The sequence below is a fragment of the Amphiura filiformis genome, unplaced genomic scaffold (genome assembly GCF_039555335.1).
Source record: "Amphiura filiformis unplaced genomic scaffold, Afil_fr2py scaffold_186, whole genome shotgun sequence".
Classification (NCBI taxonomy): Eukaryota; Metazoa; Echinodermata; class Ophiuroidea; order Amphilepidida; family Amphiuridae; genus Amphiura; species Amphiura filiformis.
The window spans coordinates 1-124,295 of NW_027305650.1; the positions used below are offsets into that span (position 1 = coordinate 1).

At 37.1% G+C, this 124,295-nt stretch overlaps 1 protein-coding gene and 1 long non-coding RNA gene across 2 annotated transcripts; one reads left to right on the top strand and one right to left on the bottom strand.

The window, feature by feature from the left end:
- Positions 1 to 326: 326 nt before the first annotated feature.
- LOC140145259 (acyl-protein thioesterase 1-like) lies at positions 327 to 99,118 on the bottom strand (the record flags this gene model as incomplete). The annotated part of the gene is made up of 6 exons (XM_072167026.1): positions 99,075 to 99,118; positions 64,471 to 64,525; positions 23,029 to 23,258; positions 11,826 to 11,857; positions 3,258 to 3,323; positions 327 to 445 (listed from the first exon to the last, which is right to left on the bottom strand). Coding segments are annotated over exons 3-6 (427 nt in total), but the record flags the coding sequence as incomplete, so codon positions are not given.
- A 14,206-nt stretch (positions 99,119 to 113,324) lies between these two features.
- On the top strand, positions 113,325 to 123,818 carry LOC140145258 (uncharacterized). The gene is made up of 3 exons (XR_011858011.1): positions 113,325 to 114,341; positions 116,223 to 116,291; positions 123,760 to 123,818. It is a non-coding gene; the product is annotated as an uncharacterized lncRNA (long non-coding RNA).
- Positions 123,819 to 124,295: the final 477 nt, after the last annotated feature.

Consider the following 124,295-nt stretch of genomic DNA (forward strand, 5'->3'; position numbering starts at 1 on the left):
TCTAAATTAGGGGGCATTGGGTGAGAATATGACTTTTTTTAATGGGGTCTTTGGGTGAGAGCCAAAAGAAGCCTCGAAAATCAGTGATAGATGACTCGTTGCTGTTCAGATGGAAATATTAGGGTCTAGGTCTTTGGGTGACAGATCTAATGGAAAAATATGGGGCTTTTGGGTGACAGTGATGGTGAAAAAGAATAGCCCTACATCCGCGTTCCACCCGAAGTGGGAATGCCCCCCCCCCCCCCGGATTTCAGCACATCATATCATAGCTCCCATTTTTATTGAGATATAACAGTATATGATGTGGGCTGACAATATGTACTTACGGTCATCTGAAGCCCCTGTAATCCCAGCTTCATCTTGTGCACTATCGAATGAAAGACTTTTGATGTCAAACCAGGAATTCATCTTCATTCCGCCATTTAATGTTACTGGTATCTGTTTTCTGTTACGAACCAAAGAAAAGAAAAGCTTAGCATGAAAGTTCATCTGTATTGGTAATCCATATTTAGAAAGATTTTAGCTCTTGATTTCAATACAAAAATATCTACCTCTGTAATTTTCAGCTATTACTACTACAGCCTTTTTGTGCAGCCAAAAAATATTTACTTCCGTAATTTTTAGCTGTTATTACTACAGCCAACGGACAAAACCAAGAGAAAGAACTGGTCCGGTGTATAGGATTCGATGCCAGGGGCAGACCACAAGAGGAACCTGCCAAGAATCATACATCGGAGAGACTGAACATTCTCTCAAAAAAGACCAGATTTCTTGAACATAGACGTCCCAGCACCACTTCGTCTGAACTTTCCAAACACATCCGGGCCATCACGTTGACCTGAATTTTGGATAGGGATTAGGGAACCCCGTTGTTAAGGAAGCCATCCGCATCAGGGCCAACCAACCATATCTGAACAAGGATGTAGGGCGCTACAAGTCACCAAAGGTCTATGACCCGATTAATCGATGTTGCGACCAGCAAAGTACGCATATATACATTACTAACAAACTTGAGGTGAACCAAATTATATAGCAATGGCAGCGTGCGATTATAAAATCACTAGTGAACAAACGCTTATCAAACGTAAGGCTTGGTTGCGATTTTTATTGATCAGATATAAGCAATCATTATTTGGATAAGCGATTGAAATTTTGTCACAATAGAGGTTGTGCATGAAATTATTGATTGCCTCCAAACAGAGGATTTGAAACGGTGTCCTTCACTGTAATCATGGCGCAGTGCAGTCCATTCAATCAAATATTGTCATCAACCTATTTGATTTAGTGCATTTGTTATGAGACGAACTGTTGCGGTAGATTGCAATCATGATTTTGTTGAATGCATTTGAGTAATCCACCATATTTACGGTATGCTACATCATATGCACAACCTCTATAAAACCCTATATGTTATTTGGGATTCTAACACTTCTTCCATTACAAGATTGATATTAGTCCCGCCTGCAGTTGGCCTGTAGTTGGCTGGTACTGTGCAGTACCAGGGAGTGTTGTACTGTGCAGTACCAGGGAGTGTAGAAGCAGTGCAGTACCACTGCTGGTGGGGCCTGTGCAGTAGCAGCATTGGTAATACTTTGTGTGCACCATAGTGATGATGTACCTGTGCAGGCGGTCGCAATATGAATCTTGTAGTGATACCTGTGCACTAATAAGCCCTTTCGCAATTTTGGAAAATTGCAACTCGCATGCTCAGACATCGTCACACAGTTCTTCGACAAGAGATAAACAGAACCAATCTCCCGCATTGACGGCCGTGTGAATGAACTGCGACTCAAAGGAATCCCCAGTGATTTTTCTTGTCTTTTACAAGATTAGTCATTTGAAACAATCACAATCAATACTTTGTTAGTATATGCAAGTATTGAGAAGACATCTGGACCAGAGAATGTGAAAAACACAAGTAGGTAGCATTTTTTTAAAAGTACGAAGTTCACTCCCATTGAAATATACTGCACAAGTCACCGTATTTATCTCCAATTATTTTCATGGATATTACCCACAATGCACTCTGTTCTGAAATTGCAAAAGGGCTTATACCATGTTTAAGCAGTCAAGTTAGCTCAATCGCACACTGCCATTGCTATCATTTGGTTCACCTCAAGTTTGGTAGTGATATATGTGCGTACTTCGCTGGCCACAACATCGAATCGCACACGTAAAGTTAATCACGTAGAGTGTACATGCCCGTGTAATAAGGGCGATTTCCTGGCACATTTGCAGCGCAATCGCTAAAAAGCACCGATGTCACTACTGATCAGGTTTAATGGTCAAAGTAGCTATTTCGAAACATTGCAGACAAGCAATTCTAGCTGCCGTTTGCATTATTACAATGATGAAATACAAAAAGCCCAAGTAATTATCAAGGTATGGGTTATAATGAACAGCGGAAATCAACATCTTACAATGTGCTGCACAAGGAATTTGTTTCACATGGCTTTCAACTTCATTTCACATAATAGCAGAGAGTCCATGTGATCAAGGGGAATGAGTCATATGTCAGCAATTTTCAATTGGAAGTTTTGTACATCATATTCTGGCAGTTTACCAATGCTATATTCTGATGCAAACCCCATCAAAATTGGACATTAGGTTACCAAGTTATGAGCAATTTATCAATGGCTAAAAACAATATAAAACAAAAGAATTTGAACACTGTTTTTGCCAATATCTCAAAAACAATATTTGCGACATCCGACTCATTCCCCTTGATCCAAGAGAATTGCATCTAATATTGAAAATATTCAATTTCAATGACAATTATTTTTATTCCTTTGAGGGGATCACTCAGTGCCTTTAAGCACCCGGGTGCTAATTAGGTCAAATGCGCTATTCCAGTTAAAATCCACACACCCGCTCTGGAAGGCATTATCTTAATCTCCCACACAGGGGTGTAGATTTCGAATGGAATCACCCATTCAGGTAACCTCATTTGAAATTCACACTCCCTGTGTGGGAGATGAAGGTGGCGTCTTCCATAGGGGGTGTATGGATTTCAACTGGAGTTGCCTGCAAGCACCCGGGTGCTAATTAGGTCAAATGCGCTATTCCAGTTGAAATCCATACACCCCCTATGGAAGACATAACCTTAATCTTCCACACAGTGAGCATAGATTTCAAATAAGAGTCACCCATTCAGGTAACCTCATTTGAAATTCACACTCCCTGTGTGGGACATTAAGGTCATGCCTTCCACAGGGGTGTATGGATTTCAACTGGAATAGCCCGATAATGATACTCACGCTGTAGGACAGACATATTTTATATGTGGTGCTTTAATCTCGTTCATCTGTTGTCCCCAACCATGCCTGCAAATGAGATAAAAGGGTTGACATTTACGTTAATTATCAGTCATAATTACAGCTTTATCACACATCAGTCATACACACACAGACATGACACCTTAAGTGTCCGCTAATTGCTTGCAATCCATCAAAAACACATGACATAATTTATATGATGTGTCTTTCAGGCTGCGATCACATAGAAGTATACAGTATTCGCTATACGAAATACGCTCATTCGATGTACACTTCCCATCATACTCGCTTCTGTCATATTGGTCATGTGCGGCTTGTTGCATTCATTTTGTTCTGTTGGCTTAAGGCCTATAGCATGATGGGTGTTTGATGAGGTTCAGCTAACATTTCCTTGTACAGAGCATGTGCTGGTAATGGGGTCTTTTGGTGACAGCGATGGTGAAAAAGGGGGTCTTTATAGCCTGGTCTTTGGGCAACAAAGCATGTGCTGGTAATGGGATCTTTGGTTGACAGCGATGGTGAAAAAGGGGGTCTCCCTACATACGCGTCACCTCCAAAGTGGGAGTGCCCCCCCCCCCCGGATTTCAGCACATCACATCAAAGCTCCCATTGGGCGCCCATTCCTTTTTTAAAGGAACTTTTATTTTAAAAAAACCTAGACTAAATGTGACATGATCTGGTCCATGGGGCCGAAGGAGGCATTTTTTGAAAATTGAGTTACTACAATCATTACAATATACTTATAGTATGCTATCATTTACTGAAAAACCAAAGGTCTAGCATACTTGGTTCTAAAGCTATGAAGTTTTTTGATGTCTATTTTCTTATGTATTTTATCATTTTTTTACTCCATATTTTTACCTTTATCTCAGTTTCAAATTTGCCGCCTTTGGCCCCCGTGGACCAGATCGTGTCACATATTATGTTTATATGTAAATATGCTATATTTTTTTTATATTGTATATTATTGTTTTGTCATTCATAAGCCAGAATTGTCTGGTCTCTATGTGAGAGTGTGATGTTAATAAAGATTTTAAACTAAACTAAATGTTGTGCATTTATTCTCAGCCATCTGAGAGCTGCACAGTATTGGAAGGAAGGAAGGAAATGTATACCATAGTTTTATAGCAAATATACCTGTAGCAAAAGAGAATCCTGCATTAGGGAAAAAAATACCATAAATATCATCTAAAAAATTTGTGAAAATCTGATTTTGTTTTCCTCTAGCCCAGCTCATCTCATACCTGCCTTGTTATAATGTAATCAGATCTACCATTGCCTCTCAGCCAGGCAAATGATGCTACTCAACCACAAAATTAACATGCTTAAATCAAAGCTAAAGAGAGCTTTCATTTCCTACTCTGTCTTTGCCCGAAAAAAGATAAGATCCCAGGCTAGAATTTGGAGGTACAAGTGTTCGTTGGCATATCCAGGGCTGCTTGAGAGTGTCATTGTACTATGGGCTATTCCACTTAAAATCCACACTACCCCTGTGGAAGATTTAGCTAAAGTCTTCCACAGAGGGAGTATTAGTTTCAAATAGAATAGACAGTTGGGTTAACTTCCATTTGAAATACTCACTCCAGTTGTGGAAGATATAGGTAAAGCCATAATACAGAGGGAGTATTGGTTTCAAAATGTTGAACTTTGAACAATTACATTTGAAAAACATACTACCCCTGTGGTAGATATTTCCAAAATCTTCCACAGGGGGAGTGTGGATTTCACCCAGAATAGCCCACTGTACTATACAATTTCACGGAATGAGAATTTTTCAACAACTGAAATCTGTAAAACAAAATAAAAAGTAAAATTTTGAGGCTCAAGTGTTCTTTGGCATATCTAGGGCTGCTTGAGAGTGTCATTTTAAATACAATTTCACAGAATGAGAATTTTTCCCAAACTGAAATCTGTAAAACAAAATAATAGCTAAAATTCTGAGGCTTAAGTGTTCTTTGGCATATATATGTGGGGCTGTTTGCTGAGAGTATCATTGTAGTAGTCAATTTCACAGAATAAGAATTTTTTCCCCCAGCAACTGAAATCTGTTAAACGAAATAATAATGTATCGATATCAAGAACATATCATATTCAGAGCGACAAATCTGCAGCTCCAGGGGCTAAATGCACTAGGAGTTATTATACCTTGTAGCAAGCTGCCATTAGATATTCACAAAAACAAAGGACATATATTTTTTGTTTTGGGAAAAAAATGTAAATCCATGTTAAAGGAACACTACGGCAATACAACATTATGCCTTATATTTTAGACTATATTAAAAAAATCCTTTGTCTCAAAGCTCCCGCGCGCGTTAGTAAAACCTTGCGCAATAGGTAAATACAGAGGTGTAAGCGAGGTAACGATCCACTCCCTGAAAAACATGCGAGCCAAAGGCGAGCACCTCGCCAAATTTCCGGAAGTGCACGGGGCTTGTCCGGGGAATAGGCTGCAGGGTATCACCCCCCTCAAAAAAAAAAATTTTTGTTTGCTCTTTTTATGACGAATTATCATCATCCAATCCCGGAAATTTTTTTTTTACATTTCCGGAATTTTTTTTATTTTGGCCACATTTCCAGAATTCCGGGAATTTCCGGAAGACTTACACCTCTGTAAATATAAAGTTTAAAAAAAAAATTATTTCTGGAATACCTCAACATATAGGCCTACTTAATTTCCTCAGAACACAGGCATGAGAATTGCTTTTTTTTAACTGCCTAAAACAGACTGAAAATTAAAACAAGTAAATTTGGACAACAAAACTGCCTGAATTCAGACAAAAGCCTGAAAATTCTCATGCCTGGGAACAACTTTACGACATACAATTTGGAGGTACACTTTAATGAATAAAAGCCTACTTTTTCCACTTTGAATACAATATAAAACTTGGTCATGGGATTCCAATTTTTGTAATTTTCTGACAATGCCGACAAATAAAATATTAAATGTTTTTTTAATGACAAGGGAAACTTTCCTCAGTCTTCTCTTGTCTGCATGCAGGCACTATGATGTTATGTCTGACTGTTTCAAGCATCATCGATACTTTTATATCTAGCCTATCATGTACTTTTATTTTTCCATTTTCTCGAAACAGTTTCATGTTCAGGGGCACAAAATTTGACAGCTACTTGAAGTATTCTCATTTGTTTGAAGATGTTTTAGTACCAGACATTTTTTTGTTGAAGATGTATTAAGGGATGGGGTATGAAGATTTGGACAGTATTTATTGTGGGACATAGGAGCACATCAGACATATCGAATTGCATTTCGTTTTTCAAATGCCCCTTTTATGCCTATTAATCTTCATCTTTCTGTGCCCTTGTTTTTCTTGCTTCATGGTCGATCCTTCATGTAATTATTTTGTGTAAGCTTCACTAACTCATCCATATTAAATATATTTCTGTCAACATCTTTTTTTAAATATTCTTAAGATGATACCACATATGAATAAAATCTGAAATCCTAGTTATTATATTTTGTGAGCTATGTTATAAATACATGTATTCTTTTCATTTTAAGATACATTTTGTAAATTTTCGGGGCTATTCCAGTTGAAATCTATACACTCCTATGGTAAACATGACCTTAATATTCCAAACACGGTGTGAAATTCTAATGGAGTCGCCCCAATCAGGTAACCTCATTTCAGATTCACACCCCCTGTGTGGAAGGTTAAGGTCATGTCTTCCATATGAGGTGTAAGGATTTCAACTGGAATAGCCCATAATGGCAACAGAAAACAAACACAAATCAATTTAAAAAGTGATTAGAAATTTTGATTAAAAAATTATGAACAAAAGTAATAAAAAGATGACTAAATTTTAATCCACAAAACATCCACTGATTTGTTGTTGTATTTGCCAGTTGAAATCGTAGCTAATATAGTGGTAAAATACAATTAATAAAGTTGTCATTTTAGCGGCTTGACACAATATTTGCAAAATGGCATGCTCGTTGCAGGGATTTGTTTACAAATGATGGACCAGAACATTATTAATATTCACTCGATGCATTTATGCCTCACAGTTAGAGGAGAGCTGCGGAATGATTAATTGGTTAAAGGGATGTTTAGTTATTGGAAATTATTTGATCATTTCCTTTTGGTTTATGGTTGTGTGTCTTGAGCTCGCCACCAAAAAAAGGTGGCGACGTTACATTTTGCCAAAGTCGACTCAAAACAAATGATGATATCTCTGTCAAGCAAGAAGGTATTTGTCATGCTTGTGGTCTCATTTTATTGCTAAATAAAATGCACTTTCAACCCTGTAAAAAGAAATACTTGAACCTTTTTAATACTTAGTTGGTAATAAGCAATGCATTAAGTGACCCATTTTTTATCAAAATCTTTTTTATTCCACCCTGTATAACTTGCAGGTCACCCTGTATAATGAGTTGAAATGTATATATTTGAATTGCTTATGCCTTCAGCTTTCCAAAAATGTATACTTTTGCTAGTTTAGGGTTGATGATTGTCGAGATAATCTAATTAGAAACCCAGTTGGTGTAAAAATTCATAATATTTGTCATGTAACACTAAGGGCGGTGAGTTCAGGACACACGGCCTTATATTCAGTGGATGGATACATGGTTTTACAACCTGAGCAAAATGGAAATCTCTTGAGGTACGTTCATATCCACTTCACCCATGGCACTACTATCTTTCTTACAGTGCCATTGATTGGTTAATTTCATGTGATATCATCCAATCAAAACAGATCTTTTACATCTATTAGCAATTTTTAGCTCCATCCCCTTCAGAGTTCAGCCCTACTGAATATCTTAATTCTTCCCATTATCTCTATTGAGTAGCTCAAAAGATGTATAATTATAAAGTAGGATACAAGACTAATATGTGACACGATCTGGTCCATAGGGGCCAATGGAGGCATTTTTGAAAATTGAGTTACTGTAATTATTACATTACACATACAATAGACTATCATTAACTGAAAACACCAAAGGTCTAGCATATCTATTTTCATATGTATTCTATTGTTTTTGACTCCATATTTTTGCCTTTATCTCAGTTTCAAATTTGCCGCCTTTGGCCCCATGGACCAGATCATGTCACATATTACAGAAAATAGATGCACTCCCCCTCAAAGAGAGAGAGAAGTTAAGATTTCTGGACTTTTGTCCAGCCATGATTGTTGGAAATCCACTAAAGTGTCCAAAGGCAAAAACATTCCAACAGCAAAATAACTCAAAATCAGAAATCCTCAATTTGAGAGCTTGTTTTGGACATCTCTCATCATGATGAATTCATTTTCAAGCTTTTTCAGTAACATTGGCAACTGGAATTCTAGTTGTTTTCAGAAAGCAAACTTGGAAATCCTGGAGACGTTCTTGTATGGGAAAGTATTTATCTTATCTGGGGTGCACTAATTTTCTCGAATATCCTGTTATATAGGCCTATACTTCTATTAGAGTCTGATAATTGGGCTGGTAATACAAATGGAGTTAACCCCGTGGAAAAATTTGCATGACAATACCAGGAGTGAAAGAATACCCTATACGAGACAGGTCTGTGATCAAATATTAGACTTCTGGAGCCATACATTATGCAGTGGCGGTGCCAGGGGGCACCCAGTCAGAACTCTTGCCCCCCCCCCCTCCCCCTGTTGCCCTCCCCCAGTAAAAACCCAAAATTATGAAAATTGTCCACTTTTTGCAGCAATTTTGAGCAAAATTTTTTGATTTTTCCCCCAATTTCCCCCCCCCCAATTCCTAGTGCCGCCACTGACATTTATGCTGATTTAATACCCTATATTGCATGATTTTTGGCATTCGGTGAGAGCAAAATGTAAAAAATATGGGGTCATTGGGTGAGAACCGAAAAAGTGTCACAGAAACCGCGAAAATCGAATTTTTAGTTCTAAATGGCTTTAAATTTTTTTTTTTTTTTAAATAAGTAACAAAATCAGTGATAAATGAAAGTTGCTATTCAAATTGAACTTGTAAGGGTCTTTGGGTGACAGATCAAATGGAAAAATAGGGCGTCTTCGGATGACAGAGCCGGGACAGAGCATGTGTTCGTAAAATATGGGGTCTTTGGGTGACAGCGATGCTGAAAAAGGGGGTCTTAACAGCCCTACATATGCGTCACCTCCAAAGTTGAAGTGCCCCCGGCTGGTGTCCTTTTTTTATCAAGCTTGGTTACCCAACCAGTATACACACAAACCACCTTTCATACAACTGGAAATATATTGGCCACATAAATTCAATTTTTTCTTCTTCCGATCACAAAATCAACATTGCAAGTCATGCAAGATGGCAAAACATTTAATATGTGACCACAAGATTGAAATCACATTGCACAATGCATATATCATCAATGCAAACAAATTCAAAACAACTTAATAACCAATTTGTATCACTTTGAGTACGGTAATTGGATAATCATGATACAGTGGATAATAACGGACAAGGACAAAAAGAAAGATTGAACCTTTGGGTCATTTTCCAGCAAAAACCAAGAATCATGATATTTTGCATATATCATAACCTATACACATGGTAACTTTTTTTGGAAAACCCTACAGTGCCTTGTTAGCAGAATATAATTATAATAGAGACATGTCTAATTCTGTACAGGGGGATGACACTCTATTCACATGGTTTCTTTTCCAACGCTAAAAGATTACGAATTTTGGTGGTTTGTAAATGAAAAGTGTCCGCACTATCGATTGATTACGTAACTGTTATGAATAATTTATTAGTTTTTCAATGCAATCGCCTCGACCCATTAATACATATTATCTGTATTTATCAAAGTACTTGGAATAGCAATCTGGTGAGTTCACTGAACTACGCCCAAATACTGATGGAGTTTTAATGGCGCTAATCCTCTCCATACACAGATGAACAAATACAATAGGAGAAGGTCAACACATATGACCTCCTATATGACATGTTATATGAGATGTACAACAACCTGAATATCATAAAGATCAGTGTTCGTTTGTGCATATGAACTGCATATTTACAATACTAAATATTACTCGTTATATATTATGTCAAATATTGGTATTATGACAACACGGTATATACATTGTATATAAAACGACTAATAGATCCTACTATCATGGCGTCCAGGTCATTGGTTCATCATATCCCGTATGTTTCTTAAAATTCATTCATATTTGAGACAAATTTCTGTGCCCATTTTATAGGCGTACAGGTGGATCCGGTTTTTTGTCATTTTCATTTCTTTTTGATGAAAGAATTAAGGTTTTCCACTGCACGGAGGCCACTATGTGATACTAATTTAATGCTATTTGTAAATGAATGCGGATTCCCGGTTGTTGTTTTTCCACAGTGTGCCAACTGTCCACCCATCCAGACAACATCATCACATAATAAAACGTCTGTATTTTTACGATGAGTAAATATTAAACTGAACTTTGCCTTGGAACATTGTGTATGACGGTGTAAGATTTTGTGGGCGCCCTCAACATTATTATCCTCTTTGTATCCGTAAATGACATGGCATAGACTGTGTGAATTCTATGAAGACTAGGGGCCTACTTATACATGGGGTCATATCCATGGACACAAGTAACGATAATTGACAACACGATACGCGACTGTATTTAGGGAGGCTAACCACTAATAATTAATAATGCCGGGTAGGGCCTACTCCTGGGCGACTCGTGTGGGCAAGGACGCTTAGGACGGTGACCAAATGAGTCTCAAATTTCACCGGGCAGGGGCACTCAAGTATGATAATGTAGGCCTATACGCATGTGTGGCCAACTTTTTTAAACACCCCCTAAAACGAGTTTTACCCTACCAGCAAATTTAGGATCAATAGGCCTAAGCTAACTTAATACACTAAAGGAAGTTTTGGATGAGAAAACTGACATTTTGATGAGAAACGGCCAAAATGGTGAGAATTTAAATTTTCTCATTCTTTTGGATGAGAAACTTCCTGGTGTGTGTGTCAATCATTATTGTCTTATTAAAATCCGGGACTTTGGTTGACCTGTGCTAGACTCCAGCACATGTTAATGACGCAAAGACAGTTGTGGTAACACCATGGTCACAGACCTGCAAAAAAGCTCAAAAACAGATAGTAATGAAACCAGTTTTTATTTTCCTTGCTCTAGCGAGTTCACAGAGAAGGTGTTTCTAGTACAATGCAGCGTCGGACTCTAGCTGAGAGCGTAGCCTGAGTCCAAACGGACTCCAAGAAGGGCTCTCCATACACAAATGAACAAACACAAAGGAAAGTTGTCTCCTCCGTGACCAGCTTGATTTCGATGGAGCGAAACCAAATTGGCTGCAGAGGAGACGGGTAATTTTGCCATGCAAATGAGGTGAGTGCCCTCTCAAGAATAACTACTCTCTGTTCTGTATGCCTTTTCAAAACATGTGCATGTTTATTTTACAGCAGGTGAAATTAAAAGAAGGGCAACTTATCAAATTTCTGTGATTTCTGACATTTTTTATAAATTACACCCACGGCATGTGTCTTGTGAACAAGTACCCACTTTTAGTCCCGGCTTTTTTAGAGTACAATTTTTTGCTGGATTTCCTACACAGATACTTACCCAGTGTCACCAAGTCCATGTAGGAAGAACACCTGGAGAAAAATATAAATAAGACAAAACTAAATAAGTTTGAAACATACTTGAATTTCTTCACTTGGAACCTTGGAAGAACACAGGTGGAGAGAAAAATATAAATAGTATATTTTTGTTTGTTTGTTTGTTTGTTTGTTTTTTATTTGGCAAGATCATAAGAATACAAAAACAAATTATAGAGACAGAAAAATCATTACAACCAAATTAGTTTGAAATATATTTTAATATCTTCACTCGCCCTCAATTTGGTTACAAAACTCATTTTCCGCAACTTGAGGACACGTTTTGAGCTATAATTGCTGAATGGATGTTATTGACCCAAGGTATTAGAAATGAGATCATGAACAGAGACGAAGGGGCACATAATCTTTAGTCACAAATACGATCCTCTTCTGGGCATTAGTGCACCCTCTGTTGGTGTACCAGAAATTGGATCATCAAACATTACTCTGAAGATTGCAATTGCCCAAGATGGTCGAAACTGTCGAGTCATTAAATAGTTTTTGATTTTTACAAGATGACATGTATATTATGATAAAACAACAACAACAACAACAACAACAACAACAACAACAACACAATGGAATAAAAAACAAACAAAAAACAACAGGCTTTGAGTTTTGAGGCGTGTGAGTACGATCACACTCCTCCGCACTCCTTAAATGATCATAAGGAGGGTGATTTATCACACTCCTTAATCTTCAAGCTTACATCACCTTTAAAGATGAAGCCCCACTTTTGGTCTAAGTTCCTTTGGGAATTAGTCAAGGTTAAAATGTATCCATGTATATTCAGTTCTGTCTGTCATCAAAGTAACAGGTGTAAGTCAGTTCTTCTGTGGAGAACTGGCCAAGCGGGGCTTCCTGTTTAAGCGTAATCACACTCCTCATTCACAAAATAGCACTCCTCACAAGTTTTTTAAAAACTCAAAGCCTGAAACAACAACTATGGAACCTGCTTTATAAACACACTTACAAACAAATAAAATACCACAAATGGAGGGTTGTGGTTGCTTTGTTATTACAATTCACTTCCAACCTTCTTCAACCGATAACCACTTGCATTTTAATATGACAGGCACACTAAATCATAAAATTTGTTTTTCATTCATTATTAAAATTAGAATTTGATACTGCCACTCAGTCAGTAGCTTTACACTGGGGGGATAAATACGGTGATTAGTTAATTGGCATTCAGAATACGACAGATAGGGGTGATGGGTTTGGATGCAAAACAAGGCAATATACCTGAAAGCTGCCTTTTTATTTCATGTAATGAGATACCTTTGTAGTAGTGTAAAAGTGGGACTTATTTGTCCTTTGCCAATTGTGAACAGTTACAATTTTTTTAAATTCACTTTTCTAAGCCTCCATATATGGCTCAAAATAAGCTAAGGTGTCATAAAAGTGTAACACACAATTATTTTTCCAGCTCTTTTCTTTTGGTCTCCAACCAGGTTTAAATTATAGTATGCACATATATCGTTCATAATACACTAAAAGAAAGATAAGTTATAGACCATTTACTTCACAAATTTAATTTTCTAGCCCTTGCGTATGTTATATTTGACAGACACAATTTTGATGATTTTCTGCAATCAAATTAAAATTTATAAAGTATTACATAAGGTATTTTGTGGTTATTTAGGTGTAGGACCTACAGCAACTGATTGTGGAAAAAAATGTGTCCAAATATTACAATAAGGAGGATAAATTGTTATAAATAAAATATGTGTGTCTGTCAAGCCATAACATACGCAAGATGTCTGTCAAATGTAACATACAGAATAATAATTTGGCAAAAACAGTAGTTCAAGATGGGAAATTGAATAAAGATCACATGCAGTTTATAAATCACATGTTTTAAAACACTTTTATAAACTCTAAACTATTATCATAATGTGAACATCAAGTGATTTTTAATTTTTTAAACGTGTGCATGTATGTTACTTTTGACAGACACATACAAATCTTAAGCGTATGTTACTTGCGTACAAATGTTTGACAGACAACACTTAACAATGGATTGTGTCATCAAAAAGCTTCTCCTCACAAAGTGATAGTGCCACAAAGCTAGGTGGAGCTAAATGCTATGTCATGTAGCATAATTAGCTGTATCACCCTAGTTTAGCAGGAATTACAGCACCGTCTTGCGTATGTTACTATTTGACAGACATTTCAAGAAAAATTTTAAAATTGTTATATGTTCAAAAAAGATGGCAGCCACTTACAAATTGATTATAATATGTGACCGTTACATACGAATGAGCCGTAAATGTCCTCAATTGTATTCTGAGTTACAGTGTAAAATGGGCATGAAGGTCAGATCCATAGGTATTTCAATTTGGGTCTCACGTGTATCTCATTAAATGAGGTACACGTAGCACCAAATTGAAATACCTATGAATATGACCTTCATGCCCATTTTACACTGTAACTCAGAATACAATTGAGGACATTTACGCTCATTCGTATGTACGGTCACATATGGAGAAATGAAGTTATTTACAATAGATTTACCCTTTAGTTTATGCTTCAAGTCTTTGTTTATAAAAAACTGAGGGACTTCAAAATCAATCAAAAGTTTGACAGACAATAGTAACATACGCAAGGCAAACTTTTAAATCCTTTTTTTGATCTGTTAAGGGCGTACTACACCCATATATTGGTTTGATTAGTCTAAAAAACATTTTTTCATTTATAGCTAGGCGATATATGCACGGATCATGTGAAATTAAAAAAATTATGAAAAAACATCGTTTTTCACCTATTTGTCTTAAAAGTTGATTGGTTGATAAGGACGCTTATTCATCCCTTTTTAAGGGATTTTTTATTTAGCGAGAGTACGTAGTCAATCTTCATAGGGATGGGCGATACCAGCTTTTGGTACCCATTGTCGAACTTGAGCAGTCAGGGGGTTTGGGTCGAATTTGTAGAAAAAATAAAACAAAATGAAAAAAAAATGGCCGCGGAGCGCGCTTGTGCGACGCAGGGGGTTGTCTGAGGGAGGTGTTCCCCCTCAGAAATAAAAAAAAAAAAAGCGTGTGCAAAATGAAGATCGAATTGAGGCGAGTTGGTGGACAATTTTGGCACTATTATGCCAAGGCCTATATACTAATGTAAAAGTTTAGTTTGGCGGCCGAAAATTGGTGAGAGCCTTTCGTGGACAAGTTTCGAATGCCCTATTATCGTAGGCCTATAAATTGTTTTAAACATAAATCGGCTAAAGCAGAAGCGAAAATGGCCACTTGTATATCGATGACGCAGGGGAGGGTAAAATGAAGACCAAATTGAAGTGATTTGGTGGACCATTTTGGTACTAGTGTGTAAAATTTTAGTTTGAAAAAGCCGCAAATTTGTAAAATGATGGTCCATGAAACCTTCCTTGGACAAGTTTTCCCTGTACATGCTGTAAGCCTATACCGCAAATTGGGCTTAAATTTGCAAATGTTGGAAGAAGAGCGAAAATGATCATATGTTTATCCACTACGCAAGGGGGAGTCTGAGGGGGATGTTCCCCCCTGAGAAGTTTGAAAAATTTGCAAAATGAAGGTCGAATTGAAGCCATTCGGTGCATTGTTTTTACACTACTAGGCCTATTTGAATCAATTGCTTTAAACAGAAAAAATGGCCCGAACTCAATTTGCAAAACTTGAGATTGGCAATTACTAAAGCATGCATAAATCGATGAAGTCGTTATGGAGTCCGTCTTAATTTTTGACTTTGGTGGCAAAATGTGAGGGGCCCTGCATATCGGCGGACCCGCAGTAATTTTCACGTGCTTTTAGGACGAGGACCCGCCTTCAAGCAATGCCTAGTCGCAGGCCTCTATAGGACCTACTTCCAATCGTCCCGACTGTGCGGTTATTTACACATGGGCCTACTCAATTACGTGCAATTTAGTTTCTCTCCTCCTTTCCTCCATTTTCTCTTCTCTTTTCTCCTTTCTTCCCTTCTCTTCTCTTTATTTATTTATTTGGGGGCGTCAGCCACCTGAATCCAGCTACTTTAATTGAGTCCATGTGTAGGCCTATGTTGGGGATTGGAGGGGGTACTGAGGCCTACCACATTTAATAACGAACTTACTTACTCTTTGTGGGATTTGAATCGCAACACAGGTAATAATAAAACCAGTAGCAAACTTCACTTTACCAACAAGATACAACAACTTTACAACTTTCTTTTTAATTAATGAAACAAAGCTTATTTTTGACTCAGAGTTTAAATTTAAGATGCTAGCAAGTCAATAACTTTGCACATTCTTCGGGTTCCTTTGTTTCCACTCATGTTAAAAGAAGACATAAAACCTGATGATCAGCTGACTCTTTCTGTTGAAAATTTAAGTTTAAAACATTATTAACACAATTTTTGTGTTGAAATTAATTGTAAACATTAAACAAAACCAATACATTGGCTATAGTTTCAAATCTTTCATAACATATAACCGTGGTGTTTGTAAAATATTTTGTAAAAGATTTGCAATTAGGCCTACTTTGATTGGATTCAACATTGCAACTTTACAATGCTCAAGAACACGAAAACTTCGGTGTGTGAAACATTGTTAAAAATTGTATGAAATGAGGATTCCTAGCGTAAACTAGTTTCTATACACTTTTAAATGTGAATGATAGGAGGTCTGTAGGCTAGGGGCCCCAAAAATTTTTGTGATGAATTTTTTTGCTTCAGCCCCCCCAGCAAGTGTTTGTGAACGGTCGACGGTCCCTATAGGCCTACCACACACAATTTATTCGCTACCTGAAGTCGCTAATAGAGAATGAAAGATTTTTATTTAATATTTGTTTTCAATTTTCAATGAATTATTTTTGTTTTCAATAGGCCTACGTTCCATAAAAATAAAAGTATTGTATCGAAATTGACCGATACCAAAATGGTATCGAATCGCCCACCGCTAGAAAAACCAAATCATGGCGTCTGTACAAAAATGTATGCGCAAGTCTCTCGGCAAGCGAATACAGCGAGTTTCATGGATTTATACTGGATTTATACTGGATTTTCTTAAAGTGGAATGATTTCAGCATGCGGTACAGGTAAGTGACGAAACTGTTACTACACGTGAACTAGTTGGGTGTCCCATTTAGCTATTATCATTGTGAACATACCGATTCACATTACAAATGCATTATAAATCATGTTTTGTAAGCTTCCCGTATTTCCTCAGAAAACTGAGCAAAAATTCACCTAATACTGAAAACCAAGGCATTGACTGTTCTTTAATTTTAACCTTATCAAACCTGAAACAAATATGCTGCCTTGCGAACACAAATTTTGCATATCATTGTCAACTAGAAGGGGGGAAATAAGTTTAATTTCATTGATAACATGAAATTGATGCATATTAATGTTTTCAAAGCTGTGCATAATTAATTAATTTCCCCCCAAAAATAATTTTGATACTTTTATCGTCTGTCACACATGCTTAACATGTGTGTGTGATTTGATTAACGGTATCAATTCTGAAATTCTAAAGAAACTCGATTTTGTGAATCGAGGTCTATGTACCTCTTCCGAGCTTCTACCTTTAAAAGCATGTAAGCTACATTGATACCGATGCCACCAATAGAACGAGAAGATTTGCCTTCATTTTGCATACCACTTTGACCCATTTTTTTTTCTCATTTCTCCACAAAATGCAGAAAACCCACAAAAAAATCCAATGGGTGTAGTACCCCCTTAACTTATAATTCATAATGCCTCTTTCTGTTTTTTTGATTGGTTTACTGCACCATTTTGGGAAACAGGTCACATGAATTTCTATAAGGATCCATAAAAAAAATTAAAAGCTGTTGAAAAAAGGCGTCTCTTGGCAGGTTACAAATAAAAGTGTAAAAATAGGCATTTTTACAGCTATTTTTTATTATTTTTATTATTTAGAGTGAAAGGATTTTACTTAAATTGTGTATGCTATGTCTTTACTACCTAAACTTGCCACTAAACTAGCAAATATTCCATTTCTATAATTATTATTTTAAAAAAGATGTCAAAATATATGGCTATAATATGACAGCTTAGCATATTTTGAGCCATATATATAATTTTATACACAAAAGGAATCTATTACCGCATTATCATTTTTGCAATTGCCACTTGGAACACGAAAAATTTCACACGAAAAAAAGTGCACAAATTTCCACTTTTACATAATAATTAACCCGTTGCACAGTTATCTCAAAACGAGGTTCTACCCACAAATTGTGTGTCGTATGTGCATACGCCTGTCAAATGTGTGCTTTAATTACCGCATACGCTTTGTAAAAGCATTCTGCCGCGTTGCTATAAAAGCACAAGAAATAAAAATGCACTTTGTGTGCATGCATTTGCAGGGAGAACCTCGTTTTGGTAGCAAGATGGCGGATCTGTGCAAAGGTGAATTAACAGTAGCAACGCCAGGAATGGGGGGGGCAAAGTGAATTTTAGCCATGGGGGAAAAATCACCAAATTTTGCACTTGAAAATTGCCACAAAAAAGTGGATATGTTGTAATTTTGGATTTTTTGGGGTGCGCGGGAAATTGGAAAGAATAGACTTCTGGTGGGGGAAGCAAAAATAGATATCGTTTTTGCATCTGAACGCTGCACATGATTAATAAAGTAATACTAATACAAGGCAGCACATAAATCACATTTTGTGCCAAATTCTCCCATGTGATGACCATCTATGACCAGCCAATATAAATGTAGATATTTATTATGATAGCCCTGGGATGTGCCAGACCTATTCCCACGCAACTAAACCCTGGAAAATATCACCTGATGCCATCAACCAAAATGAAATCTGCTTGTCAAACAAGTTTTGTAAAGTCCAGGTATATCACGGCATTAACAGTATAATAAATCCAGCATCTTAACAGAGACAGGTGACAAGCTTGTGCACAGATAGCAATAAGCTATTCCAGTTGAAATCCATACACCCTGTATGGAAGATGTTACCTTAATCATCCATAAAGGGAGTGTGAATTTCAAATGGGGTTACCTGAATTGGTAACTCAATTTGAAATCCACACTCCGTGTGCAAGGGAGGTTAAGGTTATGTCTGCTATAGGGGGTGTATGGATTTCAATTTGAATAGCCAATTTTTGCCTAGCTTTCTAGGTACAGGAAAAGCATTCCATAATCTGTAGTAAGCAGGTGATAATCGGCACATCCAAGAAAGAATCACCATCCCCAGGTGCTAAATCTTGGATTTCATGACAATTCCTTGATAAGTTTCTGTATAATATGGATCCAGGGGGCATAGACCCCTTTTGGCATCCCGGGGCTGAGCTCTGTTGGGGTCAAGCACTCAAGGGGGCTAAGCCCCTATAAAATCTTGGATATTATAGTATTCAGCAAAATTCCTTCCGCAATGTTCATATGCTCTAAAAAGAGCAGATCACACGATACTAGGCAGCTTGACCAGCGAATGAGGTGCCGATGTGATGATGATGTGACTCAATTAGCCAATCAGAACCCCACTTCCAAGTTACGCCATAAACAATACCAAATCGGACCACTGAAGAACCTTGCTGAAAACTATAGACATTTTTACCATAGTTTTGATGGATTCGAGTGCATAGGCAACTCTTTGATGAACCCTATTGGAGTCAAGCACTCAAGGGGGGCTGTTAAAGCCCCTGAAAAATATAAGTATAAGACATTTTTACCATAGTTTTTATGCATTTTAATGCCAAGTTGCAAACCCTAAAGACATCAATTATAATTCACTCTCTTGTTCACAAAGAAAAACAAGCAAGTGTTCTACTAGCATATACATCCAATTCTAATCATTTACGTAAACCTAATATGGGTCACAGCATCAGCAAGACATCTAACATGCCATTATTTCTCCGAATACATCGAGGCGATCACAGCGCGGTATTGCTTGATATTTTTGATGGATTACATTAGCTTATTCCCCTTTAGAATGAAAAATAGAAAGAAAAAAATAACCATCTAAAATGAGTCTAGCTTTATTAGCAAAGCTCCCACTTCCTTTCCCTCGAGACTCTTGCATAAACTCATTTACAATGCACTTACACTTGTAATAAACCAAAATATGTGATGCGTTGCTACTAAGGATCCTTATGTCGGCAGCGACATATACATTGAGTCATTAGATGAAACTGTTGTCCACTTTAAATATGTTGCGGTCAATGGGCTATTCCAGCACGACCCCTGTGGAAGAGTTCAGAAATATCTTCCACAGAGGGAGTATGTTTTTCACATGGTAGTTAGTCAGAGTTAATCATTTTGAAACCCATACTCTCCCTATATATTATGGCTTTACCTATATCTTCCACAACTGGAGGGAGTATTTCAAATGGAAGTTACCCAATTGTTCATTCTATTCAAAACTCATACTCCCTCTGTGGAAGACTTGAGCTAAATCTTCCACAGGGGTAGTGTGGATTTTAAATGGAATAGCCCAATTTGGCCAGAAATCTTGTCAAATTGGAGAAACATTTAGTCAATTTCAAGATATCTATTCAAATTCCACTAGGAAATCATGAAATCTCAATTGTTGGTATTATTTTAGAAAAAGCAACAGGCTTGTAATTACAAGTCCATTTGACTTTCTCGAGGCAGTAACAAGTAACATGTGATGCACACAAAGGCAGTGTCATCAGTGCATCTATAGCGTGTGATGCGGTGCAAAATGACAACACCCTACAGACACACCACCATACATTGTGCATGTATCACACACAATGTCTCGAAAAAGCCTGGGACAGCATTTTCAGCCTTTTGGTATATGACCCCTTTTTCTGTCCCAATTTTGGAAAATGGATGGATACTTTTTCAAAATTGTCTTAATTTTTCCAGAAAATAGCACAATTTGGACTCACTGTAGCCAAAAAGTTTGAAATTTCGCTGAAATTTAGGGACAATTTGCAAAAACCAAGACAATTTGTGTTAAATTTGGCCAAAAATTTTGGACTTTTAGCATATTGATGAGTCAAAATTTCTTGAAAAATTCCTATATTGATGGGTCCACTTTCAAATTCTCAGTGGCACACCCCTACCCATACGAACCCAGGAGCCAAATGGACTGTAGTGAGATAAAGTTCCAAACTGCCACTTCAACAGGTGTAGCTGAAGCAAAAATCAACCCAGAATGGGCAGCATTTAACTATTCCAGTTGAATTCCCTACACCCCCTATAGATGATGTGACTTAATCTCCCACACAGGGAGTGTGATTTCAAATGGAGTCACTCATTCAGGTAACTCCATTTGAAATTCACACTCCCTGTGTGGGAGATTAAGGTCATGTCTTCCACAGGGGGTGTATGGATTTCAACTCCAATAGCCCATTTCCAAATACAGTACAGTGTTAATTTTTGCGGTACATTAATTTTCGCGCTTTTCGCCCTCGATAAAAATAAAAACACGCGAATATGTTCTTTTTATGTATAGGTCTATGTAAAAAAACTCAAAATCACGAATCTTAAAACAAGTGAAAATGGTAAATCAGAAAAACGTGAAAATTTACACACATGAAAATATCCACTTTAACAGCAACCATTCCAATAATCCTTTACTATCGGACTTAGGTGTAATTCAAATAAGCTTGGCTTGCTTTAAAAACGAAAGGATGTGTTATGTCGCAGTAGGAAGTACCTTCTGTTTTGACACGCCACATGTTTATGTTTTGCCCGTACCACTTAAGATGAATCCACTCGCAAAAACATTTAATAACTGCAAATAAAATGCAGAGGCTCCAGCTCTTATTTGTTGCCTCTTTTGATCGAGCCGAGCCAATTCTCCCTGGGCTATGCTACAGCTTTGGATGAATCACGCTTATCTTGCTTAACATCTTTTCTTCATTATTTGTAACTTGCTGAAGACTTAATCATCCCGCTTATGGTGAGCTTTGATTTCCATGGGCCTTATAACATGCACATATTTTGGTCAAGAAAAAAAGCATCTAACATAATTATACAGGGTGTAAACTAACAATAATTATATACCTCATCTAAAGATTCCCGCCATCTGATTGGTTGAAGCGCGGGCATAATTTTAACTATGCCCACAAAAGTAACTATTCCCTAGGCATAATTACGCCTCGGGCATAGTCATGGTTTTGGGATCACCTTGGGCCTATAATTTTAACCATGCCCCTCATAACAGTCAATATTTGTATAATATGGTACCTTTTCCTTTATAAGAATCTGTTAGCAAATCAAAAATTTACTGCATAACAAGAAACAGATAGGACTGAACTGTTAAAACGAGCCTCTTGGTTTTTTTACATCTCTCTCCCAACTTTCAACATAACATACACCAGGCACAAAAAGAAACTCGTCAGTTATAGTCATCCTTGTTGCTCAACAACCTGATCATTTTGGTTTATTCTGAAACACACATTTTGTTAAATGGACTTTACTTTCTCATTTGACACCCTGTTCATGAAAATCAAGTTGCAATTTTAACGATTCAATTGTACCTGTTACATTGTGTGCTTTATTGATTGTCCTGTGGTGCTTGTGTGCAATACAACGAGTCGTTCTCATTGAAAATCGTTCAAATTGCAACTTTTGATTTTGGGGTTTAAAGGTTTTGGAGGTGCATATCTTGGTCAATTCTTGTTTGATTTTCACGTACAGGGTGTCAAATGAGAAAACAAAATGTATATTTCAGAATAATCCAAAATTATCAGGTTGTTGAACAGCAAGGATGACTATACTGACGAGTTTCTTTTTGTACTGGTGTATACTTCCTGATTTGGTGATTTTTGCAATGGGCAATTCCAGTTGAAATCCATACACTCCCCTTTTGGAAGACATGACCTTAATCTCCCACACAGGGGGTGTACATTTCAAATGGAATCACCATCTAGGAAACCCCATTCACACTCCCAGTGTGGAAGATTATGGTCATGTCTTCTTTGGATTTGAACTGGAATACCGTAAAAACTTGATAGTTAGCATATGTGCTTGTAAACTATCAAGCGCTTTTGAAACTTGAAATTGTACCAAAGTCCAGCACTTTATCAACTGAGCTAATGGGGTTGAAACACACATTTGCAGGTTGGGGTGTTCGTATATATAACTATGTGTATTGATGATTTGCTCAAAAACCTTTACAGTTTTGTGGATGGGGCTCTTCATGTTTGCATCTTTTAAAAGTCTTCGATAGTAAGCACAGTTTTTGCGGTAGCCAATTTGTGAAACTTACTGTTGCGGTATGAGTACCCATCGGCTCCACGATCACCGGGGTCTCCATGCTCGACACTGAATTGCCACACATGCACCGTACAAGCCCCACAGAGCAAAGAGAGAGTAGCGAAATGCCAACGCTGACTGGAGAGTGCGCTATACGTCTCTGCAGGAAGCTATTTCTTCTTGCTGCGAGCAAGACGCGGTTATTGAGGACAGCTATGAGCATTCAGTTCCACATCTAGTAATCTGTGTAGAGAAAGATACAAATAAAAACAATGAAATAAAATTAAAGTAATATTCAATTTATAAGCTTCCTCAACTAAAAACATGACATATAAAGTCTCTATTTCAATAGTTTTTAGCATTAAAGCCATATTATAACATTTCTGTAAAAATAGATTAGTATTTATTTTCCATAAAATGTTAGCTTTTACTGTCAGATATGTCCTCTTTTAATTTTGAGCCGAACAAGTGAGGTAAAGCATAGAAAATTGGAATTTACTACTAGCGCCCATGCATGTTACTCCAGCGGTTGTAATACGGTACGATCTTCGGGGTGTGTGTGTATCCCGCACGCTGTGTACGTACTGTGCATACGTGTTCGACAAATATTTCCATCGTAATAATAAAACGCTGGTTCCATCGTTTTATTCAAAATCTCGGATTTTGACAAAACTACAGAACCTGAAGTCTTGATTTTTGCAGAATATCTTTATTGACTGAAGTACATTACAATTGTGTAAAAACCAGAATTTAAAACAAAATTGAGGGCGTTCTCCTCAGCAAATGTTATAATATGGCTTTAATGTTGCATAAAAATCATTATTTTCTGTGACCTTTTGGAGTGCTGCAATACCACCTCAACCAGAACCAGACCCATTTGGTAATCAATGCCAGTACTAAATAAGATGGAGACGAATACATTGTTGTGTCATTATGTATAGGATAATGGCCAAGGATTAGAACGCGAGTGGCTAAGAATGGCCATGGGCCGAAGGCCCTAGGCCATTCTTAGCCACTCACGCTCTAATCCGCGACCATTAACCGACTTAATACACACCTATGACGTCGTGCTATTGTTTTACCGCGCCATTATTTTTCACGAATGGAGTGTTATTGAAATAGGTTGCTCTTTACCAATTGATCAATTACTCATTGATGCCGGACAATGCACTATCAAATACACTAATATAATGATCGTACTAAATTTTAGGTGCGAGTGCAAAGACTCAGCTTTATGTAAAATTTCTATAGAAATACCCATCATATCACAATCCAGGTGTTTAGTTCAAATCATCCGGAACCACCTTCTTGAATTATAAAGATTTAAAATGTTTGTTACACAAATTGAATAAACGAGATTCGTAAAATCATCCAAGTGATTAGACAATCAATAGTTCTTTATGCCCACTTCTAATTCAAGTAAAACTATTGAAGTAGTTGCGTTTAGGTCTCTATTTTGCATAATAAAGAAAATTGGCAAAAGGTCATATAGGTTCATATGAAATGGTCATTACAGTTGTGTACCTCAAGAATGCTGCACCTATCGCTATACCTGAGCAATGATACTCTTCTCTGTGAATCGAGTGTTCGATTTTGGAATAACCATGCAATTGTGGACACTATTTTTTATCTTGGATAATTTTGTGATAGAATCATTCCGAGGATATATATCGTTGATTCGCAGCAGAAGGACCAAAATCAGGTACGAAAAGGTACGAAAATTTTAAATGTATTACAACACATTTTACCTAGGCCTATTATGTCCCTGAACTTTGTCGGCAAAAAACAAAACAAACTTCGCCTTGACGCTAAATAAAAGCCACCTCAACTTCCAGTCCCCTTCCAAATCAAATGGAGCGTCCCTAACATTGTAATATTTGATTACCGTAAAATGGGGGTAACTTCGGTCAGCGGGTAACTTTGGTCGTTCAAATATATTTTTTAAATGGTCATATTTCCGTACAGCAATATTGTTTTTAGTCATATTTGGTCTCAATTTGTTAAGAAATATATTTGGAAGAAATAAAAGTCGCTCATGTCCAATTTCTTTGAAAGTTACAAAAATATTGGCATTTTTGACCAAAATTAGCATTTTTTTACATTTATTTCAGACAAAATAAAAATCGATATTTGTGAGCAAGGATGCGTGTTTGCTTAATTTTGCAAGGGGTCAAATGTCACAAAAAAACAAAACCTTGCCCATATACAGCGAAGATCAATTTTTTATATTTTTTTTCTTCATGGAATGTAATACTCTGACCAAAGTTGCCCCAAATGCGGGTAATTTTGGTCAGGCTATTTTCAACCCCTAGTGCACCCTTTCAAAATTATTCAAAAATCTTTTTCAACTTCAAGGTGTAGAAGGGAACCCTAATGTCATAAAAAAAAGAGATAATTAGAAATATATTTGGTTTTGTTTGGAAGCAGTGGTTTAAAAACTCTGAAAAGTGCCCAAAGTTACCCCATTTTACGGTATCGGATAGGCCTACTGATCGATGTAAGTAAATATTCAAGCATGCCAAAATACCATCAGATGAAACATCAGATATACTAATGACAAATAAAAATTATACAGAAAATAGACCTACTGTGGCTTTTATCATTATTAAACATGCCCGAAAAGAACGATTTAAAAATAAACAGATTCATAGGCCTAAATACATTGATACAGAATGTGTATTATGTATATGTAGCAATGTTGCCCAAAATATTATATGTAGGGCCTAAGCCACTGAAAACGTATAAAATATAAAGAAAAAAAAAAAAATGTTATAAAAAACAGTAAGCGTACATGTAGAAAGAAAGGTCCAAATAAATAAAAGTAAGGGCCTACTAAGTAAAGCCTAAATAAGCATTTTCCAAAGTGAGGGGAAAAACACATCTTGCATAATAAGTACAACTTAGCCAACAATTTAACCTGCCCGCTTTGATCTTGCCTTGCTTTTCACAGATTGCATTGTAAGGGCTCGGATAGCGACGCTTTTACGTATTTTTTTGTGGCACCTGAGAGCAAATCAGACACATCCTTCTGATATCAAATAATTTAGATTTTTATTAAATTCAGCGATACAATACACATTTTATGACAAATTATTAAAAATTGATATTTTTGAAATTTAACAGTCCTCAAAGTAAATTGTATAAATCTAACGATATGCAGTAAAGAGTATGAAGTTGGGTTGAACAGCTGTCAATCATATGGAAATTTTGACCTTCATTATTAAAGATATAGATTTTTTCCTCAAAACACTAAAAAATGAAGGTCTTTTTGGAAAAAAATGTTTAAGTTCAATATGAAAGGTCAAATTTTCAATTGAGTCGGCTTTTCATCCCAGCTAAATAGGCCTATAGTTTAATTACATATCATAGATTCATAAAGTTTACTTCGAGGACTGTTAAATTTGGAAAAATATAAAATGTAAAATCAAAATTATTATAATTATTGGATATATATGGGACAACCCTCGTATTCAGCATGCAATTCGATATGTCTGATGTGCTCTCAGGTCCATCAGCTTCCTATCCGCTTCCTCAATTTATTGTATTAATGAAAATCATTTTCTTCTTGTTTTTCGTATCATTGTTTTGCATGAATGAAGTGATGATAACAATACTGCACTTTTCGCAAATACTTGCTTTTCAAAAGTGCAATTGATATTAACACTACATTCGTAATGCCAGTACTTTTTCCCTGAAAAGTATTTGCTTTTCAGAGAAAAGAGAAAGGCATTTACGAATGGCGTGTTATTAGGATCATCGCTCCATTCGTGGAAAATAATGGAGCGGTAAAACAATAGCGCGACGTCATAGGTGTGTATTAAATGTGGTAGAGGCCAAAATATGTGACACGGTCTGGTCCATGGAGGCCAAAAGGCGGCAAATTTGAAATTGAGATAAAGGCAAAATTATATATGGAGTAAAAAACAATAAAATACATAAGAAAATAGACATCATAACTTAGAAACCACCTTTGTGTTTTCAGTAAATGATAGTCTAATGTTTGTACAATGTATAAGGTAATAATTAAAGTAACTCAATTTTTGAAAATGCTTCCTTTGGCCTCTAATGGACGAGATTGTGTCACATGCGCATAATAGGTGTAAAGATTTTCTTTTCATTTTGTTTCCTTTTTTTTTTTTTTTTATTTTTGTGTTACATGTGGGGTGTGTGGGTATAAGTGGGGGTGTTTGTGGGTTAGTGCAAAAAATACATATTTTAATATTTCCGCATTGAGCTTTTAGTGAAATTCCAAAGCATTTCAAATTGTCTGTTGGCATGTTTTATAAAAGCAACTTATGTAATGATTCTGTCTTATAATTATCAACATGAAGGTCATGAATGATATATTCTAGTATTAGTTTTAAGTACGCTTGTAATTAAGAATGGTTAAGTGCAAAACTATGACGTATACATTAAGGGTCAAGAGCTACGTGCTGCACAAAGTACTGTCTGCACATTTCTTAACTCTCTCCCTTCAGGTATATACTGCAGACGACAATTCTTTTTTCAATTCAAAAATTCCATGATTTTCATGACCATATTTAGAATCAGGATGAAAAATGCAATAAAATAAGTACAAACAAGTTTAGTATTGGTTCAGCAGTTCTTAAGATAAATCTTGTAATTTTGAGAAAATATCTCAAAATTGAGGACTTTTTATGTTGAAGCCTACGGCCAGCATGCAGAGCATTAACATTATGAAAAAAACAGTGGCATGTAAATGGTATGACATGTTATGCCCAATCCCTAGTTTTATACAGAACACATATGTGACCGTCCATCTCAAACCGCTCGTAAAGTCGGCAAATTGTATTTCGAGTTACAGTGCAAAATGTGCATAGAGCTTGTATTCATATGTCCCTAATGTTTGTCCTACATGTTGCTCATTTTAGTCCAGTCAAACACCAATCTTTAATCCTATTGAAGAGGATAATAAGCTTATACTTATGTATAGAATTAGTAAAAAGCTTAAGTCTTTGTTTGCTTTGGCTAAACCCTGTTCAAGTGGTGGGTTAACCAACAATTAACAATGAGAGGACATTCCTGAACCTCGTTGAGTTGGGGATGATTTGAAGTGACCGCCAATTATGACCATTTGATATTTAATACCAGCTATGTGGAAAAAGAGAAACAAAGTAGTGCCAAAATAATGTGCCCTTTTACTGAAGGAGCAAAGTTTAACAAGTTATAACTCCGCTTTTGGATATCGTTTGAGGTCAAATAATATATCATTGTAAAGCTTATGATATATATTTTCTAAACACGGAAGAAAACAGGGGCCGACTTTACGAGCATTTCGACCTGGATGGTCACATATTTAGAATATCAGATGTGCATTTTTTGTATCATGTCATGGTTACTATACTTTTGTGAATGTTTGTTAAAGGGGAATGCTTCGATTCTGCGATTTCTATGCCAATTATTGCACATTTACACTGATAATTAATACCAATACAGGCAATCCTCGGTTTTAGGGTTTCTACTTTGCATAATTTAGGGTTAGGTTTAGTGTTAGGGTTTAGTTGTAGGGTTAGGCTTTAGAAATAGAATTAGGGTTATGGGTTATGATAAGGGTTTTGGAGTTATGGTGCTGGTGTTAGGGTTAGGGTCACAGTTAGAAAGGGTTTGAGCAAAATACTAAAAAACCTTAAACCGAGAGAGAAACCTTTCAGAAATGGTATTTTTAGAGAACAGAAATGCTAAGGAATACATTTTTTTACCATGAGGAATTATGATCAAGACAACGCATTGATCAATTCTAGGAGCAGTTGGGCAAGAATTTTCTGCAGGATATCGCTGCATATCCTAAAACAACTAGTGAAACAATTCCAGGTGCCCAATAAATAGTCTAGTGTTGAAGTTAAAGTCCTTAAAATACTAAATGCTGTAAACCTTACATGAGAGATGCCAGCTAAAGATTGTGATAATAATACTGTAATAATGGCTGCTTGTTTTGAATTCACCAGCTGACAGGTGGATGGGCATACTAAGTGACCCACCTGTAAGGCCCGCTGTAAGGCTTCAACTCTAGTAATATAAGCTATTACAAAAGGGTTGCAAATACTTTAAGCAGTTTCACAAGTTGCAGAAACAATTTTGCTAGTTTGGAAACAGTTTTACTATCTGTAAGAAACAGTTCCACTAGTTGTACAAAGTTTCACTAGAAACAGTTTCACTAGTTTGGAAACAGTTTTACTAGCTGTAGTAGTTTCACTAGTTTAGAAACAGTTTTACTAGTTGTAGAAACAGTTTCACTAGTTGTAGAAAGTTTCACTAGAAACAGTTTCACTAGTTTGGAAACAGTTTTACTAGCTGTAGTAGTTTCACTAGTTTAGAAACAGTTTTACTAGCTGTAGAAACAGTTCCACTAGTTGTAGAAAGTTTCACTAGACACAGTTTCACTAGTTTGGAAACAGTTTTACTAGCTGTAGTAGTTTCACTAGTTTAGAAACAGTTTTACTAGCTGTAGAAACAGTTCCACTAGTTGTAGAAAGTTTCACTAGAAACAGTTTTACAAGTTGTAGAAACAGTTTCACTATTTTGGAAACAGTTTTACTAGTTATAGCAGTTTCACCAGTTTGGAAACAGTTTTACTAGCTGTAGAAACAGTTCCACTAGTTGTATAAAGTTTCACTACAAACAGTTTTACTAGTTGTAGAAACAGTTTCACTAGTTGAGAAATAGTTTTACTAGTTTTATTAGTTCACTTTCACTAGTTTAGAAACAGTTTTACTTAAACAGTTTCACTAGTTGTAGAAACAGTTTCACTAGTTTGGCAACAGTGTTACTAGCTGTAGAAACAGTTTTACCAGTTGTAGAAAGTTTCACTAGAAACAGTTTCACTAGTTGTAGAAACATTTTCACTAGTTTGGCAACAGTGTTACTAGCTGTAGAAACAGTTTCACCAGCTGTAGAAAGTTTCACTAGAAACAGTTTCACTAGCCTTTTCTGCAAGGGTCTTGCGGGACACATAAAATTGCCTTCACATCACATGCAGCTGGTCCATATAGGCCAGCTCCAAGAGGACCCTTAGTCATCAACAGGGAAGGTTTCTAATTTGTTTTAAGACCTAGACAGATGGGCAACAATGTGAATCTTTACTGTTTCTTCCTTATACAAATTTAAAGCATACTCATAATGTACTCTCGTAGCATTACTACGCACTATAACAACATGTATGATGCATACATAGTTCATTGACTAGCCAATACTATTAAATAGCAGATCGCAACAGCAGCCGATCAATCAGAGACGAGTGCATTAAAACACAGTGGCTATGTGACATACATATAGTAAAATGCACTCTCATAAAAGAAATACAGATATTTACAAAAAAAAAAAAAAAAATCTTTTCAATTTCACACATTGAATTTATGTATCAGTACTAAATTACAACACAATTTTAAATTTTTAAATTTTAAATTTCTGATCATTTCAGATGTTAAGGGGGTACTACACCCCTGCCCAATTTTGTGCCTTTTTTTGCAATTTTCTCAAAAATTATAGCGCATTGGGGACAAGTAAGATATGTATATTATAGGGGCAAGGACTACAACTACTGCACTGAAAATTTTATTTCAGCACAGACAACAGTTGTGGAGTTACAGTCCAAAATGGGGGGAAACCAATATTTGATCAATAAATCAATAACTACTTGCTTTCAGTAGCTGAATTTACAGTACAGTAGTTGTAGTCCTTGCCCCTATAATATACATATATCTTACTTGTCACCTATGGGCTATAATTTTTGAGAAAAATGCAAAAATAGGCACAAAATTGGCCAGGGGTGTAGCACCCCCTTAAAACATCTGAAATGATGATTCAAGGTTGCTTTCTTTTCTGCCTATGCCAGCTGTGACACCAAGCCATTTTTGCAGCAATTATATGTTACTTGTCATAAATATGAAAGTGTATGATCATTATAATAATGTAGCATGTACACTTTTTGTACATAACTGACTCAAACAGTATCTGTACTGTACCAACAATGATTTCATTTTACAACTCAAAAATCATCAATTTGATGAATATGTATAGAGGATAATAACATTGTAAAAGTCATACAAATGGTCATAAAAGTTATTTTGTGATAGCCATATACATTGCATCCCATCCATGAAATTGTTCATAAAATACATGTTTACAAACTTACCGTTCATCACAAACATAAGGATACATGAATTGACATTGTATGAATTCCCAAGCGAATAAGGCTACATATTATAGAAATCAACTTCCTTGTTTGAACAGAAAATGCTCTTTTATTTACACATATTATTTCCTGTGTGTTATGTTTCCTGAATTCACTTAATTTCCCCCGGGATTTCCCCTTCGAACATCTATATACAAACATGGAATTTAATTTTAGCACTTTGTGGACAGCGAAATGTTAATTTTATTAATAAATTGTCTTACAATTTTTATCATTTCACACATTTACAAATGATCCAGTGCTGTGATCTAAATGAATGTGACCGTACATCACGATTGAGCCGTAAATGTCCTAAATTGTAATCTGAGTTACAGTGTCAAATGTGCATGAAGGTCATATTCATAGGTATCTCAATTAGGTGCAACATGTATCTCATTTTGATAGCGCCAAGCAAACACCTTTTATACTCTAGTCTTCGTTTGCTTTGGCTAAATCATGTTCAAGTGGTAGGTTACAAAGCATTGTATTTTGTCTAGGTATGTATAACCAACGTTCAACAATGAGAGGAAATTTCTGCAACATCGCTGACTTGGGGATGATTTGAAATGACCGCCAATTGTGACTGTTTGATATTTATTACCAGCAATGTGGAAAAAGAGACACATGAAGAACCAAAAAAAGGTTACCATTTTGTTGAAGGAGCAAAGTTTAAATAACCCCGCTTCTGGATATCATTTGTAGTCAAATGAAATACCATTTTTAAAGCTTGTGACATATATTTTCTAAACACAAAATAAAACATAATTGACTGGGGGGCCGAATTTACGGCTCATTTGTGTGGATATATAAATATTGCATGATGACTCACACAGAAACAAGAAGCTTTTTTTTCTCCTTTATAACCTTTTCCAGGAATTTCACATCGACTTCAAGTACAGTTGACATTACCCTTGAGCTCAATTTGTCAACATATAAAGTGATATTGCTTTTGTAAGAGGTAGGGAGTATCAATTTATTAAGGGGTGGGGTATGAACGTTTGGACAGTATTTATTGTGGGACATTAGAGCACATCAGACATATCGAATTGCATTCTGAATACGAAGAATGTCCTTCTGATCCATTTTCAAAAAACGTTGCATGTTTGTTGGGAAATTCAGCTTTAATTGAAATTAAACACCGCCAATCAAGGGACTGCAAGAAGCTGTGGTACTGTATAATCCACAGAGCTGCATAGATTTATTGTTATGGGCAGAAGTAGGACAGGCTATTATCTGTCAAGTCATGCATCAACCCACAATGTCAACAAAATGCTAGATCATAAATTTTAGATGCATCTATTACAGGCTTCTTTATACACACACACAGACAAGAATAGATCGGACTTGGATATTCAGCAAGAATCAGAGAATCCGTTCTTGCAGAGATTCTCTTTCTGTATAATCCACAGAGCCGCATAGATTTATTGTTATGGGCAGAAGTAGGACAGGCTATTATCTATCAAGTCATGCATCAACTCACAATGTCAACAAAATGCTAGATCATACATTCAAAATGCATCTATTGCAGGCTTCTTTAAACACACACAGACATGAATAGATCGGACTTGGATATTCAGTAAGAATCAGAGAATCCGTTCTCGCGGAGATTCTCTTTCTGATTTGCGTAAATCTAAAGAGATTCTCACAGAGATTTTGGACTTAAACACAAAGTAAATGGGGATAATCTAAAGATTCTTGTAAACTGGTTAACTGCTGTAGCCAAAAATGGGGAAAATCTAAAGATTTTTGTAAAATGCTGTTGCCAGAGGGCGAATGCCAGAAAAACATTATTGTAAAATATTTTGGACAAACATTTTTGCAAAGTATTTTGTCAACAGTTAAATAACATTCTCCTTCTGTTAGAATAGTTTGCATCACGTTTTGAAAAATGTTTTGAAAACGTTTTTACCCTCAACCCGACATTTAACCTTTTCTGTAAAACGTTGTGTGTTTGTTGGGAAATTCAGCTTTAATTGAAATTATACACCACCAATCAAGAGACTACACAATTGATGATGTTATGTCGAAATACATAAGAAATTGCTCACATATTGGGGAGGCCCTTGCAGCTCCGCTTGCTACTGCCCTGGCATGGACCCAACATGGACCATGTTTGCCACCTTTTTTCCATAACTTCAGAATAAAATGGACATATTGCTACACAGCTTTCTCTACTAAAGTGATGACAAGCATGCATGCACATGTAGACATGCATGCGTCTATAAAGAGGAGGCTATTCCCGTTAAAATCCATACACCCCCTATGGAAGACACAACCTTATTATAGTCTCCCACACAGGGGGTGTAGATTTCAAATGGAGTCAGGTAACCCCACATGAAATTCACACTCCCTGTGGGCCAGATTAAGGTCCTGTCTTCCATATGGGGTGTAAGGATTTCAACTGGAATAGCCCATTATTGATTCCATCCAGTTGTTCTCAATATTAATTTCAATTGTGTATTCATTATGTATGTGATACAAGACAACCAATACAACTACAAGTATACAGCCTGTATACCGGCTATTCATATGATGCGAGTCTTGTGTACACAATGCTAGCTAGATGTCATATTGACTTTGAAAATATATAATGGCTCTCAGATGCTGTTTACTTTGAATATGAATTTCCTCTACCTTCAAAACAATCTATACTTTGATCGGTGTCAAATACGCAAGGTTCATAATACTGGTCGATCCTTCATGTAATTATTTCGTGTAAGCTAATCCTAACCCTAATCCTAACCCTAATCATAACCCTAATCCTAACCCTAATCCTAACCCTAACCCTAATTTCGGCTCTCAGATGCTGTTTACTTTGAATATGAATTTCCTCTACCTTCAAAAACAATCTACACTTTGATCGGTGTCAAATACGCAAGGTTCATAATACTGGTCGATCCTTCGTGTAATTATTTCGTGTAAGCTAATCCTAACCCTAATCCTAACCCTAATCCTAATCCTAACCCTAACCCTAATTTCGGCTCTCAGATGCTGTTTACTTTGAATATGAATTTCCTCTACCTTCAAAACAATCTATACTTTGATCGGTGTCAAATACGCAAGGTTCATAATACTGGTCGATCCTTCATGTAATTATTTCGTGTAAGCTAATCCTAACCCTAATCCTAAGCCTAACCCTTATCATAACCCTAATCCTAACCCTAAACTAACCCTAACCTTAACCCTAACCCTAACCTCGTGTAAAATTACATGAAGGAATAACCATAATAGTACTCAAAATTACTCAATATTACTATTTCAAAAAGTGAGTCCTGGTCGCCACTAAATTCAGATGAAGCAGGACTTACGTTTCCACAAAATTAGCCCTGGTAGAAAGCTCTTATATTTTCACCCTTGACTACTAAGGGATCTGGAATGAGTGTTTTGAGCGTTTAGACAGTATTTTTTGTGGGACATGGGAGCACATCAGACATATCGAATTGCATTCTGAATAAGAAGAATGTCTTTCTGATATCAAATAATTTACATTTTTTGAAATTCACGATATAATACAAATTTTATAACAAATTATTAAAATTTGATATTTTTCACATTTTTGATATATAACAGTCCTCGAAGTAAATTTTATAAATCTAATGAGATATTCTTAAAGTGTATGTACATTTGTAGCTGGGAGGAAAAGCCGACGATCAATTGAAAATTTTGACCTTTCATATTGAAGATATGGATTTTTTTTTTTTTTTTTTGGGAAAAAAATCTTCAATACGAAATGTCAAAATTTGCAATTGATCGTCGGTTTTTCATCCCACCTACATACACTTTAAAAGTACATATTATCAGATTTATAAAGTTTACTTCGAGTACTGTTAAATATCAAAAATATCAATTTTTAATCATTTGCCATAAAATGTGTATTACAGTGCGAATTTCAAAAAAATCAAAATTATTTGATATATCTGAGACGGACATTCTGCGTATTCAGAATGCAATTTGATAGGTCTGATGTGCTCTCATGTCCCACAATAAATACTGTCCAAACGTTCATACCCCTCCCCTTAAGCAGACAAATACGACCAAGTCAATGACATTATATTAAACACGCCTGTCATATACAATTGAATGTGTATTCCTTTTATATTGTTATTTTCATCAGAAAAAAATCAGAAGACACTTTTCGCATATCATCATTATCATCATCAATGTCATCGCCATTAACATCATCATCATCAATGTTATCATTGTCATCATAATAAAAAAATTAAATAAATGTAGATATTTATAAATAGCGCTTTATGCTGTAAACAGCCTCAAAGCGCTTTACATTTATTCCGCCGTCATTAGAATATGTCGTCATCAGTACAATGACAGTGACAACCCCTAACAACTTCCCATTACACCTGGGTGGGGTGAGGCAAACGAGGCAAAGCGCCTTGCCCAAGGGCGCAACACGGTGTTGGGACGGGGACTCGAACCCATGCACATCAAGCAAGCTCTCAGATTATGAGTCCAAGGCCGTAACCACTGACCCACCGTGCCCATAATCATCATCATCAATTATGTATGGGCCCTATTTATTCATTGTAAACATATTTCATAAATGTGTCAGCTCTCCTCTTTTGTCCAAGCCCTGAAGTTGAAAGTCAGCAACCATGAAATGAGTGATACACTTGTCACCCATTAGCAATGCCTTCAAGATCCAGTGCACAATGACATGGCAATTTGACAAAACGTTGCCATTTTTCAAAATCGAGCATGTTTCAGGGTACGATGCCGCAATTTTACCCAGATATCAGATCAATAATTCTGATATTGAATGCATCTCCTTGCTTCATATCATACAGTCTACAAAATAAGCAAGGTACTACTAATATTTGAACATGACTCAATAGCCGAAGTGAGGGTGCTTTTCAATTTCCCAGAACATTTACCATAGCAAGCCTCATTGATTTGTGCACATAATGCATGTTATCATTATCTCACTCGGTCGACTTCTGTTGGACCCCTATGATGCACAGTGTCATCGCCCCGATATCTTCATGGCAGAAATCGCCATGGTAAGTTGTATCCACAGCCACGCATAGCCATTTTGTTCTGACCTTTGAGACGCATAATGAGCCGAGGGACATCCGACCTAAGGCTACTGACAATAGGTCAATGGACATATGCTTTTAGACTGCTTGCACGAGTGAGTGCAGCTAGCCTACGCTGCACTATAGTTCGGCACATATAAAATCAGAATATTTTTGTCAGTTTTTGAGTTCAAGGCGCGATGGTTCTTTCTCAAGACGCAAGCTAACGACTACCATATCCGTTGAACACGTATACGTATATTCAAGTGCAAGGAACAAAATCTTGCTTCTTTAGACTAAATCAATTACGGGAGATATTCATCATTTTCTACCCCGGTATCCAAAGATTTATCGTCTGAATATCAAATCGTGCTTAGCACATTCACGTGTATCGATCCCGGGTATTCATTTTAGTATATCTGCTGTACCAAGTAATTATTAGCTAGGCGATGTCGGTATGTGATGACTCTCCAGATGTCTGTCCTGCAAGCAGCTCCTTATTCATTTGGTTCAAGTCCTGTGTCCACACAAAGAAAATCTTGTCTGGCCACCCCACATTTCTTTTGCCATGATGGGTTTCCACAGCACTAGATCCATTCCTGATCCAACACTACCTGCCCTGCATTTCTTAAACAGTGACCGGCCGGGTGACCAGCAAATTGTAGTCTTCTTCTCCTGACTTTATCGGTATGTCTTGAGTGCACACTGATGGGGCCTTCATGACAATAACCTTCAATCAAGAGCATGCATGAATGTAGACAATGTGGCTTGCCAGATGGCAAATGTTGATGGAAAATGATACGTGCAATTTGTGAATCTGCACCTTCCACCGATTTTCATTTTTATAACTTGGTTATTTCTACATCATTACCGTCTGATATCTCAAATTAAAGAAAACATCCTGGCGCACATTTTGGTCACCTTGATTTTTGATCTGAAAACATGTTTTGATTTTTTGTTTATACCTGATAGGATTGTGCATATGTCTAGCATTCCACTGGTCTCTTTAGACTTTATCATGGGGTATAGCAGTTCTTGGGATACAAAAAATCAAAAAAATTGATTTAAATAAAAAAAATCCGATTTAAATCAAAAATATTGCCAACCCTGGTAATCTCACTTAAACTGTGGGGTCATATTCAAAAACTGGTGCCTTCATTTTTGTGCAGACTTTACACTATTTATACCTTGACACATGACGTGTGTGCAGAATTCAGCATCCCTTATTTACCCAATTATTCATACAAAGCACATCTTGTCATGAATATTCAACACAGTCAATATTCATTTCTTGTCCCACAGAACAAATAGGCTCTAAATAAATAAGAATTCATACAAATTTTCATACAATATTCAATGCTTAGTAGCATGAAACAATTGGGTTATAAAAGATTGATCATAAAACGATTGAAAATTCATATCAATTTTTCAATCTAACATTTCATGATCGAGTCACACACTTTTATAACCACAAAAAATTCACAAACATTCTCATCTGTCAGTACATATTTCTTTAACCCCAATAGGCTTCTACATGAATAGAATGACCTTTGAATATGTTGGGTACAAAAACTCATACCCAGCAACTTGAGGTCAACATTTGGGCTATGCTTGTATGTATATCATTGAACTGTACCACTGGAAATTACACCATTTTGCTGCATATCATTGTTGAGCAGGAAAAACCTCATATGTGTCATTGGCCCCTGAACATGTTTAAAGCAAAATCTGTCATGTAACCTCTTGGTAGTTTTGTTTTAAACATGTTCAAGGGCCACAAGTACATAGGAGCTTTTTCCTGCCCAACAACGATATGTGAAGCATTAGGCAAAAAACAAAAGTTTGTCTCAAAGCTCACACACATTTGTAAAGTCGTGAGATTTGGAAAAAAAGAAATGTGGAATTTTTTTTTATTTCATTTTTTTTTTTTTTAGTTTTTCCAGAAAAATTCTGCGAAAATCTGATTTTTTTCTCCAAATACCATGAAAAAGTCGGGAATAAAAAATTAAAAAAGAATCGCATTTCGCATTTGTTTTCAATCCACTCGTGAGCTTTGAGACAAACTATTATTTTTTTTGGGCCTTATAAACCCTCCCCCATACTCTTGAGAATGTCAAATGTAAGCAATTCAAAATTGAGGTCCAATTTTCATTAAAAATATACAGAATTATTCATTTTCACCCTCATAATTGGTGTGAAATCTTTTCAAACATGAAATGTATTGTACTGCTTGGGAGCTTCTGGGCTGCTATAAGGCTAATAAATTTCTCTCAGAAGACCGGTGCACATAGCTTTAAAAATCATGACTTATAATTTTTTCACGCTACTATTTTGCCTAAAATTTCGGATTTTTTCTTTGAAAAGCAATTTGAAAAACTGAGGGTTAATTTTGTTCAGATAATATACCAATATTATTCCATTTAACATTTGATATAAATATTAATATTATTTTTAATAATGAAAAGTTACATCATGTACACACTACATTGACTTATGGGCTAATTTGGGTAAACCCTATAAATGATTGTTGCATTACTTATGGCAAGCTTACCATGCCTATCATCACATCAAATCAGATTAAATTAAAGAGTTGAACAAATTCTAAAAGTACTATAAAATAATCAAGCCTCTCTTCTGCTGCTGAAAATATTGCTAATTTAAGCATACTAGTTTTGTTGTACAAAATTTTCACTATTAGGAAAAGAAACCGCCAAAATTTTCCCAGCATTAAATTTTAGTGAGTTGTTTCATACGCTGCCTTTTTTTTTGGGGGGTTGGAAAATGAAAATATTTGCAGGCATTATTTCATGAATCCTTGCCAGGTGCAAAACAGTGTGAAATTTAATGCACTCAAACATTCCGGGTAAGAATATGATCAGAATGTCATTGGTATGCACCTCAACACACACACGTTTAAATTAAAGGTGCATTTTTAACCTAATTTTCCACTCTCTCTAAGTCACATCCTCTCTCTCTCTTGCTCACACTCAATATCTCCACATGTACAATGTATCTCTCTCTGCTTGGTGCACCTTATTGAGGGACGTATAGTACAGGAAAGTAAAAAAAACATACATCTCTACAAGCTTTGACATGTCACAGAAAGTCAGCTTGTATCATTTAAGCCATATGATGAACTGTCAAATTTAATTTTTTTCGATTCTATGTGTATCATCAAAATGATACAATAATATTAATTATTAATTGTCAGGTTTATTTTATCCATTGTAAACCAAAATAATGAAAAAAATTAAAGAAAAGCTAATTAGGCACAAGAGCCAAATTTATTTGATCTTTAGATCGACCGTCGATGCTGCTTGTTCTTAATGAACAAACAACTAATTAATCAGAATGGTAAAATTGTATTGGACAATGCATTACGTTTAACAGATTAAAATGTTACCGTATAACAATTTATTTTAGCTAGTTAATTGATATTTCATTAATAATAAGGATTGACCAAGCATCGATGCTCGATCAAAAGATCAAACTAATTTGGTTCTATTGCATTATTTAGCTGACCAGTGAATGAGGCATTTATTATCAAAATCATGACAATAATCCAACATTGCTGTTCACCACTAAACACACAACAAATTTGGCAATTAATGTAAGTTGGAACATGTATACACATTACAATATGCTAAAAAATCGAGCTTGAAATTTTTTTTTTTTAGAAATTGAAAAGATCGTATATTATAGATTTAAATCATGTCCATGTATTTTCTTTAAAGCACAGCACAGCAATAAAATATTTTTTGTTTACACAGTCATGAGTCATGCACCTGTGATCATGCAATCGAGCAAAACAAGCTATGCATATATATCTAGCGATATATTTCATCATTGCATTTAAGAAGCTATCTACTGTAGATAGCATTGTGTCAGGCACATCATAATGCTGCACAGCAGTTACAAGTGCTCTCACACGTAATTGAGATACTACAATAGTTCCGAAAGATATTTTTAAACTCTCAAAACTGATTTTAAAAAATTGTAATCAGATCAGGTATTCATGAATTATAATGAAAACTGTTGTCAAATTTCTTTTCATTTTCATTATTTTATCATAACTTAATCATTTCAAAGTGTCTCTTCCAACAAGTACATCAGTTTTGATGTGGCTTTGCATATCAACATTTTCCTTCACACTTTACCAACGCCATACCATCAATTTTATCATATACCATCTACTATGCTATCTACTGAAGATAGCAATGTTTCTTTCATTTGTTCCAGGGTGTACAAAACTATGTGCACATGTGTATTTACCTACTCTACTATAAATTCAAATTGTGCTATCTACTGGAGAAAGCTGCATTTTGCATTCAATGTTCATCATTTTAACAAGTACCCTGCACACAAATATTGACACAAATAAAGCTGACACACAAGAGGAATAGTATGGGCTCTATAAAGGATATCCCAAGGCGGTGTAATTTTAGGCCCATGTGCATGATTCTCAGGGTCGAGGGGAAACACTAGGAACTTTTTTTTTTGATATTTCAAGATCTATGGAAAAGGTAATGCAGCTTCCTTGACTCATTTCCAATAATTACGAATAATGTTACGAAATACACTGCAGTGTTCAGTTTAACCCCCTGAGCACTACCTGTCGATCTAACATTGCCTCTGACTGGTCAATTACATGATATCTTCATTTTAATCACCAATCAGAATGGAGCTTTGCAAATAATTAATCCCAATATTTTTATGTGGTGAAATTATTGTAACAATGTTGCTGGTTGGTCCAATTGATAATGAAAACTTCTTTTTGACCAATAGCCAGGTAGTTCTCATGGAGTTAATAGCTTACACTGGACAAATATGGCTTCTGACATCCACTCACTTTAAACAATTCTTTCCAACGTGCCATGGAATCAATTTTACCTACATGATGCTACATCAGACCCAATTTTCTTCCTTGTATCACATAGAGTCGATACTGATTTTACGCAGGTGTGAGTTTTTCTCACAAAGTGGTCTGTGTGTCCATTAAAACACTTTCAGATCAACAACAAAAAATCAAAGCTCTTCATCATGCAGTACTCTTTTCCAAATACATCTTAGGAGATGAAAAAATAATGAATCAATTTTATCTTGTGCGATAAATAGCTGCCCTAACACTCTTTTGACTGTCAAGAGAATACGACTTTGAATAGACCAAATCAAATCTTTGCAAGTTAACCCTACATACGTGCACATTATTCGGCACCATCGTTACTGCGAACGTGAGCTCAGCTGCGCAGTAACGATGTGCACCTGTGGCTTCTGGGAATTAACAAAATGGTCTACACCTGGTTTCACTTTGAGTTTAGTAGTGACATAGGTGTGCATTTCGCTCATGTTGCAAAGCAAACTATATGCTGCAATGTTATTTATCACTTAAGGCAGCTATGACAAAATATTAACATTTTGAATTGATCCTCCCTATGTTTGAGCACAAATATTATGGCTGCCCATAGTTAAATTGGTAAAAATTGATAGCATTTTGGATTTGCCTTTACTGTTTACCTACTCTACTGTAAATTCTATCAATTTTATGCTCTCTACTGTAGATAGCAATGTTTCTCCCCTTTCCAGGGTTCACAATATGCCATTTTGTATCTGCATGGGGATCATAGCTCATCCTCTACACAGCACATTAACTGGCTTGACTACTTCCTATAATAACTAATCATCTAAACTTATAGTAATAATGTCATCTTTTCGGAAAAAGGAACTGAACAAGAATCTTACAAGGGAGCTATTCAGAGAAAGCTTATTGCCATTACCAGATAGTATTGATCCCTAATGCATACTTGTAATTCCTATTCCTCAAAGACCTAATATAATGACTACTTTTATAAGGACTAGTTGCTTTTAACTCAAGATATATGGACAAAGTGGAGATATCACATGCTTTCAACAAAACTGTTCAAATCCATGGCTTTTATAATCAGTGTGGTCTTTTAAAAAGAGATAGCAACAGTCATGATTTGAGTACCGGTATGTTTGGGTTGGGGTTTTTTTTGGGGGGGGGGGGCAAAGCCAAATTTTCGTCTTCATTGGTAATTTTTGGTCCCATTTGTAGTCATTTTAACAACACTTATCTCTTTGACGTCCCCCATTTTATCCCTGAATTTTTTTTGTGGGGAACAATTTGACCCCAGCTGGCTACACCACTGAGTTTCAACCGAAAAACATGAACAGAATAATGCCTCCGATCCCCTAAAATAAATCCCACCACCTCAAATACAAGTATCGTATTGGTCCAAGTATAGTCCCACCCATTTTTTAAGTGAAATTTTTTCACAATTGGGGGTGGGATTATACTTGAATTTAAAAAAAAAAATTTGCACGATGTTTTGCATTTTGATATCATTAATAGAGTATGACATGAAAACAAATTATATTTTTTTCGAAAAATGGGGGGTGGGACTATACTCGAACGAATATGCTAATTTTGCATTGTATTTTGTGTAAGTTTTAAACCATCCAAAATAACAATTTCGACTCCCATTAAATGAAATTTATAAAAGACCATGCTGAATATGATTATTAAAAAGTAGAAACCAAAGAGTACATATAAGCAATGGTGTGCTTCAACAAACCTATAGACAGTCTTCTGTAAACTTTGACACAATTTCAAAACAAACCTGTGTACACAACTAGAGTGCCTCATCAATACATTCGACCGATAAGACAAACTATTCACTGACAATAACCATTGTATATCCCCAGGCAACGGATGACACTAAATACATACGCCAGGCATTGAGGATGCACAGCTACATGATAACAGATACGAGTCTCTATTATAGTGCATCCTGAATGGGCTGAAACCAAATCACTGTGGCTCAATGCGGCTGGAGAAACGTACTCCGCATTGTGTTCAAAAGAAATCTTTAATGGCCGTTGGCATTCCTTCGCCCATTCCGGGATTCTATAACGGCAACGATTCAGGCGTGAGTGCCAAGCCGACAGCTTAAATCGACCAGTTAGGCACAAGAGAGCAAGAACATCTTCACTTCTTTATTTCAGTTTTTATTTCTCAAGAGTCCTCTTCTATTGGAAATACCCAGGGGCACGTTACTTCCATACGGTCAGTACACAGACGTGCAAGCTCACTCCAAAATGTGCACAAGAGTGCATCTGTGCTAATCAAATCATAGTTCTGCCATTTAATATTTACATAAAATGATTGTATAGCATAGCTATTAGATTAAACTGCAGATTAACCATCAACATGCAGTGTTGTCGCTTTAAACCCAGCAGAGTTAATATAGCATAGTCCATATACATTACTGCCTTTAATAACAGCCAATACACACATGCACACAAATACTGAAGAGACTCACTTAGCAAATGGCTAATACATCGATGTAACCTGGATAAAGACTAACCACACAAGACAACATGCTGCCTGGCTTAAAAATACATCATCCACAATTTACCTGTATTGATTGCGTCTACACTGGACAACACAATCATGTCCATGCTTTAGTAGTACAAATTATTGTCAACGCACCACTGGTGACCCACTCACTAACACACTATCTCCCTGTATCTATAACGGAACAACCCAGTATAGATGTCCGATAAAATGCCTACAGCATACAGACGAGGCAGCACTGCATGCTTCTCTATTAGTCCCAAACTTGTTCTTAGCAATGCTGCAAGGATGTTGTATGTACGACAGGAAAGACTTAGTGTTTCTAGATAGTTCCAAGCTAAAATGAGTGTTATTAGTACACGGGCAACATGAAAAGAGGACGAATTTTGTTGATTTCATGCGCCAGATTACAACTCACGCTCTATGACATGGTGATGATAAACACCCATGACAGCTTGTCATTTAGTTGGATTTTCCATAAACTATGCTACCGCACGTTTCAGCTTTAAATTCTACCCAAGTCAATATTTTTTGTGATTTGATGCTAATCATGCCATCACTAAGAACAATTTCAACATAATTTATTCTGGTTTTGAGTTCCTCCATCATTCATTCTGACATCTATAGTAGAGTAACTGCCATAATAACATTGGATTTTACTGTATCATTGCCGTTATCTGCTCAATACAAAGTAGTATATTTTGAAAGGTGATCATTGCAGAATTTCCCCCAATTTGAATTTTTTCAGCATTTTTTCATACTAAATGTCATTCAAGTTGACTGAAAGCCCACCCACTCAAATGATAGATCTATACGTTATTCTTCCCTTTCATTTGACACCACATTTTGTAAATGGGCAATTCCAAGTATCATTCCGCAACGCGAAGTTTTTATATGCAAATTATTGGAAATTAGGATGGCTTGGAAAAGTTTCTCCTACTTTAATCATTCACTTACCAAAAATAGTTTCCATTATGCTATTTATCTACATGTTTGGTTGCTGCATTAAAAAGAAATTCATAAGCAAACTTCACGTTGCGGAATGATGCACTTGGAATTGCCCAATGACTGTCATTTGTCTTTGTCAGATGCAAAAATGAGTTTTGAAAAATTCCATTTTGAATGGAATTACCCGTACGTATGCAAATAAGCAACAGCAGATACCGCCTTTATACTTGAGAGCCATGTGTTCTGCTCCAAAGTAAAAATGCAGCTGCTGAGCATCTGTGCCTAAATAAGTCTGCAGATACTGTGTGGGAGGAGGGGATACTTATGTATTTAAGGTATACGGGGGATGGGTCACTCTATAATGGGTCGCTTTTTTGCAAGTAAGCCCTATTTGAGGAAAAAAATCCATAAACATGGGTCCGGGTCCCAATATTTCAAAAGAATGTTAAAAAAAAAAGTCAAATCGGCCTATATTTAGGTTTAAAAATCCTTAAACATGGGTTTTGAAGAAAAAAATGGTCATAAACTATCAAATTCAGCCGTTTTTTTAGGGGGGAAAATCTTTAAATATGGCTACAGGTTACAGAGTTCCAGTAGCACACCCCTTTCAATATGTAATTCAAGTACCCATCCCTTGAGCCAGATTTCAGTGCCTCAATTTCGTGCCAGTTTGCGCGAATCAAAAACCATCCGAGTCGCTTCACTTACTACATGATTCAATGACAGAAGATGATCATTACGTGAATCGATTCTGTGATTCTCGTCAAATTTGAGGCCTTGGGATTTTGAATTTTTGTATCCGTTTGCTCCCAATGTATGTATCTACGAGTAATTACAAAGCAGATACCTCGCTTTAACACGGGAGGATCATTTCATCTCGATGGGATACTCTACAATGACAATTATTACACACGTTTATTGGGCTATTCCATTTAATATCCATACACCCCCTATGGAAGATATCACCTTAATCCAGTGGTGTGTCCAGGGGGGGTTGGGTGCTGAAGCCCCCCACACTTAAAAATCATGTAAAATCAGTCATTTTTGGCGATTTTAGGCATAAACCCCCCGCATAACTCTGAAAGCCCCTCTTAGCCCCCCGCAGGAAAAGATCCTGGACACACCGGTGTAATCTCCCACATAGGGGGTATAGATTTCAAATGGAGTCACCCATTCAGGTAACACCATTTGAAATTCACACTCCCTGTGTGTTAGATTAAAATTGTGTCTTCCACAGGGGGTGTATGGATTTTAAATTGAATAGCCCATTAAGTTCTATCATCAACCCTGCCAATCTTCCTTTTATTATTCTTGGACAAACTAAAATTTGATGGCAATTAAATGATGTGAAATTACTCTGCAGTGCTCACATAATTATACAATTTGACATGCACTCGATTCTCAGGTGAGATCCACTCTTGGGAGTTTCATGTTAGCAGTACAATGTATCTCTCTTTCATGTTTAAAAGCCCATTCAGTGATCCCAGCATTCAAATATGTGACGTGTCATGTCAAAAGGAGACACTTTTGGGCAGGTTATCAATTTTGAGGTTTTTACATATCTTAAATATAGAGATATTTTGCTCCACAACGCCGTTTTCCCCAATGAAAATGGACATTCCTAAGCGAAGATATTGAGTTTGTAAGTTATAGTATTATTAAATTGGAAATTGAGATATCGGCCATTAAAAATATTATTGACAATGTTGAGAGTAGGATTTACCTTGAAACGTGTCTCAAAAAAAATACAAGATGCTAGTTATATTCCGGTCTGAAACTATTAGACAATATTTTTAACATTAATAACATCACAAATTCGCAACAAACCCAAATTGTGAAAAAAATCACCCCGGGCAGATTTTTGCCTATTTCTCCATTTACGATCCTGCCCAAAAGTGTCTCCTTTGACATGACACGTCACATATATGCATAGAGATTAAACCCATCGTGGGACGTTTTTCAAACAAATTCAAGCTACCAGGCGATCATGCATGTCATGTTATGCATGACTGGCAAATGATTGACCGGTAGCCCGGATTTGTTGGAAAAATGCCCCACGATGGGTTGAATCTGCTATAGTTAATTTTACAACTGTGAGAAATTATATTTTCATTCAAACTTTCCTATTTATCTTTAATACACCGCTTTCGGCGTAACCATTTGCAGGCTATAACACTATAACATAAAGGTGCAAAAAAAACAGATTTTTTTTTCTTTTCTGAATGAGCAAATCAATGAATGGGCCTTTAATTACAGGTGGGTGACATACTTGATGGCATCTCCCTCCACCCCACCTCCACTATTCTGACATCATCAGAAGGCTACCACTTTTCTCATAACCCAGTAAGATATTACACCTGAGATTATGTGTCATTTTAATGAATGACAAAACAGTACATGTAGGAGCCTCATGCCCCATTGTCGTGTAACCAGTTTATTAGCGAATTTTCTGGATGCATAAAATATTGCTTGCTAATGCATGCTCAGTGCCAGAAGTGGGCAAGTGCAATAGCTGTCATGTGTAGCTGCCATGTGTAGATGAGTATAATATACTTTGTCTTTGTGGAAATTGCCAAACGTTCACAGGGCAGCTATTGCACTTACCCACTTCTGGCACTGAGCAGTCGATAAGAACCTCACTCAAACATGCTCATCTGACATAGCATGCAGCACAGTTCTTTAACCCCAATACAGTCATTGAATGACCTTTAGGTGTGTTGGGTACATAAACTCATCCTCTACAGTTTGAGGTCAACTTTTAAGACATGTATGTTGAATGTAAGTTACTGAACTGCGCACTTGGAAGTGAGACCATTCTGATTCAAAATGCAGCATGGGGGGGGGGGGAGAAGGAAGGAAATGAGTCAGTACAAGAAAGGAACTGTGCAAGAAATAACAGGAGAGGGGTGGTAAGGAAAATAAAAGAGGAAGGAATTTAAAATCCACATTCCCCTGTGGAAGATTTTGGAAATATCTTCTACAGAAGGAGTATAAATTTCAAATGGAATTCAGGTTGAATCATTCTCAGAGGGTGTATGAAATTCAAATGGAGATGCCTAATTTATACATTCTATTTAAAATTCATACTCCCTCTGTGGAAAATATTTCCAAAATCTTCCACAGGGGTAGTGTGTATTTTAAATGGAATAGCCCATTGAGGGAATGAGAGGGACATAGGGAGGAGGATGTAGATTGAATAGATGAAAAACAAGATGGAAGGTGAATTTAGAGCATCGTGGAGATGCAGATTATTGGAAAGAGGTGGAAATGATTTAGGATGAAGTAATATATCAGAGAGAAAGGAGAATGGCAGCGATAAAGACATGGTACAAAGCAGAAAGCAGTGGGGATTAGAAGAGGGTGGGCAATAAAGAAGAGAGTGAGAGGGAGAGAGAGGGGAGAGAAGGGAGAGAGAGTGGAAAGAGAGAAGGGAAGAAAAAGAGGAAAGATAGGGGAGAGGGAGAGATAGGGTGGAAAGAGGGGGAGTGGAGAAAGGGGAGTGAGAGGGGAAAAGGAGGGGGACAGAGTAGGAGAGAGAGGTGGAGAGAGGGGGGAAGGAGAGAGAGAGGGAGAGAGGCTTGTCATATGAAACTTGTCACAATGAATATGGCCATACTCCTAGCTTGTCAAGTTTTTACATCAAATTTGTGTTTCTTCCGTTCATATTCAGACAATCTAAACGTAAAAAGTCCACTGGCAGCCACAGTTTAAAATAACATTGTTTTTATGTTTGCTTGTTTGTTATCTTTTTTTCACAACCCAACTTGCACACGTATACCAATGCTTTGCATTATTTATGATGCCCTAATACAGTAATCATGTATAAGATTAGAAAATGAGCTGAATAATTTATAAGATGCATGCATATGACCACACTCCCTATAGAAAGAATATTTCTATAGCTTCTGTGATATGACACTTTGTATTAAACTATGTTAACATGTAGTACTAACAAAATTTCTGAAGGGGATCTAAATTGGGCTATTCCATTTAAAATCCACACTACCCATGTGGAAGATTTTGGAAATATCTGCCACAGGAGGAGTACGAATTTCAAATGAAATCAGCATATTAGCCAGTTCCATTTGAATTTCATACACCTTCTGAGAAAGATTCAACCTATCTTCCACAGAGGGAGGGTGAGTTTCAAATGGGGCTGCCTATTGTGCTCATTCCAATTGAAATACATACTCCCCCTGTGGTAGATATTTCCAAAATCTTTCACAGGGGTAGTGTGGATTTTAAATGGAATAGCCCATTGCAGTGTCTGCCAATGAATGCAGGACTGACAGATCGAGATGAGATGAGATGAAATGAAACATAAAAGCACAGTGCAGTGGCGGGTTTGTCTCATATCCCTGGAAGCAATAACATTTAGGGGGCAAACATTTTTTGTTCCAATCTTACTGGGACAATAAGGGTGTGCATGACTATCTTGAGCCCAATATGAAGGTGAATTTTAACATTTTGGCCCAAAACATGGGGGTTTTTCAGGCTAAAAAGGAAGATGTAACAGCAATTATTACTTTTTTTTTTCTTCTATTAGGAATTTAAGGGGGCCATCCCCCATGGAAAAATTTAGAGGGGATGTGGCCCTCCATCAACCCCCTTCTCAGCCGCTTAACATTGGATACTCTTGAAAAGTCCAGAATATATAGTTAATAGTTTTCAATCCCTCAATTGAAAACAAAATGGAACCCCTGTGGAATAATGGTACGGTCCCGTTGTCATGACATGTTTTTGTTGTTTGATTCTCATGTCATCATTACTTTGTCAGATTTCAACAAGACAGCTTGTGTTTACTAAGTTTTCTTTCTTTCCCACCCACCACTCCCTTAGCAAATATTTAATAGTTAATGACTTGTTATACATATACAATTCATCTATATTTTATGTGGATCATGTGTTAAATGTTGATGTGTCAAGACTCATCCATTATCAATGGACATTAATGGGTACCCATCATCAGGCATGAGAATGATCATCCATAAAAAACCTGAAAAGTTTGAAAAAGCGCATGAATTGAGGCTAAAAAGGCCAAAAACGAGCTGGAATTGAAAGAAAGTGTGGAAATTTTGACCACAAAAAAGCAGGAAATCCAGCAAAAGCAGGTTAATTCTCATGCCAGCATCATTTTGATACAGCTTGTATGTCGCCCGGGATTGTCGAAAGTTAATTGACCGCTTTAGATTAGTTTTGATTTTGTTTGTTACATTTTTCTTTAAATTCTTATGCTGTGGGTGCTGCATAAATTCACTATTCCTTACTTTCTCGCTCACTATAGTTGAAAGGCAAGCATTAATTGACCACTTTGTATTAGGTTAACCAGCGTCTCATGTTTGTCACAATCTATTTCTTGGTCAATTTCTTGCATCCTGTCTTTCCCTGAAAACACATGAACTTGCACTTTGATGTTTGCATCTTATTCACGTAATTGAAAGTGCAGACAGCATAATGTATACAACAAACACTATGTACATGCACCATCTACAGACAGCAAAAGATAAAGCCATAATGTACGATCTTATAATATGAAATTGGTTAATTTTTTTCAAACCTGATTTTTTTTTTCATAATTGTAATGTTTACACATGTCACAACTTGCACCTAAATGGAATTGGCCAAATTTGTTGTTATTATAGGTCAACAGAGCAAAGTTCGACAGAGTCATAATTTTAGAAAATTATGACTTTTATGTCCTCATCAACATTTTGAATACAGAATAACAAAATTAAACTAGAAACCACAGTTGTGTTTGACCAAACACGAATATCTATGCCCGTGGCCCACACTCTCTCTAACACCCCACCAGACCACTCTCTTATACTCCACCAGACACTCACTCGCTCTAAAACACCACCAGACTGGACCACACTCTCTCTAATACCCCACCAGACCCGCACTCTCTCTTATACTCCACCAGACACTCACTCGCTCTAAAACACCATCAGGCTGACCCATACTCTCTCTAATGCCCCACCAGACCCCACTCTCTCTTATACTCCACCAGACACTCACACGCTCTAAAACACCAACAGGCTGACCCATACTCTCTCTAATACCCCACTAAGCCTCCACTCTCTCTTATACTCCACTATACACTCACTCTCTCTAAAACACCACCAGGCTGACCCATACTCTCCCTAATACCCTACCAAGCCTTCACTCTCTCTTATACCTCATCAGACCATCAATCTCTAAAACACCACCAGACTGGACCACATTCTCTCTAATACCCCACCAGACCCTCTCTCTTATACTCCACCAGACACTCACTCGCTCTAAAACACCACCAGGCTGACCCAAACTCTCTCTAATACCCCACCAGACCCTCACTCTCTCTTATCGCCACCAGACACTCACTCGCTCTACAACACCACCAGGCTGACCCAAACTCTCTCTAATACCCCACCAAGCCTTCACTCTCTCTTATACTCCACCAGACACTCACTCGCTCTAAAACACCACCAGGCTGACCCCAACTCTCTCTAATACCCCACCCAGCCATCACTCTCTCTTATACTCCACCAGACACTCACTCGCTCTAAAACACCTACAGGCTGACCCATACTCTCTCTAATACCCCACCAAGCCTTCACTCTCTCTTATACTCCACCAGACACCCACTCGCTCTAAAACACCAACAGGCTGACCCATACTCTCTCTTATACCAAGCCTCACTCTCTCTTATACTCCACCAGACACTCACTCGCTCTAAAACACCACCAGGCTGACCCCAACTCTCTCTAATACCCCACCCAGCCATCACTCTCTCTTATACTCCACCAGACACTCACTAGCTCTAAAAAACCCAGATTGGCGCACACTCTCTCTAATACCTCACCAGACCCTCACTCTCTCTTATAATCCACCAGACACTCACTGCTCTAAAACACCACCAGGCTGGCCCAAACTCTCTCTAATACCCCACCAAGCCATCACTCTCTCTTATACTCCATCAGACCCTCACTCTCTCTGAAACACCACCAGACTGGAGAATACCCCTTTAATCCCAAAACATTGTGTCCCTTTAAGCGGTTAACCTCTTAACCCCCATTGTACGCCTTGACGATATTTGAAGCCTTCATCATTGCAAATACAGGTAGCTACCAAAATGCTACCTATTATGATACACTGTGTTAACCGTCGCACCTATTTTGCTTTTTAAAGCATATGAACTTTGACCTCTGGGGTTGCGGCTAGCATAGCATACTTCTAGGGTCATAGGCCATCATTGTTCCAAGTATGAACCCTGAGGGCGCTATAGTAGTTGAGCTAGAGCTGTTTGAAATTTTACACATATTGCCCCCTGTAGCCCATGACCTTTGACCTTTGGGGTCGGGGGTAACCTAGGATGTATCTAGGGGTCATGGGCCATCATTGTACCAAGTATGGGCCCAGGGGCTACTTTAGTTCCTGAGCTAGAGGGGTGCAAAGGACTGATCTTGAGAAGGAGGAGGAGAAGGAGAAGCCGAAGACTAAACACAACAAATACAATATCTATGCCCCGTTTACACGGGCATAGATAACTAGAAACCACAGTTGTGTTTGACCAAACATGAATATCTATGCCCGTGGCCCACACTCTCTCCAACACCCCACCAGACCATCACTCTCTTATACTCCACCAGACACTCACTCGCTCTAAAACACCACCAGACTGGACCACACTCTCTCTAATACCCCACCAGACCCGCACTCTCTCTTATACTCCACCAGACACTCACTCGCTCTAAAACACCATCAGGCTGACCCATACTCTCTCTAATGCCCCACCAGACCCCACTCTCTCTTATACTCCACCAGACACTCACACGCTCTAAAACACCAACAGGCTGACCCATACTCTCTCTAATACCCCACTAAGCCTTCACTCTCTCTTATACTCCACTATACACTCACTCTCTCTAAAACACCACCAGGCTGACCCATACTCTCCCTAATACCCTACCAAGCCTTCACTCTCTCTTATACCTCATCAGACCATCAATCTCTAAAACACCACCAGACTGGACCACATTCTCTCTAATACCCCACCAGACCCTCTCTCTTATACTCCACCAGACACTCACTCGCTCTAAAACACCACCAGGCTGACCCAAACTCTCTCTAATACCCCACCAGACCCTCACTCTCTCTTATACGCCACCAGACACTCACTCGCTCTAAAACACCACCAGGCTGACCCAAACTCTCTCTAATACCCCACCAAGCCTTCACTCTCTCTTATACTCCACCAGACACTCACTCGCTCTAAAACACCACCAGGCTGACCCCAACTCTCTCTAATACCCCACCCAGCCATCACTCTCTCTTATACTCCACCAGACACTCACTCGCTCTCACCCACCGATAGGCTGACCCACACTCTCTCTCCTACCCCACCCCGCCCTCCCTCCCTCTTATACTCCACCAGACACCCACTCGCTCTAAAACACCAACAGGCTGACCCATACTCTCTCTTATACGCCACCAAGCCTTCACTCTCTCTTATACTCCACCAGACACTCACTCGCTCTAAAACACCACCAGGCTGACCCCAACTCTCTCTAATACCCCACCCAGCCATCACTCTCTCTTATACTCCACCAGACACTCACTAGCTCTAAAAAAAACCCAGATTGGCGCACACTCTCTCTAATACCTCACCAGACCCTCACTCTCTCTTATAATCCACCAGACACTCACTCGCTCTAAAACACCACCAGGCTGGCCCAAACTCTCTCTAATACCCCACCAAGCCATCACTCTCTCTTATACTCCATCAGACCCTCACTCTCTCTGAAACACCACCAGACTGGAGAATACCCCTTTAATCCCAAAACATTGTGTCCCTTTAAGCGGTTAACCTCTTAACCCCCATTGTACGTCTTGGCGTATATTTGAAGCCTTCATCATTGCAAATACAGGTAGCTACCAAAATGCTACCTATTGCGATACACTGTGTTAACCGGACGTACCTATTTTGCTTTTTAAAGCATATGAACTTTGACCTCTGGGGTTGCGGCTAGCATAGCATACTTCTAGGGTCATAGGCCATCATTGTTCCAAGTATGAACCCTGAGGGCGCTATAGTAGTTGAGCTAGAGCTGTTTTAAATTTTACACATATTGCCCCCTGTAGCCCATGACCTTTGACCTTTGGGGTCGGGGGTAACCTAGGATGTATCTAGGGGTCATGGGCCATCATTGTACCAAGTATGGGCCCAGGGGCTACTTTAGTTCCTGAGCTAGAGGGGTGCAAAGGACTGATCTTGAGAAGGAGGAGGAGAAGGAGAAGCCGAAGACTAAACACAACAAATACAATATCTATGCCCCGTTTACACGGGCATAGATAAATTTAAGGAAATTGTACATAAAGGCTTTATGGTACTAGTTAGTTTCACACCTGTATATCCTAAACAAAGACAGATCTATAGCTGCATCTTTTAGCTCAGATTTAAGACGTCATTCATTGAATTCGTTCAACAAATCCCAAGAAAGGTGCAATTCCACAGGGACTACAAAAGTATATCTGTGGTACCCCGGTATTTGAATTCTTCTACACACTCGCTATGAAATGATCAATGTAATTTTTGCCAAAACTCACTACCATTCGCAAGATGCTGTGAGCTAACAAGTCGCAACAGTTTTAAATAGTTGATAATTAACCTTAACAGTACCACATACAACAAAATACTATGTGAGTTAAACACTAAGCATGCATGCATCTCACGTGATGCACTCACCCCAAGTGATATACACACACGGTTTCGTTGGCCGGGCCAGCGAAACACCCATGGCAACCGGTGGCCAACATAGTGCTTGGCACACAAGGGGTTCAAATTCCCGCTGAAACAAACAACTTCTTTGTTCATCTTCTCTCTTATTCCTACCTTCTTTCCCTTCTATTTCGTCCAAAGGCACTTGGACCGTTACTACCCCGTTAGGGTTTAAGACTAGAGGAACTTCAGTTCGATTCACACAATGACAACCTCCCATTTGAAAATCCCAATCCAAATTATGGGTACTTTAATTGCAATTTTGAAGAATATATCATGGTTTAATTCTCTATGCCTGACTTCCTGTATAAACTTCCTGTATATAGGTCTATATCTAATATCTTAGTAAATCACAGTGAATTGCATTCTACTGCACATGGGCAAATATAAACACAGCCAAATTAAAAAGTCACCACTAGTTCCATCCCCATTTAATCAAGAGTCTGACGAGTTTATGGCAAAATAATTCATATAATAATTTTCTATACATTCGTATAGAAAATTGTATAGAAAATTATTATATGAATTATTTTGCCATAAACTCATCAGACTCTGATTAAATGGGGATGGAACTAGTGGTGACTCTTTAATTTGGCTGTGTTTACATGATACCCATAGAAACAAACCCGAACTTTGTTGATGACAACGCTGCATTTTTGAGTAGCAACGAACATCTCCTCATTAATGTTGCACACAGAAGCATGCAAATCTTAACCCTAACACTGACCCATGCTTTTTGGTATCGGAAGTCAGAGAAGATCCGAATTTTTCAAGAAGAAGAAGAATTTTGACTTGGCACCCCGGATTCGAACCTTTGACCCCTCGCATGCCAAGCGAACGATCGCGGACCGGTAGCTGCTCGGGTTATTGCGGCCCGGCCAGCAATTCCGTCAGCATATCACACTTCGGGTGATTGCGTCATCGCAGACCCTGGGATGCATGCATGTTATGAATTTTTCATCGTGGTATTTTGTGGTTTTTACTGGTGTTAGGGGTAATGAAAACGTTTGGATCATAAAGTGCATCTATAAATGCTCAAGTGTCCGTGACACACATTGATGGCATGTTACACATGATGGGAACATTAATGGATATTTTATGGGTGATTTGCTGCTTGCATGATGCACTGCTGGGATGAATATTATGGTATTTTTTGCAGCATTGGTTAATTTTTATTTTGTTTAAAAATAAATGTTGTTTTTTTGGTTTAGATTTTAAAAGTTTTTTGTAATTTTGTTCTTTTTTCAACTATTTTAACACTCTGTAAAGAGACATTCGTAGATCAGCAAAGGACAAAAAATCTGTAAAATTATCTGTTTTAAAAATTGTTGATAATCGGGAAATATTTTAAAACCTAAACAAAAGCTTTTCAGAAATATTGATCAAATATGAAGACAATGGAAAGGTTAAGGCTGTCTTTAAGATGATGTCCCTCTTGGATTTGAATGTATAATTCCTTATGCCCGGTGGAAGAATTACGACTTTGTCTCTCATGTGTCCAGCAAATGTACTTAGTGTGCAATGTTTAGAGTAAATATTCTAAACATGAAATAAATTGACAATCGTGGCAAAGAGTGTGGTTTGGGATAGATGGAACTATGAATGCAATAAAAATCAAACAAAATTTCAATCATATGCAAAATATTGAAGATGTAAAATCTCATTATAAATCAAGCGAAAATTAGAGCAAAATCAAGGATATTTCTAATGATTCAATACAATACCAACAGGTACGAAGAAATTATAGTCTAAGCAGATCTGATTAATGTATATTTTTTGTGTTTTGACCATTTTGAACTATATTTTACTTGTTCTTAAATTCGCAACTTTCATTTTTCGTACATATACCAATATTATGCATTTAGAGAACATATTCGCACGTTTTTATTTTCACTGTAGCAGTTTTGAGCATGAAAGGCGTGAAAATTAAAACTCCGCGAAAATGTCCACTTTTGCAGCCTACATGAAGAATCAATTTGAAGCATCTTGCCAATGCTGGAAACATTACATCCATATAGATAGATGCCAGATAAAATGCGGTTGCTTCTTACAACGTATTTACTTATCTGCCTCCTGGCAGTGAACATTAACGTTTCCAAAGTGTTTGTATGTTTGAACATTGTAAAGCCCGTCCCTAGCTAAATTGATGCAGGGACTATATCTTGTGTGCAATGTTAAAGGGACCTTGAGAGATGACCAAAAAAATGGGAAATTTCAGGGCTTCAAGTCGGCCCTTGCAAAATATTTTGAATGAAAATTTAGGGCAAATATAGGACAGCAGAAGTCAAAGTCCTGAACATTGGCGAATAAGTAACAAATGCATGATGAGTACATTATGGACTGATATAGTCTATAAATATTATAACTAGGCAAAAATTAGAGGCCAGTAAAATCTACCCGCTGACCTGCTGAAAATATATGACAACTGCGTAATTTTTCAATTTTACATAAAATTCACCAGTGCAACTGCAAGTGAAAATAAATGTTAATTTTCTTAAATTTGGAAAAAATAAAGGAATTATAAGCTTTGGTTCACGGTTTGTTATGAACATCAGAAACCGGCTGTGAAGGAGGCTACATAGCGATGTTGTTGGAATGACATTGAATTTCGGAAAAAAACAACACTCGACCATGGAATTTAATTTTGTCAGTATATTAACGGTAAATCAAGTAAGTTTCTTCCACTCTGAAGACTTGGAAACGGTTGTTTGATTCCACTGACTATTTGCGATCGAAATTTACATAACACCAATGACAGAAATCATCAACAAAAATCGAATCAGGGACTTGTTTTCACTCGACTGTGAGTCGCATCATCCACCGGAAGTGACGTGGCACAGACCGGCAGAATATAGGAAAATATCAGAAGAGTTCCAAAATATAGGAAAAATTGGAAATAATATAGGGCTGCTTGAAGTCCTGAAATTTGTCAAGTCCCTCAAAAATAATTAATAAATACGAGGGGGTATCCAAAAGTTTTTGACATCACCCAAAAGCGAAGCAGCTATATCGATGAAATTTTGTCAGTGCAATTACTGGTCCTTCTCTACATTATGGTCCAAAAATGGTCTCATAAGTATGTTTACTTTTTTTACAGGTGGCGCTAGATGGGCAGTAGGCGCATAACCTGTAAAATGGTGAAAATTGAGGCACGCAGCCGTGATTAAGTTCCTGCATTTGAAGGGTTAGGCCTACAATGCTCAGAAAATCTATGATGAAATGAAAGCTATCTACGGTGATGATTGCTCATCATATGGCACTGTTGCTTTTTGTAAAAGGAATTTCCAAACTGGCCACATGTCCCTCACAGATGAGCCAAGAAGTGGGCGTCCATCACTTTCGGATGATGCGGCCACCGTGAAGAAATTCAAGAAAGTGGAGGATCTTATCATGAAAAGGTTATGCGCCTACATCTAGCGCCACCTGTAAAGAAAGTAAACATACTTGATGGATGTCCACTTCTTGGCTCATCTGTGAGGGACATGTGGCCAGTGTGTCATTTGCTATCTACTGAAGATAGCAATGTGTCATTTGCTATCTACAGAAGATAGCAATGTGTCATTTGCTATCTACTGAAGATAGCAATGTGTTATTTGCTATCTACAGAATATAGCAATGTAGCATTTGCTTTTTACAAGAGATGGCAATGTGTCACTTGCTATCTGCTGAAGATAGCAATGTGTCATTTGCTATCTACATGAGACAGCAATGTGTCATTTGCTATCTACTGAAGATAGCAATGTCATTTGCTATCTACAGAATATAGCAATGTAGCATTTGCTTTTTACAAGAGATGGCAATGTGTCATTTACTATCTACTGAAGATAGCAATGTGCCATTTGCTATCTACAATATAGCAATGTAGCATTTGCTTTTTACAAGAGATGGCAATGTGTCATTTGCTATCCACAGAATATAGCAATGTAGCATTTGCTTTTTACAAGAGATGGCAATGTGTCATTTGCTATCTACTGAAGAGAGCAATGTGTCACTTACTACATTTCATTTTGTATCTACATGAGAAACAATGTGTCATTTGCTATCTATTGAAGATAGCAATGTGTCATTTGCTATTTACAAAAGACAGCAATGTGTCATTTGCTATCTACTGAAGATAGCAATGTGTCATTTGTTATCTACTGAAGATAGCAATGTGTCATTTGCTATCTACAGGAGATAGTCATGTGTCAATTGCTATCTACTGAAGATAGCAATGTGTCATTTGCTCAGTGTTGGCATTATAGGGGCAAGGGGGACATCCCCCCAATTGGTTGATTTTGCCCCCCCCCCCCCTGAAATTCACCCCTGAATGTCCCCCTGCAATTCACATGGAAAAGAAAGATTAATCTATTTTTTATGGAAATGTTAAAATATGACTAAAACAGTTTAGCAGATACAGCATATTTACTGGGAGGACAGAACAGGGAAGGTGTTTCACTAAACTGAAAACTGATATTATTAATTGCGACACAAGAATAGGTATTCCTGTCAAGAAGAACTGTCATCACTCACTGTCATTTACTTGTAATTTTTTAAGACCCATTTTTGCATGCTCATCTATTATCACTAAACCTTCCATCAGGCAATGTACAAAAAGGCATGTTTGAGATATTATGAAAACTGGTGGGAAGGGGTGGTGGTGGCGTGTGGTCAATGTGGCTACATAGTCAACATCACCACCCCCAACTCTTCTAAAAAGGAGTACTTAGGCCTATATGTGACCATCCACCACAAATTGATGTAAAGTGTAATGTCTGTATTTTCATTTTTGAGATATTTGACAGGCAAATTCTCCTCAAAATAAGCTTTACAATGATATATTACATGTCCCTGCTGCTTGTTTGCAAAGTAATGAAAATCAGTGAAAGAGTTAAGAAATCCTTTGTTTTCTATTGATTCTGAGAAGTTTACTGGACCATAAAATTATCTCAAAACAAGCTATGCCAACATTGTAGTCCATTCATGGTGGATATTCACATATTATTCACTCAATTTTGAAATTGTACTAAAAATACACATACCCTGTGTGCAGAATTCCACTTCCACTAGGATCCACAACATGCTCATCTATCAGGGGAACAGTTCTTAAACCCCAATACATTTGTACATTCATTGAATGACCTTTGAAGATTTGGGTACAAAAAACTCGTACTCTGCAACTTGAGGTCAAATTTTGCACTATGATTATGTAATTGAGGTTATTGGACTATGCCATTGGGATGAGGCTCTTGTGGTGTTCTACCATGACACTAGCTACCAGTGCCAATTTAATCCAATCCAAATAGCATTAGACATGGGTGATTAGTAACAAAGCTAGCTACAAATCTACCAAAACACCTCACTGTTTGTGTAAAATATTGAAAAACCCTGCGGCTATTTTAATTACATAGTCCCATTTCAGCTGCATCTGTTACCAAAAGTGTCATCACTCTGATCAAGGTAGTCATAATAAATTTGTACAGCATGTAGAAATTTTAAGCATGATAAGTACCATGCTACGGCAAGCAAATCTAGTTATAGGAGTATGAAGAGGCAGTCAAAATTACTATTTGAAAATTTCACGATTTGACAAACACATCCAGGGGAGTGGTGGCGATGCTAGCACCCACTGCCAATCTGCAAAAATCATGCAAATTCATCAGCCTGCTTCAGCCTCTAAGGCCCTCCTGTAATTACCTACCATGGACTCACACCTTATATCAACATCATGTTACCATGAGCCATAACTTGACATCTCGCCATCATTTCTCCCATTATTGACATAATCAAAACAACAACAAAACAGGGGGGAAAAAGGACCGAATTTGAGTAAAAATGGTTAATTATCACTTCAAAACGCTGTACAAAAATCACTAGCATTCTGTTCTTAGTCTTACCCAGTTTATAAACTACTCAAAAATAAATGCATGTCAAACATCATGATTGAGGTCACCCATGCAGCACTCCATAAGTCACCAGAAGGTGGCTGGTGCACTAATGAGTCCAAATGGCATCCTGTTACAGGTATGAGTTATGTCGACACATGTATCAACATCATAATAAATTTATTTTGACAAATCTACACACAAAAAATGTGCTTTCGACGGCACTATAACGGCTAGGTCTTGAATCGCTACCAGTTCTTTCTTTGCATTCAAGTTTGAAGACAATCCATAAATCCTATAACCAAAAGGGTTATCCCTCCCTTCAACTCCAAATGTGTACAGGGTAAAAATGTAGTCTCATCTGTGATTGAACTGAGACATCACTTGGCACTTCAAATATTTTAAGACAGCTTATATGAGCACAAGTAATTATATAATGAGGACCTGACAACAGCAATACCACACTGATGCCTATCATTGCTGTCAGAATATCAGCATTCTATACCTAGTGTAGCAGAGTAAAATGCTCCCCATTTTGGACAACTTGCTTCGCAAATTTCAGCTTAGCAATTTTTTACAACATAGACATAATTATATGATGAACATCGCCTAAATAATATGTTTTCATTACAATTGCTATGCAAATGTTTCGTAGTAAAACGAAACTGTACGTTGATAATGTTCATGTTTATTGTGACAAATTAATCAATACCAATACAGTTTTAACATGAAATTACAAGTGGCATATAAACCAGAGTAAACACTCCAGACATACCTGCCTATGCAGGGACTTGAACCCCAGACCTCTCGCTTGCGGGGTGCGCGCTCTAACCACTGAGCTACACAGACTGTCCTTAATAAACAGAACTCAAGTCTGGCAACTTATAGATGTGAGCATTCAGGGTAATCAATATAAACTCATCCCAAAAAGAAAGTATCCAGTTTGATTTTGGTCTATAAGTCAAAGATGGGGTCTTAAATCAAGACCTACCAAAAGTATGTTACAGATAAACTTATTGCGTACATTTTGATACCTCATTTGTCCAAATCGATGCAGAATTGATGACACAATGACCTTTTGAATGCACCTACCAGGATTTTAAAGTTGCAGTAATTCCTATTGATGTCGCTTTCCTGCCTCTCAAGATTCTTCATAAAGGTACACCATATCAGAGACGGACTAAGACTGTTCGACTTCACTTCATGTGTTTTATTGAATACAGATACTCTTTTACTCATTCCTCAATGTTTTACCCTTCACACTTCACTGTCAATATCTGGTATGTCCTCCTGCTGTCCATCAATGACTGCCAGACATCTATGCACATGCTCGCAGTAAAACAAAATGAATATTGAGTAGCAGGACCAAATCAATAGCAATTACTGCAACTTTTATAATTGAGGTAATTGCATTCAAATAGTCATTGTGTCATTAATCTCTCCATCGATTTTGACAAATGAGGTATCAAACTGTGCGGCATAAATTTATCTATAACATACTTTTGGTAGGTCTTGATTTAACACCCCTTCTTTGACTTATGGACCAAAATTAAACTGGATACTTTCTTTTTGGGATGAGTTTATCTCTAATGGAAACAGATCAATGAAGCCCTATAACGTAACTAGTTTTGCTTTGGAGCTGATCCCGTCCATAAAGCGCTCCACAGACTCCCGAGTATTAGACGCACAATATTGTATGTAACATATCTACGTTATTTAATCTATTGCCATTCTATTTCCAGTAATGTTTAAGTTCTAACGAATGTTTGATGACGAAAAATCGATAATATGTTATGTCCATAATATCTAGCAGAAATATATTATCGATTTTACGTCATCAAACATTTGTTACAGAACTTACACATTACTGGAAATAGAATGGCAATAGATTAAATAACGTAGATATTTTACATACAATATTTTACGTACAATAAAAAGTCTGGCATACTGCTTAATGGGCCAAAATTATAACACTGATGCTTTTTAAGAGCAAAGGACTTACTTCGATAATTTGATTTGCTCCCTGAAAACACAATGCATCTTCATCCGAGTTGTCTTGAGTATTATGATGATTATGGAATTGAACACTTAATCAAATGTGTGCATGACGTAAGCATGCATCAACTCTCCAACATGAAATTGAAATATTTTGCAAAATGCATGAAGTGCCCCAGTTTGAGTGTGCATGAAGAGTGCTTTCAGTGCCCTCAAGGTTTGGTGTTTTATTATTTTCTGGTAAACCACAGGGTGATTTAGAAAAATGTTATGTTGATTTAAATGTGAAAATGCATAGGGTAGGGGTCTCATAGCGACATCAAATGAGACTGCAAATTCAATAAGTGGGTCCGCAAAACTACCCAACAATTGAATGGTCAAGTAAATTACATCTATGACAGTGTCCGCCCACTAATGTCGCTAGTTTGCCATGTCAAAATGACAAAATACTGTTCTCTATGTCGAAAATGATTGGGAACCCCTAAGTATAGACCACTTGACATCATTGTTTATCAACAATGGCTAGGGACTGGTCTATCAATATGCTTGAATGAACCGTTACACTGTTCAATGGCTTTCTTGTACTATATGAAATGTGAGGGGCGATTTAAAATGCACATGCCCTGAGCAAATTACGATGTGTATGCACACTGCAGGGAAAAGAACAATAGAAATTGCCATAATTTGTGTCCATACTGCCAGGCAATGACGTCACATGTCAAGTGGTCTATACCATCGACATACATGTATGGTCTGTGTCCACAGTCAGTTGTTAATCAAGGCTAAACTCTAACTGTACCGTATCTCTTCCATTAAGCGCCCATGCCCCTATAAGAGCCCGCCCACATAACAAACAAACTGTGATATTAACTGCCCATACAAATCTGGATCATGGTCTGAAACATATGACACACTGATGATGATAATGATGGTTGAATATATTGGGCCTTTTTTACATATTATAGGCCTAAACAATGTAAAAAATAAGCGCCCCACCCAAAATGACTTTAAAGTGCCCTGGGTGATTAATGGAATGAATATGGTATGCTCTGTGCAACATTGTGCATCATTCCAGCGTAACATACATATGCACACAATTTTTTTTTGTATGCTATTATTTGCACGTACAACAGAATTTCTTTTGAGGCATTGAAGCTATGTTGAACTTGAACGCAATACATGGATCTTGGGTTTATCTTCCATCCCATAAGGTAACAGGCATATTGCATAACAATTGATACCGTACATAGCTCAAGGGTTAAAACATCTCCATTGTTAGTGTTACTGCAATATGCATATTGTATATCGATTAAAGGAATTTTGATCAAATTGACTTCCGGAGAACAAACCCAGGATTTACATATTTTGATCACAATACGAACACAAACTCTAGACATATCGACTACTCACTGCCAGAAGTGGGTAAAAGAACAATAGCTGCCATGTGTAGCTGTCATGTGTAGGTGAGTACAATAACTGGGGCCGGGAAATCGCCAAATGTTCACAGTGCAGCAGAGGTAGCGAGCACAAAAAATCAAGGGTCCAATTTAATTTTTCTGGACCCTTTGGTATGTGCAAAACCAACATTTAAGGGGTCCGATGAGAATTTAAGGAGTCCATCTGTCCGAAATTCTAAACTTCAGAACTTGTCAAATATTCCAGTGAAATTATTAGTGTTGTTGAACTATGGTGATTCAAAAGATTTACTGATCTTTTATTTTTTATATTTTTAATTGATGATTTATGCCTCCGTGCATCATGAAATTAAGGAGTCCATGCATTTTTTATCGGACCCTTTGGTCACTTTCAACTTGAGATTTAAGGAGTCCAAAATGGGCAAAATCAAAAAATAAGGAGTCCCTGGACGCGCAAACTCTTTAAATGAGACCCCTGCAGTGCAGCCACTACACTAACTCACTTCTGGCATCAACAGTCGATATGCATATTTCAAACATTACCTTCACATCAGCAGTATGAAAAGCAACACATGATCAAAATGATGAGTTCAAAGAAATTCATGTGAAGATCGTTTCGAAATTGGACTCGAAGAGAGCCGATTCAGACTTGCCTTGTGAACACTATGATAAATCCACTACAATCTCAATTTCAAAGTCTTAGAATAAATGTTAAGGGCATGCATCACCTGAAGGTTTATTAGTTTTAAGGTTAGAGTGATTGTCCAAATTAAAGTGTGTGTGTTAGAGGATGAAATTACAGACAAAATAGGACAAGACAAGTTTATGATTATGATCTTGTGAAATGTGTAAATTCTTAGTTTCCGAAATCACATACCTCTCTGGAAGAAATTAAATACCCGCTTGGGTGACCCTCTTGAGCACAACTCTGTCTATAAAACAAAAATTAAAAACATAATAGAGGGGTGATTTATTGAATATCACATGTATACCTGATGTTCACTGTCCTTATATAACTCAAAATGGTCTCACTTCAAAAATCAATGGCAAAGTTCAGTAATCTCCATTCACTAGACATTGCTCACACACTGACCTCATAGTGTGAAGTATGAGTTTTTGATCCCAGCATATGTACATCATTGCATAAATGCATAAATATACATATCATATATGGAGTTCTAGAACTTTGTCCCCACACATTTGCTTGATTGAGATCAACACCACCAGTGAGGATTTGATATTTTATGCACTTTGGTGTTGTTACTGCTGAAGTCAATACCTAGCAAGTTTTCCACTGTCGAGAATCAAACCCAGTACCTCTTGCACCAGAAGCGAGTATTCTAACCATGGAGCCACGCTCTCCCTATAAACTGTAATAAAATGTTTCTACCGTATTTCGTCAAATAGTCGCCCCCCTCAAATAAATGCCCCACCACTTTTTTCAACCAAGGTGTTTCAAAAATGCTGATATTTCCATGCTATCTTGTGTAGTAAGCTTACCAAGTTGCCCACATGGTCGATAATAGCATCAATAATTGGCAAAAGTCTGGATTGGAAACCCGGAAGTGAACCAGAAGTCAGTGTTTCTAGTTCATAGTTCATCATTTTAGCGTGAGTTTTAAGTTTACCTAATGATTTTAACGGGAATTATCATTCTAAAATGACCTTGAATAAACGCCCACACTTTGGAAAATGGAACGCCCCCCTGTGCGTTTATTTGACGAAATACGGTGTATGTTTTCAATCTTGCCAAAGCCCACTATACATAGGGTATATTGCTGATCCATGGATTATCCTTTTCTGATGCATTGTGGGATAGAAAGGGGGCAAATTAGCGATCTATTTGCCCCCTTTTCTATCCCACAATGCACCAGAAAAGGATAATCCATGGATCAGCAATATACCCTATGTAATGATGTATGGCAACCTGGAACCCAGAAGGTACAAAGGTCTGGTTTATGTTTTCAGGGTCACATTTTGGACCGGTAGTTTTGGTGAAAACAGACCATTTAACTTTAAATGGTCTATGGTGAAAATGACAGGCACTAAGACCCTTGTAGATTTACCATTAATAGCTACATGTAGCTAGCTACAATGTACATGTACATTGTAGCTATTAATGGCAAATCTACAATGTTCAATCTACAATTATAACTGTGTATCAATAATACACATGTATGTACCTGCACAGACAATGCCATCAGTGCATGCGTTTTGCACTATTTATGTTCGGACTGATTACTGGGATTGTTTCCCTCATTGGCTGTGTGCTCGAGATCCTTGTACGTAATAGTAGACAGACATTGGAACTATTTAGCCATTTCAGAGTAGAACTTGAGCTTGACTGATGGTGCTATTTGAAATTGCAAATTACTAATTTAAATTCCCAGACATGTCTGAGCTAAACCGGTCCCATCAAAATCATTTAAGCTCAGTTTTAATATATTTATATCTAGTTCAAAATCCCAGTATTTAGTTAAAGGGGCATGCAGTGATATTCTGCAAAAATTGCTTGCCTACATGTATGTCTGCTCCAAGAAGTGATCCATGAGCATCTCAATATCTACATGTAGATGATGATACCCATGATTTGCATTTAACTAGATTGGTCTTAAATGGTTATTCTGACATGAGAAGGGTTATATTCGACACTCCTGCCCCTGGGCTGCTGACCTCATTTGCATTTTAATTACCTGTGCAGGAGACATTTTACTGTTTCACAGAAATCTTTCAGGGTAGTCTTACTATTGGGATCATATTCATTCCCCAAAACAAGGACACGTTGAAGAAAGACTCAATTCTCCAAGTTACAAATGAATGAATCAATTCCAAACACACCAGATCCCAATTTTGTTGCATTCTACACATGTAGTAAAAGACTCAATTCATCTTTAAGTTACAGATGAACGTATCAATTTCAACCACATCCCATCCCAATTTCGTTGCATTCTACACATGTACTAGTAAGTACTGCCCCAGTTTAAATAGTGACAAATTTTAAAAGCACTGCATGTATCAGATATCCACACAAGCAGTAAACTTTTTCTTAAGAATGAGTTAAAAATGAAGGATAAGTCAATCAAATTATCATTTATATTCACCGTATTCACCTCGCCTGTTATTTACATTTTTACTGCCATATTATCTGGGTGTAAAGTATGTGGCATTAACCTTTATTTCTTACATGTATTTTCATAATATATTCAACAGTTTCGCCACAGTAACATACTTAATTTTAGGACATGTCTCCCCCTTTCAAAATACGTTACGCCTGAGCAAGGTTGAAATTAAGCGGAAGACGGGAGCCGTTTGGCCCCCAGAAACTCTGCAATGGCACCTGGTTCCATCTCATTTGTAGTTGACCAGGGGACACTTTTCTCACAAAACTGGCCCCCTGGATAGTGAACCAAAAAGTATCAAATTCAAAGCAACTAGTGCTTGTTTAATTTAAAAAAAGATATGCTATAGACATAGTGGCTAGATGTACTGGTACGACATAGACTTAAGTGATGTATTCCTCCGAGACAAAACCTTTGCTTAGCTGAAGCGACAATAATATTATTGATGTCCACTTGCCCCTATGCATCACTTTGAGGCCTGTCTACAACATCTGATAACTATTACTGTTTACAAAATGGCAGATTATTGCCATCAGAAAATGTTAAAGCACATGTATGTACAAGGTATAGCAGGTATTTTCTATCCAAAATCATCGGCCTAAATAGATAACTTAACGATAACATTTATTATAATTATGCACCTGTCAATTGCAATCCCCGGGATCCAGGCAATAGCGGGGACCTAGCCGGGACTTAGCCTGGGATGTAACAGCTCATTGGGTCCCCGCACTGCCAGGACTTATACGGGGATGTAATGCATCTCGAAAGGGCCAGGGATCTACCTTAGACGTTATAAAAGAGTCGTCTCAACTGTGCAGGGTCGTAAGTGAGGTAAACCCTGATCTGTTCTATCCATTTACCAGGGGAATCCAGGTTCTTTGATATTATGATTTGAGTCTCGGAATTCATGCATATTTTGTGATCTTTTCGGCTGTTGCCCCGGGGTTAGGGGCACGGACTTGCCCAGGGATGTACAAGAAAATATTGCCCCGCCCCGCAGGGACTTAGCCGGGACTGTTACATGTTTGTAACAGTTTCCAAAATTACATTCCCATCTAAGTCCCCCGCTATCCCGGGTCCCGGGGGGCAGGGACTGCAACTGACAGCCGCATTATTTCTATGAAACAAAAGATTATTTTTGACATTTAATTCGAGGATTTACAGAGTGGGATGAAATAGAGAGAGTGGGAGAGGGGAATAGAGTAGAGATGGAGAATGGGACATCATCAAAATAATCATGTTCTCAACGACTTACTATCATGCTTTCAATGATATGTAATATTCAATGCATTGAATATTTTCATGCAAAATTCTATACAGTGCGTTACAATACTGTGGATTATCTCACATTATCCTTCAGGCTCATACATATACATACAGGAAGTCTTGTCTACAGGCACATGAGGTAACAGTGTACATCAAAAGAAATCAATTTTACAAGAATCTATGCCATAATGAATTCCTCACTAATATCAGTACATCACTTCCAAAGGTATAGTTCCTCCACCTGCATTTTAAAAATCACAGCTCCACACTTAACCCTAAGTTACGGGTATGAGTTTTTGTACCCAGCACAGTCAGAGGTCATGTACAAACACATTGGGGTCAGAGAACTGTGTACTGGCAGATGAGCATGTTTTGCATCCTAGTAGTGCATATACCCTGGATTGTCACATTTCCTCTCAAAATCAAACTATTTTGATTGCTACATGATGACATAATGCTAACCATGGGCCTTTCCAGAGAAGGTATCTTACCCTTCCCAGAATCCTTTGCAATATCACGCATCACCTCATTTACATGACATGACACTCTTTTATTACTTTTGTACAGGGTCCCTTTGTTTACATGTTGAGAATAGACATATAATCAAGAAATATAGTTAATATACACATATTGATGTGCTCTGTTCATACTATCGACAATTTTTGTGACCATTGACCCATGTTGCACTTGGTAGCAAATCAGTACAGAAAATTGAAATTGAAGAAATGCATTGTGGGAAGTGTTCAATATCTTCTCTAGGGCCTTTCTTGAGATTGAATTAAATCACCTAAATCTAGTAATGATGGTAATGGAGGTAGTAGAGTCACACACAAAAGACCTTTAAGATGTTGTAAAACTGTGCTATCATTTTTAACCCTAACCCAACTTATAGTATTATTCAAGACTACCGGAAGGGAAAGAAGAAACAAACAAGGAGAGAAGATGAACAAAGCAGTCACTTGCTACCCCAGAATTCGAACCTCAGATCCCTTGCATGCCAATGTATGAAGCCATGTCACATGGGAGAACACACTCAAAGGTAGTAGGATCATACCCCTTGATGGTTCAGTCAGGGGTTTAGCCTGTGTGGAATGACACACTTAGAGGTTTAACAATCCCAAGCAAAACTTGAGAATTGATCCACCTCAAGATATTTCGGGATTTATTCAGACCTCCAAGCACACTCCAAGAACACTTTAAGGTTTGTGTCGTCGGTGTTCGAAATTTTGGTTGTCCGTTCGCCCGGGACAACCAAAATATGCACCGGACAACCAAAAAATTTTCAGCATGTTAGTTTGCTCAAACCTGACACAACTGATGAATTGTTAAATATTTAAGAGTAATTGTTCATAACTTGACTACACTCACTCCACTTTATTGGTCACATGTAGTTGTTTCAGACTATGGCAGCTTACAGACAACCAAAAACTTTGGTGGACAACCACAAATTACAACCTGGTTGTCCGTGGGACAACCCCTTTTATTTTCTTAATTCGGACACTGTGTGTCGTACAGACACATTTGCCGACACATTTGAGGGTTTCATTCAGTGGTTCACTGAATAATCATACATGTTAGTCGCTTTAACCCTAACCCTACCCGTGGTTTTTTGGCTATCGGAAGGGAAAGAAGGAAGGAAAAAAGGAGAGAAGATGAAGAAGAAAGTCACTTGGCACCCCGGATTCGAACCTCGGACCCCTCGCATGCCACGCAGAAGATCCCCAGCATGTAGCTACACAGGTGACGTTGACCCGCCAACGATTCCCTGGGTATATATGACTTGGTCTGATTGCGTCATCAAGTCCCGTGGAATGCATGCACGCAGAGTGGTTTTAATAGTGAGCTTTAGTGAGTCCTAGTTGGGTTAGGGTTAAGGGGATGGGGCTCAAAGGTTTCTAACACTGGCAAAACCATCATGTGAACTCAGAGCTCTGAGTGACTTAGAATTTCATTTCTACGTAACATTTCTACATTTGAAGGTTCAATCCGATGAGCATGCCTTGAGATATACTCCTATAAGCTGGTATTACTAGGGCTCTTGAAATCACTCAAAATACAGCCGGGAAAATCCTGAAATCCTACAATTACAGGAAGAGGCCTCAGTGCATACAAACTGTAGCCATACATGGCACTACACAATCATGAATAATCATTTTCATTTTGTAAGTTGCAAACTAAAAAAGATTTATTTCAAAAATATTGAGGGTAACAGGAAAGACATATACTTTCTCATTCAGTTAATCAGTTTTGTATTTTAATATCTTAAATGTCAGTTCATACGTGCAGGTAGTAAACAAGAAGTAGAAAGATTCAAACATTCAACTACACTCACCAGGTTATTTTCTCATCGATCAAAATTAAACAAAAACAACATGATCCAAGGGAAATGAGTCACATGTCGGCCCTGGTCGAAAATGAGTTTTACACACGTTTCTAAATGGACATTTAGAGCTTTCAGAAACTGAAAACCCCATGGTGATACGATTTTTCTTTGTGAAAATAAGTCAATTTATCAATCGCTGAAAACAATATAAAACAAAAGAATTTTAACACTTTCTTCGCCAATATCTCAAAATCAATATTAGCAACATCCGACTCATTTCCCTTGATCGTGTCACAATTTACTAAAATATGGACATGATTATGGTCGAACATACATACATGACCGTCGATATATTGATAATCAATAAATCAACTATCCAATAATACCGACCTCATCGACATAATTTTCTGAAGAAAATCAATATATTTAAGTTGCCAATAATAATGAAAAAAAAAGATCAAGAAATTGTGAAGAAATTGAGCAATTGTCCTAGGTCATGATATCGTACCACTGGGGTACCAAGGAGAAAGGCTTTCCATGCCAGCAAATGAAAAAACTGAGGGATGATTGAACTATTATCATGTATAGATGAATGTGGAAGGTATTAATTTTTACAAGCTTTTAGTGACTTGAATTTTCAGATCACAAAATTTGGGAGTAGCCAATATATCGATTTTTTTTTCAAATTTTGACATCGACGGTCCTTTATATATACATGTACCATTACCTAACACCCAGGTGCTAAAGTCAGTCACTACTCACTTAATATGGGGATGCACTTATTAAGGGATCTAAAATGAGCGTTTATTGCGTTTCGACAGTATTTTTTGTGGGACATGAGAGCACCTCAGACCTGTCGAATTGCATTCTGAATACGAAGCATGTCTTTCTGATATCAAATAATTTTCATTTTTTGAAAATCACAATATAATACAAATTTTATGACAAATTATAAAAAATAGATATTTTTCAAATTTTTGATATATAACAGTCCTCGAAGTAAATTATATAAATCTAATGACATATTCTTAAAGTGTATGTAGCACTAGCAGGAAGGAAAAGCCGACGGTCAATTGAATTGAAAATTTTGACCTTTCATATTGAAGATATGCATTTTTTCCCAAAAAGACCTAATTTTTTTTGTGTTTTGGGAAAAAAAATCCATATCTTCAATACGAAAGGTCAAAATTTTCAATTGATCGTCGGCTTTTCATCCCACCTACATACACTTTAAGTATAAATCATCAGATTTATAAAGTTTTCTTCAAGTACTGTTAAATATCAAAATATCAATTTTTAATGATTTGCCATAAAATGTGTATTAAATTGCAGTAATTTCAAAAAATCAAAATTATTTGATATCAGAATGACATTCTTCGATTCAGAATGCAATTCGATATGTCTGATGTGCTCGAATGTCCCACAATAAATACTGTCCAAACGTTCATACCCTAGCCCTTAAGATGATGAATATGCAAGTATTAAAATTTGGAATTTATACACATAATTTCAATAAAAAATACACAGCACATCTGAAGGCAAAATCATCATAATCTATGCCAGAAATTTGAGATGGTAATTTAATTTCGACATTTTACAGAATATAACTGTACACATGGTACAGGCCCATTGTCACTTGAAAAATTCCATGGGGGAGGGACACTATTAGTTAAATTAGACCTACTAATACTGTACATAGATCAAAATGCATCACGCTAGGATCCACAACATGTTCATCTATCAAGGCAGAGTTCTTTAACCCCAATACATTTGCACATTCATTGAATGACCTTTGAAAATTTGGGTCGACAAACTCATACTCCACAAAGTGAGGTCAAATTAAGCTCTATGAGTGTTTAATTGAGGTTATTGAACTATGGCATTGGGATGAGGCCATTGTGGTCCATAGTGTCAGCATTGTGCTTGCAGGTGTGATTTGATGGTTGATTGCAGATGTAACACAGGACTTAAAGTAGCACTACTTTGTGGGGCTTTGTTGCTTAAAACATGGAAGAAAGAGATGAGAAGGAACCACAACCACTTCGATCAGCCAAGTTTTAATCCGCTTATCCATTGACGCATGAAAAGAAAAGCTATCAATGGTACTTACTTTAATGTATGATCTATTTACCGCGATCGATGCTTGGCGAAATCATTACTGGAAAAAACTATAACAAACCCATCCAAGAACAAACAAACGCTACCCAGAAGTAAGATTATGGAATTTCACTGATGCTCTGAACATGTATATAGTAGCTTTGTTTTGGGATCTACAGTCAAACTGTTTTCTTGATCGTGTTGTGTAGAAAATGTCCTTTAACACATCGAAAAGGTCATCAAAATCGGCCGTTTATTTGCTGAGTTTCATCTTTAGCAAATAAGTTAAGATTTTGGTGACTTTTTCGATGAAAAATAGATGCAAAATGTTCTTAAATAATGCACAATGTTCCGGTTGAGTCCGGTACATAAAACATGTTTAATTTAATAGTTTATATGTGTATAATCGTAACTAGCTAACTGCGTTTCAGTGCCAAAGACTGCCAACTCTGAGAAAAAAGTCATCAAAGTTCGGGAAAATTGGGCGAAATGGAATAAAAAGATGTAGGCCATCAATGACCGATGATCACGTCACCAGAGAAAATCCTATAGAGTTCTTGCAACGGAAGGTCATTAGTTCAAATCATCCTTCAGACACGCTCCAGAAGACATGCAAATACATATAGCGTACAATACCAATCACCTATTTAACGCTGGGTATTGATCAAAGTAAATCCTCATGAATAACAATGTCAATTAAATGTCGGTAAAGGGAGTGGACAAAGTGAATGTGTTCGTTGTGGTTCCGTCTTATCTCTTTCTTCCATGCTTAAAATAATAGTATCCAGAGAGGTTGCTGTGGCTAGGCTTTCAAGGTTTTCAGTCAATAATTTGGAAGTTTCAAAGTCATGCAATATCTTGCAATACTTGAAATATATTTTATGGTATTGTTTGGATTAAATGTCCCCCTCTTGTAACCTCCCCCCCCCCCCATTTTTTTGCAGAAATGCAGAAATTTCCATGACATAAGTTGATAAAGTTCACATAACATGCAAGCATCTCAAGTAAACTTAAAACTGGCATGTCATCGATTGTGAAATTGCATGGACAAATCCTATTCTAACTTGTTTGTTGTTTGTTTGTTTGTTTGTTTATTTCTTCTTTATACTGGGTCCATATTCCCTAACTACCGTATTTCGTCAAATAAACGCCCCCGGGAGCGTTACATTTTCCCAAGGGGGGGGCGTTTATTCAAGGTCAATTTTAGAACGATAATTCCCGTTAAAATCATTATATTTTTAGGTAAACTTAAAACTCATGCTAATATGTCGAACTATGAACTAGAAACACCTACTTCTGGTTCACTTCCGGGTTTCCAATCCAGATTTTCGCCAAAAAGTGACGCTATTATCGACCATGTGGGCAACTTGGTAAGCTTACTACACAAGATAGCATAGAATTTTTGAAACATCTTGGTTAAGTTGAAAAAAGTGGTGGGGGACTGGGGGCGTTTATTTGAGGGGGGCGACTATTTGACGAAACACGGTATTTCCATCCAATTCACCACATTAAATATAGTAGAATGTTAACTATAAATATATCACATTCTTGCATAAAAATGCACAAGTACCTAATTTTGTAGTATTTTCCGATAATATGGTCCCTGTATGGCCACCGGTCACCGCCATATTGAATTTCAAACCGGAAGGCGTATTTCACTAGTTCTGAAAGTCGTATTTCACTAGTTCTGAAAGTCGTATTTCACAAGTTTTTTCATTGAAAATTCACTTCTATACGCCTCCCTTACGGAAAAACGAACGCCCCAGGGCATTTATTCCAAACAATACAGTATTCAACATTGAAAGCTATAGGACATGTTGTACTTGGAACTTGTAATCTGTTCTCCGTCAAATGGACACAACATGATTACATCAGAGAAGCATCAAATAAATTAGACTGCCGATTAATTACAAATTACAAATGAATTCATGACCTTTTATCCCCATCTTGGGAGAATTACTATTAAATACCAGTGGACATATTCACACAATTACCCCCTTCCGAAAACCTGGCTACGCCACAGGAACTTGAACTTGCAATCTGTTCTCCATCAAATGGACACAACATGATTACATCAGAGAAGCATCAAATAAATTAGACTGCCGATTATTAAATTACAAATTACAAATGAATTCATGACCTTTCATTCCCATCTTGAGAGAATTACTATTAAATACCAGTGGACATATTCACACAATCCCGCCCCCCTTTCCGAAAACCTGGCTACGCCACAGGAACTTGCAATCTGTTCTCCATCAAATGCAGGCCCGTACGCAGGGGGGTGCAGGGGGGGCGTCGCACCCCCCCCAAATTTGGAAAAGTAAACAAAAAGTCCCAGGTTTTTATGCTTTTTTGGACAAAAAAGGTCCAAATTTTGGGAAGAAAGCCCACTTTTCACAAAATCGCCCCCACTTTTTCAAAATCAGCACTCCCCCCAATGAAATCCTGCATACGGGCCTGATCAAATGGACACAACATGATTACATCAGAGAAGCATCTAATAAAGACTGCCGATAAGGAATTATTACAAGATGGATCCATAACCTTTCATCCTCATCTTGAGAGAAATTTTACTAATAATACCAGTGGACATATTCACACAATCAATTATTGGGTTTTGAACTGTTCTGCATATTTTTATCATTAGGGACCGTTCACAAACACTTGTAAGGGGGGCCTGATGTAAAAAAAATTCATCGTGAAATTTTTTCGGGCCCCCCTTTACAGATCTCAAAAATTTCAGGCCCCCTCCTTTTTGACATGAAAATTATGGGTCAACCCCATAGAAAAGCATATAAACTCAATTTTCCCAGGCAAATTTGTGGTCATTTTTTTCAGGGCCCCCCTTAGGAGGGTCAAAAATTTTCAGGCCCCCCCTTTTTTTGCATCAGGCCCCCTCTAACAAGTGTTAGTATTCTCTAACTTGAAGCTTCCTTTACACTATGCTCCTTATACACAAAAGGGCTAATTGCTAATTAATTTGATGCAATTAGCAATGACATTATAACACAAGTAGAAAGTCACTCTACTGGATGCAACGTTGATGGAACACCTTAAGGTGGTATTGGAGGCATTATAAAAGTGCTCTAAACATGTTTTAAACAAATTGAGTAGAGCAAAGCACACCTATCAATATGCCTTTTGTTTGAAGCAGATCGGACACGGTTTTCCAAATATATATCAATTTATATTTTCTTTATATCTTTATGTTTTTATCAATAATCAATATAGTTAATGAGCTAAAATGACTGGAGAAGCTCATTAACATATAATTTGCCAATATTTTGCTAAAATCCATGCATAAATGTTCAGGGTACTTTTATTTTGCATACTTTTGCCCTGAAACTTGGTCAAAGTGTTTCTAATGTGTTCTAATGCATTATATAATGAAGCCGTCCCCTAATTTGCATAATTAATTAGCATTTATGCAAATTAGCTCATTAATTATGCAAATATGCAAATTAGAGGGCGGCTTCACTATATAATACATTAGAACATATTAGAAACACTTTGACCAAGTTTCAGGGCAAAAGTATGCAAAATAAAAGTACCCTGAACATTTATGCATTGATTTTAGCAAAATATTGGCAAAAAATTATATATTAATGAGCCTTAGCAGTCCTTTTAGCTCATTCTATATTGATTATTGACAAAAACAATAGGATACAAAAAACATATAAATTGATGTATTATGGAAACCGTATGTCCGATTTGCTCCAAACAAAAGGCATATTGATCAGTGTATTTTACCCTACTCAATTAATCTGTTTAAAACATGCTCAAAGCATTCCTAATTTCTAGAAAATGCATCCAATACCACCTTAATTACTTTCATATGGAAAAACCAGGTGCCCGAGATATCTATGATGTAGCCACAATTTTGACATTGTAGCGCATGTAAAGAATGGTTTCAAAAGGGTTGGAAACACTGATAAATATACGAAACAGCATAGATCTGGGCCAATTAAAAAGTGCATTTAATCGACAGATCTAATAGACCCGTCTGTGTGACGTCACAGGTCTATACATGTACAGGTAGCCGAGTATAGCCCCCTTCATCTGGCCAGACGCCACCAACGGCATCTATATCTAGTTCCGAAAAACTCTGGGTTGGTTGGTTCTCAGAATTTTGAGATTCTTCTTCTTTGGTTTCCAATGACCATGAGTCATCTGGTGGGGAGGCAGAGTCTAATTTTTTTCAGCCATTTTTTTACTGGTAATTTTATAGGGAACATGTCAAATTTTAAGAGAGGCATGTTCCCCCATGCCCCTATGATGCTACACAACTGAATTAGTGTATCTAAAATATCCATGTATAGTATACATGGTATCAAAAAGAGAAAACGAATCTGCCATATATTCTTATTGGACTATACTGGGCTTCAAATGAAACAATTCACACTGGCAGGATGTATGTGGCAGGTGGTGGGATCCGGATTACTAGCAGATACGACATTGATACCATTATCATGATTACGTGCATCAATAAAATAACTGTAGCTATCTGTGCTGTAATTTTTTATGATTATGGCCATAGCATAAAAGAGTATCATCTATAACATTAAGGGGGTACTACACCCCTGGCCAATTTTGTGCCTATTTTTGCAATTTTTCTCAAAAATTATAGCGCATTGGTGACAAGTAAGATATGTAGGCCTATATTATAGGGGCAAGGACTACTGCACTGAAAATTCAGCAACTCAAGGCAAATAGTTATTGATTTATTGATCAAATATTGGTTTTCCCTCATTTTTGACTGTAACCCCACAACTGCTGTATGTTTTGAAATAAAATTTTCAGTGCAGCAGTTGTAGTCCTGGCCCCTATAATATACATATCTTACTCGTCACAAATGCACTATAATTTTTGAGAAAAATTGCAAAAATAGGCACAAAATTGGGCAGGGGTGTAGTACCCCCTTAACAATGCAGAGATGCCAACAAGATTCAGCAATCAGGGAGGTTTCGCACATAAATTAGCGATGTATGCAGAATTACATGCAACCTAACGTGTACAAAACCTTCCTGAATCAGAGCCTCTCTGACAATCTGCGAGGGTTTGCATCTCTGGAGCACATGCATATGTACATGCGGGGAATGCGGGGGCAGTGTAATGGTTGTCATTTCCTGACGTTCTAGCCTACTACACATTACAAACCTCAATATATTTAGTACTGCTCTCATTTATTTTTAATCCTAGTATAAAAGTATTTACGACCGGTCCAAGGTATCCATTTCAAACAGTTCCTTTCCTCCTTATTTGTTTTGAAACTGTAACTTTATTTGTTTAGATTCGCCCTGAATCTAAAGGAACTGGTTGAAGGCAAACCTCCAAGTAAGATTGTCACGCATGATGCATGCAACCACTCTTGAATTTTGTGGGCAAATACTGAAATCAAACAATAGTTGGCCATCTCTGATAATGGGCTGTTCCTGTTGAAATCCATATACCCCGTATGGAAGACATGCCATTTGAAGATTTCAAATTGAGTCATCCATTCAGGTAACCCCATTTGAGATCTACACCCCCTGTGTGGACGATTAAGGTCATGTCTTCCATAGGGGGTACAATCTTCACTGGAATAGCCCAATGAGCACTATACCGAAATCAAACAATAGTTGGCAATCTCTGATAATGGGCTATTCCAGTTGAAATCCATACACCCCCTATGGAAGACATGACCTTAATCTTCCACACACAGTGGCATAGATTTCAAATGAAGCCACCCATTCAGGTAAGCCCAATTGAAATCTACACCCCTTGTGTGGATGATTAAGGTCATGTCTTCCCTAGGGGGTGTGGATCTTAACTGTAACAGTCCAATGAGCACTATGCAAGATCTGTATTACCTGCACAAATGCGTCACAGCAAGCAGAACACTGTAAACAGGAAAGTGCTGAAAATGAATCTCATTCCGACTTATTCACCTGACGACAAAAACAATCCTCACATACACTGTACTGTATATTTTAAGAAAATTTTATTTTCGCCAATCTAGGCTACTTTAACCAGCTGGCCAAAATTAACTAAATTTTGATATCGTCATTGATTTATCACATAAAACACATAACTACATGACAAATAATTTCGAAGGTGTAATTATGTTATAAGGCAAGATATTACTAGTCTAAGTTTAAGTTTGGTGGGATGTGATAGTGCCGTGCACCCCAGTACTCACTACTTTAAAGCCATATTATAACATATTCAAACAAAATAGATTAGCATTTCTTTGCCATAAAATGTTAGCTTTCACTGTCAGATATATCCCCTTTTATTTTTGAGCCGAACAACTACGGCAAAGCAAAGAAAATTGGAATTTACTACCAGCGCACATGTCGCCAAAACGTACGTACATGTACCACTCCTTCGGTCATGTTATAGTACGACCTTTTGTTGTTTATATCACCGTCCCGCCGTCCACGTACTGTGTGTTATGAACATCGTGTATGCGTTCGACTAATAATTCCATCGTAATAATAAAGCGCTGAATCCGGCGTTTTATTCAAAATCTCGGATTTTGACAAAACTACAGCACCTAGAGTCTTGATTTTTGCAGGCTATATTGGTTTAATAAAGTACAATTTAATCGTGTAAAAAAATGAATTAAAAAAATTCAGTGAGGCGTCCTCCTCAGCAAATGTTATAATATGGCTTTAAGTATGATTTTTCATTCTTTTTGTGCATGTAGCTACATTGTATGATACATGAAACGATAGACTCAAAATTCCTACCATTTGTATAGCATAATGGTCCCGAGTTCAAATCTTGGCAGGGGAATATTTATCATATATATTCTTTTCCTATCATTTTGAACCAAAAATTATATTTTCTGCCCTTTTTTCTGGAACAATACTGTATAAGAGGCAAAAACGCATGTTGAAAAGAAAAATATTGCATTCAACTTCCGGGTGGTATTACCGTCACATGTCTGTTTTGCTTACGATATTGTTGCCGCATAGAAATTAAGTTTTCTGACTGGAACGCATTTTGAACGTAATAACATCTTCCATACACTTGTGACACCCTATATAAGTATCTATAGAAATATCTATTTCAAACAATCCTTTCCAAGGTCACAACATACTAGTATATTTATTTCATTTGTATGGTCAGCCATGTCATATTTATAGCAGAGAGTACTTTTGATCACAAAACCCTTGAGCCTGAGGCAAAAACATTTTCATCTCACAAAATAGCAGCTCCTTATGCACAATTGAATTGACAATATCGTATGAATAATTGCTTTTTTTTGTGGAAGATATGTTTTTAAGATCTGTTCCATAGGTCAGTGTGCAGGACCCAGCAAATATTTTAGACAATTTTTATTTAGCCAATTTTTTTCTTTTCTTTTTAAAATCCTGTAAGTGAAGTGTAACATGCCTATTTTTATGCATTGCAAATAATAGGCCTTTAGAAGTGGTCAATAATTTGATGAATTTTTATTTTATTTAGTGGCGGCACCCGGATTTTTTTCTTCGGGGGCATGGAGGGCATAAAGTGAATATCAGGGGTGCAAAATCAACAAATTTTGAGCAAAAAAGGTTACCTTGCTGAATGCTGATTAGTTTACATGTTCACAAAATTTGTTCTTCTCCACACCAATGGTATATTCCTCGCAACATGTCAAGGAAAACATTATAATATGAACAGATTAAAAAAATCAAGAGATGGCATTTTCCATGGCCATTTTTAAAAGAATATGACCAGTGGCCTACATGTAGTTAGGGAGGGGGGCAAATTGCCCTCCCTCAGAAATGTTCATGGGTAAAAATGAGGATGGCAAAGAGTAAAGTAGGCCTATCATTAAAATGACTAAAAATGGGACGAAAAATTGACAAATTATGGGGACGAAAACACTCGCACTAAAAGGCTGGCTATGCTGCTGATATGACAACACATAAAAATCTGCATTTTCTCAAATGACTTTTGGATGTAGTTGCATATTTTAAACAACATGCCTAGAATGTGTACCATGTGTACAGGCTAAATTATGCCATGATAAGAGTGCAATACTGTATGTTGGATGTACTCTACTAATTTAACTAATGCAATACCAGCTATATTATGTCCTGAATAGAGTGTAATAGTACTAATACTAGTCGTGTTCAGATGGTCACAGAATTCTCAAGGATTGGCTTGCATGAGAATTGCGATTCCTAAGTCAATTCCCAAGTGTGTGTTCACACGACTCAATTGAAGCCTGGAATCCTAAAGTTTTGCAATGCCTGATGACGTCAGCTCTGGAATTGCAACCGGAAGCTTACTGTGACCCTGACCCACCTAGTGGCGTGCCACCTGTATTAAATAGAATTAATACAAGGTCATTTTACGCTTAGCACTCAAGAATTGCAAAATATGTTGTTCGCATGACAGTATCACTCGAGGACCACTCGAGCATCACTCTAGGAAATGGTGAAATCCCCTAAAATTTGGGGGGAAATTTTGAGGGCAAACATAGGGATTGGTATCCTTGAGCGCGTTCACACAGCAGATTTCCCCAAGTTCTTGCTCGAGAACCCATAAAGCCCTCCGTGTGGACATGCCTGGATGCTGGATGTTCTCCACCTAGGTTAAGTGTACACTTTAGAGTGACCTGGAACTTCAGGAAGACATCACTGGCACACCCAAGTGGCACTCTGAGTGAGTCTCAGCCACCCATTAAAAATAGCTCAAAGTAATTCAATCAGGGGCATGAATGATAATTGTGTATTTTCGGACTGAATTTTGTTAGAAAATGGCTCCTTGCCCCTTTTCTTTTCCTTTGCCCTCCTGATTTTCCCTTTTATTTTTTGTCAGAGGGGCACTTTTTTCTTTCATTTTTTGTCAGGGGCACTCTGCCCCCCCCCCCTACGCTCCAAGAATAGTCCATGGAAAATCCAGTCTCAACTGAACTGAACAGTGTGTGTATGTATCCTGTATGGATATATCGTTGGTAAGCCTGTGACCCAGGAGGCGCACTCAAGTACCCAATTTTTTTGAAACACCCTCTAAACGAGTTTTACCCTACCAGCAAGCAAATTTAGCCCCTTAATATCAGGTAATTTAAAATAGAAATTTAATACCCCCCAATATGAGTTTTTGGCTGATAAAAATTGAAAATGTACCCTTTTAAGACTCGTAATTTACCAAAAATTTGCAAAGGTACCCTAAAGAAGTTGTTCAGCTTCTGAAAACTACCCTTATTCTTGAAAATCAGTGTTTTTTAGACCCTAAATGCATTACATGAGTAACTTGCCTTGCCTAAAAAGCACCCCTTTTTTTGGTCACGCATGCATACAGACCATTTATGTGAGTGCCCTCCCCCGGCCTGTGATTTTCAGATAATTTTGTGCCCAGGTACCGGGTGCAAGTCAGCGTGGAGTGCATATTGTGCACTTAATGTTTTTTTATTTTAATGGTCTCCAAAGGGGTGTGTGTAGCAATTTATAAACTGCAAACACTTTCTTCAAGTTAGCAAAAATAATAGGAGCCTCCCCGTTTTTATAATGTGTTAACATGAGCCTTTGCAATTGCAAAATTCTAACAAATAATAAAGGCCTCCCTTACGAAAATGTAATCATAAAAACAAGCTCGAATAAGCTTGTTTCGAGCTCGAGTGAGCTTATTTTGAGCTCAGATGTGATTGATTTTGCTTGTGTAAGCAACATTGAGCTCCTTCAAGCTCGTAGGTCGAAAGGTCGAGCTCATATTTACGAACACGAGCTCACAATACAAACAAATTACGAGCACAAGTAGTCAATTGCGATCTTGCCCACACAAACCTTACGAGCTCAAAATGCTCGTTTCTTATATGTGAGCTTGCACGAGCACACATGAGCTCATAAACTTTACATGTGAGCTCACACAAGCTTGTACATTTTTAAGTAAAAATTTCTATTAAATTTGTAAGCTCAAAAATTTGGCGCGAGCTCTCATGAGCACATACAAGCTCATTAATTTTGTACTTCATATTTCTAAAACATGTTGTGAGCTTGCAAATTTGATGTGAGCTCGCATGACCGCATACAAGCTCGTAAATTTTGTACTTTTGTAAAATTTCTACTATGATAATTTGTGAGCTTGTAAAAGTGTAAGCTCATAAATGTTGTAAATCAACATTACAATTTGTGAACTTGAAAGTTTTGTGTGCAAATAACAGTTTTTAAAGTGTCTATAAAACCCACTAAACCACCTTGCAATAGCCAAAACAGGAACAACATCAGATCCTGATGGTACATAAATAGTAAGCATACACCAAAATAGTCAGAGAATGGCCATACTTTGGATTATCCAGGGCAATTTAGGCCCTAGAATGTAAGCTTAGGGCCTAAAAAAATGCATTTAATTCTTGATGGATTTTGCAAGGTGGGCGTTTAATAGGTACTGGCCACTTATTAGGAAAAAATTAGATGTACACAACAAACAGTTTGCGTCAGCAAGAAGCATCGCTGAGACCACCCGCTCATATCGTGAGCTAGGCACTGCGATCGCACATCTCGGGACTACACAACCTCCCTTGGGCCTACACTAAGACTTGTGAATGTTGAAGCAAAATGATTGTGCCTTGTCTTACTGTGTTGTGTACATCTTATCGTGAAATAAGCTATAGTCAGTTTATACTAAGACTTGTGTGGCAACAAACCTCAGATTCTGTTGTATGTTATGTTTGGCTTGTGGAGAGAGCATGTCTATTATTTGTTGCAACAAATTTTACATCTGTGTATCAATAGAGCACCTTCAAATGCTGGCATGCTGAGTAGATAGTTGGTGGCATGATTTGGTATGGTGATTGTTGTGTTGCATACTGACAACGTTCTCTCTATGAAGCCAAACATACTGTATAGCTGACGTCACTGCACATAAGAATATATCAACTAAAAACACAATGTAGGTATAGGTTTAGTTTAGTGCAAAATAAGCATTTATTAAGTTTTATCATAAAAACATTTCAATAACTGGAAATGTACATCAGTCATGTAGGTGATGCACTGAAAGGTTGCATATTGCACCTACTCTTTTTTTGTATTTCGATGTACCTTTTAAATGTTCTTTAAATTAAATGTTCTTTAACTTTATACAGATGTTTGTTTACCTTGTTATTGTTGCAACTACAATAGTCAATCACAATTTTTTTTTTTTTCATCATAATATACCTACAGGTGTAGGACCACATGAAGCCCTTTGACCTGACAACAGGATGCCCATCAGCTGACCTGCATATTAGCCAGAATGTGCTTTTTGGAAAAGACAACAATCGAGAAATTACTGTGATGTCCACTGGTATATCATAGGATTGATTGAGGCATTGAGCATCCAGCATCAGGCACCCCCTGCCAGCTACTAGTAATTGGGAGACAGGCTTAATTGCCTACAGGTTGGGGATAGTAGGGAGAAAAATGGCTGCCTACCTGAGCAACACGGATGGCACATGGGCTGAGATAGTTGCAGATTTTTATATCTAACATTTGCACTGTGAATGCAAGGGATTCACCAGAAAGACTTAGCAGTTATTCAAGAACCTAGTGGAGGTAAAGTTATACGTTGGTATGAAACCATTCCAAGGAACTGTTAAGCTTAAGCTAGCTGTGCTGTGTTATTTGATTCTGTCAATGTCATGACATGACTTTGAGTAGTGTACACGAGAACGCGAACGGCGAGCATGCATTAACTGGCTACAGAGTACAGACTAGTCTTCATGGAAACTCCCAACTACAGATCAAGACATGATCTGGATAACAAATGACTCTAGATCATCTCATGCCACAATGATGGCACTGCCAATGATAACATATTAATATTCTTACTCTATGCTAGTATGCTATACATTATATGATTGTGTATGTGTATTATAACTTGTGAAGCAGGTTAACATGGTTAAAGCCCCACCTGATGATGTAATTAACCCCAAAATAAATGTTACTAGTGTTTTATTGTTCTGAAATAGTAAAAACAGTGTACTGTGTTTACTTTGTGTGAACCTGGTAGTAAAGGGTATTCTGTCCCTAGGCCATCAGTAAGGTTGGTATAGACGTTGGTCATAACATTACGAATATTGGCTTGTGATATGGAGCTCAATTGAGCTTGAAACAAGCTTGCATTTGTTACAAGCTCGTTAACAAGTTAGCTTGTGAGCTTACATTTATAAGCTTGTGTAAGCTCGATAGAAATTGCTGTTGCGAGCTTGTTTCCAGCTCACAAATGTTGCAAGCTCGATATGTTTCAAAAATAAGCTCGTTTTGTTTCAAAATTGAGCTTGTAATTTACAAGCTCGTATTTGTGAGCATATATTAGCTCGTAATGAAACTGCGAGCTTGTTTCAGCTCGCTTGGGGTGCAAGCTCGTTTTGTTCCAAAATAAGCTCATCAGTTCCAATATCGAGCTTGTAATTTGCAAGCTCATCAAAATGCAAGCTCGTAATGTTTCAAAAATAAGCTCGTTCTGTTTCAAATACGAGCTTTTTCTTGATCATTACGAGCTTTTTCTTGATCGTAACAAGCTCTGAACGAGCATATATAACAAGCTCATAACAAGCTCGTATACAAGCTCAAAATGTGCTCGGCATTTTCATAAGGGCTTTCTCACCAAATGTTGAGAAAGTACAGACGATATACATGTTATTTATTTTACCTGGCCTAAATTAGGGGTTGGTTCAGAAAATAAAAGTCACATATGCACAACTGCAGTTTTTCCTCGAATATGGCTGATTATCACAAAATTATGCATGCAGAGGTAAAATTTTATATGCACAGAACCAATATGCATACATACATGTGCATGTAAAAACCCTCTAAATCGAGCCGACATAAAATGATGGATACCCAGTGGCATAACTAGGGTTGGTAGCGCCCAAGGCAAGAACCTAATTGGTGCCCTACCCCCCGCCCACTCAGTGGCGTAGCTATAACTAGGAGTTGTGGCGCCCTTAAGGTTACATAATGGCGCCCCCAATTCTTGAAACAATTGCGTGTGGAGCGCGCACAATTTTGGACAAATAAGGCCTACCACTAATTAATATTTGGTTACTAGAAGTTGAATATTGGTCTTAAAATATTATTTCGATTGATTCTGTGCTGAAATACGCGCAAATATTTTGACTTTCATCGCTTGGAGGGGCGCAGAATCGATGCTGAATTGGTCAATTTGGCGCCCCTGAGGGTGACATTGCTCCCCCTGCATAGTAACGCCACTGTGGATATATACTGAACAACTACCATGTAAAGAACAAGGCACAACTTGACATGGGGAAATAAATACCAGGCTTGAGAACATTTGGCCTCCCTGAATTCAGGCATTATATTAGCCTGAAAATACTCATGCCTGAAAATACCGACTAGAGGGTACATGTACATAACACAAAATAGCTTTCCATAGACTTTACGTGCAAAATAGGGGTTGCGTTTTAGGCCATAAGTCGAGTTACCTCTTACTTTAAAATATATATTTGATATCAACTTAAGGGGGTACTACACCCTTGCCTAATTTTGTGACTATTTTTGCATTTTTCTCAAAAATTATAGCGCATTGGTGACAAGTAAGATATGTATATTATAGGGGCAAGGACTACAATTACTGCACTGGAAATTTTATTTCAGCACAGATAACAGTTGTGGAGTTACAGTCAAAAATGAGGGAAAACCAATATTTTATCAATAAATCAATAACTACTTACCTTGAGTTGCTGAATTTTCAGTGCAGTAGTTGTAGTCCTTGCCCCTATAATATACATATCTTACTTGTCACCAATGCGCTATAATTTTTGAGAAAAATGCAAAATTAGGCACAAAATTAGGCAAGGGTGTAGTACCCCCTTAATCAGAACAAAATTCTGCATAACATATCTGAAATTGACACAACATTTTCCGTCTACTTTTTGAGAAAATTAGGGTTATATAAAAAGGCCAGATTTTCCCGTGTTTACATCCGACTGCTAACCGTGTTTTGACCTCGTGTGTTCATGCGCCTATAATAGTAAACATCACTCAAATTTTTGCATTTTCTTTTCAAATTTGCACAGATCACATTCACAAAATCTAGTAAAACACGATTTTTAACACTAAAATTGTTAATATTCTACCAATTTTCATCAATTTTTATGCAAAGTTGGGACTATAGTCGTGATAAACTTTTACCGGAAACCGCTTCACATCCGGATTTAGTGGTATGAACCCTAGAGGGTACTCAGACGGACGAGGACGTAAAACACAACAATGATGGGTATGTACACCAACTTGACATGGGGAAACAAGTAAAATATCAGACATGAGAATGGCTTTTTTGAAAACTGCATGAAAAAGCGTATGAATTCAGCCTTAGGGCCCAAAACAGGCAACAAAAATAAAAATGTGTAAATGTGGACAACAAAACTGAAAATTCTCATGCCTAAAAATACAGACTAGATGGTACCCACAGGGGGCAAAAACAACATAGGCATAGAAGTAGGTAAAGTTCGATGGCCATTAACACTGCACCTCTGTGGGGCTTGGAATTAGTCATTTTTGGCTATCAAACTTTTTCTACGTTTGTACCGGTACCAGGAATTTTCTGACACAGAGACTTCTACAAATTCATCCTACAAAGGTCACCAAAGGGTTGGGGATCGCATTTTATCACTAAATGTTTCGTAGTTGAGGACGACTAAAAACATGAAAAAGTAGACCATACGTTTTACAATGTAAATCACATGCAGGGCTCGAATTTTAGGGAGGCCACCGGGGCCATTGCCTGCCCTTTTTCAGTTTTGGCCTTGGTGAACCAGGGGCCATTTCCAATTACCAAGGGGCCAATAAAAATAAAGATGTGCTGGATGAATTAAATAAGTACTAGTTGCTTGTAATTTGATATTTTTGGTACACTATCCAGGGGCCAGTTTTGTGAGAAAAGTGTCCCCTGGTCAACTAAAATTGAGATGGAACCAGGGGCCATTTCAGAGTTTCTGGGGGCCAAACAGCTCCCGTCTCCCACTTAATTTCACCCCTGTGGTGCCCCAGATTTTCAAGGCATTCTTCAATCTTCATCACTTGTTGGCGTTGTTGCCCTTCTTTGCCCAGTAGCTTTGAAAATGGGTGCCCCAACAAATTAAAATTTGAAGCTTGACTCACATGATTTTGAGTTGGTACACAACCCATCATAAATGGGCTGTCTACAAGTAGACACACACTTTCACACAGGAACTGAACATTGAACAAATTTATAACCATGGACGAAAAAGATACCAAACTTCTACACATGTACCGGAGTACCGTGTACACCCTAGTCTCTCCACATTCCATTGTATAAAAAAAAAACACAAAATATTATCCACTACACTCCCAAGTCCCGACTATACAGTGCGTTCCTGGGAAAAGTTTGTAAACACTTGCACTCCACACCACCTGATAACAAGTCCCACTACTAGTACTACTATAGCATGCCCTTCTATCAAACTAAAAAGGGAGCAAATAGCGCGAGCGTACACAAACATGACAACCAAAAAGAAACTTCGAGCATATGATGAGCGATGTCACCAGGTCTGAATGCTGTACCGGCATCATCTGAATCTGAAAATTCCAATCTGTTTGTTTATTAATTTTAAAAGATAATCGATATGCAAAGCCATGAAGCTAGTGAGAAACATCTCACCGTCGCGTCCTTTATCATAATATGCATAAATATTGGGCATCTATCTCGCTAGTCGCTACGGTGGCAATTTGTTGTGTACGTTTCCCTGATAGCAAGTACCACCACACAAATTCAATTACTGCGGGTAAAACCTTCCCGTTTAGTTCGCCGTGTCATGTTGGCTCCCAATCTCCATGCATTCACTCAGTCGGACATCGGGGAACATTGTCCCCTTCATCCCCTTTGCACAAGCGTGCACATAGCAACCAGCTCGAGAAAGGGGAACTGCACATGCGCACACTGGTTTTACAAGGCTATAATTTTCCCCTTTGTAACATCAGCCCGACCAAGAGAATGCTGCATGCTGTGCGCACGGATGAACTTACTGACCATCACAATCTTCCAGACAGATTTTTGTGCGTCCATCTGAAATTCATGATTATGACGATACACACGTACCCCTGGTCTACACCTCATCAAATGTTGATTGTTAAAAAAAAATGAAAGTGCATTTTCGCCGTGATATTCCATCTCCATTCGCTATGGTAATTTTTTCATTTCTGTGTCAGTTTTGGTCCGAAACGTGGTCAAAAACAGGTGCAAAAACATGAGCAAAGTCTGTCAATCTGGAACAAATTTTCGTTCGAATTTTACTTCCGCATTTCTTTTTTTAAATTAACGTGCTGTTGATGCTACAAAGCTAAAACTAGCGCGCTGTCACAAATAATACGAAAAAGGGTTATCATTTGAATTTTGCCTTTAAAATTGCTTTTATTCATCGTAACAATAATAGGCCTACTAATAAAGGAAACCTAGATTATTAATGAGAAAATAAACTTAAAAATATTAAAAATTGAATATTGTCAGGTTGTGATAAATAATTAAATAAACATTAACCGCACGTTAGCGGCACGTGTTCAGTTGTAAACAAATCAATCGGGACTTCCCCAGGCCATCAAACGGCGATCGTTCGGAAAGCATGCAAAAAGTGCACGATTTTCTGACGTTGCATTTACAAATATTGCAGAATTTACTTCAATTCTTAGCAGGTGGGTCAAAATTTTGGGGCTTTTATTATCATAAAAATATAAAAGAATAAAAATTTCTTATTTTTATCATCAATTAATGATAAAATTTCGAAGTTTTGCCTGCGTCCACATGCATGTGACATGGACGCAAAATACTTCATTATTTATTTATTTATTCGTTATTTATTCAGGAAATTCCATCAATACAAATGTACTGGTCTCCCTGGAAGACCTGATTAAAATTATATATATACATAATACATGAACATGATAATAACAAAATAAGAAATATATATATTATACAAAATGAAAGAACCAAACATGCATGATACAAAACAAAATGCAGCAATGTTGAGCTCAAAATATAAATACAAAACTTACAGCAGACCAATTGCATTTTGAATCCACCCAAACTCATTGAATTAAAATTGATACTGAAGATTTGGAGGAAGATTGTTCCAAGCAACTGAAGATCTGTAAAGGAAAGTTTTCTTTCCAGATGAGGTTTTCCATATTGGAACAACCAAACTGTTTTGAGACTGACCCCTTGTACATTTGGAATGTGTAGAATGAGTGAAAGTAAAATGAGATGAAAGATAATTAGGAGCAATTTGTGTGAGACATTTAAAAGTTAAAATAAGTAATTGATGCTCCCATCTACAGCCAAGTTTAACCCAGTCTAGTTCCCTCATCATATTGTCTACTGAAGTTCTAATGTCTGCAGAGAGCAAAACTCGGGCTAGCCTATTATGCAAAATTTGGAGCTCATTTTTGTGACAGGCACTGAAATTGGACCAAACAGAACTGCAGTAGTCAAAATGAGGAAAGACAAGGGCTTCTGAAAGCATTTTGACAGTTTTCCATGGAAGGTATTGCTTTACTCTCTGAATAACTCCTATACGCTTGGATATGTTAGAAGATAAATAATTTACATGTTCATTCCATGATAGATGTGAATCAAAGGTAACTCCTAAATATTTAAACTTTTCCACTCTTTCAATTTGTTCATTTCCATAGACAAGAGAAACATTGTTAAACTTATGAAGAGCTTGTCTTGTTCCAAATAACATCAGTTTAGTTTTCTTTATGTTAAGAGTTAAATTGTTGGCCTGGAACCAATCAGCAATGTTATTCAGGTTAGCATTAAGATCATTTTGCAGAATATTGGGATCAGATGAACTAAGTAAAAGAGTTGTATCATCAGCATACATTACACACTTACAGTTAGAATTTACAGACTCAGGCAGAGAGTTAACAAATACAATGAATAATAACGGTCCCAAGATTGAACCTTGAGGAACACCGATACCAATTTCCTTAAAATCTGAAAGGGTAGAGTTTATATTTACTGCCTGAGATCTACCACTAAGATACGAGTGAAACCAATTAATTGCATTTCCTTTAATACCATATGATTTAAGTTTAGAAATAAGAAGGTCATGGTTCACCGTGTCAAATGCCTTCTTTAAATCTAAGAAAATTGAACCTGTAACTTTACCATTGTTTATATTATTGAGAATATGATCTGTTACATCTAAAAGAGCAGTATTAGTACTGTGATTCTTCCTAAAACCTGATTGACATGGATTCAAAATATTATTACATGTGAGATAATTATACAATTGATCATGTACAGCACGTTCCAAAATCTTTGAAATACAGGGAAGAACTGAAATGGGCCTAAAGTTGCTGACATCATTTTTATCACCACTCTTGAATATGGTCATTTTCACGGTAAAGGGTGTAACTTTTGATTTTTAGGGTCAAAATTTCAAACCACTTAAATATGTTTCTGTTTACTGTAATCATGCATAGAAGCAACTTAAATTCCAGTAAAATAGTGTTTCAAGGCTTAAACCTTTTGATTTCTGATAAAAAAATTGACATTTCCATAACATTTTGGTTAAAATCTAAGAAAAAATGTATTTTACATAAGCTCAGAAAATTATGACATGAAAGCTGGAATACATGTGAAATCCCATTCCAAAGTAAGTCAACAGATATAAGTTAAATTTTATACCATGTTTTGCTATGTTTGTAATTGCAATTTTGAAAATTTTTAACATCAAGGGTCATTTGCAATGGAAATTTCCCAACCTTAAACATATTTTTTAAGTTTTAATTGGGTTCCTAAAATAATTTAAATGTCTAACTTCATGTACAAATACTACTTGATGAAAGGAACCTCCCAGCCAAGTTTCACAGAAATTGGAGTTATTTTTTAGAATTGGCAATTCAAGCGATTTGTGTTTCGGAGGCTTCAGTTAACAACACAGGTGATCATAAAAGTAAAATATTTGGCTAACTACTACAAGTTGACATGAAAAAATAGGTAAAAAATATCACAATTACCAATTTTCATGCTTTGCTTCTAAGTATTGAATTTCAGTTGTGACAAAAATTAAATTATCACAGCAAGTCATTTTTTTTTTTGTTTCGGAGGCTTCATGTTTACAATGGTTAAACATGGCAGAAGTAGTTTTTTGAAAACAACACTGTTGGGATCATCTAAGCTGTTATTTTCTTGTGTGTATTGAATCAATGATTCTATCGGCAGATATTGCAGATTTATAACATGATAATTTTTTTCACCCATTTGTTAAGTATGGTGTTATTTGCATGTGAAGCCTCCGAAACGGGCTTTCTTGGATATCAGTATATTTTTCAAGCATTAACCATAATATCAATTTTTTTTTAAATTTATGACATTCTGCACATATCATGCAACAATTACAATGCAGATATCAATATGGAACATACCAATTTAGATATGCATAGATGATAATTAAGTTTACTGTTGTTTCGGAGGCTTCATTTGTTTCGGAGGCTTCAATTGTTAACGGAAAGTTTGTATTGGGTCCCATTTTCAAACGGTGATATATATATCCATGATTTAAAAACAAGTGACTTGAGGATCTACTTTGCTACATTTTGATAAATAGATTGGATGAGCTCTTTTATTTATATTTGCCCAAGCTTGCTGAACAGTTTGTTTCGGAGGCTTCAAAAAAGATAACGGAAAATCGGCTCTTTGAAGTCAAGATTTTATAAAAATTTTAAAAGCTTGCAAATCAACTAATTTTTGTTACCCATTTCAAGTTAAGATATCAACTGTTATGAATCAAGAAGAAGTGAAGAAATAACCAAGAATTATGAACCAAAGCTATACCCACAAAGTTTGTTAACAATTGTTAACGGAAAATGAAGCCTCGAAGCGAAAATATCGAAGTCCGGTTCTCAAAAATACAGGGCTGTTCACAATTAAATCTAATGTGGCAGTGTTTACTGAACATATGACCGTACTTTCAGGATAAGAAAAATTATCCATGAACTAACTGAAGAAAACACAGGGTTTTACAAAAATGTTACAGTTTTTCAAAATGGCAATATTAGGTACATTTAAGCCTGCTAAAACTGAACGCAGTAACTCCCGAAGATGATTATGCTACCCAAGGTAGCTGCTAACTAGATGACTTATGTGGCCAAAAATCATGGAATTCTGTGGCTTTATTAGAAAACTACGGATCAAAATGTTAAAAATCCAAAGTTACACCCTTTACCGTGAAAATGACCATATAGGAGTAACCTTTGCTTTCTTCCATTCACTTGGGAAGGTAGATGTGAACATCGAAAGGTTACAAATATATGCAAGGGGGTGACAAATTACTGGTGCAGCTATCTTCAAGAGTTTAATACTGAAGTTATCAATACCTGAAGACTTATTGTTTGCAAAGTTACAAATTTGATCAAAGATGAAATCTGGAGTTATGATATCAAATTGAAAATCTTCATACATGTAATCCCCAGTATTAGACAAAACATTATTACAATCATCATTATTAAACTTATCAGCCAACGTATTACCAATAGAAGTAAAATAACTATTAAACTGATTGGCTGTTTCAGCATCATTACAAGTAAAACCATCCTTAGTCTGAACATTAGTAGCAGAAGACTTATTTTTAGGAATCAATTTCCTTATAGTACCCCATAATTTCTTTGAATCATTAATATTATTATTGATAGCATCATTGCAATAGTTCTTCTTTAATGTTTTATTAAGTTTATTTACATCATTTCTTAATTTTCTAGCCATTGCCCAATCATGAGGATTATTGGATTTATGTGCTTTTGAATAGTAATGATCCCTATCTTTAGAAAGCTTTATATATTCACTTGTAATCCACTCAGGAAGTGATCCCTTTATCCTTTTTTCTTTCACAGGACAATGCAAATTGCAAATTTGGTCAAACATGTCTTGAAAACTTTTATAGGCATTGTCCACATCATTACACATAAGTATCTTATCCCAATTAGTTTTCTTAACTGTGTCAATAAATTTGTGCTCATTGAAGTTTTTAAAACATCTAGATTTTATGATCTTAGGAGGTAACTTTACTTTTTTATTTTTACGAATTAAGTATGTAAGAGAGTGATCAGAAAGTCCTAGGCTGTGAACACCAGATGAATATACCTTATCAGGTTTTGATACAAAAATTAAGTCTAGTTTAGATTTAGTTGTCTCAGTTATTCTAGTATAATCATTGATAAGCTGAAGCATATTACAATGTGAAGAAAGATTATTAATTTTACGTGAGTTTATTTTTTTACTTATGTCTAAATTAAAATCTCCTACTACAACAACATCATCATAAAGGGAGGTATTATTTTGAAAGATTGAATCCAACTTGTCCAAGTATTCAGCTTTAGAATCAGGTGGCCTATAAACAGTACCCAGAAGGATAGGCTTGGTATGAGGCAAATTTAGCTCTATCCATAAAGCTTCAACATCATATGAACAATTATGCAAATTGGAGTTTTCTTTAAAAATAATACCATCTTTAACATAACATAACATACCACCATGTTGCATATTAGCCATGTGAACTTGCGTCCAAATTTGTAAAATACGCGTCTGGACGCAATGACGCACACTAACGGGAAGCCTGGTGGAGAGTCATGTTGATTGTTCCATTGAAAAAAAATTTCAGTATGATAACAGTCGATGTATGTGCTGACAAAACTAAGTTGGACCAGGGGGTTGACAGTGATTCGCCGATTCTCCACATTTGGCCTAATTTGCACGCTACGGGATGCTGTACAGAAGCTGCCACGAACCACAAAATTTGACACACGTATGGGGGCCGCCATAGGGCGCTAACGGGTGCTAACAGCATGTCCGTTACATGGTTAGCACCCCCGCTACCATGGCTACGCGTACAGTTACGCGTTCCCAACTGTCAATCATCGGGGGTCAATCACCTCGAGCTTGACAACAATGATATAAATAGACTATTGTCAAGTCTTACGTGTAGGCGTGTAAATTTGGGTTAATTTTCGTGTTTGAAACAGTATTTTCTTGTAGGCCTATATCTTGGCCAGAATAGCGGGATTGTTGGTCGTTTGGATGCACAATCAAACTTGCCCCATTGCCACTGCAGGATTTTGCAATAGAAGCTACCGGGAACCAAATTACATGGACCGGCAATGGCGCCACTGCACGACCCCAATTGAAACCAGCCAGTCCACCTAATTAATTATTCATGAGCCCAGCACATGACAAAATTCGGAAGCCATCGGAAAAAGCCGAGGTGGATTTATGAATGAAAACAAGCTTTTTGAAGATCCGGAAAGTGCCGATTGATGATTTTCGGAAAATTAAAGATGGCGGGCTGTCGCTACAGTTTTCAGAATGGGAATACATGCCACCGAACGGAAGTTATAGCTGTTTGAAAAATGACTTTTTACCAGCATGAAAACACACAAAATTTGTGAGTGTCATAGAAGCTTAAATTTCATCCTTTCGTAACTTGATTAAAAAATTTGTTATGGTAAAGAAGGAATTAGTTTAGCGTAAATGGAAGTTTGTTTCATGCAGTCATGCTCTTGTTTACATTGCTCGGTCGTGCATTTCCTTGTTCGCAAGCAATATTCATGATGGTTTTTCTCATGAAATTCTACCAAAAAGTGACCAATCTCACGCACGTGATTGGCTGGTTTTGAGCATGTGATAGTCATTAGTTATTTAGTAGTAGTGCTTTTGCATAGATGAAATTCGGTTGGCAAGTTTGATTGTGGGATGTAATCAATAACATGATAAAAAAATGTCATTAAAATATTAAAAATATCTGTTCAACATTTTTTTTAAAATACACTGTAGCAGGCTTGAAAAATTCTAACTGTGGATGCAGGCTAATGCAGCAAGCCGCGATTTTACAGGTTATTTTCATTACCATAACTATTACTCAGTTACTGCAACACGGAGCACGGGTGCGATGCAGCCGGTAGAAATCGCGGTAGTGTTCCAACGTTCCAGGCCTACTGATGGCAAGGTAATGGCGGCTTCCATAGTTGTATTACTTTTTATATAGAGTAACACTTCCCAATCTTTATTTATTCCCTGGTTGGACGTGGACAACACAGAGTAGGCCTACTACAGAGCGCGTACCACCAGTCAAAGTCTCCGCCTCATCCGATAATGAGGGCCGATTGTTCCGTGAAATGCGACAGGCGAGACTGCTACGCAATTACCGTGTGTTTTCATGGTCTATCGCATAATCGCGAAAGCACGCAACGCTCTATCGCGTATACGCGAAGGCATGCAGCGCTGGCGTGATTGTTAGACACGGCACGATCGAACAATCGGCCCTCATGAATATGCGAGAACTTACACCATACAGTACACGGGGACTTTGACTGGTGGTACTTTCTTATGCCCAGCGAGGTCACGTCACACTCGGTGTGACGTGCCCTGAACTCCCAATAACTTTCGTGGCGACAGACAAATTGCAGGAAAGCGTGCCAATTTAAGCTTCCTGTAATATCTATTGCACATAACGTCGAAGTCACAAACTTACAAACTTCAATATGCACTTCAAATACTGCAGACCAGCTGTTAATTATTACCGATCCTGTAGAATAACTTACATAATCTTCAATTTCATGGAATCCGTTGCTCAGAATTGCAAATGTCATTTTTATCTGTCAAATCCGCTGTGTATGTGCTCAGAGATTTTATGATATGCTCCATAAATCACAGCTGTGAAACTGACTTTATACCACTCGCTTGCTTTTAAAGCTAGCAGAAAAGCGAAGCCTCCGGCTACCTCGTGGCATGACGTCACACAAAATTTCCGATGGGCGCCTTATTTATTTGTAACCCGTTTTGTGATTGGTTGCAAATACCATTCATCGCAATCGTTAGCCAATCAATGAAGGCGACGGCCTTTTACGGTATGAATTAATGTGACCCGCCAGTAAAGTACGTCTAACCTGATTGGTTTACAAAAATAATTGGATATTTGCTAAGCCAGTCAGCGTGCTTTCGATGCTTAACAACCTGGTCGTAGAGGTTTTTTTTTTTAATAAGCGAATTCACATGGTGATCCAGCGATCGAGTATAAATTCAGCATGACTTCTGCTGTAACAGGTGCAATAACAATACGTCGACACAATCAGTGACATTTACACAATACAATAATGAATTATTTATGACATGCATGGGCTGGATTTTACGATCGAGGTAAGGTTTTCGGCCTGTCCCTGCGTGAATATCGTGACTTTTCAGCATCAAAGATACTTGCGATGACCAGTTTTTTGCGGACACTTTGATAACAGGTAACTTTTATAGCTCATAGGAGTTCAGGCTCACATCACACACTATAGGTGGCGCCAGTGTTTACTCTCTCTGGAAATTGGGTGCGCCAAATGAGACATGTTCTTCCCAAATTGGCAAAATTTTGGCTCAGTAATTCCCCAAATTGACTAATTGTAATACAGCATTGCAAATTTGTGTGCGCCAAAAATAATTTTCGCTGGGCCAAAATTGAGACATACAGCCTCTGAGTAAACACTGGGTGGCGCTATTCGTCCATAGGGAAGTGGAATGTGCCTGTACAGTCAAAAAATGGCTTTACTGTGGGGCTCAATGGAAAAAATTAACTAAAATTAACTAATTTTGACAACCAAAACCTAAGGGACGCACCATTAGATTCTCAGGGGGGGCATGGGAGTTTGGGTCAGGCAGAATTTTTTTTTTTTTTGCCGCCAAAGGCGGAATTGGGGTTTTTTTCGCCTCCAAGAGCACCACTTTTTTTTTCGCCGCCTTCGCCTGCGAAGTTTTTTTTTTTTCAATTTTAATGTAAATTTTTATACAAAGCTGGGTGGGGAAATTTTTTTTTACTCATCAGTGAGGAAAATTTTTTTTTTTCATCTCACTAGTGGGCAAAGTTTTTTTTTTTTTTTCTCACTAGTGGGCAAAGTTTTTTTTCTTCAAAAAACTCCCATGCCCCCCCTGGAAATCTAATGGTGCGCCCCTAAGTGATGTTGACTTATGTTGGTACTGGCATAATAATGGATTCATAAGCTATCACATAGTGCAATCCATGTTCCACCAAGTCGACACTCGATTTAGCTCAAAAGCAATTTGTGTGTAAATCAAGACCATCCAAAACAGCTTTCTTACAGTAAAGAATAGGAGGTCATCTGGGGTCACATTCAGTAGTGTACATCAGCCCTCGAATTAACCCACGCACCGACGGCATATTGCCGTGGGTGCCCACCCCCATTGCCGCAATGCCCTCAAAATATGTCCTTTACCGACGGCAGTCACTTGCTGTGCCCCTAAATGAAGTTGCCGTGGGTGCCCTAGCCGCCAGCCCTGCCCCTTCATTATAAAATCATTTAAGTACTGGTTAAATCCCCGCAAAATTGTGGAAAATTAGATCAAAAATATTGAACACGATCGCTATTTTGAGCATCGTAACCCAGCTATCAATCGCAGTATACACAATAGTTTGTTGTGAATTAATATTCATTACCCCTACGTAAAGTTGAGAGTCGAATTTTACTTTGGTGTCGAATTCAGCTGACGGCAATGCATCTATTCGCTTTTGAAAAATTGCCTTGGTGCCCTTCTCAAATTTTCAACAGTTGCCTTGATGCCCTTTTGATATATTACAAATTGCCGTGCTGCCTTGCCTTTTCAGTGAAAATCCACGGCAATTATCAACTTGCCCTAAAAAAGTTGCCGTGCCCCTTCAGATCCTTAATTCGAGGGCTGGTGTACATTGTACATGTGCCTGCTGTCACAATTTCACACACAAAATTTTGGACAATTTGGTGACACTATTTTTGTCTGTAACTTGATTGACCCCTTATTGTTTAGGTAATTTGATTCTCTTTCAAATGAAAGAACTTTCAGCTAAAAATATTGAACTTCAAAATTTTATGAACATACCTATCATATAGGTATCCTAGGTGAATCCAAATTTGCCATCAAACTGCATCATTTTATATATCAAATTAAAGCCCTTGAGTAAACAAAGCCAAAACTGAAAACCTTTTTTTCATAGCACTTTCCGTAGCAAAGTTACATCTTGTCAAAGCCTGACTTTCATCAAAAAGATTCATCTAGCAAAATTCCCAAAACGGCATTTCGGGGTGTTTCTAGATCTTAGTCTCATGGCGATAGCAGCTTTTTTAATGGAACTGCTATCAAAATCCCTCTGAAATTCCATGTGCGGGTGACTTATCACCATATAAAATTATTTGGGTCAAGTGAAGTATAGAAAACATATTTATGTAGGTTTCTTTCTTCGGGCACAAGTTTTAAATTTCTATGTAAAAATGCATTGACATTGTCGGCGAATTTGGCTGACCAGCAAATGTGTTAACTAAGGTTTGCCTGGCCCTGGGTTACCTATATCATAGCCTAGGGTAGAAACGATAGTTGTACAATTGTACGAAAATATACATTTTGTTATAGGCCTAAAATGTTTACAAAAATATATTGGTCCGTACGTTGTGCATGTATTCAGTTGTTCGACGTATAGTACTTTCTCTGTTTATCTCTTTCCTCTATGGTGGACAACTACATGAAGCGCAAGCAAGGGTGACGAATTTTGATTCATTACTACCAAAACAAAAATTCAAGTGCCGAAAAAGGCATCGTGATTTGTAACTATAAGATTATCTACGTGGTTTAGGAGAAGAAAAAAGTTGTTATTTTGCAAATGCCCATTTTGTGCGAATATAAACATTAAATAAGATAAAATAATGACATTTTACGTACCTGCGAATTTCCAGTGCAGAATCCCTGGGATTTGTGCGCTTCTACGCTACTCCCAAGGGGGTGACACTAAATTCACGGTTGTTCTATTAGCAACGCAAAATCTATGAAAAATTCAGCTGGTTTACTAGCTAGAAAGTGATAGTACAGGAGCAGCAACCTCAAAAAAATGACTTCGTTCATCCCCCACTACATACAAGGTTTGACACCATAGGTAGTTAGTATGGACCCTCTAGATCACTGCTAGGTAGGTAGTGGACTCAAATTGTGGTATCACTTTTTTTTACAGGTCATTTTATGTATGGACGTATAATCGCATAAAATCACAAAAAATAGGACAAAATTAAGGGGTAGGGGAGATATAAACTCCAAGAACTCAACTTTTACTCATGATTTTGATTTCATTTTGGTATCAATATGTAGCTAAATGATTTTCCTAACTTTCTAGTATTATTTTTAAACAAAAACAGGTTTCATTTGAGCATATTTGGAAGTATATAGTCCATAAATGAGTGGTAATCTGATTTTTTTTAACCATATGTGTAAAGTTTGACATTGGCCTCAAATCTCACAACTATAGCACTTTATATTTTCAAAATTGATTCAGTTTCCATTTTTAATTTTTTAATTTAAATTTTAATGTTTTATTTTGTTTTTAATGTTAAGCATATCAAGGGAAACATTATTGTAACAGTTCCAATCATTATAATATGTATGAGTTCGTTGGGGTGTCTGTGGGACGAGGTGTGTGTGGGGTGCTGGGTGTACATAGGGTATGTGGGGGAGGGGATGAATGTGTGTGTACATGTCTTAATATGTCACTACACTGCACCAACTTCCATTTACAAAATCCGTTAAGTTTCCATTGATGTAATATTTTGAATATTTATGTGTAGGACGTGAGTAACCACTGGGAAAAAGACAAAAAATGTTTAAAAAACCCAACAACCCAACAAAACTGATGTTGATTTCCCTCGTATATCAGCATAACATAGAAAAATATTAAGGGGTAGGGGAAATAAATCATCAGAACTCAATATTTTACTCATGATATTGACTTCATCTTGGTATTAATTCTATTTAATTCAATTCAATATGTATATCTAATTGATTGTTCTAACTTTTTAGTATTATTTTAAAGCAAAGCGACCATTAGTTGTCAGGTAGATACACAGAAACTGTGAGAAAAGGGTACGTTTTCTATGTCTAACAGCGTAAATATGACAATATTAAGGGTAGGGAAATATAAACTGCCATAACTCAACTTTTACTCATGAAAATGAATTCATCTTGGTATCAAAATGTATCTAAGTGATTGTTCTAACTTTCTAGTATCATTTTAAAGCAAAGCAACTATTAGTTGTCAGACAGATATACAGAAACTGTGAGGAAAAGGTAACTTTTCTATGTCTAACAGCGTGAAGATGACAATATTACGGGGTAGGGGAAATGTAAACTGTCATAACTCAACTTTTACTCATGAAATTGAATTCATCTTGGTATCAAAATATATCCAAGTTATTGGTCTAGCTTTCTAGTATTATTTTAAAGCAAAGCGACCATTATTTGTCAGGCAGATATACAGAAACTGTGAGGAAAAGGTAATTTTTCTATGTCTAACAGCGTAAAATGACAATATTAAGGGGTAGGGGAAATTTGTAACTGCCATAACTCAACTTTTACTCATGAAAATGAATTCATCTTGGTATCAAAATGTATCTAAGTGATTGTTCTAACTTTCTAGTATTATTTTAAAGCAAAGCGACCATTATTTGTCAGGTAGATACACAGTATTTGTGAGGAAAAGGTAACTATTCTATGTCTAACAGCATAAATAAATATGACAATATTAAGGGGTAGGGGAAATATAAACTGCCACAACTCAACTTTTACTCATGAAAATGAATTCATCTTGGTATCAAAATGTATTTAGGTGATTGTTCTAACTTTCTAGTATTATTTCAAAGCAAAGCGATCATTAGTTGTCAGGTAGATACACAGTAACTGTGAGGAAAAGGTAAATATTCTATGTCTAACAGCTTAAATATGACAATATTAAGGGGTAGAGGACATATAAACTGCCATAACTCAACATTTACTCATGAGAATGAATTCATCTTGGTATCAAAATGTATCTAATTGGTTGTTCTAACTTTCTAGTATTATTATAAAGCAAAGCGACCATTATTTGTCAGGCAGATATACAGAAACTGTGAGGAAAAGGTAAATTTTCTATGTCTAACAGCGTAAAATGAAAATAATAAAGGGTAAGGGGAATTAATAACTGCCATAACTCAACTTTTACTCATGAAAATGAATTCATCTTGGTATCAAAATGTATCTAATTGGTTGTTCTAACTTTCTAGTATTATTATAAAGCAAAGCGACCATTATTTGTCAGGCAGATATACAGAAACTGTGAGGAAAAGGTAAATTGTCTATGTCTAACAGCGTAAAATGACAATATTAAGGGATAGGGGAAATTTATAACTGCCATAACTCAACTTTTACTCATGAAAATGAATTCATCTTGGTATCAGAATGTATCTGATTGGCTGTTCTAACTTTCTATAAACAAAGCGATCATTATACACAGAAACTGTCAGAAGGGACCGTTCACAAACACTTGTAAGGGGGAGGGGCCTGATGCAAAAAAAATTCATCGCAAACATTTTTCGGCCCCCCCCCCCCCACTTTACAGACCTCAAAAATTTTAGGCCCCCCTTTTTTGTCATGAAAATTATTGTTCAACCCCATAGAAAAGCATATAAACTCAATTTTTCCAGGAAAATTTTTGGTCATTTTTTAAGCCCCCCTTAGGAGGACCACAAATTTTCAGACCCCCTTTTTGCATCAGCCCCCCCATACAAGTGTTTGTGAACGGTCCCTAAATATGACAATATCAAGGGGTAGGGGAAATATAAACTCCCATAACTCAACTTTTACTCGTGATAATGAATTCATCTAACGTTCTAGTATCATTAGTTGTTATGTAGATACAAAGGAAATGTGAAAAAAAACTTCCATGTGTAACAGTGTCAAATATGGTAATATTAAGGGTAGGGGAAATATTACCATAACTCAACTTTGGCTGCATTAACTGTGAAGGGGAACACGGGAATACAAATCGTTGCACCAAAATTTGAATGTAGTATACGATTGAGGTTTCTTACGTTAATTGGTGCAATTGGACCATTTTTTAAATTTGACCTTTATTTATGATATTTTTGATATATTCAACGTTATAACCCCTGAACTAAGCTTCGTAGAACTATGACAATTGTCTGCTTTTAAATTCTTAGCGATGAGAGGAACAATTTGAGATTACAACATTACAACATGATAGGATCATTTTTAGTATTGGCCCCATTATGACCTTCAACCCCTCGTGGGAAACTTAATTGCTTTTAAAATAATGCCAGAAAATGAGAACAATCAAATAGCTACATATTGATACCAAAATGGAATTCATTTTCGTCAGTGAAACTTGTGTTTTGGTGATTTGTATGTCCCCTTACCCCTTAATCAGTCCTGTACAATGATTTTATATAGTCGATAATATATTATCGAGTAGAGCTCATGGAGGCAGCCATTAGCAGACCACCCATTATCAGATGGCTGGATGATTTTCAGCTGCACACACAAATGAATAGGAGAATTTTGAAAATGAATCATGACTTTTTGATAAACCGCTTACGGCAAAAATTCTGAGCATTGGGCGATTCTAAATTTCACATACAATGCACAAAACAATATTTGTAAAATCTTTGTCGAGAGATTTAAAAAGTTATCGAGAGAATTTTCTGTAATATTGTTTTAAATTAGCACAAAATACAATTTTCTAAGCAGAAAAATTGCCACAGTTCCTATCTTGCCATTGAAAACTACAGGAAGACCACCCACAGAGCTTCAAGCCACATGCCAGACATCCTGGCGCCAACTGCAAATGGCTGCGCCCATGTGATGTAAGTCGATAATATAAAATCGACTTTATAAAATCATTGTACAGGACTGTTAATATTGTCATATTTTACGCTGTTAGACATTGAATATTAACATTTTCATACATTTTATGTCTATCTACCAGACAACTAATGACTTAATTGCTTTTAAAATAATACTAGAAAGTTAGAACTATCAAATAGCTACATATTGATACCAAAATGAATTCATTTTCATCAGTAAAACTTGAGTTTGGGTGATTTGTATGTCCCTTGCCCTTAATATTGTCATATTTTACGCTGTTAGACATTGAATATTAACATTTTCATACATTTTATGTCTATCTACCGGACAACTAATGGCTTAATTGCTTTTAAAATAATACTAGAAGGTTAGAACTATCAAATAGCTACATATTGATACCAAAATGAATTAATTTTCATCAGTAAAACTTGAGTTTTGGTGATTTGTATGTCCTCTACCCCTTAATATTGTCATATTTTACGCTGTTAGACATGGAATATCAACATTTTTCTCATATTGTATGTTGAACTACCTGACAACTAACGGTTTAATTGCTTTTAAAATAATGCCTGAAAATGAGAACAATCAAATAGCTACATATTGATATCAAAATGGAATTCATTTTCGTCAGTGAAACCTATGTTTTGGTGATTTGTATGTCCCTTACCCCTTAATATTGTCATATTTTACGCTGTTAGACATGGAATATTAACATGTTCGTACATTTTATGTCTATCTACCTCACAACTAATGGTTTAATTGCTTTTAAATAATACTAGAAAGTTAGAACTATCAATTAACTACATATTGTTACCAAAATGAATTCATTTTCATCAGTAAAACTTGAGTTTTGGTGATTTGAATGTCCCCTACACCTTAATATTGTCATATTTTACGGTACTACACATGAAAAATTGACATTTTTTAAACATTTTATGTCTTTCCAGCTAACAATTAATGGTTATTTTGCTTTAAAAGATTACAACAACCAAATAGCTATATATTAATGCCAAAATGAATGAATTATAATGAATAAATGTCGAGTTACGTTGGTTTGTACGTCCCCTAACCTTTAATATTGTCAAATTTTACGCTGTTACACATTGGAAAATTAACATTTTTATCATATTTTATGTCTATCTTATGGTTTTTCTGTTAAAAATAATACTGGAAAGTTAGAGCAATCAATTAGCTACATGTTGATACCAAAATGAATTAATTATTATGAGTAAAGGTTGAGTTATGGTGGTTTTATTTCCCTACCCTTAATAATGCCATATTTGACATGGTTATACATAGAAAAGTAACCTTTTCTCACATTTTATGGCTATCTACCTGACAATTAATGTTTGCTTTTCTTTATAATAATACTAACACGTTTGAACAATCAATTAGCTACATATTAATTCCAAAATGAATTCATTATCATGAGTTGAAGTTGAATTATGATGGTTTATATTTCCCCTACCCCTTAATATTGTTATATACACACGCTGCTACATGTGGAAAAGTAACTATTTTTTTACATTTTCAGTCTATTTTCCTGACAAACAGCGGTTGATCTCACCCCACACATATAAATATTCAAAATATTACATGAATGGCAACTTACCAAACAAATTTTGTTAATAGAACTTATATAGTTCAGCCGAGTGACATATTAAGACATGTAAAACACCCCAACCCTGAACCCTATACACACCCCGCACCCACCCCCACATACCCACCCCACCTACTCCAAACCCACACAACACAAACCAACATGCAAGCAAACATGCACATACATAAATATTTGAACCAGAACATCAAAGTTTGCCTAGATATGCTTGATATTAAAAACAAAATTAAAAAATGGAAACTTAATTAATTTTGAAAATAGAAATTGACACAATAGTAAAATTTGAAGCCAATGTCACAAAAACACCCACCCTACGCATTGTTGTGAAAAATCTGATTTTTCACTAATGTATGGACTGGCCACTTCAAATCATGATCAAATGAAACCTAGGTTTGCTTTCAAATAATACTAGGCAGTTAGAACAATCAATTAGCTACATATTCATACCAAAATAAATTCATTATTATGAGTAAAAGTTGAGTTCTTGGAGTTTATATTTCCCCTACCCCTTAATTTTGTCCTATTTTTGGTGATTTTATGCGATTATACGTCCATACATAAAATGACCTGTAAAAAAAAAGTGATACCACAATTTGAGTCCACTACCTACCTAGCAGTGATCTAGAGGGTCCATACTAACTACTTATGGTGTCAAACCTTGTATGTAGTGGGGGATGAACCAAGTCCTTATTTAGGCCCCCTGTGGGATCTTGCTCCTGGACTATGAGGCCAGTTATCGATCCGTTATAGCTCGTTATGAATAATTCATGTTCGACCCCTTGGATCATGTTAATTGAGTTTGGCAAATAACAACGTTGTTAGTTTTGCGAACTTTGCCTGTTCAATGAGAGTATAGCGCGCCCCAATACATCTGGGCGCAAAACAGGCGAAAACGATCCAGTTTAATGAAATGGCGGACGGGTATTCCCATCAGGCACCAGTGATATGTTTTTTCAAAGAAAGTCTACTAATTTGATATGAAATGACATTTTGCAATAGCAAAGTCAAAATTAGGACTTGCTGTCAATAATATGAAGGAAACATGTGACAGAGGCAAGGTGGGAAATACAAGTAGTATTTAAGTTATGAATAACCTTGATACCCGACCTGACCTTCCATCATGGCGCCTTATTCGTTTTATGTATTTCTATTATGCTCTCAAGTAAAATAAAATACCAATCTGCTCTGAGCAGACAATGTTACTTGGCTCCCAGCATGAATTATTGATTTTATACGGAAGTAAAGAAATGCACAGTGTATGTGCATGATGTGCAAGCATACTCCAAATATTTACGGTAAATCTGAATAGTGGTCACATGTTAACATATCATGTGTTCGGGAAATCACGTGGCAACATTTTAAGATTTCAGGCTTGTTTACTATATAATTGCCATTTGTACTCTTTATTATTTATCTTTGTTAATTAACATATATTTTAAATGCTGATAAATCGTGGTTGGCTACCCACGATATCTGTTAAATTCAATATTTTATGAATATAATTCTACCACGCAGAGGGGGTCACGCAGCAGAATTTCACATCACCTGACTTAGCTACATTTCGAAGCTCTGCTCTTCAAATTCATGTAAATTTCAAAGTTTATACATTTAATATATTTAATATGATACTAATTTTTTGTTATAACCAACTGGTACACGAAATATACTAGCTTATTACCTATACAGAAAGGTAATTATCAGCCTTCACTCAGCAAATTGACATGCCCGGCATATCCCGCGGCATATGCAGCCATTCTCCGTCTGGATAACATGACTGTCGCCCTCAATACGTCTGGGCGCAAATTTAAATAACAATACGCTATTTACATATCAATGCGGCCTCATGCTAATTAAAGCTGCCCCATCCAGGAGTTCATCTATGGCTACTCTTTGGATTTTTACTATGAATATTAATGAGGTGACGTCGCCGGTCACAAGTGATGGCGCTCTTAATACCTGGGCTAGGGCCAGATGATGGTGGATGCGATATCGCTATTTTAGACGTCGCCATTGGATTAACACATAATCATGAAATCTTCACAAACAATTCTAAATTTGTTATGTGGTGTCAAAGCAAAATTATCTTACTCTAAAACCGTTGGGGTTCTGCAAAGTACCCCACTGCAAGTATGTTAATTGTCCATTTATAATCGCTAACCGTGTATTGTGAATGGGGCTGTCAGCCCTGTATCTTCGCCAGCCTCGTACGTCCGTGTTGCGTGTCCTATGCCGCCTGGCTAGGGCTGTTTCAAATGGACCATTCACAAACATGCACTTGTGGGGGGACTGTCTGATGGGGGTGTGCTCCCCGAGCCGATGGAAAATTTTATAAAATGGGCGCCAAATGGAAGGCATTTGGTGGACACTTTTTACACTATTATTTTTTATAATGTTTGTTGGAAAAAAATTGCATTTTTACACTATTTTATACCCAAATTCAGGTGTTTACCAAATAAACAGAACTAGGCCTATAAGAACAGGGATTTTTTTCATTTGAGTTGGGGGTGTCAAAAAAGAACTTTAAGAAGGAAATTTGATAGCTTCTTGACGTGTATCTTCGTCTTTTTCACTTTCTTCAATTCAGTGGCATAGATTTCTTTTTGACATTTACGGGGATGGGGTTGAAAACATTTTCTTGAAGTAGGCTTACCGTGAATCCAGCACTTTACAGCGACAGAATAAGTTTATAGTACAAATGCGCGCGAAGCTTGCGAACAATTTTGCCATGTTAAATTGATGAAATATGGTGCAAAATTGTAATAAATGCGCGCAAAGGGCGGAAAAAATATTGGCACTGTTGGGGCTGAATGGTAAAATGAGGTTATTTTGGTCAGAAACCCACAGGCATCAACATGGGTGATAGGCCTATGATTGTATATGAACCACCCCCTAGCAAAATATTGGAGGGGGGGGGCATTGATGAACTACTTGATATCAGCAGTAGATTTGGCATTGATGAACTACTTGATATCAGCAGTAGATGGGGCATTGATGAACTACTTGCTATAATTTGGCCGACCGGTCTTAATTTTACTACTTTTGATGAACTACGGTACTGATATCAGCAGTATAGATGGGGCATTGATGAACTACTTGCTATAATTTGGTCGACCGGTCTTAAGGGAAGGGGTATGAACGTTTGGACAGTATTTATTGTGGGACATTAGAGCACATCAGACATATCGAATTGCATTCTGAATACGAAGAATGTTCTTCTGATATCAAATAATTTTGATTTTTTGAAATTCGCAATGTAATACACATTTTATGGCAAATCATTACAAATTGATATTTTTGATATTTAACAGTTCTTGAAGTAAACTTTATAAATCTGATGATTTATACTTAAAGTGTATGTAGGTGGGATGAAGAGCCGACGATCAATTGAAAAATTGGACCTTTCGTATTGAATATATGGATTTTTTCCCAAAACACCAAAAAAATAGGTCTTTTGGGAAAAAATCCATATCTTCAATATAAAAGGTCAAAATTTTCAATTGATCGTCGGCTTTTCCTCCCAGCTACATACACTTTAAGAATATATCATTAGATTTATAAAATTTATTTCGAGGACTGTTATATATCAAAAATTTGAAAAATATCAAATTTTAATAATTTGTCATAAAATTTGTATTAGGCCTATATCGTGAATTTCAAAAAATGAAAATTATTTGATATCAGAAAGACTTGCTTCGTATTCAGAATGCAATTCGATACGTCTGAGGTGCTCTCATGTCCCACAAAAAATACTGTCGAAACGCCATAAACGCTCATTCTAGATCCTTTAATTTTACTACTTTGGCCGACCAGCAGTAGATGGGGTAGGCCTATTGATAAACTACTTGCTATCAGCAGTAGATCGGGCATTGATGAACTACTTGCGTATAGCAGTAGATGGGGCATTAATGAACTACTAGCTATTAGCAGTAGATGGGGCATTGATGAACTACTTGATATCAGCAGTAGATTTGGCACTGATGAACTGCTTGCAGCATAGCAGTAGATGGGGCATTGATAAACTACTTGATATCAGCAGTAGATGGGGCATTGATGAACTACTTGCTATAATTTGGCCGACCGGTCTTAAATTTACTACTTTGGCCGACTAGCAGTAGTTGGGGCATTGATAAACTACTTGCTATCAGCAGTAGATGGGGTATTAATGAACTACTTGATATCAGTGGTAGATAGATGGGGCATTGACATTGGTCAGCAATAGATTGGGCATTGATCGTGTTGATGAACCACTTACTATCAGCAGTAGATGGGGCATCGCATTGATGAGCTACTTGATATCAGCAGTAGATGGGGCATTGATGAACTACTAGCTATCAGCAGTAGATGGGGCATTGATGAACTACTTAATTATCCGCGGTAGATTTGGCATTGATGAACTACTAATCAGCAGTAGATGGGTCATTGATGAACTATTTGCTATAAATTTGCCGACCGGTCTTAATTTTACCGGTAGGCCAAATGTAATATAATAATGTCAATATGTATAGCCACTTGAACTCCTTACAAGCAAAAGTAGATGGGCATTGATGAACTACTTGCTTATAGCAGTAGATGGGGCATTAACGAACTACTAGCTATCAGCAGTAGATGGGGCATTGATGAACTGCCTGACATCAGCAGTAAATGGGGCATTGATGAACTACTTGATATCAGCAGTAGATTTGGCACTGATGAACTGCTTGCAGCATAGCAGTATAGATGGGGCATTGATAAACTACTTGATATCAGCAGTAGATGGGGCATTGATGAACTACTTGCTATAATTTGGCCGACCGGTCTTAATTTTACTACTTTGGCCGACCAGATGTAGATGGGATATTGATAAACTACTTGCTATCAGCAGTAGATCGGGCATTGATGAACTACTTGCTTATAGCAGTAGATGGGGCACTAATGAACTACTAGCTATTAGCAGTAGATGGGGCATTGATGAACTACTTGATATCAGCAGTAGATTTGGCACTGATGAACTGCTTGCAGCATAGCAGTAGATGGGGCATTGATGAACTACTTGATATCATATCAGCAGTAGATGGGGCATTGATGAACTACTTGCTATAATTTGGCCGACCGGTCTTAATTTTACTACTTTGGCGGACCAACAGTAGATGGGGCATTGATAAACTACTTGCTATCAGCAGTAGATGGGGCATTAATGAACTACTAGCTATCAGCAGTCGATGGGGGTTATCCCCCGATCTACGCCTATGCTTCAATCCTTCTCGGGCCCTATACTTCCAGAGACAACTGCATGTAGGGCCTATTGTTTACACAAAACTTGATATTATTTTAGCCCCCAATCAATGTGCATTTGAATGTATCAGTGTCAATTTGAGGATAGAGGATTAAGTGCGGGCGGAGCGCGAAAAAATTTACAAAGTTCATAGCCTACTCTTTAGGCAAAAATCAAGGTAGGCCTAGTATTACCAAATATTGTCTGTATTTTTACAGTAAGCATACTTAGACCAAGGAAGTATTTGCCGAAACGTGTGGGGGGGGGGGGGATTTGATATTGTGCCCCCCCCCCTCGCACATCCAAAATCGTGGAGGGGACATGTCCCCCGGGATTGACGCCCATGCCAATAACCCCCAATTTTAAAAGTCATACCAGTCATTTGTTTTTAAAATGACGTATGCGTCATGAAAAGTATATAACTTTCTTGAAAAGGATGTTTGAATCACAAAAGTCAATCACAACATTTTGTTGTGACTTTAAGATGGGTTATATTTCTTCCAAACTTGTAGCAATTTCTTGCAGTAGAAAAGTTCTACAAGGCTTCTTTAATTTGAAACTAAGGAGAATACAAAGAGAAGACAGTTTCCATGACAACGGCCATTTATTCACATTTCCATTTTTAACCCCCCCCCCCCTCCCCACCCCAACAAAACAAAACATAAGATAACACAGAGGAAATTTGTAGTCGCCTGCTCCGCAGCCGAAGGATGATGCTACCTGGATACCGGTATTGATAAAGTTACTTTATAGAGTATAATTTGGGAGATATATACATTATGATATGCGCCACCGACCGTGTTTTTGGTTTGCAACTATACAATGGTTTGTGGGAAATGGTGGCGTTGTTATCATGCAATTTTTGGCAAACGCCTGGGTGCCATCACTTTTTGGCATGTCGCGAGGAACTGATTTTTGGCAAGTCAAGGGTTGAAATTTTTGGCATACGATGGCCCATCAGCACTGAACACACAACGCATGCGCGTATTTTTTTTGGGGGGGAGCTTTGGGGTCAAAGTAGGGGGCGGCAAAAACGAAGGGCGGCGAAAGAAGAAGGGGCGGCAAAAATTGAAAAAGCATACAAAAATTTGAAAAAAGGTTGCTTTTGGGACGCTAGCGCCTAAAATCCTTTGAAAACGTGATGTAAAACATTCTTACAAAATGTTATTTAATTATTGCACAATATAGTGTTGAAAATTCTCAGTTTGTTTTTGAGCGTTACACTCTTGTTTTGAAAACGTGATTTAGTTTATTATAAGCTGCTATGGCAAGACGCTTCCTTCTGGTGATATTATGCAACCAGGAATTTTCGTCTTTTCCCGCGATATTTTACCCCCCCCCCACCCCCACCCCACCAAGAAAGCTGGCCGCAGCCCCTGTTTTACAGCGATACCCACGGTCCGTGAGACGTCTAAATTTTGAATGTCAACACCCTCTATCTCAGGTAGATTCGGAACAATTGCCATTTTTTTAAACCTGAAGTAAAATGGAGCACCCAAAGTGTTATTGCCTGTCTAAGAAACATTATTTGTTGTTATTTTCATATTTACCTTTAAAGATGTTCATTCTCTATAAACATGATAAAAGAAACATAGGCCTACACATTTGTGGGCGGAATTTTAAATGTAGACAAAAAGAAGTTGGAGTCGGCTGTGGTATTAAGTACTTAAATAGGCCTAATTTTTGAAAATTTGTTTGAACTGAAAAAAAAAGGAATTTAGAGAACGCATAAATTAATCTTAGTAAGGGAACAACCCAAAAGTTCGATGAAGCCCTATAAACGAAAGTCCTTTCGTTAGAAGACTAACCCCCTCTCCCTCCCCTCTAACGTAAGTGTCAAAAATATCGAAAATTCCAACCCGTATTCATCATGTTCATAGGATATGGTGGATAGGGTTGTGGAGGGGGTGCGACAATGCTATAGATATTGATATCGTTTTTGGAAGAAGTTCTAAAATGCTGGATTTTCAAATAAAAATCCAAAGTGCGGTACAGCTGCTTTAAAAATGAACTTACAAGTTGCAGGTTGCGAGTACGACACTCTATATTGATTTGAATTTATTTAAAAGTAACCACTATTATAATAAAATGTCAATATCGTACTTCAGAAAATACAAAAATTGAAAAATTTTTATATATTAAATCGTTTAAAAAGATCAACTTTGACCTATGTTTTAACTATACTTTTTTACTAACGTAATTGCACTTTTTGACCCCTCCCTCCCTAACGAAAGGACTTTCGTTTATAGGACTTAATCGAACTTTTGGGTTGTTCCCAAAGTCAGTTTCAGATATGGTGTCTTGTGTGCTCTCATGGTGCCACGTGGATAAACATTTTAATTAGGTATCGCAGTAAAAAGATTCATAAAGATTAAACTGTAGTTGCGATTCACTTAATTTTTTTTCATAAAAGGTGATTTAGTGTGGCATTTGTAGAAATGTTCAATAACGGGAAAGTTGAACTATGTTCTCACGTTTATCGATTACTTGCCACATTGCACTTTTTTGACTCACCCTGTATAACATAAGCTCAAGCTTATGGCGACATCTTTAGGAGTATATTAAATCCGCTGCAACACAAAGTGTTGCGCTTGTATTTTGGGACATAATGTATATACTGCTGATCATTAGAGAGCTTGCGAAATGAAGTTACTTTAACTTTAACTTTAACGTCTAGAGGATTATAGAGGATTATGTATTCAAAACCACCTTAAGTTAAAGTAACGTCATTTCGCAAGCTCTCTAATATCTACTGCTGATACCACTGTTGATGAAGTAACTTTATACTGCTGCTACACATATTGATAAAGTAGCTATACCAGATACTACTGGTATCAAAATTAATAAAGTAATTATCTGCTGCATGGTATCAATGACTAGGGGCCTATCTATATTCTTGGTAGCTATCTATCTCCGACGCAGAGTTATAATATATGCCTATGTGGTATAAAATGTAATATATATTTTAATATTATATTTAAAACCTCTCCGGTTTCATTTCCATTTAACGCTCATCGATGTTTTTATTTTTCCCTGAATGCAATGGCGTAGCAAGGAGGGGGGGGGGGGGCGCAAGGGGAAGCTTCCCCTGTGTAAAGTCCCCCCGCTGAGATGGTGACAGCCCCGAATTTTTAAATTTTTTAGCCCTTTCTTGTACTTTTTGCCCCTGGCTATGCCACTGCCTAAATGCACCGATGATTCGAAACTATAGAAAAAGCTTAGAAAAGGTGACCTTTGCCCTCTGCCACTGAAATCAAAGTAGGAATTCCACCTTTACGGTCTAATGGTTGAGTATTATATTCAGTTATTCACTGACTCCCACATAATGTATTATTCGATAAAGGTGAATAAGCACATACCGTACCAATTCTGATTTGACTGAATTATGATTATGGTCTGTTAACCGTGCATATGGCAGAACATGTAAAACTCAACCTGCAAATGGCAGATACCCAGAATGTGTTACCGGTAGTTTTTCCAGCACCAATTCATACTGGAGGAGCAGGAGCTGGAACATATATAAATGTTACTGTAAATATAAGCGATGCGAGGCTAGCTATATATTAACTACATGTGCAAACTGACCTATATTCTACCAGCATCAGATATACTGTGATATTTTATTACTATCTTCATATGTACGTGTATTATGTTGCTTTTCCATTGAAAATCACTTTACCATACCCAGGTGCTGGATATTGCCCGGATATTTGACGACTTTTCTCTTTCTGCATGGTCAACGATCAACTAGTGCTATTTACAATACGTTTTATGAATTGTACAATTTTATGTGGCAAAATCATCTGAAATATGGTCAAACTCCAATTATGATGCCCATGCTGTAGTGGTCGAAATTGGTGCTGGAGAAATTTCAGAAACCGAAAACCTGGTGCCTAAACCAACTTTGAATATTCATTGTACTTTGATTATGCCCGGTACACAGATGTTATTGGGTTGCATTGCAGTGGCTTTACACATCAGAATTCAGAAATAATTCAGCATTTGTGCAGCAGAGGCATAGGCCTACATTACTTCTAAACGTGACTGGCATGGCATAATACTGTATGCTTCAGTTGGACGATGTGTTGATATCAGTTCATAAAATCTACCAGTAAAAAGCAACTCAAACAAAATGGTCAACTTTGAATTACATCTGATCTGATCGAGACATCACCATTATAATATTGGTATCCAGCTGTATTCTGGATATGTATACCAACTGCATAAACTCCAACCTTAAAGGCTTATGTGCATCGGATATATTTCAAACCATTTGTGATTTTGTGATTATGGTGTAGGCCTCAAGCCTTCCACAAAAATATAACAACAATATAGTATTGTTATGACGTGGGTACAATCTGATGTCGCTTCCCCCACATCAACAACGATATCACAGAAGATGGGGAAATTTTATACCTTGGTTGTGGATAATAAGGTAGGTAGCTTCCAAAAGTGTTCTATGAGATAGACCAAGAAGGATTCCTTAAAATTCAAGAATCTTTTGGAGAACCATTCCAGGTCTTAGAGAACTACAAATTTAGCTTCCAAAAGAGGTCTAAAGCGAGATAACTCTCTCTCTCTCTCTTTCACTCTCTCTCTCTCTCTCTCTCTCCTCCTCCTCTCTCTTGAACCCTTTTTAGAACCTTATGGAGAACCATATTAGGTCTTTTTAGAGAACTACAAACGTAGTTTCTCAAAAGGGTTCTAAAGTGAGGTAATCCTCTCACTCGAACCCCAAGAAGGGTTCTGAGAACAATTGCGGGTATTTTTAGAGAACTACAAATGTTTCCTTATAGTGTCGAAAGATTATTTTATGGTGCTTTTCAAGTCCGGCTTTTGAGAACCATTGAGGAAATCCTCCTGAAAGGAAAAATGAAGAATCAAGGGAAGAGCAACTTTTTTCCGTTTTTTTTTTTTTTTGCGGGAGACATTTTCTAAAATGAAATATATTTGCCTCAAACGAGGCGAAAGAGATAAACCCCACAAAGGTGTACGGGGATGTGCCACGGTTACCTGTTTTGGGGTACCTTTAAAATTCAGCGATTTCTGTATTCGATGGGTGGGTTTTCAGAAGCCCGGGGGCACTCGATTTTGGAAGTAACGAGGACGGTGCGGACCGCAGTTCGAAACTAGGGTCTTTCGGCGAGAGCCTACACACCGAAAAAAGGGGGAGTCCGTGAGACTGGGGAAAATCTTACCAAAAAGGTCAAATTTGAACAATTTGAATACAAATAATGAAAAAACAGGGTCATTCAGTGAGAGATTATCATACATTTTTTTACCAAAATTGAAAAAAGGGGGTCTTTAGGTGACAGGAAATTAAAAAGGGGGATCATTGAGTGAGAGGGAGTTCAGTAAAACAAAAAAGGGGTCATTGAATGAGATGGAGTTGAAAAATTGGGGTCAATGTGGCGCACATCCTCGTCACCCATTTTAGTGAATGCTCCCCGGGTGGATTTCAAAAGGAATAAACACAGGAATATAGTTTATCAACCCAGAGGCTGTTTTTTTTTACTTGTTAATGTGCCTAATAAGTGATCCAACCATGAAGGCACATTATTATCATTATTTTCATAAAGCATTTCATTTTTATTATGGTATATTGAATAATATATATTTCGTAGTAGGCCTATATTTCCACTTTGATCAACAAAGCTCTAGGCTGTAAAAATAACACAGACCTAGCGATGCATGTTAACCAATAATGCCTATGTGACCTTGTTTGCAACTTTCCACATTTTGTGACATCATAATTATCAGTAAATGAACTCCGTTAAAAATGCGATTTGTTCCAAAAAGGAATTTTTATAAGTTAATCCAAGGTTCTAAAGTGTAGTATTGGTATCATTATCGGTTTTACTCAGTTCATAATGTTAATTACATGAGTGCAAAAATGACAGGCAAAATCCAAAATAATATGGAACACCCCTCCCCAAATTGATCAATCTGCAATGTTTAAAGGAAATTGAAAACTATCCGATTTTTCGGACAAACTGTTTTACGGATATCAGCAGAATTAATCATTTCACTTCTCCGAGGAGGGAGACTTTAAATAAAGTGCTTTATCATATCAGTATGTGGAGAATATCGAAACATTGATGGGACAATCAACACTATGTGGCCGTTCGAAACTCATTGCGAGCTATGTATGACGGCATAACATCCCCTCCAAATGACGGAGCACTCCCGGCATTCCATGGTTGATTTACCCAATTCTAAATTACACATAACTAAAAGGAGAGGGGAAGTCCAAGTCTGATTTTAACGTAACATTCAAATTGTTAAGTTTCTGTTTTGACTGTATAATTATTTCCAGGATATTATCATCGGAGCGGCGTTAGCAATCGGTGGTAATTTACTGATCAGCATTGCCATGAATGTACAGGTAAGCAGAGAAAACATATAGGTCGGGAAGTGTATAAATGCCGAGGTTCCAACTTTTCCACCCCCCTCACCAACCAAAGTATTTATGACCCAACCTGCCATTAACGAAACATATCTCCAGCGTTTAATTTTATATATATGAGAAAAATATGAGCTTCATTCTGATATTAAAATCTCGGTTTGTGTTTAGTGCAGAAGATGAGGCTGGCGATCTAGTCAAACTCCAGAGGTCAAACTCATTTAATGTATAATAAAAATTCCTTTAAAAAAGGAATGGGGCGCCCAATGTGAGCTTGGACGTGACGGTGAATTCCATGGTGTGTAGATTTGGTATTATAATGATGTTTCTAGGGAAGAGTAGAAGATGATCAAATGCAAGAGAAATGTGTTTGATTGGGGAAGGTGTATGACAGGACCGTTTTGGATGAAATAAATGGGATTGAAGCTTTCGTGTCAATTTGCGATTATGTGGGGTGGGGATTTCTGTTTTTGGGACCTATTGTAGTGAGGATATTGCTTTGGATATTGAATATTGTTGAAATTCGTTATGCAGGGGTATATGATGAATAGTGCTTGGACGTGATATGGTGAATTCCATGGTGTGTAGATTTGGTATTATAATGATTTTTCTAGGGAAGAGTAGGAAATGATCAAATGCAAGAGAAATGTGTTTGATTGGGGAAGATGTATGACAGGACCGTTTTGGATGAAATAAATGGGAATGAAGCTTTCGTGTCAATTTGCGATTATGTGGGTTGGGGAAAAATTCTGTTTTTGGGACCTATTATAGTGAGGATATTGCTTTGGATATTGAATATTGATGAATTTCGTTATGCAGGGGTAGGCCTATATGATGAATAGTATAGAAGACACAAATAAGTAAGCTCCCCTGGCAAAATATGGGGGGTATCCCCCACCCGGGATCTACGCCTATGTTGACCAATAGAAAACGTTAAGTTTTTATAAATGTATAACGTCTGTGATACATATACATCATCTACTTGCTAATACACTGAAAATCAAATAGAGATGAAGGATAAACAGGAAGAGTCTTTCAAAATGACACAGTTCACGAATCAGGTGTATAGTCATTTGTTGTAACTTTCCATTTTCATATCTAACCTACTCTGCACTAAATCTTACAATAATTCGTGATTTGAGGCATAATGATACCTACATCCTGACTCTGACATATAGGCCTATAACTCCCCAGCAAACAAACTTTCCAAGTCAATTATACCATGCAAATAATAACATTTGGCCTACTATAGCTCTAATTAAGAAACATTTAATACTGGGTAGCATCAAGGTTTAAGAACTGTTCCCATGATAGATAAGCATGTTGTGGATCCTAGTGTATGGTCAAATGTCACCGTCTATCGGGTTCTAAGACACACGGTAAACTGGTTGAAGGCATACAAAGGTCAAAGGTCTGGATTTTATTAGGTGTTTTTATAAGTCCATTAATTTTGTATTTTAAACAAAGAATATACGCTCAACATTTTATTCCGTGCATATCAGAAAACAATAATAAAATAAAATCCAAGCAAATTGTGGTTTTATTTCTGAGATGGGCATATGGGCATAATTTTAGCAAAACAATTGCGAAGTAAATCTAGCAAGAGTGAAATTAGAAGCTTTTCACAAAGTCATGCCTATATATGGGGCGCCCGCTTAAGGCGGGCGCCCCAAAAACAGGGAAAATCTGTTCCAACTGACCAGCAGGGAACCAAAGGATGGACCCAAAAGGATACAACATCACACTAGCAATGGATAAAATTAAAAACAGGGAAAATATGACACAACATCCAATGGGGGAGTAACACAAAATATATGGAGTACCTTTAGAATACCCTACCACATCGACGGCGCCGCGAAGCTGCACTTTTTTGGTAAAACTACACCGACGTCGCGTCGGCGGAGAATTACTTATTAATGGGATAGATTAGAGGTATATGAGTCAGGTTTTAATAAAGTATATGTGGGCGTTTGACTTAATGAAGTTTGCATTCATCAAGGTAATAAGTGTTAGAACGATTAAATTATTGTGGTTACTTCTAGATAGTAGTAATGTCATATTTGAATTTAATTTAAGCATTATAATGAAATAACTATATTGCATTATATAATGACTTAATAAGTATGAATTATGCGTAATAGATTTTAATGTACTCAAGTAATAATGATTGATCGCATCAAAAGATGATGTTAATAAGCATGATATAATTATAATTAGTGTGACGTATAAGAGGCCGATTATTATGATGGATTAGAGGACGATGGTAGTTAATTAATAATTATGACATAATAATAATGAGTGTGAGGGATAAGAGGGTTGTTGTAAGTAATTAACAATGATTGTTAATAGTGATTAAAGTTATATTGATAAGAGGAATGTTAATTGTTAATGAGTGGTTTGATTAAGAATGAGTAGCATTTATTTCATGGAGTAAATACGTATCATAATATTGAATATTGATGTGATGGTGAATGAAGGTATCGTTGTTGCCGTGCTACAGCGACGGCGCGAAGCTAGACCTTTTATGAGGGGCCTACACCGACGGCGGTAAGGTAGACCTATTTCCGTAAGGCTACACCGACGGTGCAAAGGTGCACCTTATGTAGGCCTAATTGTTAAAGTTGCCATATTAGCAAATGAGTGTGGTGGAGGAAGGTATCGTTGTTGCCGTGCTACAGCGACGGCGCAAAGCTAGACCTTTTTTACAGGGCTACACCGACGGCGCGAAGGTATCGCTGTTGCCGTGCTACAGCGACGGCACGAAGCTATACAATTTTAATGGGCTACACCGACGGCGCAAAGGTGTCGTTGTTGCCGTGCTACAGCGACGGGGCAAAGCTAGACTTTTTTGAGGGGCTAAACAGACGACGAGAAGGTATACCTATTTCCATATGGTAACACCGACGGCACTGAGGTATACCTTATTTGGTCATGTCACCAAATGAATGTAGGGGAGGTAGGTATCGCTGTTGCTGTGCTACAGCGACAGCGCGAAGCTATACCTTTTACGGGGCTACACCGACGGCGCGAAGGTATCGCTGTTGCTGTGCTACAGCGACGGCGCGAAGCTAGACCTTTTTACAGGGCTACACCGACGGCGGGAAGGTATCGCTGTTGCGAAAGTATACATATTTCTGTATGGTAACACCGACGGCATTGAGGTATACCTTATTTGGTCATGTCACCAAATTAATGTAGGGGAGGAAGGTATCGCTGTTGCCGTGCTACAGCGACGGCGCGAAGCTATACCTTTTTACTGGACTACACCGACGGCGCGAAGGTATCGCTGTTGCCGTGCTACCGCGACGGCGCGAAGCTATACCTTTTTACTGGGCTACACCGACGGCGCGAAGCTATCGTTGTTGCTGTGCTACAGCGACGGCGCAAAGCTAGACTTTTTGCGTATTTTGTAATAACTTGATCATGTTAGCAAATAAATGTAATGAAGAGGAGGAAGGTATCGCTGTTACCGTGCTACAGTGACGCCGCTAACCTATACCTTGCCATTGGGTGAAGGTATACGCCTATACCTTGCCATTGGGTGAAGGTACCGCCGTTGCCGTGCTACAGCGACGCCGCGAATGATTTTTTTATTATTTGATTATTTAAAGAATAAAAATTAATGACCTGCTTGGTTTTAGGATTAACCAACACATGTTTATTTATGCTTCGCCCGCCCATGCCCGACTATTAAAAAAGCCGTTAAAAATAATCCCTATTAATCAACATGCACGTATTGAATCATATATTTGCATATTAATACAAGTGATCGTTGGATTGTAGATGATGATGCTTGGGCGATATACATATGATGCACATGTGAAATGGGGAGTTGCTTGTTTGTTGACAAGAGCAATAAGTTAAGTTGTCATTGGTAAGCGCATAATGCACAGAACTTAGTTTACACTGGTTGTCACTGGTTGGGGCATTTTATGAACGACATATACACTGGTTTATGTGATTTCATAATTTCCAGATATTATAAATAAAAACAGGACCGTGACCACTGAAAAATTAATTAAGAAGAAACAGAACTTTTGCACCTGGGTATCACTGGTTGTGGCCTTTTATGAACGACGTATACACTGGTTGATGCGATTTCATATTTTGCAGTTGTTATAAATAAAAACAGGACCGTGACCACTGAAAAGTTAATTAAGAAGAAAATGGTCATTCATCGCTCATACAGTTCCGACTAATTAGGTGAAAAAATAAGCATCATAAGACATTTCTTTTACAAGTTCAGCAAAACATTGTGAATGAAACAGAACTTGTAATTGAATACATGAATACAAAAGCCACCTAAGTCCATGTGAAGTTATTTTGAGAGAAAAACCCGTGTATCATTTTAATTCCTTCAGTTAGATTTACCTGGTCAATATGGTAAGTTTTACGTGCAAATGAGTGGATTAACCTGTATTAGGTATGACGATTAGCATTTCAGGGACTTCGTGGGGTTCATTTTAAATTTTGGACTTAGGTGGTTTTTTGAATCATATACAAAGACAACAATGTTAGAATGAGATTACCACTAGTAAGATAATACAAAATAAAGCACACAGGTATGTATAATGTTGATAAGCATTCTGCCATGTAATATAAACCACACACTTTCCTTTATTAAACCCATTTTTTGTTCAAAAGTCATTCTCTAGCAATGAATGTGTTACAAGTGGACTTTTATACATACTGGATTTCAATCAATGTGTTACAAGACTCAAATCATGGAATTGGGTGATTCTTTCATACATGCTATTTTTCACATGCCCAATAGACACAGAGAATGAATTTGAGTTGTTCTTTCATGCATATGACAGGCCTATGTATAGCAACAATTTCCCATGCTTAACTCAATTTGGCCAAAGTATGGACTTAGGTGGCTTTTGTATTCATATATTCAATTATCTTCCATCTTTATTCAGATTTGTATTGAACGTAGAACGCGGTCAATGTAAAGTAAAACTTGTGAGTGGTAGGGGCGTTTTATGAACGACGTATAATCATGATAATTTTTATCATTACTTAGCAAGGTCTTTTAAAAAGAAGAAATTTGGTACAAAAATCATGGAAATCGGTAGTAGGGTTGTTGAGAAATTGTCGTTCAAAGTTCACACGGCGATGTCGCTGTAGCCCTGCAACAACGATAACCTTCCTCATAGGCATCGCATTAATGGGTGAATATTTATAAAGTTTGTTTGTTTGTTTGTTTGTTTGTTTTAATTCATTAATTATCAAACGGCGATGTCGCTGTAGCCCTGCAACAACGATAACCTTCCTCATGGGCATAACATTAATGACTGAATATTGATAAAAGTTAATTGTTTAAGAACGTTAATTAATTGATTAATTATCAAACGGCGAAGTCGCTGTAGCCCTGCAACAACGGTAACCTTCCTGGTGTGCATCAGAAAATTTACATATTATAATTAATGACTGACTATTGTTAAAAGTTCATGTTTTTATTTAATGTTCTTAAGTTAATTAATAATTTTTTATCTCTTCTTTAAATAAGATAATTAATGAATGGAAACTGATCATTATGCAGATTTATGATTCCTGACTGATTATGGGAAGCAAAGCAATAATTATGAATATTAATTAAATTTAAGATTTAATAATGCTCCTCTTCTTCATTATATAGTGGCATTATTAATTAAATGACTACAATGTTGTTTTGAATCTCTCTCGTTCGTTTATTAAATTTGCTCAATTAAGTGATTTATTTATTGCACTGAGTTAATCCATACATCATTCAATGTAATCCTATCATCGAGTTTCGCGCCGTCGGTGTAGCAGGGCTAAAACTAGGGTAGCTTCGGCGACGGCCAAATGTGGTAGGGTATAGTAAAGCTTAGCCAAATATATAAACAAAGTTAAAAACCCGACGTTTCGAGAAGACAAAACTTTTGTTTTCCAGGAGTAAAATAGGAGCTCCTATTTTCTTAAAAAACAAAAGTTTTGTCTTTTCGAAACGTCGGGTTTTTAACTTTGTATATATATATATAAAATATATATATATAAAAATACTGAAAATGCATGTTTTGGGCTCTTTTTTCAAGAAATTTGTAAAATAGTGAACTAATCCTCCATAGTACTAAATGAATGATTAGGATTGAGCTATCTTTCATATTTAGCATAACTTGATATAATATTGTTTAAATCCCAAAAAGTAGTTCTGTATTTTTCTGGAATAGGGAGTAGGCCTATGTATTGCAATAGAAAATATTATATTTTATCATGGCGTCTGTAATGGGTCAACAATCATTGAGGACACTATAGGCCTAGATAATAAAAATCCTTTTATTGGAAATTTGAAGCGGACGGTAGCCATATTATATAAATACAAATGCCGCCCAATGGCGTAGCCAAGGGGGAGCCATACATTTTTAGGGATGAAATGGGGACGACAAAAAGTAAAGTATCATTAAAATGACTAAAAATGAGAAAAATTGACAAATGGGGACCAAAATTTGATTATCATTAATACAAACACCGTACTGTAGACTGTAGACCAGTATCATGAGTATCATGCTGTGTAAATGTCAGTAATTCCATATTAGGAATTAGTCACATTTACAAGATACAGTGCATAAATGCTTGACAAGGACGACATTTAATGTTATTATATCCAGAGATGTGCAATTTTACGAGTAAATTGCTTCTTCAATGAGGCAGTCAATGACATTTTTGTTGGAATAAACAGCAGATAATAATAGAACTGATAATATTATACGCACATCATGCAAAAGTTCCAAGCAGTGGCGTAGATTTCTTTTTGACATTGGGGGGATGGGGTTGGAAAAAATTCTTGGAAGTATAATGAATCCAGCAACTTTTGGCGACAGAATAAGTTTATGTTACAAATGCGCGTGAAGCGCACGAAAAATTTAGCTATTTTGAAGCTAAAGTGATGAAATATGGTGCAAAAGTGGAATAAATGCGCGCGAAGCGCGAGAAAATTTGCACTTTTGGGGCTAAAATGGGCAAATATGAGGTTAATTTGGTCAGAAACCTATATTCAGGCGTCAACATTGGGGGGTGATTGTATGGAGCATCCCCTGGCAAAATATTGGGGGTAAATCCCCCATTCCTCGGGATCTACGCCTATGGTTCAAAGCCCGGTGTATCTTCTGAACTTTATACAAAAGTGAATACATTTTGCACGGTAGACCCTACCGTAAAAATTCATAAGCATATGCTTATTAACGAATTGCTTAATAAGCATATGCTTATTAACGAATTTGTACGGTATTTGCCCAATAAAATAAACATACTGAGAGGAGGTCCCGTCAATTTTTGTTCAGAATTAGCTTTTTGCATGCTTTTATTGTTTTAAATTTATTATTTTATTGAGGAGCGGTTAATGTTTGTTATCTTGTATTTAATATTATTAACTTATGACCGTCAATCATGCAATATTTTTTCTATCAATTAAATATGTTTCTTTCAGAAATACTCTTTAACGTGTCTACAAAGACAAGAGGAAGTTGAACAAATTTACGAAAACTCGGACCAATCCTCCTTCTTCCAACAGAACAAATATCTAAAAAGTAGAATGTGGTGGTGTGGTATAACATTGATGATTTTGGGTGAAGTTGGTAACTTCATGGCGTATGGATTTGCACCTGCGTCTGTGGTAGCTCCGCTAGGGACAACCACTGTTGTTGGTAAGTTCGAACTATTTTTTAGCACCTGTTTATGTGCAGTACCGCATGCGGTACTGCACACTTCCGCTTGCATTTCCGCATGCAGATGTGCACATTCCGTCACGCATTTCCGCATGCGGAGCTGCACATCCCGACCTGCATCTCCGCATGCGGAGATCAGTTCCGTATGCGCACAGTGTAATTTACCCATTACCATCTTCAAAGTAATGCGCCATGTTGCCTTGGCTCCAAAGCTGCAGCACCCATTTTATCCAACAGTCAAATGCAACCTTTTTGGTGTATTTCCGCATGGGGATGTGCACTATTTTTGGTGTATTTC